This window comes from Saccopteryx leptura, chromosome X, assembly GCF_036850995.1.
Source record: "Saccopteryx leptura isolate mSacLep1 chromosome X, mSacLep1_pri_phased_curated, whole genome shotgun sequence".
NCBI lineage: Eukaryota > Metazoa > Chordata > Mammalia > Chiroptera > Emballonuridae > Saccopteryx > Saccopteryx leptura.
The window spans coordinates 48,993,881-49,138,059 of NC_089516.1; the positions used below are offsets into that span (position 1 = coordinate 48,993,881).

The 144,179-nt window shown below is 38.8% G+C and overlaps 1 protein-coding gene across 1 annotated transcript; it reads right to left on the bottom strand.

Annotated features, from left to right (window-relative positions):
* Positions 1-9,788: 9,788 nt before the first annotated feature.
* Positions 9,789-75,228, bottom strand: MAOA (monoamine oxidase A). The gene is made up of 15 exons (XM_066356122.1): positions 75,073-75,228; positions 64,584-64,678; positions 53,339-53,476; positions 35,656-35,760; positions 34,770-34,861; positions 31,162-31,303; positions 26,144-26,293; positions 25,663-25,822; positions 24,688-24,784; positions 21,033-21,086; positions 16,217-16,271; positions 14,897-14,994; positions 13,081-13,192; positions 12,814-12,873; positions 9,789-12,623 (listed from the first exon to the last, which is right to left on the bottom strand). Exons 1-15 carry the CDS (start codon positions 75,143-75,145, stop codon positions 12,477-12,479), a joined length of 1,578 nt encoding a protein of 525 aa, XP_066212219.1. The 5' UTR covers positions 75,146-75,228; the 3' UTR covers positions 9,789-12,476.
* Between the last annotated feature and the right edge of the window lie 68,951 nt (positions 75,229-144,179).

Sequence of the window (144,179 nt, forward strand, 5' to 3'; positions counted from 1 at the left end):
CTGAACTTAAAGAACTCTTAGGCACCATTGAAGATGCCAGGAACTATTAGCTGTATGTTTTCTTAGTTTATATAGCTCAGGATAACATAGGCTATTTGTGGAACATCTAAAGTGGTCCCAGTACAATATAGTGTATAAAAGATACAATTTTGACTCCCAGATCCTAAAAAGTAGTAGAAATCTTTATGCACCACATACCACCTTAGCCACATTTTCTTAAAATCCTCCCAACTTTCTGTAGCTGATGTGTCCTCACTGATTTGTTACACCATGGCTTATGGAGGTTTGAGAACAGATCTTAGGCTGAGAGATCCTAGGCTGTCAAGGAAGCTTGTGAAAACTCCTTCTTCCTTCCAGCTGCACTCCATAACTCCAAGTTGACTTTCTGAAAAATTCTCCTCTCTTTTCCACCCCCTTTCTTCTTCTTTTTCCAGTTCTCTGCCCTCTCTATCTAATGTAAAATCAATTCCACCTCTCCCAGCTCCCACACATTTTTCCTCTCACCATTACCAGATAGACACATCAGAAGATGAAGAAGCGAGCAATTCCAACAAAAAATTCTTCCTGGGAGATTAGGGCAGAGGAAAGGCTGTGAATATTAGACATTAATATTTTTATCTTTATTGCAACTGGAAAGTTAGAAAGTACAAGAAAATGTGTTTGGAGGAAATTCTGGGTGGAGTGATACCTCTTAATTTCCCCCAAGTACAGAACTGACTTGAATGCTTTAGGATTTCTATTGGAAGAAAACAGCAGTTTTTGGCCAGAAGATGGCACTCTTTTAAAACAAATTTAAGTGGCTCCTCAGCACAAGGAGGTGGGAGATGTGAATCTCAGTTGATGTATCTCAGATTGCAGAGAAGTGTAGGTAGACAGGAACAATAGAAGACTAAAGGGGTGAACAATGGTCAGTGGAGCAAATGGGATTTAAAATTCAGCACTTATTGATGATGCTTGTAATTTTCTTTACCATTTAGCCGTGTCATAATGAGGAGCAACTGAACCACTTCACCCGCAGGTGTTGTAAGGTACCAAATACTACAGAATTAATATTAATATTTTTTTTAATTTATTTTATTTTTGTGGCAGAGACAGAGAGAGAGAGAGTTAGAGAGGGACAGACAGATAGGAAGGGAGAGAGATGAGAAACATCAATTCTTCGTTGCTGCTCCTTAGTTGTTCATTGATTGATTTCTCATATGTGCCTTGACCGTGGGGCTACAGCAGACCGAGTGACCCCTTGCTCCAGCCAGTGACCTTGGGCTCAAGCTGGTGAGCCTTGCTCAAACCAGATGAGCCTGCACTCAAGCTGGCGACCTCGGGGTCTCTAACCGGGATCCTCCACATCCCAGTCCGACGCTCTATCCACTGCGCCACCGCCTGGTCAGGCTAATATTAATATTTTAAGAGGCTTGGAGAACATTTTATTAATTTGGGTTAAGGTGTGCAGAGAAATTGTGAGAAATAGTCTCTGTACTGTGTGATTGGCATGATCAGGATGGCCCTTGGCATTGTATTGTAAATGCGAAGGGGTGAATGGCTAGCCAAGTACAGGGAGAGAAAAGCCAAAATAAACCTTTTCTTATAGCAATGAACCATTTGCGGGCATTTGTCCCCACAGAAACTACCTCTCCTATGTAAATACATGTGGTTAACACGGGTGACTCTGGACAGAGAGATAGCAGATAAATACTAGATAATATAGGAATGCCTTTTAATATGTAAAAAGACATCTTTATGCCATTGTGTTGACTTGTAAATTTTGTTTTCTCCAAAATAATGTATGGCTTGCAAATTGAACATGGTCCTATCATGTTAAAGGACATATGACTATAACCAATAGTGGTAAGGGGCTGCTAATTTTTGCTTCTGTACTTCCCACTTACAAAACTATAAAAACTAAGTAGAACAAAGGGCCGGCGCGCGCGCGCTCCCTCAGACTACTGTTGGAGTTGCTGCCACTTGGCCAAGCTAGACAATAAAGCTTTGATGTGTAATCGACGGACTTTGTTCGTGTTTTCAATGTTTCGGGTCCCTCCGGATTAGGAGTAACATCTTGGGGGCTCGTCCCGGGATCAAGGGACTGCCATAGGTCTGCACACTGGAGCTTTCTTGTTCAAACCCGGGTAAGTAGAACAAGGTCGTGACTGTCTGCCACGCGAACCCTGGCTGATGAGCCGGGAAAGGGCCAGTGGCTGTCTCCCCTTAGACGCAAGGTTGGGAGATTTGGGAGGGCATCCCGTTTTTAAGGAACCCCGTTTGAGTTTAGATATTCCGAGCTTGAGGGAAGGTGGTGCCTGTTTATCTGTTTTTGCTGTTTGTCAATCTGTTTTTATCACTGCATTCGTCAAAGCTTTTAGAGAGTAAAGCTTTTAAGTACAGTGTGGGGAAGGGGGGCAGGCTGCTGCTGACCGTAAGAGGCGGCTTGGGGAGAACAAGCAGTGAGCTGGATGGAGGAGCGTAAGTGAAGGAGCCCAGCCGCTCGCATGCCCGCCCACCGCTTCCGCCTCCCCTCCCTAAGCAAATAAGTTGTTTAATCAGGATGAGGTAGAAACAGAGGAATGTAAATATAAAAGGCTTGGAGTCTGAGAGTAACTCAGAAGATGGAAGTGTCACGGCTGTGGCCATTTTAAACTTTGCGTCACTGCAGCCCTCTGCTCCCAGGGCCTTTGTCTCAGGCCCTTGGAGGTCTCGGCTCCGGGGGGGGGGGGGGAGGACTGGCCTCCCCAGGCAGGGGTGATGGGCTGAGGGCCGGTGGAGCTGCGGGGACAGGGCCGCCCATGGACTGGGTTTTGTGCTGGCCTCGCGGCTTGCCCTGCCCCGTGCCTCCGAGATGGGGTAGGAAAGGGCTCTGGCTGGTGCATGGAGTCCGTATGCAGAAGGTGTGTGGCAGGGAGGGTGCGCCCCAGGTACAAAACTCTGGACACCGCCTTGGGTCCCAGCGGCTACCAGTGTGGCCCGGCCATGGTCCCCTTTTGGACACACAGGCGGCCACTTGCGTGGGTGGTAAAGAACGCGGGTGCGCACAGGTGGCGGACAGGATGTGTCTCACGGGCGGTGCAGGCCTGGTGCACAGCGCAGCCTCCTTTGCTAGAATTTGCAGCTCCTATGAGCTCGAGGAACGGCAGCGGAGAAAGTGCCTCCAAGGCCTGGGGTCCCGGGTCCCTGTGGCCACGGGGGTAGCGGCTCTACTGCGGGCTGACCTTTGTGCGAGTGAGGTTTGGCTCTGCTGGGGGGCCCAGCCACAGGGGAGGAGCGGGGAGAGTGTTTCCCTCCCAAATGGGCTGGACCTGCCTTTCAGCGAGGGTTGAAACAGATTTTGGCTGCTGGTTGTTGCATCTCTTGGAATTTGTGAGTGATTGGAAGACTGAGATACTTTTTGAAGTTGTGTTATTGTCTGATTCTCTTTCCTAAATACTTAAGAGTTTGGGAAAGTTGCAGATTTTTCCAGTTATTCTCTTTCTCTAAACTCATTTTATTTCTTTATTGTTCTATGCCTGAAATAAGAGCGAAGGGAACGCCTGTTTGGTTGTAGCTAAACAGAATCTCTCATAAACGGCCATTCTCGAACCTTTTCGAGAGAGTTCTGTTTAGTTTCTATCCTTTTGTTCCTATCATAATAGCCCTGCATAAGAATCAAGCAGGCCATGTTCTAATCTATAAAATCCCGGGTTTCTCTCTGATTTGTCTACCTTGTCTGATCGTTGTTTATGTTTGGTCTTTGCATGCAAGAATTGGAAATGCTGTTGCAGCACTGTTCACAGTGGCCAAGACATGGAAACAACCAAAAAGCCCTTCAATAGAAGATTGGATAAAGAAGATGTGGCACATATACACTATGGAATACTACTCAGCCATAAGAAATGATGACATCGGATCATTTATAGCAAAATGGTGGGATCTTGATAACATTATACGGAGTGAAATAAGTAAATCAGAAAAAACCAACTACATGATTCCATACATTGGTGGAACATAAAAACGAGACTAAGAGACATGGACAAGAGTGTGGTGGTTACCAGGGGTGGGGGGAGGGAGGACACAGGAGGGAGGGAAGGAGAGAGTTAGGGGGAGGGGGAGGGGCACAGAGAAAACTAGATAGAGGGTGACAGAGGACAATCTGACTTTGGGCGAGGGATATGCAACATAATTTAATGACAAGATAACCTAGACATGTTTTATTTGAATATCTGTACCCTGATTTATTAATGTCATCCCATTAACATTAATAAAAATTTATTAAAAAAAAGAATTGGAAATGCTGGCTTTAATATTGAAAAATAAGATGATATCATCCCTACAAAATTCTAATTTTAATTGGAATAAATATAGCACGCTCATTTAAATTTAAATAGAATAGAATGTGAATCCTAAAAACTTGCTAATTTTAGCTAAAATGCTTCAAACTTCAGGCTGCTACTGCAAGCTGCAAAGCTTGAAACAGAGTAAATTTACCTAACAAAGGTGTAGATTTTCATTAATAATATAGAAAATAATAAAAGCCACACTGGAATTTTCCAGCCTTATTGTGCAATTTAATTTGTCTGTTAATTAATAGGATAAAAATGTTTTAATAAGTATAGAAATGTTACTTGAAAATGCATTTACTATGTTTTGTTAAGTTAACATAAAGACAAGTATTTCTTACAATTTTGAAGTAAAGGTATTATAAAGTGTACTCAACAAATGCTTAAAAGTCTGTGTGGTTGCCTGACCAGGTGGTGGCGCAGTGGATAGAGCGTTGGACTGGGATGCAGAAGGACCCAGGTTCGAGACCCCGAGGTTGCCAGCTTGAGCGCGGGCTCATCTGGCTTGAGCAAAAAGCTCACCAGCTTGGACCCAAGGTCGCTGGCTCCAGCAAGGGGTTACTCGGTCTACTGAAGGTCTGCGGTCAAGGCACATATGAGAAAGCAATCAATGAACAACTAAGAAGTCACAACGTGCAACAAAAAACTAATGCTTGATGCTTCTCATCTCTCTCTACGTTCCTGTCTGTCTGTCCCTGCCTATCTCTGCCTATGTAAAAAAAAAAAAAAAAAAAAAAGTCTGTGAGGTGACAAGAGGGAAAAAGAGCCACCCCAAGCAAGGCTCTGATTCCATTGGTAAATATAGGAGAGAATTAAGATTCTGTTAAAATCTAAACTTGTTTCAGGAGTTAAGCTGTCTGACATGACAATTATTTCTGCAGGAAAATGGATGTTGAATGCACCTTTTAAAACTTCTGGGTCATAAGGTAGTTCTATTTTCAGTTTTTTGAGGAACCACCATACTTTCTTCCATAATGGTTGTACTACTTTACATTCACACCAACAGTGTATGAGGGTTCCTTTTTCTCCACAGCCTCTCCAACATTTGCTATTACCTGTCTTGTTAATAATAGCTAATCTAACAGGTGCGAGGTGGTATCTCATTGCAGTTTTGATTTGCATTTCTCTAATAACTAAAGAAGATGAGCATCTTTTCATATATCTGTTGGTCATTTGTACTTCCTCCTGGGAGAAGTGTCTGTTCATGTCCTCTTCCCATTTTTTTATTGGATTGTTTGTTTGTTTGTTGTTGAGTTTTATGAGTTCTTTGTATATTTTGGATATTAGGCCCTTATCTGAGCTGTTGTTTGAAAATATCATTTCCCATTTAGTTGGCTTTCTGTTTATTTTGTTATCAGTTTCTCTTGCTGAGAAAACACTTCTTAGTCTGATATAGTCCCATTCATTAATTTTTGCCTTTACTTCTCTTGCCATTGGAGTAAAATTCATAAAATGCTCTTTAAAACCCAGGTCCATGAGTTGAGTACCTATGTCTTCTTCTATGTACTTTACTGTTTCAGGTCTTATATTTAGGTCTTTGATCCATTTTGAGTTAATTTTAGTACAGGGGGACAAACTGTAGTCCAGTTTCATTCTTTTGCATGTGGCTTTCCAGTTTCCCCAGCACCATTTATTGAAGAGGCTTTCTTTTCTCCATTGTATGTTCTTGGCCCCTTTATCAAAAATTATTTGACTATATATATGTGGTTTTATTTCTGGACTTTCTATTCTGTTCCATTGGTCTGAGTGTCTATTTTTCTGCCAATACCATGCTGTTTTGATTGTCGTGGCCCTATAATATAGTTTGAAGTCAGGTATTGTAATGCCCCCAGCTTCATTCTTTTTCTTTAACATTGCTTTGGCTATTCGGGGTTTTTTTATAGTTCCATATAAATCTGATGATTTTTTGCTCTATTTCTTTAAAAAATGTCATTGGAATTTTGATGGGAATTGCATTAAATTTGTATATTGCTTTGGGTAATATGGCCATCTTGATTATATTTATTCTTCCTAACCAAGAACAAGGAATATTCTTCCATCTCATTATATCTTTTTCGATTTCTCTTAACAATGGTTTATAGTTTTCATTATATAAGTCCTTTACATTCTTTGTTATGTTTATTCCTATTTTATTTATTTTTGTTGCAATTGTGAAGGGGATTATTCTTTTGAGTTCGTTCTCAGTTGTTTCATTGTTGGTATATAGAAAGGCTATTGACTTCTGTATGTTAATTTTGTATCCTGCGACCTTACTGTATTGGCTTATTGTTTCTAGTAGTCTTTTTGTGGATTCTTTGGGGTTTTTGATGTATAGGATCATATCATCTGCAAAAAGTGATACCTTTACTTCTTCTTTTCCAATATGGATGCCTTTTATTTCTTTGTCTTGTCAAATTGCTCTGGCTAGAACCTCTAGTACCACATTAAATAAGAGTGGAGAGAGTGGACAACCCTTCTTTTTCCTGATTTAAGGGGGAAAGCCTTCAGTTTAGTGCCATTTAATATGATGTTAGCTGATGGTTTATCATATATGGCCTTTATCATGTTGAGATATTTTCCTTCTATACCCATTTTGTGACCCAGCAATCCCTCTACTGGGTATATACCCCCAAAACTCAGAAACATTGATACATAAAGACACATGCAGCCCCATGTTCATTGCAGCATTGTTCACAGTGGCCAGGACATGAAAACAACCAAAAAGCCCGTCAATAGATGACTGGATAAAGAAGATGTGGCACATATACACTATGGAATACTACTCAGCCATAAGAAATGATGACATCGGATCATTTACAGCAAAATGGTGGGATCTTGATAACATTATACGAAGTGAAATAAGTAAATCAGAAAAAAACAGGAACTGCATTATTCCATACGTAGGTGGGACATAAAAGTGAAACTAAGAAACATTGATAAGAGTGTGGTGGTTCCGGGGGAGGGGGGAAAGGGAAAGGGGGAGGGGGAGGGGCACAAAGAAAACTAGATAGAAGGTGACAGAGGACAATCTGACTTTGGGTGATGGGTATGCAACAAATTGAAAGACAAGATAACCTAGACTTGTTATCTTTGAATATATGTATCCTGATTTATTGATGTCACCCCATTAAAAAAATTAAATTAAATTAAAAAAATTAGAAATAAAAAAAATAAAATAAAACTTCTTGCATATGTTTGTACAAAAATTGTCTTCATCCTTGTGGTGCTTATTCATCTGAGCTGACTTCACAGTCCCTATGTCTCTGCTCTGTTTTTCTTTTGTAGCATAAGGCTTTTGCTTTTGCCTTAAGGTTTCCCTGGAATAGCAGGTCTTTTGGTTTTGTATAGATTTTCAGCATGAATCAAACATTGGCTTTCTATGCTAATGTGTGAGGAAAAAATTATCTAAAGCAGGTACGCTTTAATAAACAAATGTATGTTTTCTCTTAGTTTGAATAGGGTGTGTAGATGTTTTTTTTTAATAAATATGAAGAAAGTCCAGTTCTCACAAATGTTAATCAGTTAAATTTACAAAAAACTCTCATTCTTGAAAAAGTACAGATGTAAAATTTAGAAAAATAACTAGAACCATGAGAAGAATGTTTACCAACAGGTTTTCTAATTATTTTGGAATTGGGACTTTTTTTTTTTAATAGTGATCAGAATGGTGCAGTACTAGGAAAGTTCTGGGAAATGTCGTTTTACTTTAAAATGAGAATCTGCTGTTTCTGTATTTTATCGTTTTCAATAAAACTTCGTATTTTGGACCTTTTAAATTTTTTTTTTTTAAATACTAATTGTACAGGTTAATTCAGCAACTGAGAAACTCTGAAATCCTACAAGAGATGCTAAAACTTCTTTTCTCTTCCTGCAAACTTCTATCCTCTTTTATTTAATCCAGCTGATAATGCTGTTTTGTCTTTTTCCAATCAGCTCTAGGTATACGGAAAAAGTTTATATAGGCAGATAGGGATCCTCAAACCCCTCAACGAGATCTTCTGAGCATGGCATTTAAGGTCTATAATGACCAAGAGAGGAACAGAAAAGGCAGACAGAGCCAAAAAGATATCAGGCAAAATACCAGCTCTTGGCATACACCCATAAAGGCTCCAACGCCTTTGAGAGACTTCATAGGACTCCCATCAGGGCCCTGCTTTAAGAGTGGAAAGGAAGGTCATTGAGCTAAAGCCTGCCAGGCTTCTCGGCCCCCACTAGGGACATGCCTTTACTATGGGAAAAAGGAACACTGGAAGGTAAGCTGCTCCCTCACTCCTCCAAGGGAGGGTTCAGTCTCTTCTAGCCCTGCTCCGGCTACCTGTGACCTGACCTTGCCAGCCTACTGAGGCTTGCCACTGAAGACTAAAGGTGCCCAGGGCCATTGGCCCCATCTCATCACTGTGGAGGAGCCTAGGGTATTTCTTCCAAGTAGCAGGTAAACTGATCTTCTTTCTTATGGACACAAGGGCCACTTACTATGCCTTGCCTGAATATTCAGTTTCTTTTTATTCATCCCTCGAAGATCTCTGTTGTGGGTGTTGATAGTCTTATTTTCTGCTGCTTTGTTTAATATTTAGTGTTCCCTTTATTCCTCTTACCTCAATGCCCCATGCCTATTTTAGGCTGGGACTTACTCCTAATTTAGATGAGTTTACCTCTGCTACCCAGCATAGTGTATCCCCAGGTTCTCTTCACCATGCCATGCTTGCAGAACTCCAGAGAAAGGCACGCTGGGTTCACCTCTCCAGTTTAAAGAAAACAGAAGCTCCGTCTCCATATGTGCTGCAGACGGCTTTTCCAGTCTACCTGAATTGTTACCAGCTAGAAGCAGTGGTCATTGGAACTTGGACTCTAGCTCAATGGGGGACAATTCTGAATGGCATTCCCAGATCCCCTTTAGGATCAGCTGATGCCTCATTTGCAACTGTTTTATAGATCAACTGCTAACCAATCCTGCCTTTCTCACCTCTGTAGTTGTGTTTCTTGAGAGCTGTGCTCCATAAACTTTCTGCCCTGAGTTTGCATCTCCGAACCTGTTTCTAGAAACCTAACCTAAATGAAGGAGTGAATCAAGATACAAAAAGACAGAGTGACTTGATTCTGCCATACTGATAATCATAGAGTGCTGGCAACAAATGCATAAATCACATAATGCTGGCATGAAAGGAATTCTTAGAAGCCATCAAGTACAACCCACCCTTTTCCATATGGGGAGACTGAGGCAGAGAATCAAAGTGATTTGCTTAAGGTATTATGAATTAATTAGGTGATAAAGCTTTGATCAGACTGTACACAGACTGACTGTAGACCAGGCAGACAATACTGTAGCATTTAATCAGCACACAAGAAACCTTGATAAAACATGAAAGTCAACCAAACTATAAGAGTTTGGAATCAATACAAAGTGGCTTTTTAAACCCATCATCCATTGACAATGCCTCACTGTGACTTCCTGCTATAAGAAGCCATTTAACTTGGGACTATTGATTAAACAGAGAAGCCAGGTTTGAGTCAGGGTTGGTAGTGCACTTTATTAGCAAACAAAACAGTACCATACAGGCAAAATCAACTTCAATTGCAAAACAAACAAGTATTCATACTCCCACATGTAGCACTGGGACACATTTCAGACAGAACATTAGGCACTAAATTCACAATTAAACTAAATGTAGCTCACAATCTTTTGATATTTTTTTCTTCAGTGTAGTATTGGTCCTTATTTAACAGTTGTGACAAAAGGATAACTTTTAAAATCTGATCTTACAATGGAGTAAGGCCAACTCAGCCTTCAGAATTGTGAATCAGACCCTTTATAAGGCCTTGCTCTATAAGCTGCTTAAATTGACTAGTTTTGCTGGATTGGAGAAAATACCTCTGGTATATTTGTGTAGAATAATATCCTGTGTGGTGGGAGTTCTCAGCTATGTTTTCATGTTTATGCACAGCTGGGCTGGCATACATTTTGATACTCAATCTGTAGCTTAATAGGGATGATCTAATTAGGATAAAATAACTGGTTTTCTAAAATGTTTGAGAAGAGGGTAACTGCATACTCAGGAGTTCTTCAACATTCAAGACTTAGATATACTATCAACCTGATTACTGTTAAAACTTGACAGTGAATTTTTCCCAAAAGGTGTGTCAGGGAGCTAATCAGTAAGTGAACAGAAACAACTGAAACAGTTCAAGGATATGATTTCTCTAGTGGTTTAGTACATGTGGCACCTCCTTATGTATTAGAGCATATCCAAGACATTACAAAAACTCCTTAGTTAGCTAAAACACTTTTCAAATAAAAGATAAAGAGCTGTAGAAAAACCCTGCTCTTTGCTCTTAGGATAAGTAAAATAAACACCTTAAGTCCTTACACCAGGGTCATGACTAATTTTGGATTTACGACAAAGTTAACTATGTAATAATCTTGGGCTGGTATCCTTTGGTAACCTTTAATTCACATTCAATAAAAAATAGATTAGGTTAAGGTGTGTTAGGAGATAACTTGGATATGAAATAAAATGCTGAATATGGGAGAAGACAAAATAAGCAGTCAACAGCCAGAAAACAATCAACCATGTGACATTCTATAGAGGGTCAAACACAATGTTATCACTGTATTATAAAAGCATAAAATAACTGAGGCATTTAATAATTTACCTGGTTAATAAAAAATTAATTTGAATATAGCTTGTTTAATAAGGTGTGGGAGTATGTTCATCAAAACTTTATTTAAATTTTTTGGCACATAAAAGAGTAAACTTCAGTTATCTAGAAACTTCACTTGAAATGTTCATTCATTGAACCATCTGAATCCACTGAATCTTCTCAGCTGCTTTATTGATCACATCTGTGTTTATTTTTCCCCTTAGATAATTATATTAAGAAAAAAAGTGTTTTGTGGCTAAAACCTTTAGAAGGGGCTTTACAAAAATCTAAGTTTTTGAAATGGGTAAGACAAGAGCTTAGCACTGTTTGGGGTCTATATTTCTCCTTAGAAAACTTAGTCTTCATATGTGAAATCACTCAATATCATGTCTTTTGTAAAATTAACAATTAAAGCAAGTGAATTTATAATATATAGCCCCAACTTCCTTTCAATATCTCATAGTCTCAACAAATAACAAGAAAATTTTAATGTCTATTTCAGTTATTTGAGAGAAATTGGCAAACTAACATTTATTCCAAGGTAACCATGTTGAAGACATATTTAAGCTAACAGATCTAATTCTACCATGGTCATAGGAAAAAAAAAGAAGATATATTTGTCATTAAGGCCTTTCAGATAGCCAGGGTGTACCTGAAAAAAAAAAAAAAAAAAAAAAAAAAAAAAAAAAAAGGAAAACACTGCTTTCCTGAAATTGGCAGAGAATGTTATCACCAATAATGAGTGAAATGATGGCTAGCCATCTTCCAGAAAGAAGAAAAGATGTCTCATGCAGAGCTAGTCAGGGAGGCCTCTTAGGGACGGTCCTGCAACTAGTTTATTCTGCTTACCTAAGAGGTACACAAAAGTCATAGAGAGTCAATTTAATCACTATGCTTTGGTAAACACTATCTATCCTCTTTAAGGAACAAAAAGGGGAAGTAAACAAATTAACACTGAGACTAGATGTCTAGAAATTTTGCAGGGATTAGTAGTCTGGAGTTTTTGTGGGCAACAGCCCTCAAAAATGTCCCCCTTCCTGCACTGGTTTACCTCCACTGCTTTTATGGACTCTTTCCCCATCCAAAGTAAGAGCTGCTCACTCCAGGATGATGTGAGCCTGTGGGCTCTGGACCTACATTTCACCATCTCCTAAGGACTGAACAGATCAATCACAAGCTGGGCCTTCACCTATTCAACCTCTAGAGAAAGTTAAATGCTTCATTTCTGCAATCATCAGGCATTTTATGTTAAAGGGGACAAAAACAGGACATAGAAATTGTTTCTCATGAGCACTTTAACTTGAAATTAAGAAACTGACCACAAGGATTTAGTCCATCAGTCAACATGAATTGGTCTATACAGGCAAATAAGATGGAGCTTGCTCTTACTAATTTTAATGAGAGGATTCTGTGAGTTCTTTTTACTTTAACATAGACTAAACTAAGGGGTTACACCCAGTGCACTTAACAAGAGTCTAATAAAACACAGCCATTAATTTGTCAACATTTTCCTTCTGATGGTACTGGAAAAGAATAAGCAGAAAGCATACTTCAGAATGATTTTAGCAGCTTAAACTTGTATGCCAGAAAACACAGGGCAGTTACTGATGTGGAAAATCCAATGATCTTCAGCAGGCCTGGCACGGAAGGAAGATTTCTTTCCAAGAAAGTATGTGTGATTTCAGTAGCTGGAACATCCTAGATGAATGAACAAAGGTCATTAGCAGAAGACTACCACATGACAAGGAGAGGCAAAACATGTCTGTAAAATTAGTGCATGAATATACCTTGGCAAGCGATACCCACAATTAGATCAGAGGCTAGAAGATGAAAGATATGAGATTGACATGTAGTTATTGGACTATGTAGTCAAAACTGCTAGACTTACTTCTGATTCAGGTTCTTCAAAATCTTCTTGCTTTGCCACCTTCCCCAGAACATTCAAGATCTGAAAGAAAGTGGTAACAGTATTGTGAAATGAGATTCTTTAGTTTGGATAGATTCAAGGCCCTACTGGTCACAGATGAGCCCCCTTAGTGGAGTAAGGAGTAGAGAAATAGACATTCAGATTTATCAGTGTCAAGATCTAGAAAGGCCAGATACCAAAAACATTACTGGACTCAGAAAGGAGGGGTGACTCCACTTCCTCCCTTACCGATCTAGCTTCTCTCTCTCCAGCTTCAACAGCTCCTTCCATGTACCCACTCCAGTGTGTGGCTGTCTCCGTTCCGGCAAAATAAATCCTGCCTACTGGCTGGCGAATCACCCTTCAAGGGAACAGGGAGGTCACACATTTACTTGAGAAGGCACTGAGCATTAATGAGTCAATCGCTGTCCTCATTTACCCCACAGAAGATAGGTAACTCAAATTGCTTCAAATACCCCTGTGCAACTCAGCCAAAGGTGAAAGGCTCCTAATTTCCTGGGATTATACCCAAGAGTCTGAACTTTGAAGCCAGAAAGAATCAGGCTATCAGATCATCAATCACTAAAAGTAACGCTGACCTTTTCCTAGCTCTCCTTATTGGAATATAAGAACATGAGTTAAGTTCACAATCAGATTTATTTGCTTTATGTCTCCTGATTGTAGTCCATTCTTCTCCCCACACTGTCTTTCTAAAGGGGTGAATTCTGCATGAGTTCACATCTTATGGCAGACCCCAGCCATGCAGGCACTCCCAGGATGTCAGGAAGAACTGCAGTGGCAAGTGAGAAGACAGGGAGATTAAATGATTTCTGGCAAAGAAAAGACCTGAGGGATTATATGTATGTCTCCTTAAAAAGCAACCTCTGTACAGTTAGCATCTATGTAATTTATCTGGAGATTGGCTAATGGCAGGGAAATGGGCCTTCTCCTACAAAGAGGTCTTGGTGAAGAGAACCACAGAAGGGCTGGGCTGAATAGGCAACTGTCTTCTCCTACCTTGTTGGCTTTGACTCCTATCATGCCTGAAGCCACTTTCATAAAATCTCCTAAACTGCACATCTCTACCCTATAGGCCTCCACCTCAACCCACTACCACACCTTTTTCTAATTCAGGGCTCTTTGGCTTCAGCTATTCCTGATCCTAGCCCCATCTTATTGACTACTACTTTGACTTCAAAACCACTCCAGTTAATCAACCTGCTATCAATAACAAAGGGGACTTAATTCAATTAATTAAAAAAATACACACACAAACAAAAATATAATGTAAGGACAGGGCTAATAAATTTGTCTTCCTTCAATGTCACCTTCAGTTAACTTTCTAGCCCTGTTCCTTTGGAAACCTGATGAAAGTATAATGTCACCTATATTACCAGGCAAACACTACTTATGCTAAAAATGGTCTGGGAAGACTGCCATAAATTGTAAATACCTAATAAGAGGCTATCACTTCGGGCTTTGCTGAGTGTGGTGCCTCTTGTGACTGGGCATGTCCCTTGCAGGGGGACCCTGGACACTATGCCTATGAAGCTGTTAAAAGAGACAATGGCTCCTATTGGGCTTCTAAGCCACAATGGACTTATGTGGCTATCACCTCCTCACACCTTTTCTGCAAGAATTGGGGATATCTCCTGGTGATAATATGATACTGTTCTTCTGGCAAGATGTGCTTAGCTCATGTCCTTCTGTGTAGACTAGTGCCCAGGAGCTTAGAGTAGTCGAGTGAACCAAATATCTAACTAAGCTCAAGAAGGCCCCTTGGAGGACACTGAAGCTTGCACAATTCTCACATGTACTGCTGACATCTGATGTCCTCATCAGTGTTCTATGGTTCTGCTATTGTTTTATGTGCTGACAGCTATTGTTCTATGTATGCATTAATATACTTATGGTATTTTCCTATGGACATCCAGAAATATAAAAACTACCTGAGACAAGAGACATAGGAATACTGACTACTATTTCTAAAATTACCATTGAACTTTGCTTATATTGTAAGTTTGGTGCATATCTTGTATTAAACAGTATAATGTCTGGTTAGTACCTGCCATATCGAGTCATGATGCCGGGAGGAAAGTAGGCAGTATAACAGCCCCCAGAGTACTGTTCTTCGCACCAGTTCTTTTCTTCATAATGCACTGGCTGAAGTTCAATGGGGAGAAAATTTCAAAGGAAAGACAAAGCTGAAATTCTGGTAGTCAACAATGAAGGCTCTTCTGAATTTTACTTTAACAAAAAGCTTACACTTAAAAGTGAACCTGTTTTTCTAGCACATTTAAGGGGAAATAGGACAAAACCAAGAAATGGTCTTTTGTGAGGTATCAAGTGACTAACATGTATACTTCGACTTTCTCAACTTCTTGAGTAAGAGAGACATAAAATATTCCAATATCTGGATGCAAGACATCTCCAGGCAGTCTGAAGTCTCCATATCTAAGTCTATAGGAGACCCCATCAATAATCAGGTTCTGTAAAGGTCTGCTCAAATCTGGATTCTCTCAATAACAAACTTTACTTCCTCATCTACCAAGGCATTATTGCTGAAAAAAAGAGTGGAAGGGAGGAGGTAGAAGATATAGTATCTAAGAAAGACTTTTTCAGAACCATTTCTCTAAGCTAGAAAAGTGACAAGAATCCTGATAAAAAGGGAAAAATTAAAGATTAAGATGTTTCTCAAGGGACAAAAGAGAACCTTCTCTGATTTCCCTGACACGTTCTTTAAATCTATTATTTGAACAGTTTAGAGATAATCCCCTAAAGGAGCCCTGAGCTATCTGGTAGGATTTTCAGAAAGAATTTCATTCTCATAATTGCTTTCAGTGGTGGACTAAAAGCACTGCAATTCCTAAATAAGCTGTGAATTGAGTCTACAAATGGAAAAATAAATTAGTATGACTTTGACCTGGGCTGAGGGTCTAGATTCAATTATATTGTCAAATATATACCACAGTGCCTTCACCAACAGCTGATGATGTATCTAAGCAGTTTTGTTTTTTTTTTAGATACTGATCTAAGCAGTTTTGTTTCACAGCAGTCAGTTGACATTGATGGGAGGGCAGGCCCTAGGTTCTGGGAAACTGATCTTATCCACTCTGGAGATAATACCTGCAGCTTCTGGCTCTGACTACAGCTGGTTGCCAGTTATTCAGTGAACATTTAAACAGCTCAACGACCACTGCATTAGAAATTGCTTGCACCTAAAAGCAGCTTTTATTGGCCTTCTGTCATTGCTGAAGTTAATCTTCAGCAACATATCCCTTTATACTCTTTTCGTAAGACTATCAGGAAACTAGAATCTGCTTTGCTTTACCATTTAGAGCAAATAGAGCAGAACCTGCTCGGTATTAAAGCTGGATGTTCTTACTTGTAAGGCTTCAGATCCGAGCACTTTGGCGTACAACTCACAGATTTTCCTCTTTCTATAAAAAGAACCAACAAATGTTAAGAAAGTAATACTTGATGAGTATAGAATAAACTCTGTGAGTTACAGGGCTCTCAACCATCCCAGATTTATCAAGAAAAAATTAAAATCAATGGCCTTCTGTAACTACACAAAATGAACAGTATCATGAATCTCTGCACTTCAATCAATTCTATGCCCCAATAGTTATTTGACTTGAAGATTCAAAATCATTTTCCTTCTTTTAACATTTTTGCCTTTCTTTCACTACTCAATACCATATCTATTGAAGAGTAAAATGGGAAAAATGATTTTAAGTTAAATTCAGTCATTTTTAAAACTAATTCTAAGTCACTTTTCTGGAATATGTAGATTTGTAGAATAACCCCTATTATAACTGTAGTACATATGATGATGTCTTTTAATTTTTATGTTTTGCAGATACTATGAACATACAAAGCTTATTTAAATAACTAAGGAGCTGCAATGAAGAATTGATGCTTCTCATCTCCCTTTCTGTCTGCTGTTCCTATCTGTTCCTCTCTCTGACTCTCTTTCTGTCTCCGTAAAAACAACAACAACAACACACAACAAAACTCATTTAATATTTTAAGTCTAACATAAAATATGCTATACCAGGAGAGGCCTATGGTCATTCCAATCTAGTAATCTTTGGTTACCTTCATAATTCCTTAGGTAAATAATTCGCACAGAACACAACACATATTACATTTTAAAGTTCAGTAGCTCTATTTACCTATTTCGTGGAAAAATATATTTTGAATTCACAACCATTCTTGATGAAATTTAAAAGCTCTAATTTACTAAAATCACCCATTTTAGAAATCAGTGGTTCTACTTCAGGATTTGTTGAAATAGGTTCATGGGATGCAGTTATATACTTTTGGTATTTACCTTCTTTAGTCTTTACATAGTTTAAACATTGACTCCAAAATATTTGTTATAGGCTAACAAGCAACAGGAAAAAAGACTTTCTAAAAATGTGGCAAAGAGTTTAATTGAAATTTTCAAGGCAAGCATCAAAAGCTGAAGAGACAAATGGCCAAAAATGGGGATGGGGGAACAGGGGAGGGAGGGAAGGGAATGTTATACTTCTTAGTAATAAAGTAGATTTTAAAAGATGACAATTTTTTGTGACAAGAGACAGAGAGAGGAACAAATAGGGACAGACAGACAGACAGGGAGAAAGATGAGAGAGATGAGAAGCATCAATTCTTCACTGCAGCACCTTAGTTGTTCATTGATTGCTTTCTCATATGTGCCTTGACTAGGGGGCTACAGGAGACCAAGTGACCCCTTGCTCAAGCCAGCGACCTTGGGCTCAAGCTGGTAAGCCTTGCTCAAACCAGATGAGCCTGTGCTCAAGCAGGCGACCTCAGGGTTTTGAACCTGGGTCCTCTGCGTCCCAGTCTGACATTCAATCCACTGCACCACCGCCTGCTCAGGCTAAAAGATGACAATTTTATGTGGTCAATTACATTAGAAAAATATTTTTAAAATGTGTCCCTAGTGTCTTTGAATAATATTGGATAAAATGTAACCATATAAATTTATTCAAATGCTCACATTTACACCCTTTGTATAACTCTCTGAACGTCCATCTTGTAGATACTCAGTGTTAACAGGAGGAGGAGGAGTAGAATTATAAACACTGCTTAATGCCACCATTCTACCATGAAAGGTTATAAGGGAGAGGCAAATGCCACTCCTAAGGTGTTGTCATACAACATCATACAAACTGATGTCATACAATTAGGTGGTTATTCAAGTTCCAATAAAACAGGAAAAGTTTGGTTTCACTTCAAGGAGCTGTTTAAACTACAGATTAATAATCATAATGGAAAGGCTGAAGTGGAAGAAGTCTCAAAACTACTTCCTTTCTGTCTATCTCTCTCTAATGCAAGCCCTCCTTTCAGAGACGAGGAGATTGGGGCACAGTGTACTGAAAAGAGTTGTTCCACATCGCTCAGCTAATTAATGACAGGGTTGAGGCTCAACTCTCCTGAGCATTGTACCTGTAGTAAGTTTTCAATAAAAATTTATGAATCAATATTCATTCTCAGCTTAGTATGGTACCCTCTATGGTACAGATGACAGATTCTTACCTACTTCACATAAAGTAACAAGGAATAATGCCAACATTTTGAGTGAAATAGAAAACAAAAGTTTTGATAATCATTCTGAAATGCTTAATGAGGTTTAACTCATTTTTTGGAATATGTAATAAAATCTTTTAAAACTGAGTGAAACCTAAAATCTAATCATCATACATTGCAGCTAATTTTTCATTCATCAATGATTAATCAATTATAATAAAATTAATGTCATTATTTACTGCATTTCATATTAGATGAGTTAAGAATAAGTTCATACAAATATATCTGGAAATTCTCTTCCCCATTCCTTCCTCTCATTAAAATTAAATTTTTTTTGTAAAAGTATATAACACAAAGATGTTGGAGGATTGCACTGACTTATTAGTTAGACTCTAAAAAATGATACAACATATTTTAATGATGGCCAAAAGAGGTCACTGTATAAAACATTTTATTATTGAATTTGCCACTGGTTTCTAAATCAGGCTGCTCATCACAGTCACTTGAAAAGCTTGTTAAAAATACAGATACTCAGGTCCCACCCCTAACCTACTAAATCATGATCTATCAGCCCCAGAAAAAAAATACATTTTCCAAACATTCTTTTTTAAAATTTAAGTATAGTTGGTATACAATCTTATATTGGTTATATTAGTTTCAGATGTACAACAGAGTGAGTTAACATTTTAATACCTTATAATGTAATCACCCTACTAATTTTAGTAATCATCTGTCACTATGTCAATTTATTATAATATTATTGACTATATTCCCTTCCCTCTTTTTATCCATTCCCCTCCACCACTCCTCCTTTCTGGTAACCATCCCTTTGATGTTTGTTACTATGAGTCTATTTGGTTTTGGTTTATTTGTTTTAGATTGACATATAAGTGAAACCATACATTATTTGTCTTGCTCTGACTCTGACTTATTTTGCTTAGTATAATATTCTCTAGGTCCATCCAGGTTGTCACAGGTGGCAAGATTTCATTCTTTCTTATTGCTGTGTAATATTCCAGTATGTGTGTGTGCATCAGATCAAACATTCTGTGGGAGATTTTGATGCAGTCGGTTTTGGAAACTATTGCTACAGTCAATGACATATTCAGACTTCTAAATGTCTTGTCTTATAAAAATTTTTGAGAAATTCAGTCACCATGTGGAATCACAACCAAATGTCTACACCTGGACTGGTATTTATTTTATTCTTAATAAGTAGGGAAATCAGGAAATCCAAAAGAAAATGTCAAGCTTAGTGTGATGTAATGAAAGAAAGTACATATTAGATGCTATTCCTGACTTTGTCATAAGCTAGATGTGGAACTTTGGCCAAATCATTCCCTAACACGGACCCACAATTCTTACTCTGTCAAGTGAGTAGGTAGATACTGAAATATATTGTTCACTTCTTGGCATCAAATCTCATGGTAGTTCAAATAAACAAACTCATGTGCAAGTGTGGGAACCTCTGCATCCTTTTTTTCACTTCCAAGGTCATCTTAATAACTCTCAAAGCAAGGGCTACTAGTGGATTTTCCGTTAATGTTTAAATTAAATGCAGAAAGGAGTATATATTGGTGTGTGTACTGGTTGGTCCTCTTCAAAAGCTAACAAAGGATTTAGGGCTACCATAAAGAGAAGTCCAAAAATTCCCAGAGGCAGCTCCCCAACAGCCAAGTAACTGTTTCCAGGTAAGACTATATTTGAACAAATGATTCCAAGGCAAAACAAAATAAAACAAAACAAAAGAACAAGGGAGAAAGAGAGAAAGAAAGAAAAAAAATTGTCTTTAAATTCTTTTATATGAGGAAGCTCTTAGGAGAAGGAAACATCAGAACTGTGTCCTAGACAATCTAGAGAATTCTCCTAATAAAAGGGGAATACTTTTATGTACATAAGTTGAAACAGGTTGAAACACATATGTATGGATTTGCTTTTCAGAAAGAGTGCATGTCGGAGAACCTTGGTAAAGAGATAATAATGGTCTTGCATGGTGACTGGAACTGGATCTCTATTTTTTTATTTTATTTTATTTTATTTTTTGTGGCAGAGACAGAGTAAGAGAGAGGGACAGATAGGGACAGACAGGAAGGGAGAGTGATGAGAAACATCAATTCTTCATTGCAGCACCTTAGTTGTTTATTGATTGATTTCTCATATGTGCCTTGACCGGGGGGCTACAGCAGACCAAGTGACCCCTTGCTCAAGCCAGTGACCTTGGGCTCAACCTGGTGAGCCTTGCTCAAATCAGATGAGCCAGCACTCAAGCTAGCGACCTTGGGGTCTCGAACCTAGGTCCTCCACATCCCAGTCCGACGCTCTATCCACTGCACCACTGCCTGGTCAGGCTGGGACTGGGTCTCTAAAATTTGTTTCACAGCTAAAGTCTTCTATGATTTTTCTCCACCCATCTTATAGGGAAACCCTAACCTCTCAACCACTGTAAAATAAAAACAAATATGCAAAACTAAATTAATATATGCTTATGAGCAAGGACTGTCGAGGGGGGCTCTAGCAAAATACAAAAAGGTTGATTTACTAGGATTTTGAGAATATTAGTGAATTAATGTTTTGGTTTTTTTTTATAATGCTATTATGTTGTTAGTGCAACAGGCACAATATGAAGCTAACCTGTTACATGTGTTTTAGGAGTAAATTCTTACCTTTCATCTTTATGGAGTTTAGCTAGCTGGACAGCTTTTCGAGCAAGAATGAAGCTGGAGAGAGAAGTTACATTGGAACGATTAGCTGACAATGGTTTATCTTAAGAGTTGCCTCTTCTTTTTAAATTGTTCTTGCCTCCATCTAAACAGCATCAATGAAATCTCCCACACCCTCCCAATATTTCCCTTTACTAGAACAAATGCTGTGCTGTCTTTGGTCTGCCTTTATATTTAAAACCCTGCTAGGCTGTGGGCTTTTAAATGACTGGTGGCATCCTACTCAATATTTTACCTCCAAAGTATGGCACAGTTTTTGGCATGTAGTAAGAAATATAATGTCAGAAAAATTAATGTTGCATTAAATGATTATCCTGGTATGCCTACTATCTTCTGCCAAATACTTGATAAAAACTGGAAAAACAAATATAAATAAATGTCTGTAGTGGATGCACAGTAGGCCACCCAGATTTCTCATCAGTACCAAGCACTCATTGTCCTTAGTTCATAGCTGAACCGTTCTCCAGCAATTACACACTGTAGCAGAGGACTGCCTGCTTTAAGATCCCCTGCCCCTTCCCAGAATGATTAGCTTGGGAGTATAGTGTGTACCAGGGTCCATCCCCCTGCCTCAATGCAGGACAACTGTGAAAGATCACCTAGCTCCAGAGATGACTGTGGGATGGTTTAGGCCTCCGCTGGATCAACACTGGAAACCAATCTCTCCCTCTGATCCTGATTTCTTCCCTTCCCCACAGGCAGTGATTCCCAGAGTATTCCCAATGAACCTCCTGCACTGAAACTTATATCTCAGAGTTGGCTTCCTGGGAAATTCACCTAGCATATTCCCTGAATTTAGTAACTCAGTAACATTCAGTTATAATCTATCTGCTTCCTTTTAATCAAACAGATTCTATTACTATACTGATATCACTAATAACATGTATATTTTATTATTATTTTTTTTCATTTTTCTGAAGCTGGAAACAGGGAGAGACAGTCAGACAGACTCCCGCATGAGCCTGAGCGGGATCCACCCGGCATGCCAACCATAGGTGACGCTCTGCACACCAGGGGGCAATGCTCTTCCCAATATGGCCATCACCATGTTGTGACCAGAGACACTCTAGCACCTGAGGCAGAGGCCACAGAGCCATCCCCAGCGCCCGGGCCATCTTTGCTCCAATGGAGCCTCGGCTGCGGGAGGGGAAGAGAGAGACAGAGAGGAAAGCGTGGCGGAGGGGTGGAGAAGCAAATGGGCGCTTCTCCTATGTGCCCTGGTCGGGAATCGAACCCGGGTCCTCCACACGCTAGGCCGACGCTCTACCGCTGAGCCAACCGGCCAGGGCCAATAACATGTATATTTTAAAGAACTGAATTATGACAAGAAATCCTTGGTTATATTATACTATTACTAGAAAATATTTCTTTCAAAAATCCAAATGAAAAAAAAAAATCCAAATGAGCTAAGAGACAATGAAATAATTTCTCCATTAAAATAAAATTTAAAATTGTATTTCTTTTTTGTTCTAGACAAAAAAATAAATAAAAAATAAAGACAAGCAGAGTAGGACTGAAAACATAAGGGCTTAAAAAACAGGTATTTCATCCTCTCCCTCACCCCCAAATTAAACTTTCTCAATTTGATTCCAACTCCTTTAGAGCTGCTATTTGAGATCATTCTGGGAAGCAAAGACACAAAAAATATATCTGTCTTAATCCAAAAAGTAGTATTTCAGAGGAAGTTATAGACTATTTTAAGAAATTTAAACTATTGTACTTTATGGGATATAATTATAATTTTGCTTGATTTAACACAGTATGTTATGGCTTGCTAATAAGAATTTTAGTTAAATTTCAGGTTTATGCAAGAACCAATCATTTTAGACTTATACAATTATTTCAGTAAAAATCACCAATATCTGATGACAGATTAAGTCATTTAGCTGAAAACCTTTTTTATATCTTGGGTGCTTTTTACAGTTCCTTTTCTAAAGGGCAGTTAGTGTAGGCTATTTCTGTTGAATCTCATTTCGAGAATGAAATAATCTCTTTGATCTACTTTTATATGGACAATTATCTCTTAAGTTTCTTTGGTGTTTTATGAGGGAAACAAACACGTTGGCTTTGGGTTGGGTACATTTCACAGGTCCAAAGTACAAATTGATTTCTAGTTTCCAAAAGGCACTAATTATCAAACACAGTACTGGGCAGTTAATACTCCTGTCTTCAAGACTTTCTTTGCCCAGAGCAAAGAGCATGGAGGAAGCAATATAGTTTCACGACAAGAACAGGGTGGAGGCAATTGTTCCAATAAAACTTTTTAGAAATTTCCTAAATAACCCCATTACCATCTGGAAGGCTTCTGCCATACATGTCCTTGCTAATAAAGCTGAAGAAAGCCAAGAAGAGCAGATGCTGCAATAGCTAATCCAGGGCAAGAAGAACACCAGTGTTCTTGCATCCACAGTGGACTGATCTTGATTGAGTCTTCTAAAATCTCTACCTCACCCTCTTGTTTTTCCTTTGGCATATAGAAGGTGATTCTAAACTGCAGAAACAATCTGTATCCTTTCCTCCCCAGAGTGGTTAGACATGAAGAGGATGTATTGTTACTGTGGTCATTATGTTGTGAGCACCTGCCTTCCCAGGGAGGCTGATGCTGTTTCTTATATTTTAGAACCAGAGAAGTGGTTACAAAATGATTTGGTGGGAGTCTGGTAGCACAGCTCGTTTTCTAAGTCCCTTGGGTCATGTGTCTGTTTCTTTTGTTTTTGTAATTTCTCTTCAATTATACAATTTGCATGGGTCAACTCTCCCAGGGGGTAAAGGGAAAATCAGTGGGCCCTAAAAGTCACTTGGCTATTATATAAGCTATGCTCTTTTGTTGCCATGTGGTTGAATAAATAGCTCATTTGTATAGCTTTGGGGAGGGATAAAAGACATGAAAATTGGGAGGCTGTGGTTCTCCTTAGCAATATTTGGGAGCCCTCTTTTCTCCCTTGATCCCTAGTCTTCAAAGGGAAGAGCAACTGTGTGTGGAATTGGGAGGAGAGAGAAAGAGTTCTCCTCTTCCAGACATAGAATTTCTCCTTGGACAATCCCTGGTAAAGGACAGCATTGGAGTGACCTACTAGAAAAAGGGCCATCAACCTGAGACCTAGCTCTCTTTCAAACTGCACTTCCTAGTTGGTCATCTATTTTATATCCCAGGGAAATAATGAATATATTAACACTTGCCATGTAGCAATGTTTGGAATGAAGAAAAAGATAAATCCCCAAAACCCTAACTTCATAGGATTTTATAGAATTAAAAAGTACTCATTCCAGAATGGTTGTGAACATTCTGTCTCTAGGCAGAGTAGTGTAGCATACCAACTATATAGTTGCTTCTTTCATTGTTCTTAATATATAAATTTTATGGGAGAAAGAAATATATGGGCACAAGTTCAAATGATATCAAATTTATTAAAGCTTCCCAGTGTTCTTGTGCTACATAAGAAACATTATTCTAATATTGTAATATATAAACATGATGTATTTATGTAGGATTATTTATCATTGCTTGAGCTCAATACCAAAACAATATGCTCTTGCTAGTGTCCACACCCATACACCAACACCATTTGGAAAATACAGAACACCAGCTCGAACTTACCCCATGATAGCAGGCAATGATCCATCTGGCTTGGTGTCATCCAGGGTTATTGAAATTGGAGCCTCCTCATCTTGGATGATCATACAACCACAGTAGTCTTAACCAGAAAAAAATCAATAGAATATTGAGCCTGGCCTCATCAGAGATTTAGAAAGAAAATTTGTGTGTGTGTGTGTGTGTGTGTGTGTGTGTGTGTGTGTGTGTATAATTATTTTGCTAAGAGAAAAGCAAAACTTAAAAGTATTCATCTTTGGCCCAACCCTAGAAGTTATTTCCTATCAAATACACACACTTGACTATACAAGATATCTGTTTACCCAGACACATGGAAAATTATCCATCTCGATCACCTTTACATAAAGGTAATATATGACAAATACCACAATTTTAGTGCCCTGGAATACACAGGGAAAGAGAGGAGTGCATTAGAGGGAATCACCTCAAACTCATGAAAGAAGTGGCAAACTCATGAAAGAAGTGGCAGGAAGGAATCCTTCGAGTATGAGCAGAAGGCTTATCAACAATAGCCACTGTATCTTCTCAGACCCTGCCTCATTTAATCCTCACATAACCTGACAGTAGGTCACACTGTTATCATTTTACACAAAGAGACTGATGCTGAGAAGTGATGTCTCACACCACAGCCACACAGCTAGTAGAAAGTAAAATCTAGGAATGTGTGACTTCAAAGCAGTGCTCTTTCTATGATACCCCTTTGTCTCACTCTGCTCATGAAGAGTAAGTGGGAGGACATTTGCCAGGAGCTAGGGTAATGGTGGCCTTGCAACTAGTGGGATCTCTTCCTTTCCTTTCATTGCCAGTAAGTATTCTTGGGGTCTTTTTGTGTTACAAGGGGCTATGTATGAGGAATGAACAAATTGAGATTTTTGCTCCTTTCTCTACCAATTTAAAAGGGCTTACCTTTTTTTTCTGTTCAGTCTTAATACAATTTAAAAATAAATAAATGCAGCCTACCCTTCTTCTTCCAAAAGGCTTCCTTGTAATACATCATACATTTAATGATAGCTCCCATTGGAAGACGTTGGACTAACTGGTTTCTCTCAGTTGGCATTTCTGGACTAAAGTGAATCTTAGATATCAGAGTTGGAGGGATGGCAATAATCACATAGTTGCACTAAAAGACACAAACACAAAATGCCACATCAAACATGAGTCTAGAGTATTTGCAGAAGTTGTAAAAATGATATTTATCATTTTGAATCATACTGAGCACTAACAGCATACAAAATGAGGACACTGAGGCAAAAAATGAAACCAAACCAAAACAAAACCCCAAAACAACAGTAAGGTATATCAACCAATGCTGGTTATTTGGAAGACTAACTTGGAAACATACCAGCATTAATTATGTCACTGCTTGGGTTATGTTTAGTTAGAAACTATAGAAGATACAAGGCCTATTTAATATATGCAGCTTTTGATTAAACTGAATTACCTGATAAACTTCATGATTTAACGTCTCTATGATGATGTTGTCACCTGTCTGGTCAATAGAGGCGACAGGATGCCTCAGCTTCACTCTGTCTCCTAGGAGGTTCATTATCTTTTCACTCACTTGACCAGATCCACCTACAAACTTCCGTTCCTACAGGAGAAGATAGGAAGCAAACACTGTAAAAGCTCAAGAAAAGAATATATTTGCCACTGATGAGAAAATCTCTAGAAAGTCAAAGGCCATACCTCCACCCTCTGTACACTTAACTGTTGGAAGAATTAATTAAATCAGGGGCAAAGTCTACCAAGAGACCTCGATTATGCCCTGCAGTTCCTGGCAATGAAAAGCTGTTACTAGTTTATAAAGTCACAGAATTAAAAGAAATGTTACCCTAATACCAGTGGTCCCTTGACTGAATGGAAATATCAATAAGTCTGTAGACTTCAAATGCCCAAGAACGCAGGACATGGAGGGAATCCTGGGAAAGGATAAGTGCTGTGCTTCTCCCAAGGTATATGGGTTCTTTTTTCTTACTAATTCTTTCTAGTTTAATTGAAACGGGGGTATAGTTTTTACTCCCTGTGGTTTCTCAAAGCTCCAGCTACAATTTGCTAGGTAGATTAAAATGTTATCTAAGAAAACAGGCTTACTGAGTGACTTTTTGCAAAAAATGTCTTGAAGTTTCAATGTGGGGGGCAGAAGGGTGAAACCTAAGCACCTGCCTATTTCTCCAAACACTGTTAAATATGCGGAGTCCTCAAATTACAACACAGTTCTGTTCCTACAACAGTGATGTAACCCGATTTTGGTGTAAGTTGAAACACAACCTAGCCTAAGTCACTTACCTATCCTAACACATTTGGAAAATCATAATCTAGAACGTAACAACACAACAAAGCGGACAAGATGGCGATGGAGTAGGTGGACGTACCAAATTCAACCTCCCAGAAACAAAATGGATTACAACTTAATTTTAAGAACCATCATCTGGAAAAACCAACTTTGGACTAAACTAAGAGGACTCTTTAACCAAGGAACACTGAAGAAGCCACACTGAGACTGGTAGGAAAAGCAGAAATACAGAGAAGGCTGCCCAGCTCCCCAGAGCGAATGGCAACTCAGAAGGACTCACGTGGCAGGAAGTGAGTTTAGCAAAGAGGGGAGGGACCTGGGCCCCAGAAACAAAGCCCCAGCCTGCAGCCCCAGAACTGAGAAGAGGTGTACAGACAGTATTTAGCTGTGAAACAAGCCAGGATACTGTTTGTGAGAAAGAGACAGATTTCTCAGACCACACAGAAAACCTCTTTTACAACCACTCACCTGAGACTCTGGGGGATGGAGAGAGATGAGAGGTCCAGAGTAGCAGTAAGAGAGTGTAATCTAGAAGGCACAGGGAGAAACACTTTGATGGATAGCCACCCTAACCCCTGGGCTGAGTCACTCCCCAAATCTAAAGTGAAAATTTCCTCTGGAAACAGCAATACCAGCAAAGGGAAGCAGGACACCAGCCAAACAAGCTCTCCCACAGCATTTAGAGCAGAGTAGCTTAGAAGAAAGAAGCCATCAGGGATACAGTATTGAGTACTAAGGTCTGAACTGCATCGCCCCCAACCACACTGCTGAGGGCCCGTAGGAGGGAGGTAGGCAGTGGGGCACAAAATCACGGTCCTGCCTGACCAGGCGGTGGTGCAGTGGATAGAGTGTTGGACTGGGATGCGGAGGACCCAGGTTCGAGACCCCGAGGTCACCAGCTTGAGCGCAGGATCATCTGGTTTGAGCAAAAACCTCACCAGCTTGGACCCAAGGCCCCTGGCTTGAGCAAGGGGTTACTCAGTCTGCTGAAGGCCCACGGTCAAGGCACATATGAGAAAGCAATCAATGAACAACTAAGGTGTTGCAACAAAAAACTGAGGATTGATGCTTCTCATCTCTCTCCATTCCTGTCTGTCTACCCCTCTCTCTGACTCTCTCTGTCTCTGTAAAAATAAATAAATAAAAATAAATAAACAAAATTGTGGTCCTGTTGGCGGGGGTGGAAGCCAGGCTGGCCATAACTGAGGTTCAGTGTGAGCTCAGTCCCACTCAGCAGGGTTGGAGGCTAAGGATGGCCATGGGGGCAGAATAGGCACACAAAAGTGGTCTGACCTGGCTGCAGGCTGGGTGAGCAAGAGCAGGTCCTGCCTGCAGTCCCACTGACAGGGTCAAGATGAAAGCCGAGAAACCAGCGGAGACATGCGGCTAAGCAGGGGTGCACAGCCCCAACCACAGTGCCGAGGTTTGTGGCCCCGGACTGGTGCACAGGTGCAGCTATACCCATGGGGGTGGGGTGAAGGGCGAAGCTGGCAGGCCTTGTAGCCCTGACAAGTGAACACAGCACCACCCATGGAGGAGAGGCAGAAACCACAGTGACTGATGCAGCAGGCAGGTGCCGACAACACCCATACTCGAATGCCCGAGGGGGTGGTGGGCCTGCAGACATACCACACTTAGGAAACACAGAAGTGAAACCATTGGGCTCCAGTGGCCACACCCTTCTTATGTACAGACAAAAAGGGAAGGCAGAGAAATACAACCCAAATGAATCAAGAGAAATCCCCAGAAGAGGACTTCAATAAGTCAGATATAACCAAATTACCAGATGCAGAGTTTAAAATAATGATTTTTAGGATGCTAAAAAATCTTAGAAAAACAACAGATGGACATAACGAGCACCTAAATAAAGAGACAGCAAATATAAAAAAGGACATTGAAATAATAAAAAAGAATCAGTCAGAAATGACAAATACAATATCAGAAATGAAGATCACAATGGAAGGAATTGAAAGAAGGATGGATGAAGCTGAGGATCGAATCAGCAAGTTAGAGGACAATATAAACGAAGGCACAAAAGCAGAGCAGCAAAAAGAAAAGAGACTTAAAAAGTCAGAGGAAACTCTAAGAGAGCTCTGTGACAACATGAAGAGAAATAACATCTGCATCATAGTAGTTCCTGAAGAAGAGAAAGAACAAGGGATACAGATCTTGTTTGAAGAAATCATAGCGAAAACTTCCCTAAATTGATGCAGGAAATAGTCACACAGGTTCAAGAAGCACAGAGAATTCCATTAAAGAGAAACCCAAAGAAATCTACACCAAGACACATCATAATTAAAATAACAAAGATAAGAGATAAAGAAAGAACACTAAAAGCTGTAAGAGAAAAGCAGACTATTACCTACAGAGAAGCCACCACAAGGATGACATCTGACTTCTCTACAGACACATTTGAGGCCAGAAGGGGATGGCAAGAAATATTCAAAGTAATGCAGAACAAGATCCTACAACCAAGATTTCTTTATCCAGCAAGGCTATCATTTAAAATTGAAGAAGAAATAAAAAGCTTCCCAAACACACAAACAAACAAACAAAAAAACCCTCAAGGATTTCAGTAAAACCCAACTAATGCTGCAAGAAATGTTAAGGGGCCTGTTGTAAACAGAACAAAGGGGGAAAAGAATATAGTAAAAGAGGAATGTAGCTTTAAATAAGAAAATGGCAATAAACAATGACATATCAATAATAACCTTAAATGTAAATGGATTAAGTGATCCAATCAAAAGACAAAGGGTAGCTGCATGGATAAGAAAATAGGACCCCTATATATGCTGTATACAGTAATGTTATTTCTGCCTATAAGTAAAGACACAAAAAAATGCAATTGTCCTGCAAAAGCTAAGGGTCAACTGGGTGATAACTCTTGGGGCCACAAGAACAACTGAGGGACTCCTGGATACCTCCTAAGAAGAGAAATAATTCACTTAGCAGAGAAAGACTCTACACCTTGTACTATGAAACGGAGTAAAGATAGAAGTAAACTGCTCCTAATTAAACCTCATCACAGGGAGGCATAACATTCCTAGAAAAGAAAGACCTCTTTTCTTTGGGTGAGGGAAAGCCGTGAAACAGTCTCAGAGGCTGAAAAATTGGAGAGTTTAAATTCTGGACTCACCACTGGTTTGCTGTGTGGCCAGCCAATAAGCTTAATGAGTCCCTAACTGAAGTAGTATGGAGTCAGGCAAATTCTAGTTGGCAGCAAAAATTTAGAATCCAAAATGTAGAATTTACTAGTGAAAGAGTGGTCATGAAGCAGTATGAAAATTAGAAAAATGAATAGTGACTTCCATTCTATAACAGTTAACATAAAAAGAGTAACTGAAACAGAATGGGACAAAAAAGCCTTACGTCTAGAGCAGAGAAGGCTCCAAGTACAGTAATCCCCTCTTTATCTCTGTGAGATACATTGCAAGATTCACAATGGATGCCTGAAACTGCAGATAGAACCAACTACTATATATATTATGTTTTACACTTTACAGCTTCTCTTTGGCATATCTGAAATTGCCAGCATCACTACTCTTATACTTTGGGCCCAATATTAAGTAAAATAAGGGTTACTTGAACACAAAGCACTGCAAAACCATGACAGTTGAGATGACTACTAAGTGATCAACAAGCCAACAAGTGGGAGACACTAGACAAAGGGACAATTCAAGTCCTAGGTAGAACAGAGTGGGAGGGTGTAAGATTTCATCTTGCTTCTCAGAACACTGCACAATTTAAACTTATGAATTGGTTATTTGTGTAATTTTCCATTTAATATTTTCAGACTTTAATTGACTGTAGATAACTGAAACCACTGAGACAGAAACCACAGATGGTGGGGCAACCACACTAGAAATTTTGAGAAGTAAATTATTTCATTTTATTACATAAATAGTCTAATTTTACCTACCTCCAAAAGGAAATAATTGAATTCCCCAAATCTAATTAATTCAAATTGAAATATTCTTTAGCTGTGAACTTATTTTCACAAATGAGAAAAGGTAATAAGAAATTTTGTTTTCAGAAAAGGTTTTTTGAGATTGTTTCAAGCTGCTAATTATTCCTATTTCAAAATGTAGAAGCAATTATTAAGGCCATGATCTGGGTGAGGACAGAGATCTTAAATGAAGTTATATTTGCAAATGGACCCTTCATACCTGGCCCCCGTTGGTAACGGAGAATATCCGAGTGGTGCCACCACACTGCTTCACATACCACAAGAACCACAGGGCAGACACTTCATGAGGTTCAGAGGTTACATTGATGTTCACAAAGAGAGATGCAAACTGCTTAGCAGTCCTGGTCACGGAACAAAAGAGGATGTCAGAGGTAAATACATATATGCTTTACAGGACATCATGTTTTAAAAACACAATTTCGTATGATTAGAAGACGTTTCTATGGCTTTTGAAAAAAAACCTCATGAACTCAATTTCTGAATGAATAGATATATTAACTCTTGGGAAAAATAAACTTTTCCTTTGCTTTTAGGAAATTATTGGTTATCTTCAAATATTCTACTCCCAGTGCAGTTCAAAGGATCAATATACTTTTCAGGGATAATTAAGTATATCTGTTCGCACATATTTGAATAACGATCCTCTACTCTCCATTTCCACTGCCCCACCCTGGTCAAGGCTACCAGTGACCATCAACTGAGTTACTGTGGTGGCCATTTGTGATTACTCCTACCTAGTCATATTATATTCCCTCTTGATGCTTTTCTAAATTATAGCCAATGAAATCTATTAACAGCTCAAAACTCAAAAATACTCCATGCAACCCTTCATTGGTATTCATGGAAAAAGGCAAAAATTTTGAATATGGCTAATCTTGCACCATCAGCATCTCAACCAGTTCTCATACCTTTCATTATAACACTTTCTCACAGCATAGTTATGCTCCAGGAATACTGTTCATACTTTGCTAAAACATGCTGATCTTCTAATATCAGGGACAAAGCTGTTTGCTCTTCTCTACCAGGAGAATAACTTCTCCAAACCATCTACCCTTCGTAACTCTCACCATTCACTGTGGCTCATTCTTGGAATATACCATTGTTTACACCATTCATCTTTCAGGTCTGCATCCATCCAAAAGGTATGATTCTTGAAAGATACCATCTTATCACACCATTCATGTTTCCCTCAACATACACCAATTACTGTGGTTCATTCCTGGAAGATACCATCTACAAACACCAACTATCTTTTCTGTCTCCCCCAATCCACTGTGACTCATTCTTGGAAGAAACCACTTCTCCACATCATCCATCCTTTCTGTCTGTCTCATGTACTGTGGCTTATTCCTAGAAGATACCATCTGCACAAATCATCAATCTCTTGTCTACTCCCCATTCAATGTGGCTTATTCTTGGAGGACACCATCCTTTCACAGTAGTCATTCTTCTAGTCTCCATTTCAACTGCTTCATGACAGGAAGATACCAATTCTCCCACACCTTCCATTGTTCCTTTCTCACCCCATCAACTGTGGCTCATTGTTATAAATACCATCTAAACATAGATGCCATCTCCTATGTCTCCCCCAACAACTGTGGCTCATTCCTGGAAGATACCCACTGCCCCACATCATCCAGCTTTCCTGCCTACCCCACCCCCCATCCCTGTGGCTCATTCCTGGAAGATACCATCCCTCATACCAATCTACCTTCTCTCCCCATCCATTGTGGCTTATTCCTGGAAGTTACCATCTCCTACAGCATCCAATTTCTAATCATTTCTTGCCTTTTCCCCTACCTCCATCCACTATCTCATTCCTTGAAGATATATACTCCTTCATCCCATTCATTGTCCCCCCACCCACTGTGGCTCATTCCTGGAAGATACCATTCCCCCAAAGAATCCTACCTTTCTGTATACCCCCATAAGATGTGGTTTATTCCTGAAAGTTGCCATCCAACTATGTCATATATCTTTCCTGTTTCTTCCACAGTCACTGTAGATAATTCTGGGTTTATATAACTCCTACACATAATCTCTATTTTTGTCCCTCCCTCCCTACCCACTGTACTTCATTCCTGGAAGAGACCCTCTCCTCTGCCATCTAGCCTTCCTGTCTCTCCCCCACTCCATCCAATGTGGCTCCTTGCAGAAAAATATCATTCCCTCATTCCTGAAAGATCCTTCCCCTTCATTCCAACCACTTTTCTATATCCCCCACCCCATTCATTAACTCATTCTTAGATGGTACTATCTGCAGACAACATCCATCTTTCCTATCTCCAGCCCCTAACCCCATCAACTGAAGGTCATTACTGAAAGAGACCATTACACCAATCCATCCATCCTTACTGCTTCCCCACATGTACGATGGTTCATCCTTGGAAGATACCATCCTCTCACAACATTAATCCTTACCTATCTACCCCCATCTGAGTAGCTTATTCCTGGGTGAAACCATCCTCTTACACCATCATCTTGTCCTATCAAACCCCATCCCCTATGGCTCATTCCTGATAGATATCACTCCCCCACCTCCACTTCATCCATCATTCCTGTCTCCCTCCATCTTCTGTTGCTCATTCTTGGAAGGTAATATTCTTCCATACTCCCCATCATTTCTGTCTTCACCCATCCACTGTGGCTGTTTTAGAAGATACTAATCCTCCACAATATCCACCGTTCATGTCTTTCCCCATTGATTATCACTCACTCCTGGAATATGGCATACCACTGCACCACCCATCTTTCCTGTCTCTTCCTCTGCACTGAGGATTATTCCTGGAATATACCATCCCTCACATCATTTACTCTTCCTATCTCCCTCTAGTAACTGCCTCATTCTTGGAAGATACTATCCAAATACACCATCCATCTTTCATGTCTCCCCCTCCATTTACTGTGGCTCATTCCTGAAATATACCATCTGCATACACCATCTACCTTTCTTGTTTCTTCCATCCACTGTCACTCATTCTGAAAATATACTGTCTCTTACACTATCCATCTTTGCTGTCTCTTTATCCACTATGAAGTATTCCTGAAAGATACCTCCACACCTTCCAACCTTCCTTGTTTTCCTCCCATCTCTATGGTTTATTTTTTGGTTGATGCTCTAAGTTTTGGGTTTCTGTTAAAACACTGCTTCATCAAAGAATATCTCCTTTATTCTCTTGAATTTCAGCTTCACTGTTATAGTCATTCTCCTAGCATTATGTAATTTTGGTCTATAATGCCAGTCTCCTGCTAAAAGAATGTAAACTCCATAAGGGAAGGGGGTCTTGTTTAACAATTCACCATCGCTCCTCGGTGCTTAGTACAGTACCTTCACATAGTAGCCTCAAATGGTGACTGACTAATCTATAAGTAATAACACAGACTCGGCTAATAACACAGATTCTCCTTAAAAATATTATATAGTTTATATTATTTGATAAAATATACATGTCCCTCCAGTTTCCTATTTTTATATCTATATGGAATTACTTTAGTATCTTTCCAAATTGCTTCTGTAGCTGCCTACTAAGAAATCTGAAAATGTAATTACTGTTTTACTGCAAACCATACACCTTCATTTAAAAAAGTTCTACTTCTTTCACCTACTTTTTTATGTTTTAGGTTCATTTTATGTTCAAACCTGCTCTGAAATCTCTAACTACCTTCAATATTGCTACTGACTGAAAGATCATTAGGTTTCTGCTTAACTCTTTTCCCATAACTTATAAAGAAAAATTTTGCAGTTCAAGATAGAATAGAAAGAATCAGCATAAAAAATAAAAGTGAATTTTAAATAGTCAAGATTACTGTGTCCAGCAGATTTTCTCAATGAGCTCTTTCATCGTAATTTTGTCCCATTCTTCAGCATGTGGGGCATCCCATGGTGCATCAGCTGGAATCTGCAGAGAAAAAAGGGCTCATATCCAAGTGTGATGGTTATTGCCCACTGCCCTGCCAAGATGCTCTAAGAAGAACCTCTGAAAACAGTTCTCTCTGTCCATATTGGAAAGAGTGATTGGCATACAGTTCAACGTAGAGTTAGTGGTGAGGTTGGGATAGATAACTCTTTGGATTCAATGCCTTAATGCTGTTGCCAGAACAATGCTACCACCACTATTACTGCTGCTGCTGCTGCTACTAGAAACATATAAATGCATGTATAAATATATAATAGATTATATGTAATATGTATACATAAATTAATACATTTTGATGATGATACTTATTACTATGAAAACTAACACACTTTTAAGTCCCGAATTTAAGTTTGACACAGTCAAGTTACAAAGCCTGAGATAAAGTACAAAAACTTTGGGGAAACAAATTTTTCTCTTCTTCACAACTAAATTGGCATTACATATGGGTAATAAAACTATAAGTAGGATACATGGCAAACATATATCACATAGATTCTCAGTGGCATAGAATGGAAAGTGCAAAGGTATTAGTATTAGATGGAATTGGGTTTGAATCCGTTCCCTTGCAGCATTGTCCTGGGGAAATTATATAACCCCTTGGCACTCATTTTCCTCATCTGTTAAGTGGAAATCTGCCAGTTTTGCAGAGTTGCTAGGTATATTGAAAATGATATGAATCATTATCCAGAGCAATGTTCCCTGCACTGTGGAAGGATATTAAACAGTTGCTACTGTTATTTCAGAAAGATCGTGTGCAAATTGAACACACATTTTACCTCTTTTCCCATGTTATCCAGTGTCCGCCACAGATTGTTGTAATCCAGATATGCAATGGGGTTCCAGACTGGAGGGAAGGCACCCCGAAATGGGTATGTTTTCCCCTGTAACATAAAAACAAAGGATAATGCCTTAAATGAGGATAGCATTTTAAAAACTCAAAACCAATCAACCTAAGAGCCATTTTCAAAGTAATAGGATCCTCTGTCAAAGCAACAGGTGTAGGTAGTTTTTAAGGCCTTATTTCCTAATTTAATTATTTTCTTTAAAAACAAAACATCATGCAAATCTTTTTTTTTTTTTTTTTTTTTTACAGAGACAGAGAGAGAGTCAGAGAGAGGGATAGACAGGGACAGACAGACAGGGAGAGATATGACAGGAACATCAAACTGCTTCTGTATGTGCCCTGACCAGGGAATCAAACTGGCAACCTCTGCGCTCCAGGACGACACTCCAACCAACTGAGCTATCTGGCCAGGGCTTAATTTTTATTGATTTGTGGAGAGACAGAGAGAGGAAGTGTGAGAGAGAGGAGGGGAAAGGGAAGCATATGTTGTTCTAGTCAGTCCTGCACTTTTTGGCTGCCTCCTGTGTGTACCCTGACCTGGGATCGAACCACAACCTTGTTTTGGGACAACACTCTTAACCGGCTGAGCTAACCAGCCAGGGTCAAACTGATTTTTTTTTGTATTTTTCTGAAGTTGGAAATGGGGAGGCAGTCAGACAGACTCCCACATGTGCCCGACCAGGATCCACCTAGCATGCCCACCAGGGGGTGATGCTCTGCCCATCTGAGGCGTTGCTCTGTCTCAACCAGAGCCATTCTAGCACCTGAGGCAGAGGCCATGGAGCCATCCTCAGCGCCCGGGCCAACTTTGCTCCAATGGAGCCTTGGCTGCAGGAGGGGAAGAGAGAGACAGAAAGGAAGGAGAGGGGGAGGGGTGGAGAAGCAGATAGGCACTTCTCCTGTGTGCCCTGGCTGGGAATCAAACCTGGGACTCCTGCACGCCAGGCCAACGCTCTACCACTGAGCCAACCAGCCAGGGCCCAAACTGATCTTTTTATCACATAAAAACATTAGATATTTATAGAAAACCTACTGTTTACACTATACAACATTAACTGCTATGTTGGATTTTTATAAAAGGGCTAAAACAAAACTCCTGACCATCAAGGCAGGGACACAAGACAATAGCATTTGCTTTCATGTGTGTACACTTTCAAACATGTATGCACACAATGCAATTGAGTAAAAATATATGTAGCCAGTAAGTGACAAAGAAGTAATTTTCTCTTCTACAGTAACAAATTCAAATAACCTTGGCAGATTATGTGATCTGATTTCTTATCTGAAAATACTTATGTTGTGATGCTGTGATACTTTTCGAGACTCCATATTCTTTATCATCATTACCACCACCATCATTACTAACATTTATTAATATATCTCTCCATGTCTGGCACTGGCCTAAACTCTTTATATGCATTATCTTATATAATGTTTACCTCAACCCTGTGACACAAGCACTATTAAGAAATGAGGAAACTAAAGCCTGTGGGGACATTAGCCAGAAAAGAGTTGAATATAAATTTCCTATTCCCAAAGCATTTATTCATAAACATTAATTTTTGTGGCTTCCCATATGGTTGATAAAATGTTGGCTTGGGCTTGTTCTAGAGACATCTTCAACTTCCCAACTTGCAAAAGAGAACTTTGAAATGTGAAACTTATAAACCTTCTACTCAAATCTTTTATAATTCTAAGGAGTAAAAATGGAGACTAAAAAGCTTTGGGGTATAAGATGACCGCTGAGGAAACAGGATCCACTCTGTAAAATGCCGATACATGTTCTGAGAGAAATGGGCAGGCATTTTATCCAGATCACAAAAATAGCTATCAAAATGTGAAAGAATGAGGTTAGGTAACAGCTCACAGGCAGCCTCACAACAGCTGGTTCTTGTTATAATTCCTGTCTTAATTAAAATGGAGAAATCTACATTTTCCTCCATAAGTTTATACTCAAGTTAACAGTCTCATAAAAAATTGATCTTTTCGCCTGACCTGTGGTGGCGCAGTGGATAAAGCATCGACCTGGAAATGCTGAGGTCGCCGGTTCGAAACCCTGGGCTTGCCTGGTCAAGGCACATATGGGAGTTGATGCTTCCAGCTCCTCCCCCTTTCTCTCTCTCCCTCTCTCTCTCCTCTCTAAAAATTAATAATAAATAAAATTAAAAAAAATTGATCTTTTCTTTGAAAAATTAAAAAAAATACACTCAATTTTCTGGGAGCATTAAGAAAAGTATTATAAATATAATTCAACAAAATGTGTCCTACATTCCTAATGAAGTTTTTCTCAGGATAAGGCCAACCACAGTATGATTTCATGCAAGGTCCTAAAGACTCCATAAGCTGAGTCTTGTTAACCAGAGGTGGCAGGAGAAGTGAAGAGTTTAGGAAGAGAGAAAAGTCTACCCTAGCAATCTTTTTAGGAATGGGAGCCATAGAACATTCTAAGGTCATAATGACCCACCATGACATTAATTTTTTTATCCTGTTGACAGAGGAACCAAGTTGATAAAGGGATTTTACTAATTAGTTTCACTCTTACTATTTTGTGGCTTCTCTGCTCTTATTTAAGAGAAAACCTAAATCTGCTACAGAACTACATATATGTGGAAACAGACACCTACCTGTCACCTCTTCCTTTCTCACAAGCCCCTGGAAGGCTTATTTTCTCCATGCTCCATGGCCCACTTCTAAACTAGATAACTATTGAGATTACATTAAGGTAGTGCAGTGGGAGGCCTAGAGATGCCTATCATCTGGGAACTGCCTGCTAACCAGATCTTCTCAGTCTCTTCAATGTAATTCCATAGCTTTCTCATAAAGGTGCCAGCTGTTTCTCAATCCTAAACCACTTATCAGCAGAAACACTATTACACCTAAGGGAACGAGGCAGGAACTCCAAGAATATTTACTCATGACTACTGTTCTTTAAAAACCAAAGGAAAAAGTCAAACAAAGGTCAAGTTCATTTTGTGCCTATACTCTGAAACCTTCCAAAGTGGCCTTTATTCTTTAAAGGATCATGCCTTTGACACAGCAAAAATTGTTGACGTGGAGTAGAACACAATGTCTCTGGAATCATGCCCAAAATACTTAAATTCCTTTGAGAAACCGCATCCTCAATCTAACCAATGTTCATAACAATGGGAGACTATTGCTGGTTGCCAGATGATGACAGTTTATGGTTCCCACATCATTCTTTATTGTTGGTTACATAAGATAAGCCAAGTTTATAGTAAGCAAATAGCATTTACTGATTGGCATGTTAGAGAGCTTCATCTCTCTCTATTTTTATATTTTAGTTAAACAAAAGGGAGTGTTATGAAAGAGTATCATAGATCACTGAGGAAAGCTGCCAAGTATTTTTCTTCAGTCATCTTGAAAATAAACAGACATGTTCTAGACTGGTTTAGGAACATGTCTGTTCAACCAATATGAATTCTTTGGCACCCTTCTAGTCAAACTGTTTTGTGACAAGCCTGTAAGAGAAATCTTTTAGTGGTTTCTTTTCTATAGTTCATAATAACGCTTTAAATAAAGAAATAATCTAAAAAGAGATCCATTAAAAGAAATGGCAGTATTGCGTTGTATTAATAGTTAACAAAATAATTTTCTTCCTCTTTCCAAATGCAGTAGCCAAGCTCTCTTCAAACACGCATAGTTCTAATCTGCGTAGAAAAAACTCCATCATAATCTACATAGAAAATATCTTTCCCACTGGAATGTCCTGGTTGTCTCAAGTCTTCACCTAGTTCTCATTCATTGCCAAGATCCTTTTCCTATCTGTTGATTCCTCCAGGGACCAATCCCCAGACTTTGCCTTTTCCTCTTCTCAGCCATTTCCCTGGGGAACTCCACCATCTGTGTTTGTTATTATATTTGCATACTGTTACACTTTGCATTTTTCATGCCTCTGCTCCCTGTATGTTTATGAGTACTACCAAGTTGTTATCTACAACCTTTCACACAACTTCAAGGCTGCCAGCACCTTCCTGAATGTTTGTTCATGAAGGTCTTATCTTATTCTCAACTCCTCATTTCAGGACTTGCACAGCTATCAGCTAGCAGTTAGTAAGCACCTGAGTTGTGCAGTTCCATCTTTGGGAAAAGATAACCATTAAACTCAGGTATAAATGATGACATATCATCAAGAATGGAAGGTTTCAAATAAATAGTTATGCCATCTTTCCCAAGGGATTTTAGTTATATACAGAAATTATAAATAAAGCAATTATGATAGAAATAATATGATTTCTTCTAGAGATTATTGGATAAGCAAAGATAATTTACAGAACATTTTTAACAGCTTTAAGATATTCACATGCTCTATATAGTTCATCCATCTAAAGTGTACAATTTAATGGTTTTGGGCATATTCAGAGTTATGCAACCAATCCATTTAATTTTACACCATTTTGTCAACCCAGGAAGGAACCCTTATTCATTTATAGTCGCTGTCAATTTTCCTCTACGCCATTTGAAGAATCGCCAAACTATTTTTTCAAGTAGCTGCACCATTTTACATTCCCACCAGCAGTGTGTGAAGGCTCCAACTTCTTCACATCCTCAACAAAACTAGTTTTTGTCTATTTTTAAAATTATTATTATAACCATTCTGGTGGGTGCAAAGTGGTATTGTATTGTAGTTTTAACTTGTATTTCCCTAATGACTAATGATGGCCCTAGTTCAGTCAGGCTTAATGAGTGGGAGGTCATATTGTTCAGCCCATTCTCACTACTATGATAACTTTGTATGTGGGCCCACTGAGAAAGTGACAGTGGAAAGATATGCTGTGATGACTTTGTTCAGGCTGAACTGGATTTTCCCAGAATTTTCTTTATTGTATATTTCTGGTAAAGGTAACTCACAAGAGAGATTTAGAGAGTAAAAGTGAAGCAGCATTCATTTTTTAGTTCACACACAATGTTGCTTATCTCATGACACAAGATAATGGCCTATGGCAGTTTGCCATCTTCTATACTATATTAAACTAATTTATGTATATGTATTAATTTTCCTGACTAGTCTCAATGCACCTAAGAAGGACTATTGCCTCACATGTGTTTATTATCTCCCACTACATTGCCTTGTAAATATCAAGCTTCCCAGAAATTCACCTTAAATGAAGAAATAAAGGGAGTAAAGCATTCTTGCTTTTATAGCCCATCTCACAACACATTTAGCTCTCCTAGGCCCCAGAAAGTGTCCAGTCTTTTCTACACAAATAACTCTCTTTTCCCAACTCAAAAAAAGACCTTCTAATGAATGCCAATTTAACACTAATGTTTAATATCAATTCCACATGCATTCCTTTTCTAAAATAGTCTTAATCAATACCATCAAATTTAGTAAAATGCATTATGTGTAAGGTGCTGAAAAGACAAAGATGGAAGACTCAGTTCTTTAAGGAACCTAAAGCTCTAAAGACATTTTCTATGTTAGTGTTTCTCATTCTGATCTTTATGAATGTTATAGGAAAGCAGGTTCCATGGTCCTAAATTGAGGAAATCCTGGCTGATAGTTGCAAAGCTTATTATTATCATTATTATTATTACTGCCAATCCTCACAGGACTCCTAATCTGCTAGTGGATATCTTGGCTCTCATAGATAGAATATGAAACACCTCCAAAATTTATCTGACCAACAGATCCCTTTTGCCAAAGAACTTTTGGCATTACTGTTCCTAAGAAAATATTCCCTTAAGCATTCTTTCTTCTTACTCTGGCTGGCACTGTCAGGAGCCGGAGAGAATATGAAAAATATGGGCTAAAAGGAGGAGCTGCGGTAACAAGAAGAGTTATTTTCCAAATGCTACAAATGGAACTATTCTCATGTGTACCTCTCCTGGACAGGAGCACATATCATTCCACAACAATGAGCTGACTAACAAACATAAAATGAAATCACTTACACATCTACCTAAAATGGAAATTGCACTGTACTGTGTCTTGAGCCTGGGCTCCTGCCCCTTGGAACTGAGTACAGAGGGAAAGTGTGTAAGAACAGGTAAAAAGAGTCAAGGGGTAAGTGAGTGAATTCACCTCGTGCATCCAAGTGACTAGGCCCTGATCCTCTACTGGATGGAGTTACCTCAGAGATGGCTTCTATGAACATGATGGTGAAGACATAATTAGGACTTGCAGTGGGAGGGAGGGTAGACCAGGAGCCATCAGATTCTTAGCACAATCTCCCTAATATTTGTACATCGGAAAAGTAATTTTTTTTAATCTATGGATTGGGACAAGTCACAGATACTAAAGACTTCGTTGATGGGTGCCCAAATAATTATATAGATTAGCAAGTTCACCCATGTCTGTGTCCCAGGGGCTACTTTTATCAATCACTGCTGGTCAGCAAGTGTGAGCCAATAGTGATGCTTTCCCACTGTCTCTGAAGCATGATGATTTTTCAGAGACATCTACCTGCTGAATATAGGCCACTGGATACTTTGGTGAGCACAAAATTAAATCTCAGCCTGAAGTTCACTGTATATAATTTGAGTCTAACAAATTACATGAGAGTTATGAGAATAAAAGGAAATAAACTAGTTCACTAAGTGTTCTCTTTGTTTTAAAAATCTTATATGAGGAAAGCATTTTAAATGAAAAGAACTCAGTTCCACAGCTTTCAGGATCAAAGTGTTCATCACATTTAACTATAATTAACATTCATTTTCTGTGATGCAAGCTAGAATTTTTTTCTTCTGGTTGTATCAAACTCAAACACAAGACAAATAAATAAATAGATAAATAAATAAAATGCTATGAAAACTATAGTGTACTGCTTAAATACAAGGTATCAACATTATTATCATTATTTGTGTCTTTTCAGTTTCAAGTTGTGTGTCTGCTAAGGTTAGTTATCAGCTAGATTTTTACATTTATCTGTCTTTCTCTGTCTCATTCTCACACTTCTGTAGGACTTTGAATCAAATACTTGGACTCTAACAAATTTTTCCCATCACTAAAGTTAGGATAACTATCATTTACTGAAACTCTGAGGTTCACTAGGTTTTCAAAAGTTATTTATCTAAGTTTGACACAGTAGTGAAAAATTTTAGAGTCCACACCTGAAAGAAAGGGCTAAATAGCAGCATCGATCCTGTATCCTGTTAAGTGGCAGAACAGGACAATGACAGAAAAGATTTTCTGGCTGGGTCACAGTGTGCTCATAGGACAGTGGAACGTTCCTTCTTCAGGAACAGCTCAGAATGGAGCAATTGTGGGATTCACAGGATACTGGAGGTCTTTAAATGTTTCCACTGATAAAAGGCTATTCTGAAAAGGTTTGAAAATTCTGGACCAATGAGTAAGCCTTTGGTTGAGGTAATGGGTGCATACTCTGGAATGGGGGTAGGGGCTTCAGAAGGGGTAGACTGGGAGAAAGTAGAAAGCAAGAAGGAGGAAAAGGGAGGAGATTTAAATTTCAAATTTGCAATTTACATTCTAATCTGAAAGGCCAAAACCTCCATGAGTTGGTTTGTCATGGAGAGTAGAGCAATTTCTCTTGAGTAAACTGCTTATGTAATGGTTCATTCCATTCACAAAGTTCTTTTTTCCATTAGCTAAACTGTTGAGGCCTCACTTGAAGAGGTCATTGAAAGTTTTACAACCTTAGTGAGAGAAATCCTTTGTCTTATAATCCTTTGTAAACCAAGGCAGGAGGATGACTCTAGACTACTTCTCAATGAATGGTTAGAAAACAATTTCTGTAGTAATTAACTCCCTGTTAAAATATTTTATTTTTTTTCACAGACCAGGGAGGTCTGGCCTGCGGTGGCACAGTGGATAGAGAATGCTGAGTTAGCCAGGTTGAAACCCTGGGCTTGCCTGGTCAAGGCACGTACCACAAGCAAGCAATGAACAACTAAAGTGAAGCACCTATGAGCCAATACTTCTTGCCAACCACCCCCTACTCTCTCTGTAAAATCAATACATAAAATCTTTTTAAAAAAAATGAATGGAGGCCCTGGCCAATTGGCTCACTTGTAGAGCATTGGCCTGGTGTTTGGATGTTATGGGTTCGAATCCTGATCAGGGCTCACAGGAGAAGCAACCATCTGCTTCTACATCCTTCCCCCTCTCCCTTCTCTCTGTCTCTTTCTTCCCCTCCCACAGCTAAGGCTCCACTGGAGCAAATTGTCCCAAGTGTTGAGAATGGGACCATGGCCTCGCCTCAGGTGCAACAGAGCAACAGCCCCAGATGGGCAAAGCATCACCCCCTAGTGGACTTGCCAGGTGGACCCTGTTTGGGGAAATGCGGGAGTCTCTTTGCCTCCTGGCTTCTCACTTAAGATAAATATCAAAAAAAAAATAAAAAATGAATGGAATCTGACCAGGCAGTGGTGCAGTGGATAGAGCATCAGACTGGGATGTAGAGGACCCAGGTCTGAAACCCTGAGGTGATGGCTTGAGCATAGGCTCATCCGGCTTGAGCTTGGGCTCAACAGCTTGAGAGCGCAGTCACTGGCTTGAGCGTGGGATCATAGACATGACCCCATGGTTGCTGACTTGAGCCCAAAAGCCACTGGCTTGAAGCCCAAGGTCTCTGGCTTGAGCCCAATCACTGGCTTGAACAAGGGGTCACTCGATCAGCTGTAGCTTTCCAGTCAAGGCACATATAAGAAAGCAGTGACTGAACAACTAAGGAGTTGCAACAAAGAAATGATGCTTCTCATTTATTTCCCTTCCTGTCTATCTGTCCCTATCTGTTCCTCTCTCTGTCTCTGTCACACACACAAAAAAATGAATGGAAGGAAGATGAAAAGAGTTCTGGGGCTGGATGATGGTAACACAAAACAGGGAATGTACCTCATGTTACTCAAATGTACACCTACTTATGGTTAAGATGGTAAATTTTGTTATGTGTATTTTATCATAATTGTTTAAAAATTTAATGGAAGGAAAATATTTAATAATTAACCTGACTTTGTTACATATTGGGCTATCACTTCAACTGAATAGAAACTTTATTCTCTTAGAAACTAAATCAGACACACATCCTTGAGAGTTTATAGGAAAAAAAAAAGAAACCTTTGAGAGAAAATGGCTAGTACTAATCTAGCTTTCTTAAAAGTACAAAGCTTTAAGAGTAATTTCTAAAAGTGGGATAGCTGGATCAAAAGGCAGATCCATTTTTAATCTTTTGAGGAATCTCCATACTGTTTTCCACAGTGGATGCACCAGTCTGCATTCCCACCAGCAGTGCAGGAGGGTTCCCCTTTCTCCACATCTTCGCCAGCACCTATCGTGTGTTGTTTTTGTTAATGAGTGCCATTCTGACTGGTGTGAAGTGGTATCTCATTGTAATTTTAATTTGCATTTCTCTAATGATTAGTGATGTTGAAAATTTTTTCATCTGTCTATTGGCCCCAGGTTTATGTCAGCATTGTTCACAATAGCAAAGATCTGGAAACAGCCCAAGTGTCCGTCAGTGGACGAGTGGATTAAGAAGCTGTGGTACTTATGTACAATGGTATACTATGGGGCCATGAAAAAGAATGAAATCTTACCTTTTGCAACAACATGGATGGACCTGAAAACTATTATGTTAAGTGAATTAAGCCAGGCAGAGGAAGAAAAATATCATATGACCTCACTCATTCGAGGAACCAAGGAACAATGAGAACTGAGGAACGGAATTGAGACAGAGGAGGGATCAAAGGGAACAAAGGAAAAGAGGACAGAGGGAAAGGGGATGATAGGATGGGGTAAACCTGAAGGGAAGGGGGGAGGGCGCTGTAGGGAGGGGGACAAGGGAGATGTTGAGGGGAATAAGGGGAAGGGGGAATGTATTTGGGACAACCCTAGAATCAATGTAAACACAACTAATTAAATTAAAAAAAAAGCATATAAGCATTTGGGCCAAAAAAAAAAAAAAAAAAGAATAATTTCTGTCACTAAGTTCTCTTGTGACCAGAAGAAGTAAATGAAGTCTTTTAAAAATGGTTGAGAAAAATAAAGGAAGTTACTAAAAACTATTTTTACAAGTTATATTAATATATCTTTATACTTGATACTTGATAGATCAGAGACTATATAAACATTTTAAGTGCCTCTGCTTTTAAAAACCTACATATAATTGTAATTTAAAGAGAAAATAAATAATTCTTCTTGGGTTACTTCATTTCTATAATCAAAACAAAATTTCTTATCATGAGCACAAGCCCATTACTACTTGCCTGTCCTTTCCTAATTGTCTTTTTTTCCATCTTCTACTCTGACTTATAAAAATTACTTTCTTTTTTGTCCTTTCTCTTTTAAATCAGGCAGAGTATAATGGAATAAAATAAAATAAACATACTTTGAGTAATAAATTTACATAAATCATTTATCAAAAAGTATAGCCAAAAATTGCAAACCATGCTATAGACCTCTGGACTTAGTATAATATTTTAACAGAATAATAAAATCTGTCTGTAGTTTAGCCTGCTGAGTCTAACTGCTGTGACCTGGGGGTTGCTCAGGTATCAAGAGCTCACTGAAGGCCAGAGGGGCTCCAGATCTGTGACTCAGGATCTTCTCAAGAGAGAAGCCACTCTAGTGAACGGTGCCACATATGGCTCCCAGGCACATACCTCGCCCCTCAGGCCCACAAGAACCCGTACTGCCAAAGTGGCAGCTAATTTTTGTCATGTCTTGGAACAGTTTATTAGAGGGGTTCACATGTTGACTTTCTGCCCATGGAATTAGGAACAATGTGATATAGCCCACAGAACTCAGCTTAATAGCTGGAAAGCCTCACGTTGGCTCCTAAATTCTCTGAGCTTCCGTTTTCTCATCTGTCAGATTGGGGAAATAATGCTCATTACTTGATAAGATCATTGGGAAGTTTCAATGAGATAAAGGATGTATAGGCACATTCAGTGGTAGGATTCAATAAGAACAATAAAAGAGGTACACAAAACTAGATTATAAGAAAGAGTTTTAAAATATTAATGAAAAAAAAAAACATTAAATAATACCTGACCAAAAAAACAATGAAACTGTTATTTAAGATATTTCCACATTGCTTATTGATTTGCATCCTCACTTAAAATTTTTTTCATCTATGGACAGAATGAACATTAATATGGGCTCTTAAAATATGCACAGATGAACATTAAAAAAGAATAATTAATGTAAATTTGTGATTTCCACATTGGGCGACTTCCCAGGCTGATGGAAAAAATATCAAGACTTCCTCCTTCCTCACCAAGAGTTGGCACTTTAAAATTTAACAGTCTTCACAACCCAATGACATTCACTTGTAAAATAATCACTATATGATGCATTTTATTTACTAATGCAAGTAGTGAATCAATCAGCCAAAAAGGCATTCAAGTCCATCTGCTTCCCTTACAACATCCAAAAAAAAAAAAGAGGATATTTTCAACATAACTAGCTGATGCCACTTCAAATCCACCTTTTAGGTTAAAGACATATGATTAATTTATATTACTTTAACAAATCAGACATAATCTCCCAAATAAAGCCATACTGAATTCACAACATTCATAAAACCTGTTCACTGTGGAAACCAGTCAAGAATATTTTATGTAAGAATAAGAATCTACAAAACCAGAACTAGAACAGGAATTCTATTCACAAGATTCATGAAGGGCAAAGGCATAAATGTTATCTAATATTATTTCTTTTTATTGTTTATTTGTCTCCTCCTTTTAGATGGCAAGCTCCATATGAGTAGAAACTTTGATTATGCCCTCCACTGTATTTTAAGCCTGGAATAAAATCTGGTCCAGAGTAGAATGCCCAGTAGATATTTATTGAACCAATACATGTAATTAACATAAGGATGTAAACCTTCTATGATTGAAGCAAATAGACATAGTCTCTTGGGGAAGGAACGGGATGGAAAACACCACTAAACATCTATCCACAGTACTCAGCTCAGAGATTCAGGCTTGGAACTCTACAAGTCAAACTTGCACTGTAAACACAAGCCAGCAAAGGTCAAGGAAAGTTATTTGGTGAATATTAAACATCATGCTAGAGTAGGTTGAAGCTGGATGCACTGCAGACTGCTGGCAGAAGAAACAAGTGAGGCATTCTTTCAAACTGCACATTGGGAAAATTAAAAACCTGAAGCAATCTGTATCATAAAGAATACTGCTTGGTTTAATCTTCTAGTGATTCACTCACTTTATTACAGTGCTATTTAATGAAAATAATCACTGTATTATGTTATCGAAGCTGGAGTTGTCACAAGAGATAATACAATTTTTTTTTTTGCTCTAGAAGTAGACAGAACAGTGAGAATTGAGATAGTTTTAAATAAGGGAATTTGTTTTTTGCTATACCGTTTATTAGCAATCTTACCCGGAATATCTAATTGAACACATTCCACTTTTCTTTAATTTGCCCTGGTTCCTTTACAGTTTCTTGGTTACCATAAAAATATCCACTATGCTAAGTATTTATTATTTCATAAATGATATGATTTTATTAGAAATGAAGCAATCATTCAGTTAAAATAAATGCCAACCAACTCACTACTTTTTACCTTAACATTGCTGTCTAACTTGGTTGAAAATGTATTCCTTAGCATCTTAAATATGTGTTCACTTTTAAGTACTAAAAATCAATCAAAACTGCTTCAGTCTGACCTGTGGTAGTGCAGTGGATAAAGCATCTGGAATGCTGAGGTTGCTGGTTCAAAACCCTGGGTTTGACTAGTCAAGGCATATATGAGAAGCAACTACTATAAGTTGATGCTTCCTGCTCCTCTCCCCCTTCTCTCTCTCTCTCTCTCTCTCTCTCTCTCTCCTATCTAAAATCAATAAATGAAACCCTTTAAAACAACAGAGATTCAATAATCATTGTCCAGCACTTAAATGATTGTTTTCCAGTTACTACATTAATCACAATAATAAAGATACGGTGATTGTATTATAGCCGATAGCTACACTGCTCTTCCAGGCTCAAAGGTCAAAGACTAAGCAAAATGATTCCTAGAACTACATTCAGGGACTTGGTGAGGGACACAGAATGACTCTTAGAAGAGAGTGTACAAAGAAGACCAGGACAATCACACACCTTAAGGCAGCTTCAAGGAGTTCAAAGCAACATCACAATTCTCGACATGGGAATCTAACTTAGGAAGAGACAGCATGGAAAAGTGGAAAGGCCTTGCCTGACCAGGTGGTGGTACAGTGGATAGAGCATTAGACTTGGATGTAGAGGACCAGGTTTGAAAACCCAAGGCCACTGGCTTGAGTTTGGGCTCATCTGGCTTGAGTGTGGGATCACAGACATACCCCATGGTCACTGGCTTGAGCCCAAGGTCACTGGCTCGAGCAAGGGTTCACTTGCTCTGCTGTAGCTCCCCAGTCAAGGCACATATGAGAAAGCAACCAATGAACAACTAAGGAGCTGCAATGAAGAATTGATGCTTCTCATCTCTCTCCCTTCCTGCCTGTCTTTCCCTCTCTGTCCCTTACTCCATCTCTCTCTCTGTCTCTGTTACACACACAAAAAAAGTGGAAAGACTTTGACCTAAATTCCAGCTTTGACCTAAATCCCTTGCTTGCTTTAGTAGAATACTGGCCCTCTGAACTTCAATATGTTTCTGTGAAGTGGGGATACAGCCCCTGCCTTATGGACCTTGCAGAGGTTCAGTAGGATAAGGGTGGTGAAGACCCTGGCACAGGGCATGGAACATATAAGGATCTCAGTAAAGGCGGGCAAGGGTTGTCATTACCACAAGAGTGCTATTGACCTTGAGGGATCAACCACTGTGGCCACAACTTCAGTGTGCTCTTTGTTGTCCAAAGTGCAGGTTAAGTCAGGAATCTTAGCAGCAAGACTGCTACATGCTGCCTGTTCATTAATTCTGAAAGAATATTATTACTATTTTGTTGGCATGCATAGCTATGCAATGGCAAAGATACAAGGGTTAATAATGCCCTATGTTCTTAAAAGCAGCCAAGGGCTAATCAAATCCAATGCCATGAGATGCCCTGTCCAGTAGGTTATGTGATAGATCAGCCTTACTTGTATTTTTGTGAAAAAAACAAACAACAAAACAACTATGGTGGCAGTTGAGTAGTTCTACCCTATGGGAAACTGTTTCTTGGGAACAAGACTATCAGGGATGTGTGGTCTTAACCTTAGAGAAAGGGGCTCAGTAGCAGCTACAAAGAAAGTGACCCTGGAAGATATTCTTTTTTTTTTTTTGTATTTTTCTGAAGCTGGAAACAGGGAGGCAGTCAGACAGACTCCTGCATGCGCCTGACCGGGATCCACCTGGCATGCCCACCAGGGGGCGATGCTCTGCCCATCTGGGGCATTGCTCTGTCTCAACCAGAGCCATTCTAGCGCCTGAGGCAGAGGCCACAGAGCCATCCCCAGCGCCCGGGCCAACTTTGCTCCAATGGAGCCGTGGCTGCGGGAGGGGAAGAGAGAGACAAAGAGGAAGGAGAGGGGGAGGGGTGGAGAAGCAGATGGGCGCTTTTCCTGTGTGCTCTGGCCAAGAATCGAACCCAGGACTCCTGCATGCCAGGCTGACGCTCTACCACTGAGCCAACCGGACAGGGCTTGGAAGATATTCTTAACATTTCTCTTCCCTAAGTTAAGCCCTGGATTGTAGCACTTCCTTGTCTTTCCACAAGTTCATCCTCCATTAAAGTTTGCAGAAGGACCCTCTCAAAGTACAGAATAATTACAACTAGATTTCTAAAAGCTGGGGTTCCCCATGAAGCCCAGAAAATTCTAGAGGTGTCAGAAAGCCCAAGCTAAAGATACTAACTCCTTAAGGTCCTGTCAGGAAGACTGAGCAGCATGCCATGGTCTGTTGATAATTTTCAGCAAAGGCAAAATTCTCAACAGCACTTTCTCATTTTACTCCCTCCACCGCCTTCATCAGTAACAATGATGAGTTGAAATATTACAAAAATTAGCTAGGTGACACTCTAAAAAATTTCGCCTTAACATCATGTTTATTTATTTATTTATTTTTTTAACAATTTTTTTTTCTTCATTTACTTTTTTAGATTTTATTTATTCATTTTTATTAGAGAGAGAGAGGGAGGGAGAGGTATAGAGAGAGAAAGGGGGAGGAGCAGGAAGCATCAACTCCCATATGTGCCTTGATCAGGCAAGCCCAGGGTTTTGAACCAGCGACCTCAGCATTCCAGGTCGACGCTTTATCCACTGCGCCACCACAGGTCAGGCTTAACATCATGTTTAGAGTGGGAGATTAGTAGGTACTTAGTTTGAGGCACAGCAAAATATTTTCAGTTTTTCCTTTTCAAAATGTATATAAAATAACATGGAACAAAGGAACATGAAAGAGGAATAAGGGAGATACTTGCTCTTTTAATAACTATCTATTCATTGTCTAAGCTAGGTTTCAGTGAAAATGATGGTGAAAACCTTACACTGAATGTGCATTCAGCCAAAACAATTGATAATAATGGAGGGGCATTATACCTCATTCAGGACCCTCTGTTTCATTTCCTAGGCTACATATTGGGATCACAAAGAGTAAGCATTCAGGGTGTAGGCAGACTGTTTCTAGTTAGACAGCCCTTTTAAATCACTTTACCTCTCTGAACCTCAGTTTTCTTCTGTTTAAAAAGAGGATAATCATGCCTGCCCAGCAGGGTGGATGTGTTTAATGAGTTGATATATAAAACGAACTTAAGTGTTTATTGTGAGGTTCTAGGGAAAATAAAAAAAAAATCTCAGCAACTGAAAGGGAGGAAGAGATTATAAGCATGAATATACTCAGATTCTAGGATAATCATTACCTTAAGGTGCTTCCTAGTATTCCTAAATTCTTTGTATAATTTTTTATACTTCATTCCTTCATTGACCTCTGAACCCACAGTTTTTCTAAAGGCTACTGGTTTTAGTTTTGTTTTTGTTTTTCCTTACGGTCACTACTAGACTCTCCAAAGCATCCCAAACCACCTGGATATCAGTTTCCAAAGACTCCTGATCTCCCTGTTTGGGCATTGGTATGCATACAGCACAAGTATCCTTAATTCCCAGCTTCAGAAAGCCTGGGAGACGCTGGACAAAGATGACTGCTGGAGTTTAGTGGGGGATAGCTATGTCCAGTGAGAAGTGATGCGGTTACTGGTGTGGGAATCCTGGCATTAGAATGAGTAAGCAACTCCTACCCTAGCAATGCTAGATCCAGGAAGTGGCTGCAATGTCAGATTGGAAATCTGACTTCTCAAGACACATTACCAGAATCCAGCTGCTCTACGCTTGGCAGAATAATAAGGAAGAATAACACTGGCAACATCTGCTGTTTCTTGAGTGTATATCAGCATTTAGAGTTTAAACAATCATTTGTTTAAACCAGGGGTCCCCAAACTTTTTACACAAGGGGCCAGTCACTGTCCCTCAGATCACTGGAAGGCCGGACTATAAAAAAAAAACTATGAACAAATCCCTATGCACACTGCACATATCTTATTTTAAAATAAAAAAACAAAATGGGAACAAATACAATATTTAAAATAAAGAACAAGTAAATTTAAATCAACAAACTGACCAGTATTTCAATGGGAACTATGGGCCTGCTTTTGGCTAATGAGATGGTCAATGTGCTCCTCTCACTGACCACCAATGAAAGAGGTGCCCCTTCCGGAAGTGCAGCAGGGGTCGGATAAATGCTCTCAGGGGCCTCATGCGGCCCGTGGGCCGTAGTTTGGGGACCCCTGGTTTAAACAGTGGGAAACTGTACAACCAAACTAGATCTCTCCAGAATCAAGACTAGGTAGATACAGAGGAAATTATCAAGATGTGTGAAGAAATGTCAGGTAAGAAGAAGAATAAGTAAGCCAGTCTTAAAAAGTGGCCTCATTTTTATGTCCTTTCTATGTATGGATTCATATAGTTCTTAGTTTTTTTTCTGATTTACTTATTTCACTCCGTATAATGTTATCAAGGTCCATCCATGTTATTGTAAATGATCCGATGAGACATGAACAAGAATGTGATGGCAACAGGGGTGGGTGGTGGGGGGAGGGGGGATGGGGTGAAGAAGGAGAGAGGGGTTGGGGGAGGGGAGGGGCACAAAGAAAACCAAATAGAAGGTGACAGAAGACAATTTAGCTTTGGGGGAGGGGTATATAGCACAATCAAATGTCAAAATAATCTAGAGATGTTTTCTCTCAACATATGTACCCTGATTTATCAATGTCACTGCATTAAATTTAATAAATAAATTTAAAAAAAAGTGGCCTCAAACTATTGTGTTCCTTGGGGCCTTAACATTGCATCATAGATGCCTCAGGGGTTGTCAGGGGCTGTCATAGTCAAGTCCCACAACAGAAAAGAGAGGAAAGGAAACTGAGAGCCTTCTACGTTTACTCTGGTTGGACTGGGGTGGGGGCTCAGCCTTCAAGGAGCCTCAGTGGATGACCTGGAGGAGGGCCAAGAATTACTGACCCCTTGCAGTAATTCTAAGAGTCCACAGGGGTAGTTTTGGTTTTTTTTTTAAGATAAAGATAAAAGAAAAGAAAGGTAGAGTACTACTTTAAAGCCAAGAGCCTATTTCAATGATTGCTTTGAGAAAAAACAACTCAAAACAAAACTAAACATTTTCCCAAATATAATACTCCCCTCCCCCACACTGACTCAAGTAAAATATCAGACTTACCTTGACATATTGTACAACACGCTCGTTTACGTTCACTTTGTAAGTTTCTAAACCCAGCTCCTTAGATAATCTTAAAATCTTGTTCTGGGTGGGTCCCACATAAGCTCCGCCAACATCTACGTAATCAACATATTTATTCTGTAGAAAGAAAATTTTCAGGAAACTAGTTAAAACTTGAGAAAAAAAAGGTTTGTCTTATAATAAAACATTCATTCTTTACAACTTAAATGTGTCTCACATTTCTATGATAAACTGCAACTGAAAATAGCAATCCTTTCTCCTCTACTCAAGAACTGGGCACAACCCTGTATGCTAGTCATCACCAAGCAAACCTATTTGCATAGTTAATGATGAGGCCCATTCAACAGTAACATACATAAAGAATAAAAAACACTGTAGTGCATCCTGCCAATCTAGAACCTTTTAAAGCATTTGGGTTATTTTCTATGCTTTTCTTTGGGGTTGTTGCTAGAAGAGGATAATAAATCACCCAGGGATTTATTAGGCCTAATTCTCTGATTTCCAACAAATGAAATCTTATATCCTCCCACACCAATGGATTCTTAATCTGATTTTAAAAGTCTTGCAGGGAAGAATGTACCATAGGAAAAGGGCACAAAAAGGTATTAAAAAAGATTTATATACCTCACAAATTAGTTCATAAATATATAAGACTTTTTTCTTAAACTGAAGTTTACTTTCCCCTTCTTAAATGCAGTTTTATATTTTCCAGCTTTTTTATTAACACATTCCCCAATGATTTATTCAATAAATTAAATATTGGTGTTATAACTCCTTCATGTATTTGCAATAACTTCTTATGGGTCTGTTTGTACTTTGTTGTTTATACTGGCACTCATTCCTGTTGCGATTTCTTGTTTGCCTGATTCATTTTTTATTGCATGCCACTCACTAAATTTGAAAAACAAATACAGAAATAATTTTAATCCTAGGAGGATGCTATCTTTCTTAGAGATAATTTATGTCTGCTTCTGTCCAGCACCTGGGTTCACTAACAATACCAGATAACTTTCTTGCATTTTCTGTGCCTGATTTGAAGCTGGGCTGAAATGCACACATGGCCTCCCATTGCAGTTTGCCTTTTGTCCTAGGACACATGAAGTTTACCTGCACTTCCCTCCACACACACACACACATTTCTGGACCCTGGACTTTTATCTTCAGTTGCCATAGCTTTGTAAGACTTCTGAAAGTACTACTCAGCCTCTAACTTACTTCTTCAATGGTAAACACGGGTGGGAGGAAAAGTAGATCAGTTTGTTCCTTCCTGATTTAGAAGGGTTAGGACAATTTACCTAATCTGTTATTTCCAGAATACTGTCCAATATTATTCAACCTTGTATTCCTGCAGTAACCTAACCTCATATTATACTGCTCTTGCAGGATATGTTTTGCTTAAACTTTAATAATTTTTTGTATCTATGTTCATAAATGAGATTGAGGTCATCTGATAATTCTCTTTGCTCTACAGCTCTTGTCTGTTTTTGTATTAGAGTATTGCTAATCTTGTGAGTTGATGATCGTACTTTCGTCTATTCTCTAGAAGACTTTGTATATAAATTAAATTACCTCTTCTTTGAACATTAGGTAGGACACCCCTGTAGAGCTAGTGTTTTCATTGTGAGAAAATACACAGATTCAATTTATTTTGAGGCAAAAGCACTACTCATATTTTCTGTGTCTTCTTAACTCTGTTAATTTTGATAAATTATATTTTTCTTGTAAAATATGCATTTCACGAATGCTTCAAAGCTATTGGGTTAAAGTTCATGACGTCTGCTTTTCATTTATTTATTCTTTATTACATCAGTAGATATATCTTTATTTTTATCCCTTTCATTGTTTATTTGGGATGTCTCTTTTTTCTTGAAAAATATTATCAGACACTTGTCTGTTTTTAACAAGTCTGTTCAAAGAATCTTTATTAAGTATTTATTTTCTGTATCATTGATTTATGATCTTTTTATCCCTCCCTTTTGGCTGTATTACACTCTTAATGTTCTAACTACTTGCATGCTTAGCTTATTCATAATGAGTTTTTATCCCCTTTTTTATTATGCTATAAATTTTCCTCTAAGTACTGTTTTCAGCTACATCTATAACTTTATTTTATTCTTTCCATTATTATGCAGTGTTAAGCATTTTCAAATGTGAATTACATTTTCTCTCTAAATCCACATTACTAAAAGCTTTATGTTTTAATTTCCATGGCTGGAAATGGTCTTTAGTTATCTTTTTGTCATAACTGTATTGTGGTCAAAGTATGTGGTTTATATATAATAAATGAGGCTCACGTAATGACCTAGCACATGGTCCATCTTTTATAAGTTTTCCTGCTTAAAAGAACATAGTCTATAACCTTTATGTATGTTTTATACATGTAAATTAGAATTAGATTGTGCTCAACCTTTTCGTTTGCTTAATTTATTACTAACTTAGAAATGTATGTTAAAAAATTCCCTACTCTGTTGGAAATTTATCTGATTCCTGTCAATTTCTGCTTTATAGTTTGAGGCTATATTATTCAGTGAATAGAAGTTTAGAATTGTTTAGTCTTCAGGATCTTTTATCATTATGTTCACATACTTACTGTTTTTTATTAGTACTTTTAAAATTTTTTCTATGAATTACTTTTATTTTATTTTTAAAACTGATTTAAAAGGGTAATACTGGTTAACATAATTACACAGGTTTTAGGTGCCCAATTCTAAAATACGTTGCTGTACACTATATTATGGGTCCATCCTCATAAGTCAAGACTATGCCCATCAACATTTATCCCCCTATACCCTCCTCCATTTTCCTCCACTCTGCCCAACCCAGAAATCACCACACTATTGTCCATGTCCATAAGGTATTTTTTTATCCTTTTATGCTCAATCCCTCCACCCCTCTCCTCACCTAGCCCCTCTCCCTGACAGCTGTCAGCCGGCTTTTCTATGTATGTGTCTGTCTCTATTAAGCTTGTTAGTTCATTCTGTTCATTAGATCTCACAAATGAGTAGAATCACATGGCACTTGTCTTTCTCTGACTGGGTTTTTTTTTTTTTTTTTTTGTATTTTTCTGAAGTTGGAAACAGGGAGGCAGTCAGACAGATTCCTGCATGTGCCGGACCAGGATCCATCCGGCATACCCACCAGGGGGCGATGCTCTGACCATCTGGGGTGTTGCTCTGTTGCAACCAGAGCCATTCTAGTGCCTGAGGCAGAGGCCATAGAGCTATCCTCAGCACCTGGGCCAACTTTGCTCTAATAGAGCCTTGGCTGCGGGAAGGGAAGAGAGAGACAGAGAGGAAGGAGAGGGGGAGGGGTGGAGAAGCAGATGGGCGCTTCTCCTGTGTGCCCTGGCCGGAAATCGAACCCGGGACTCCTGCACGCCAGGCTGACTGGGTTTCTTGACAAAATGCTCTCCAGATCTACCCATGTTGTCATAAAAGGTAAGATTTCCTTCTCTTTTATGGCTATCTAATTCTCCATTGTGTAAATGTCCCACAGCTTTTTTATCTACTCATTTACTGATGGGCACTTGAGCATATTCTGAATCTTGGTTACTATAAATAATGGTGCAATGAAAAGAAGGGTGCAAATATTCTTCCAAATTAGTGTTTCAAGATTCCTAGCATATATTCACAGAAGTGGAATGGCTGGGTCAAAAGGCAGTATAAACTAGGATGGACACTATGAATGAGGGCATGGTTTCTTTCTGGATGGTAAGGTTTATTTCTCTTTCACTTTCATGTACAGGGTACAGCACAAGGGATTCTGATTTGGAATGTTTTCTATTAAAATCCCCTACTTTCTTTTTTGTTTCTTTTCTTTTTTCCAAGTGAGAGGAAAGGAGATAGAGAGACAGACTCCTGCATGTGCCCCGACCAGGATCCACCCAGCAACCTCTCTGGGGCCGATGATCAGCCCATCTGGGGCCATGCTCGCAACTGAGCTATTTTTAGTGCCTGAGATGGAGACTGCATAGTGCCATCCTCAGTGTTTGGGGCCAATGAATTTGAACCAATCAAGCATGGCTGTGGGAGGAGGAGGCAAGAGGGTGAGAGAGAGAGAGAGAGAGAGAGAGAGAGAGAGAGAGAGAAGGGGAGGAGGAGGGATGGAGAAGCAAATGGTCACTTCTTCTGTGTGCCCTGACCAAGAATCAAACCCAGGACATCCACACAATGGGCCAACGCTCTACCACTGAGCCAACCGGACAAGGCCCAAATCCCCTACTTTCAAAAGGTTTTGGTTTTATTTCCTGTTCTCAGCATGTTGTCATCACAGTGGAATGGCAAAGTCTAAAGGGTTCAGCAGGCATTCAAAGTCAAAGTCAAATTTTGAGCTTCCTAGGCTTAACGTTTTTACATTGTATTGGGGATCCATTTTTTTATTCACTAAATATATCTTAAGCTCCTCCTACAAGGTTCCAAGCACTGTTCAAGGAACTTCTGGTATATCAGTTAACAAAACAAAGATCCCTGTACTCAATATATTCACTAGAAAGGGACAGAAAATAAACAACAAACATAATAAATATTTTAGAAGTTGCTAACAACAGCAAGAAAAAAAACCCCAGCCTGACCAGGCTGTGGCACAGTGGATAGAGCATTGGACTGGAATACAGAGGACCCAGGTTCGAAATCCCAAGATTGTCAGCTTGAGTTCAGGCTCATCTGGTTTGAGCAAGGCTCACCAGCTTGGACCCAAGGTCACTGGCTTGAGCAAGGAATCACTCGATCTTTTGTAGCCCCCCAGTCAAGGCACATATGAGAAAGCAATCAATGAACAACTAATGTGCAACAATGAAGAATTGATGCTTCTCATCTCTCTCCCTTCCTGTCTGTCTGTCCTTGTCTGTCCCTCTCTCTGTCTCTGTCACAAAAAAAAAAAAAAAACCAACAAAAACAAAAACCAGAGAAGGACAAGGCAGACAAACTGCAGAGGAGAAAAGGGATGAGTTCAACTTTAAATACAAGATACATGTAGGCCTCCTTACAAAGGTGATAAAAGCATAAAGACTTGAAGAAGGTGAGGGAGTTGTTCATATGCATATTTGGGATAAGATCATTCCTGGCAGAAGAAAGGGCAGTGCAAAGATTCTAAGGCAGAAGTATGCTTGGTATGTACAAGAAATAGGAGGCCAGAATGGCTAGAACAGAGTGAGCAAGGTAAAAAGAAATGGAGATGAATTTTGAAAAGGTATGGAATGTGGGAGGGGAAAGTCATGAAAAGCCTCCCAAGGCATTTTAAGGACATTGGCTTTTACTCTTGAGTGAGGAGAGCTATTGGAAGGTTTTCAGCAGATAAATACCAAGGTCTGACTTAGGTTAGGATGCATCATTCTAGATGGTGTGCTAAGACTAGATTATAAGCAAGGGTGAAAGCAGGGAAATGAGTAAGAAAGCTATTGCATTAGCCCTGGCCGGTTGGCTCAGTGGTAGAGCGTCGGCCTGGCGTGCAGAAGTCCTGGGTACGATTCCCGGCCAGGGCACACAGGAGAAGCGCCCATCTGCTTCTCCACCCCTCCCCCTCTCCTTCCTTTCTGTCTCCCTCTTTCCCTCCCGCAGCCAGGGCTCTATTGGAGAAGGGTTGGCCCAGGCACTAAGGATGTCTCTGTGGCCTCTGCCTCAGGCACTGGAATGGCTCTGGTTTCAGCAGAGCGAAGCCCCAGGTGGGCAGAGCATTGCCCCCTGGTGGGCATGCCAGGTGGATCCCAGTCGGGTGCATGCGGGAGTCTGTCTAACTGCCTCCCTGTTTCCAACTTCAGAAGAGTACAAAAAATAAAAATTAAAAAAAAAAGAAAGCTATTGCAGCCTGATCAGGCAATGACACAGTGGTTAGAGCAGGGGTCTGGAACCTATGGCTCGCGAGCCAGATGTGGCTCTTTTGATAGCTGCATCTGGCTCACAGACAAATCTTTAATAAAAAAATAACATTAAAATATAAAACATTCTCATGTATTACAATCCATTCATTTCCTGCCACTCATGTTCATGGTTGCGGGTGGCTGGAGCCAATCACAGCTGTCCTCCGGGACAACACCCAATTTTTATTGGATAATGCGTAACATACATGAGTCGTTGTGAGGTCAGGAAGTAAACTTCCCTCCTTTTAATCAAGCTAGCTAATTGCAGAAACCCTTTTGACAAAGAAGATGGCTAAAAAAAAAAAAAGATGAGTATCATACTTTTCAGCAGGAATGGACAGAGGAATTTGCCTTTGTGGAGAAAGCAAGTTCTGCAGTGTGTCTAATATGCAATGATAAAATTGCATCGATGAAATGGTCAAATATAAAGAGGCATTTTGACACATGTCATACTACATTTGCATCAAAATATCCAGTGGGGAACAGCAGGAAGAATGCATGTCAAGAGCTACTGTGCAGAGTGCAAGCTAGTCAGCAGCGACTCCGTGTTTGGACCCAAGAAGGTGACTGGAATTCGGCTAGCTTTCCTGGTGCTTTAGCAATTGTGAGAAATGGAAAGCCATTCACAGATGGGGAGTATGCCAAAACATTCATGCTTGATGTTGCCAATGAACTTTTTGACGACTTTTCAGATAAAGACAAGATAATCAAACAAATAAAAGACATGCCTCTGTTGGCAAGAACTGTTCACGATCGTACCATCATGATGGCAAATCAAATTGAGGCAACACAAGTGAAGGACATAAATGCAGCACCATTCTTTTCTCTCGCTTTGGATGAGTCAACATACATAAGCCATTTATCCCAGTTCAGCGTGATTGCAAGGTATGCTGTCAGTGACACATGATGTGAGGAGTCTTGCTGTTTTGCTTATGGAAGAGACAACAAGAGGGGAGGATTTATTCAAGTCTTTCATTGAGTTCACTAAAGAAAAATATCTACCGATGGATAAACTTATTTCAGTGTGTACTGATGGTGCTCCATGCATGGTGGGGAAAAACAGAGGATTTGTAGTGCTTCTTCGTGAACATGAAAAAAGACCCATCCTAAGTTTTCACTGCATCCTACATCAGGAGGCACTTTGTCCCAGGTTCACCTTGAAGATACTAGAACTATAATACCATCCCCTGCCATGTTACAACTTACTCTTCAGGGTCTTAAATTCAGTCTCATTACTCAGCCTTTGAAGAGGCCACAAGCATGCACCCCTGTTATAAAACAAATATACCATGCTTATGGTAATCCTGCAAGCATTTCAACTTTATTAATTTGGTTGAAGAATTATAGAGGAATCACACTTGAAAAATTGGGAAGGTATGAACTAATAGAAGATCTATTTGAACAGCTTCTAAGTGACAATATCAAATTTGACATTTCAGTACTTAAAGATCTTGAGTAATTTTTACAGCATCTCTTCACCAAGTAATTCTAATTGATTATGCTATTAGAAGAAATTATAATAATATTCAGTTCAGTTTCTTATTAAATACCTCGTATGTCCCTGCTTCCTAAAGCCCTTTTTCTCCTCCTATTCATTTGAAATGTTATAAATGTTAAATCCTAGTTTCTAAACATTTCAGAGTTCCTTTCTCATACACCTAAGGGAAGTTATAATATCATAATCAATACACAATAGTTCCTGCATAACGTTGACTTATATAAATTATGCAGCATGAAAAAAGCAGCCTGGGGCAATAGCATGTTATAATTCTCATTTCCCTTATACAAAGAATTTTTTTCTTAACTGAAAATCTGCAACATCACTGATGCTCCTATTTAATAACCAAAAGGTTTTAGAGATAAGAAAAGTAAGGCAAAGGGACAACTTAATATCAAGCTTCAAAATGAAGGAATATTTTCCGGAAAATGACAGAGAATCATATCAAATAAGGTTGTACAGGCAGAATATGCAAACCTTCTTTTGAACTACCAACCACTTGCCTTCAATTATAATTTGAGTTGGAAGGGAGCTTCAAGTATATTTAGATTGAATCTCACTGCTCAGATAAAAAAAAAAGAGATATAAAGTGCTAATAGGACTTACCCAAGGTAAGACAATGTCTCAAGTCAGTAAAGGGACTAGAATCCCAGTCTTCTCACTACCAGACCAGTTGCTTCCCACTGGACTACATCTGAGGATGTACTCAGAAATTCTCTAGATACAATTAATCTGGACTTACAGTCATTTAAAGCAGGTAAACAAACAAGTGCATATCATAGAACAGTACTTCCATACTGTTAGCAAAATGCAAGTTCAATTTCAGCAGTTCTGGGGCAGAGCTTGAGATTCTGCATTTCTGCAAGCTCTCAGCAGATTCTGAAGCTGGTGGCCTATAAGACACTTTGGGATGCAAGACTATAGAGCACTCTTAGAGTTGAGCAAAGTGAAAACAGGCCCATGATACATCCTTGTACATCTAAAACTGTAGAAAGCAAATGGGAGAAGGGAGCATAGCATAGTGTGACTGAAACAGCTTGTATAATATCTTACATCAGATGTTGCAGGTTGGCTATTCCATATCCATTCATATTCCCTTTCTCATGATTGATTTTAATAGACATCCTGAAAATGTTAAATTCCCAAGCTCCCTACAAGCTAAGGGTAGCCTCCCTGGCCAGAAAGCTCAGTTGGTTAGAGCATCATTACAAAGTGCAGAAGTTGTCGGTTCAATCCCCCGGTCAGGGCACATACAGGAACAGATCTATGTTCCTGTCTCTCCCTTTCTCTCTCACTAAAATCAATAAATAATTTTTTTTGAAGTTAAGGGTAGCTATGTCTCAACTCTGGCCAATGGGACTCAAGCAAATGCCCGCTAGGGTCTACTGGTAAAGGAAAAATTTAGTTGCAGGTAAGACTTGGGCCACTCCTTCATGCTCTTTCCTGCCTTAAATGAGGATTTGATGTTTAGAGATTCAGCAGTCATCTGTTTAACACTAGACAAAAGCTAACATATAAAAAATGACCGAACAGCCTGATCAGGTGGTGGCACAGCGGATAGAGCATTGGACTGGGATGCCGAGGACCCAGGTTCAAGACCCTGAGGTCGCCAGCTTGAGCACGGGCTCATCTGGTCTGAGCAAAAGCTCACCAGCTTGGACCCAAGGTCTCTGGCTAGAGAAAGGGGTTACTCGGTCTGCTGAAGGCCCGCAGTCAAGGCACATATGAGAAAGCAATCAATGAACAACTAAGGTGTTGCAGTGCGCAACAAAAAATGAATGATTGATGCTTCTCATCCCTCCGTTCCTGTCTGTCTATCCCTCTCTCTGACTCTCTCTCTGTCTCTCTCTCTCTGTCTCTGTAAAACAAAAAATGACGGAACAGAAAGATTGAAAGAGCATAGTCTCTGACTTTCTCTCTGTCTCTCCCTCTGTCTCTGTAAAACAAAAAATGATGGAACAGAAAGATTGAAAGAGCATAGTCATGATGACAAAGCTGAACCCTTGTACTTATGTGGACTACCTACCACCAGATTTGTTATGTAAAATAACTGAATGTTTGTATTGCCTTAAGCCATTCTTATTATCACTGTATAAGCCATTCTGCTGTGAGTCTGATATACCTTCTAATTAGATAGATGCTTCTTCTCCTTCCAGTCATTTCAACAGTTCATTTTTGTTTCTACAGCCAATCCCTAGCCTTCAGCACTCTATTTGTGTGCTCTAACAAAGAGTCTCAAATAACTTTCTTCTTTATTTTATTTTATTTTATTTTATTTTATTTTATTTTATTTGAGAGAGAGAGAGAGAGAGAGAGAGAGAGAGATAGGGAAAGAGAGACAGGACATTGTGGTGCCTTAGTTGTTCATTGATTGTTTTCTCATAGTGCCTTGACCAGGGGACTCCAGCCAAGCCAGTGACATCTTGCTCAAGCCAGAGTCCTTTGGGGGCAAGCCAGTGACCATGGGATCATGTCTATGATCCAGTACGCTCAAGCTGGCAACTCCATGTTCAAGCCAGATGAACCCACGCTCAAGCCAGTGACCTTGGGGTTTCAAACCTGGGTCTTCCGCCTCCCAGGCCAAAGGTCTATCCACTGAGCCATAGCCTGGCGAGGTTCACAAATGACATTCTAACTGCCAAACATAAGAGTTCTTTCAGTCTTTCTTGTATATAAAAGGCTCACATTTGATTATCATCCCTTCCTCTTTCCTCTAATGATTTGCATGGCCCTGCTCTAGTCTGGTCCTCCTCTTCTGCCTTTACTGGTTCTCTCTGAGTCCTCTGCCTATGCCTCCCTTAAACCCACATGCTTCTCAAACTTCAATCTTTGGCCCCATTTCCTTCCCACCTTATGTCCTTCTGCTGTGTACTTTCATCAGCTCCCACAGATACAACCATTTGCAAACATTTCCTTGAATCTTTGAATAGCAGAAAACGTTATTTCCAGGATGGTGATGTAAGTCCAAGAACAACACCAGATTACAGCAAGAAAGCAAATACCCAATAAAGGGAGTCACAAAATTTTATTTTTGGTATCTTGGTGCATATAAGAAGTTATGTTTATACTATATTGTACTCTATTAAGTGTGTAAAAACAATGTACATAACTTAATTTTAAAATACTGTATTACTAAAAAAAATTGCTAACCATCATCTGAGTCATCATCATCAAGTCATAATCATTTTACTGTGAAAAATCTTACCTTCAATTTGTAAATGAAGCGATGTCTGCAAAATGCAATAAAATGAAGTGCAATAAAACAAGGTATGCTTGTATAAAAAAGCAGTGATGTAGTGAAAACTGAGTTTCTTCTCATGTTTAGCTAACCCTACCTGAGCAAAAAGTGTCTCTGGCAGCAGCACACCTCTTAGAGACCAAAGACCAAGGAAAAGGTTGCACAAAAATGTGCTACATTTGTTTTTCCTTACTGTAGCTATACTTCTTTTAAATTGTGCATCCTTGGATAAATAAACAAGGAACCTATACTAAATGCATGTGTATGTGTGTGCATGTGCATGTGTATGTTGTGGATGTATAGTTACTTTGAGTTCAGTCAAACTGTAACCCCACCTGAGATATACCTACTCTAGATAAATCTTTAGTATGGAAATAATGACACTACTGATGTTGTTTGTTCACATTTGTGTTCTTCATTAGAATGTAAGCTCCTGAATGTCAGAGGCTGTCGCTCTTTTGGTGAGTGCTTGTTGAAAATAAAGGACACACTTGATGGAGTAGTTTAGGCAGGGCTATAGAGGACAAATGGCTTCACTGCATGACCTCTTGAGATCTCTTCTAGCTCTGTGTCTTCCAATGAACCCATTTCTAGTTTGTGTGAGATAATACATGTAAGTATTTAAATCACTTACTCTTATAGTGTATGTTCTACCACCAACTCTGTCCCGGGCTTCTAAAACCAAAACATTGACTTCATGTTCAGCTAACAGTTTAGCAGCAGACAATCCTAAAAGGAATAAAAGGAAAACAAAATCAAGGAATATGTTAACATCTAAACATGAAACATCCAAGTTTTAACCAGGTATACATATAAAATTAATGTATCATACACAATACATTGATTTTGCAGTCTTTCTAATAAATTCTGACCATATTGTGATTAACTGAGCCACCAATTTTATAATCTATCATGTTATACTACATACCATACTTTTATTATTAGATAAGGTTGGTTGACAAAGTATAATAATTTTTAAAATATATATTTGTTTTTTGATGATAATCAAATCACATTTAAGAGAATGTGGTGAACCTTAAGCCAACCTTTATTGTGCACCTCTTCCAGAAATCCTGGTTACATTAAACAGAAGAGTAAGTTTTCCTAGAAACTTCTCCTGACTATACCTCAGTATATCTGTACATTTCTCATCTAAAACAAAATCCTATATTCACCACCTATGATTTAATATCTGCATTACATGCTTGCTAGATCATGTTTTCCCCACTGGATTCAAAGTTACCAAAGGTGGGAACCATGCTTCATAACTTTATTCATTCACCTAAAGCCAAGAGCAGACTTTCACCTGAAAGTAAAAACTTTCACAAAGGATTGATTTTAAACCAGTATAGTAAGTAATACCAGAAAAGTAAAGAAAATTATGTATATTAACATTATATCAAAGGTACATGCTATCAACATGACTTATCACTGATACTATTCTTGACCAACTGGTTAAGGTAGTGTTTGCCAGGTTTCTCTACTGTAATGCTACTCTTTCCACTTACCCCTTTCCATGCGATATATACTCTTTGGAGGGAAATCTCTGCATAGCCTACACTTAAGATATAGAGAACAGACTGATCATTGCCAGAGGGGAGGGGCCATGGGGGACTGGGTGAAGGTAAAAGGATTAGGAACTACAAGTTGGTATTCACAAAATAGTCCTGGGGATGTAAAGTACAGCATAGGGAATATAGTCAATAATATTGTAATAACTATGTATATTACCAGATGGGTACTGGAAATATCAGCATGGGGTGCTTAAGTATATGATTGGCTAACCACTACACTGTACACCTGAAATTATACAAAATAATATTGAATATGAACTGTAATTGGAAAAAAAAAGAAGTAGGAAGTTGTGTTCCACTTCCTTGAAGGTAAAATACATACACAAATTATTTAAGATTCTTCTGCTCAGGATATTTATTTCTTCTCCCCTATTATTTATTTAATCATTTATTTATATCAGTATGGATTCATAAATAGCTGTTCTATATTTTGGGTTATAAACCAATAGTACCATATTTATTTTGTGGCTCAAATTCTTCCATCTTTGGTCACTGGGAGCTCTTTTAGTTGGCTCTTGTGTCACTTTGACATGCTCCCATCATTTTGTGTGTATGTGTCTGTGTAATTCCTTAATTTCTGGAACATCTTGTCCAGCTTCATCTTGTCTCTCTCTGCCCTAGTCCTAGCATGAGCCATTTCTCCAATAAGTCTTGATTCCTTTATTGGTTCCTTTTATTAGAAACCAAGATCTGGGCTCTCAGTGTGCCCCACTGCTACTGGAGCATCACATTGCTACTAGGCCCTCTCAACTAACAGAATAAGAAAATATATATGTATATACATATATTTAAATCTATATATTTTTTTACTTCTAATGCTATTTTATGCCTTTATACGTTATAATTTATATCTTTTGTACTCCTATTATAAAAAATATAAAGCCAACTACAGAAATAAAAATACTTTCAAGAGAAAAAAAAGACTACTAAGGTGAAAGAGAAGAAAGAATGACACCAGGGATAAGCAGAGTAAAATGATACAAATGATACAAATGTACAAAAGTGGTTGAGGAGAGGAACTAGTCTAAGTCATTTTTAAACCTAGTAATTTGGTAGTTCATTTCTAATGGTATAGATCCTAAAAACAAAAAAGAACTGCAAACATTTTGTTCAATGATCATTTTGTAGGTGATAGTATCGGTATTGTTATTTTGAGGTATGTGGTATGATATAAAGGATCTGACAACATTCAAAATGCCAAAATCTAAAAACAGGAAAATAGCAGATCATAGCAAGGTGAATATTTAATAATTTGCAATTTAAGTGTTTCAAATAGAGATGACGAATTTAAAACAGTACACATTCCTCTCCTCATTTTTCTCTTCAATCATTTGGATTTAAAAAAAAAATCAAAATAAAGTAGGTTAATGAATTTACTAGGGAGGTTAAAAAAAAGCAAGTCTGCTAAAAGCACACCTCATTTGAGAGTTCTGGCAATGGTAATCTGGTTATTATGTCAGGAGAGCCTGGGTGAGAGTATGCAGCCAGCACTGGAGTTGCTGTGGCAAATGCACATGAAAACCGTATTCCCACAGATTATGCAGTGCTTCCAGTGTCCTGAGATGGCTACTGTCCCATAGAAATAGTACGGGAAATGATTTAACTCACATAGTATATATCTGGAGAAGAAATTAGTATCTGCAATGATGCTTCAAGAAAATAGTCCTTTACTTCATGGGATATAAATCTCAAGTATCCTGTCACTGTGGAACCGAGTTTCACATTTACTCCTGCCTTTTTTTACTTTGCCAAGGGTCTTTCCTATACCTTATTTTTGAAGCACATTCATAATACTCTATTTCAGAAGAAAAGAAATTGGTTTATTTCACTCATGTCACCCTTTCCAGTTAAAATTCTGGTTGTCCTTCTACAACAAAAGATCTAGTGCCTCTACTTCCTTGCTAGAACAAACCTTGAAATGTAGCCTAATCCTCATAAATAAATAAACAAACAAACAAATCCACTGACCCTATTTTCAATATAGACAAGTGATATAATCATCTGTCACACTCTGTCCCTGGTATACTACTTTATTTTTCTTCTTAACACACATTGCTACCTGACATATTATAAATAGTAAAAGTCAGCAGATTCTAAACACTACTAGTACATTTTCTCATCTTTAAACCAGTATTACACCTCTGAGGAAAAAAAGGGAATATCATGTGCATACACATTTGTTTGGTACATACAACCATTCCTATCTGTCTGCCTATCTATCCATTTGTCCATCCATACAACACCCATCCATCCATATATATATCTATCTGTATTTTCTGCTTCCTTTCAAAATAATTGTTTTTGAAAATGTCAAATCTTCTAATCCCTTTGATAAGCTCAAAGACAGTGTTGTCTCAAATGACAAATAGATAAAAACCAACAAGAATTTTAATTTGTCCTGAATTGGACAGACTGGTTGTCTAGACAGCCCTAATTTATTTGATTATTGTTCAGCATTCATTTTCACTTTAGATAAATGGATCTCACCCAAGTTAAGGAATGTAATTACTCCTTAATTCATTATCTTCCCTATTCTTTCACTGAAACTTAAACTACACCAAGGACACTCCACATTGCTATCCTCAGAGTCTATACACTAAGATGCACTGTGATTTAAAGCAGTAGTTTCCAAAATGTTTTATGGAACACTAGTCCTCAGGATGCTCCAGGAAAGTATCAATGTTCATAAAAGTTGGGATGTCTCATCCTGTTTCTCCTTCTGAGAAATGTGTGGTGTGCACGGGCACATTAAAGGCGCTGATAAATCCTGCAGTGAAGAGATCTATTTAATTCAGTCTTTCTCTACCCTCTTCCTTTTAAACACTCACAGAAACAATACCTCAAGACACACTTTGAGAAAGCTGATTTCATATTTTAAAAGATTGTTCAACTATTTACAGTAATAAACTCCCCTGGGCAGGGTCTCAGTGAACAATGCCTAGAGGCACAAGCTAAGAATATTGGAACAAAGCTTTTACGTAACTACCTATAGCTTATGTTTTGCTGACTCTCCTAGTTGTTCTTTCAGTTTATTCTTAAAAGTGACATGTTTCTTCAACCTTGACATTGGTCACCACCTAGGAATGTGTATACTATACATCACATTAAATGTTTAATTTTCTATTATTCAGTGAAGTGGTCTCTGGCCAACAGAATTCTTACATAACTACATGTTTGGACTCTTGGACTGAATACTCTGAGGACAACAAAAAGTATAGTCAAACATCTGCCCACACTGAAGTTTGGGAAGCAGTATTTCCAAGGCAGAAAAAACTATAAATTTTGTTCAAGGCACATAGTGACCACTCAATCAAGAAATACTAAATGAATGAACAAATACATGCAAGAAAAAGAGGGGAGTTGGAGACGTGGAAAAGGGTAAAGAGGAGAAAAATGGTGATAGGAGACTTGACTTGGGGCAGTGAACACACAGTACAGTGTACAGATGATGTGTTGTAAAATTGTGCACCTGAAACCTGTATAATTTTGTTAACCAGCCGGGCTTTCATTTAAGCCACAGGTCACAGTGAACTCATTTAGTCCGGAAATGGTCATCTTCACTACATTTCAGAATTTATCCAAAATCCACAGCACTTCTGTCAAGCATTATTTCCTCCATGAAATCTTTTCCTAGTCATTCATTTCCTGCTCCCTTTTCTGTTACCACTGAACCCCTCAACCAGCCTCAAGCACCAAGAGCACTTTAGGCTCATAGTTATAACCCCTACTACATAAAAAAGGGTCCTATGCCTCACATGGAAACTGGAGAGACAAATGAACTGACAGATAGGTTAGATAACACTTCCAATTCTGTCTGAATTTTGTCAAATGCTTCAATGACCAATGATCATTATAAATTACTACAAATGCATATGAAATTAGAAATGTCATGTACGGCATAATGACATTTTGGTCAATGACAGATGGCATATACATTGGTGGTACACCACATAGCCTAGAGGACTGTACCTCCCAGGTTTGTGTAAGTACACTCCATGCTGTTTGCAGAACAACAGAATCACCTAATGATACATTTATCAGAACATATCCTCATTGTTAAGCAGCACGTGACTGTATTTAATATCAACTGATTCACTTCAATATGTAAGATCTGCAAATGCCAATCTTAGAGAACTACTAAAAAAATCATTATCAACTACCACAGCCTTCCATTTTCTTCACCAATGTTTTTCCCCCAGATTATTTCTTTTCCAATCATGTCAGGTTCACTGTTCTTTTTATCATATGTAGGTCTTAATGTAGAAAATGAAAGTTTTAGTATAGAGAAATTCCTTATTTTTCAACTAGATGTCTTTATTTTTTATCATTGTGTATGTATAAATTCATTATTAGTAACTGTCAGATGACCTAATAAATCCTTTGAATTCTTATTCTTCATTACTTCTGTGAAGTCTCAGTATTAGTCCAAAATATTTACACTACAGGGACAGACACTGAAGAGGTTTCCATAACATCAGATGTCAGCCTGGTGTAGAAAAAAGAAGTCTATGCATAAAAATATGCATTTTTTTATGAAAAGGTCTAATAGCTATCATCAGATATCCACAGAAAAGGTTAAGAACCACTTATATAAACTATTCAAACAATCACTATGCACTATCCTACATATACTAGGAACAGCTCCTAAAAAAGAAATAAATTCTTTATCTAAAGATCATTTGACCTGATAGGGTACCCATATTTTTAAATATTCATGAATCAGTAGCAATACATGTAATGTACTGTAATGTATAAATTATTGTGTAATAAGAGTCACGACTAGGTTTTAGTAGACCATCAAACCTCAAAATAAAGTAGTAACAAGGTTTACTACAGTTCTATGAAAGACCTTATAGAGCAAGCCCAGGGAGGCAGGATACAGAAGGAGCCCTGTCTTGATGATCAATATTCCAGGAGTCCAAGGTCAAGTTATGCCACTAAGAATTTTGTGGCATGTGATAATTCACTTGACCCTCTGAATCTCAGTTTGGTATTTTTTACTTTTACAGGCTGCAATTCAGTGAACTTGAACACGGTTAATATGTAAGTCAACTCTCAAAGCTTATTATCTGTTTTTTATGTTCTTACTGACACTTTTACTTAAGAAATTGATTAAATACTGCTACAAAGTGGGGTTTTAATTACTCTGACTTAGCAACAACTAGAAAATGTTCGGAGGAGCCAGAGGGAAAGTATAAAAAAAAAAAAGACCCAGATCTTGATTTAAGTTAGTGTAGGATAGATATCAATACGAGACATGATGCAAACCATTTCTAGAATACAACGTGGAAGAAAAAAAATGTTGAGGAAAAGTCTAAAAGAGAAAGCTGAAGAGACAGATCTTTAGGAAACTTGCTAATTAGTAAAAAAGATACTGGAAGATATACCTCATAGATAATTTTGCAAGATGTCAAAACCATGGTTCAAAGGTTTTAAGCTGCCCTGATTTATAATGTTAGACAACAACATAATGAGGAATGCATTATCCAAGGAAAATAAAAATTGCTGACAAAATTATAAAATCTTTTTCAAAATAAAAAGATAAATATCCTAATAAACAACTTGTCTCAAACCTTAAAAGATTAAAAAATATAACTGAACACCTTTTGATTCATTCTGTATCATTTTAATAACTCAGAGTTAAAATAAAAAGTAACTGTCATTATGAAATCTATTCATTTTATATAGATACATGAAAGCACTTTATTTAAACAAGTGCTGATTGGATGTCTATACTCTTGCAAATCCATGTATCCTATATAAAACTTATAACCTCAATCTTTCTGAGTACACCCCAATCCAAATACTGGCAAGATTTAACATATACAAAATATGTTTATGTCACACCTGCACAAAGATTGTATGACCCAATATTCACCAATAGCTGGCTTTCACATTTCTTTTTTTTTAATAATTTGTCTCTGTGATCCAGTGATACTATAGTTATATTAAACTTATATAACTATACTACTGTTAAATATATTTTTAATATCAGCTGAAGATTATGTATAGATTCAAATGAATTAGTATTGACAAAATGCTATAACTATCTATTAAATGTCAGATAAAATCAAAATTTCATTCAACCATGAATATATCAAAAAGTCAGAACCTAAGGAAACGTAATTCTTGTGTTCTTTATTCAACATAAAGGAGTTTATAAAGTAAAATTATCTTAGTTTATTTTTGAGAAAAAACACAAAATAGGGGAAAGAATTGTCTCAAAAGGCAGAGTTTTAATGCTCAGCCTGCAGTAAACCTCTGAGTATCTAAATAACTAAGGCACCAAATAGTCAAGGAACTGAGGAAGAGACGCTGAGTTGGAAGGCAAGGAGGCTTTGGGACATGTTAAATATGAAGTAAGAACAAGACATTCAGCTGTGAAATATCCAGGAGCAGATAAGCTATCAGACAGGAGTTTGGAGGAAGAAAAGAATTCTAACTGGAGATTTAAGAGCTTTCTACAGATAAGTCCTAGAATAAGAAAGAAAGGGAGAGAGTGAAGAAGCCCCAAAGTGATGAACAGCTGAATCTTGAGGCCATTTCAAAACCAGAACTTCACAGGAACATGGGCACAATGAAAGGAAAAGAAGCAATCAGTGTGTGGTGGTGGTGGTGGTGGTGGTGGTGGTGGTGGTGGCGGCGGCTTAGGATCCAATTGTGTCACAGAAAACATGAAAGGAGTTTCAAAAAGGACTTGATAGATAATGGACAAGGGCCAGAGAATGTAAAAGATACCATAATGCTACTTACAAATGAGCAGGGTTTTTCCCTCTCAACTACTAATATACTATATTAATTATTTAATTGGTGTACAGAAAAAGGGATTTTGTGATTGTGAGCAAACACTCTGTTATATATATCTTAATGACAAAAGAGAGATATATTAAGAGGTTGCTATTCTTTGTGCAGTCAAAGAAGATATAGAAAGTGAAAGATAATTCCGTTAATATGAGGTTGATTTTAAAGAATGTCATTTAGAATTTGTACTCTTTTGTGAGCTATTTTGTTATATATAAAATAGGAGTAATGCTGCAGATGATAAGTATTGGCCATATATTATAAGTATCTGGGTACCATATTAAAATGTACAAATCCTGAAAAAAAGTTATAAGAAACATCCAAAAGCATTTATAACTGATATAGCGACTATGAAGTCACTCATGGGATATTGCTGAACACACACAAAGATGATGTGTTTGAGTTCTCAGGAAGCCTTAGGAAGTAATGCCTCTCTCTTATTTGCTTATGAAACATGAAGTCTGTGTGCAAGGTTTATCCACTTGCATCCGTGAACTATCTGGGAAGATACCACAGCCATATAGGCAATATTTCTGGTCTGCTTTGTTGCTAAAATCACACAAAACTCTGATAAAGATGATATGGAAGGAAGCCCAGTACCTTTTCCATTGTCACTGATATCGATCTAGAAGCTGGTTTTTGGAGTAGGAGTGTGAACTCCTATGCAAGAAATGTCCTTTACTTCCCACAAATGGAAATCAACTTATTAATAATTAATAATAACTGTGGACAGATCCAGGTTCTGAGGGGCCTGAAGCTTATAGAATTTGGGTGCCCTTCTTAAGAATAAAGAAAGGAAAATTACAAATACAAGATTCAGCATGAAGCTGGTTACTTATTTTTAAATGAGAACCGAAAGGGACCTACATTTGTTAAGTCCATAAAGCATAAGGGGCATCAGCTGCATAGTAAATCTACCTCTCCTCACCACCAACTACTGGGAGTCAGTATGGAGAGGTAGAAAGAGCAAGTAGTCAGGCAGAGGAAATATAAAAGACAAATGCTCCTGAAGAAATACTGGAGCACAAAACAAGGGGGAAAAAAAAAGAATAATATCCCAGAAAGAACCCTGAATTGTGAAATATGGATGTTATGCAGATGGGAGAGGAGACAACTCCTAACCAATTTACACAATGCATTATCATATTTATTTTCCAGTGATCAACAATCATATTGCTTCTAGGTGTTTGGAAATACCCGTTAACTTCAATGCAGGCACTTAACAAAGTATTTTTTGAGTGAGTGAATGAATGAATGAATGAATAAATGGAAGCAAGGGAAATACTTATTTTTTTACACTCCACTACAATCTGCTCCCTCTGATGCTCTAACATACATGTATGTTTTTGCTGGCACTGGCTGGAGTTGTCAAAACAGCAGTTGATGCCAATCTCTTCTCTGGTGATTAAGACTGTTTATCCTCAACAGGCCAAGTAAAAATCTATCTTCACCCAAAATTAATTTGTAAGCATATTTAGAGTTTCCTCAAAAGGATTATTCATAAAAATGGCTACTGTGGGGCCATCTTACTTACTCCTTTCTTGCCTTTCTCCCTCTTTCTAAATCAGATCCTGCAGGTATACTCAGAAATTATTAACACCCTCCTGGTTTGTGGACAGATTAGTGTGGAATTCTAGCTAGGACTGAAATACAATTTGTAAATGCCAATCATTTACACAATTATGGCAACTTAAGTGACAAATATATCCTTTGTGACCAGGTTTTCAGGAAGACACTGAAAAGCCTTGTGCACTACTCCACTGGTCAGCTACAAACCCAAGTCAGGTAACCCAGGTTCACTAGCTCGCTCAATGCAAGACACGATTTGGGGAGAGGTTGGGAGTGGGTATACTTTGACCTGATCTTGACCCCAGCTTCACAAAGGGATTCCCTTTGGGTGCTAAATACTCTACATCTTCCTGCAAATACTAAAAAACCCAACCAACCAACCAACCAACCAAACAAACAAAAACAATAGTAGAAGTAGGTTAAATCTAAGAGCCCACCTCACTTTTTATTTTCATATTGTTCTTTATTGAGGTAACACAGGACAATAATACTATATGATTCAGGTATACAACATTATAATTTGATATCTGCATACACTATATTGTGCTCACCACCAAAATTCTAGTTTCCATCTGTCACCATACATTTGAACCTTTTCCCTTACCATTTCTCCCTCTTTCCTCTTCACTTACCAAATTTTCAAGGAAAGGTGCCTTAAGAAGAGCAGGAGTAGAATAACACTATTACTACATCAATACTATAATAATTTGTATGCTGATATCCATTGCCTCTTTAGGGCAAGGGTCCTGAAGTCAGTGAAGCAAAGCAGCCACCTCAGGGAATCATTAGTGAGAATTTTAAGTGGGAGAAAATCATTTAGCCACTTCCCAGCTAGGTGATTAATTCGAAACGCTCCAGAACTCAGTTTCTTGGTTTTGTAAAATGGAGGTGAATACATAACCCACCTGTCAAGACTGCTGAGGATTGAGAAAAAACCACATAAAGTGCTAAATATAAGAGGTGATTAAGTTAGTATTTAATAGTAGTAACAAATTATTGTTCCTGCGTCTCCCAGTTCATTCCAGCAAAACTGGCACAACCCATATTCCTGCCCGGCCAGGGCCAGGGCGAGGGTCAGGGCGGCCACTGTTGCACTGTAATGCACGAGAGAGACCCTCCGGTTCCCCCTACCCCGGGGCGACCAGGGCCCCTCAGGCTATCGCTACAGTCCATACTGACCTGAGATGCCACCTCCAATCACGACTACGTCGAATATGTGGCCCGAGTCTCTCGCCTTCTCCCGACTCGCCATGCTCTGGTTGACAGTCTCCTCAGGCGTGGGTATTGGAGAGAGGCTGGCCAAAGGCGGGGCGGACTCTTCTACTAACTCTACCGGGGCGCCCGGGGGCGGAGCTGATTCTTCCACCGTTAGCCCCGCAGAGCCCCGCCCTGAGGGCGGAGCGGATGCTAGCATTGATACCTCGGGGTAGTCCCGGGGTGGAACTGATCTTTCCACCCGCATTGGACCGGTACCTGGTGCCAAGTGCTGGGTGGATACTTGTGACAATATTAGGGAGGAGTTCACCGGCATAAAAGGTCGTGGTCCGGTACGAGGGAGGTGGATGGTCACTGGGGGCGGGCAGGACTCCTGTACCAACCCTCGGGAAGAGCCATAGACCGTAACAGCTTCTCGTACCGAACTCCGGGGAATGTTGGGCACTGAGAGCGTGGGTGACCCCGGAATAAACGCTAGTGAGGAGCTCAAGAGTGTGACCGATTCTTCTAACGAACTCCGTGGGGTGCTGAGCACTGAGGGCGGGGGGGACCCCTGAATGGACTCTAGCGATGAGCTCAAGAGTGTGACCGATTCTTCTACGGAACTCCGTGGGGTGCTGAGCACTGAGGGCGGGGGGGACCCCTGAATGGACTCTAGCGAGGAACCCGATAACGGGACAGATCTTTGCAATGATACTAGGGGGGAGTGAGTTACTGAGAGCTGGATAGACTCTGGTAAGGACACCTGGGGGTTGTTACTTGGTGTCAGAGGTACTTGCACCAAACCTCGGGGATAGCTGAATAATGAGGGGTGGGAGTACCCATGTACTGATATTTTGTGAGTGTCACTGGGTGTAGGATTTGTTGTTGGTACCGATATCCTGAGCAAGTTGGGCATCGAGGGCTGGATGGATTCTTGCACCGATCCTTGGGTGGTGTTACTGGGTATAGGAGGTTCAGGTACTGATGCCTGGAGGTCGTCGGTATGCCGGATGGAGTCGGGGACAATCCCCTCAGAGGTGCTGGAGTCGGTGTCCGACATGGGTGTCAGGTTGGTCAGGCCGTAGGCGCGAGAACCCCAGAAGCTGATGGTAGGGTCGATTTCAGTACTTAGGCCAGTACTGGGACCGACTTGGGAAGGCTGGCTGGAGCTCCAATTGTCGTTTGCATCCAGTGTGGAGATGTTTGCCTGGCTGCTGGAAAACAAATTAGAAATGGCCCGCTACTCAGATTTGCTACTAGCCCCGGATATGGAAAACCGGGCCGGGATTTAGGCTGAGGCGGCCCCGACTTTGGTAGCTCTTTCCGCCTCTGACGCACTCCCCCTACCGCGGCCGCAGCCGCTGAAGCCGCCAAAGCCGCCACCCCCACCCAGGGAGGCTTTGGAGTTGCGTGAGCTCATCGTTAACGGTTGGACTGGGGGTGACTTTCGGCTTTCTTACGCTCCTCCCCTACGGGGGCTGGCCTTTGAGGCTCAGCAGTTGCAGATCCACACTCTCTGAGGTCCGAAACAAGAGGACAAGGCGGTACTGTGGATGGCTCCGCCTTCACTATCTGCTCGCCGCGCGCGCGCTGGAAGTTCTCGCGTTCCTAGTGGTCTAGTGGTCGGACGGAGCCACCTCAGGATTGGGGGCAGGTGTTTGTGAAAGTGGGGCGAACATGTGGGCGTGGCCTCGTGAGGGTTTCAACCTGGTGCTTTTGTTCTTTACCTTTAACTAAAAGGAGAAAGGGCCAGGTCAGGCTTAAAGAAATGGTACTTAAAGAAAGCGGACATGGCTTGCCCAGTCGTGAGCCCTCCTCTCCACTTGGTTTATTCCGTTTGTGACGTCATAAGTGGCAAGGTGAGGTCTGCGCAGCTGCAGCCCCTCGCCCTCCCTATAGAGTGGATGAGGTGAAATAATTGTTCTTTGGGAGAGGAGGACTTGGCAATTATTGGATTTTCTATGAATTTTTTTGAGCCGAGATGCTTAACCAAAATTGAAGTAAGTAGGCGAAAACATTGAGAATTCAACTATCACAGAATAAGTGGGATCTGCAGTTTAAAAGTGTAGGTCAAGGGATAGCTAAGATACAAAAACAATACAAAAACAAACAAAAAAGAACACGTGTTTCCCCATCCTACTGGAAAGAGTAATATTTAGTGCGCATAGTTCACTGTGCAGTTAGCCTCTTGTCTTGCTAATTTTATCTTTTTTTTTTTTACTGAATTTATCGGGGTGACTGGTTAATAAAATTATATGTTTTCGGGTGTACAACTCTATAATACATAATCTGTATATTGCATTGTGTGTTCACCGCCCCAAATCAAGTCTCCCTCACTATCTATCCCCCCTCTACCTTCTTCCACCTTCCCCGCACTCTTTCCCTCCTGCAATCCCCACAGTTGTTTGTGTTTGTAAGTTTTTCTTTGCTTAACATTTTAAATTTTTACCTTTTTCCTACTAGAGCTGAATTTATAATCACTAAACCCTCAAAAATAGATGTAATTATGACATGAATTCAAAGTAAGTAATGAGAACTCTAGGAAGTTTAGTAATCATTCCCACCTGTAGACATATCTCCCACACACCCCTTATTCCATTCTGTATCAAACAATATCCTGTTGAAGAAATTGTAAGGAAATATATTTAAACTTTTCTTTATCCAGTTTCAATAGATTTTACTTTCTAGAAAAGGAGTTGAGACTTACGACTAAAGAGATCTCGTTTTTATATTGTTAGACTGAAGAACAAGAAGAAATAATAAAAATAAAAAATCTAAGCCTTTCAAATATGATCCTGTCCAAATTTCTCCTTATTCCTGTTGTTTTATTCAATTAGTTGACTTCATATTATGTGCTAGGTACAGGACAAGGTACAGAGGATACAAAGGTGGTTTAAGGTCTTCTATGGAGACCTTCATAGGTCGTACGCTCACTAGGGAGCTGGTAGAAGAGATAGACAACCACATGCTTGATTGTCAATTAAACTCTGATCAATGTTTTTTTGGAAAGGCCCATAGTGGTAAGAAATAGTTACGAGTGTCATGACCACTCTGGAGGTTAACTTTGGGAGGAAGGGTGTAAAAATGTTGCAGAAAGAGGGAACAATGTAAGCAAAGGCCTCATGGTAGATAGAAGCATTATTCATTGGAGCAGCTGAAAGCCAGACAATGGAGCTATATATAGCAAGGTGCATAGCCAGAGACAAAGGTACTGGGGTCCACTGAGCGAAAGTATGATCTCAGTATATGTCCTAAAGCAATGTAATCCCCTGTAAAAAAATATATATATATATATATACATATATATATATATATATATATATATATATGTATATATATATATATATATATATATATTTTTTTTTTTTTTAAGTGAGAGGAGGGGAGATGGTGAGACAGACCCACATGTGCCCCAACCAGGATCCACCCAGAAAACTGGTCGGGACTGATGTTGAAGTACAGTACAGAGCTTTTTTTAGCACCTGAGGCTGACAGGGGGACCAACCAAGCTTTCCTCAGTACCCAGGGCCACATTTGAACCAATAGAGCCACTGAAGAAAGAAAGGGAAGAGGGAGGGGAAGAGAAGCATATGGTCCCTTCTGCTGTGTGCACTGGCCTGGAATTGAACCTGGAACATCCATATGAGGGGAAGAGGCTCTATCCACTAAGCGACCAGCCAGGGCCGCTGCAAGAATTTAAACAGGGGACAATATGACTAGATTGCATTCAGAACAGGTCTATCTGTCTGCTGTGTGAATATGGGTTGAAGGGACAAAAGTAGATAGATACAGGGAAACCAAATTCTGAAATTTGAAGAGGTGGTTATGGTGTCTTGGGATCAGATGCATGACAGTAGTGGAACTGGAGAGATGTGGATGTATTAGAGACATTTACAGGTAAGATTGATAGAAGGTGGTTGTGGCAAGGATTTGGAAGATCTTGAGCATGTTTTTGGACTTGTTGAGTTACAAGTACCTTGGAGACATCCAGATGAAGGTGTAGAATTAGAAGTTTGGATGGAGATAAAAATATGGAAGTCTTATTAAATAAAGGAAGAATGAAATAGATGGGTAGAAATATGAGTATTTTCCCTATTTTATTGTTTGTATTGTATATATTACATGTCTTTTGTAATAAAAACAAAAGTTATTTTTAAATAGATAAATCAAGGAATAATTGTGACATATTATACAAGTATTATTTTCTCCCTTGTGTGAACTGGGACAAATTACTTAACTTCTCTGTGCCTGTCTCACCATACAATATCATAAACTGTATCAGTCAGGGTTCCAGCAGGAAACAACAAACTCTAGATCATTTACAGAGATTTATCATAAAAGAAGTATTTTAAGAGATGTAGGCAAAATATAAGCAACACATATTTACAGACAACAAGGTAACAATAGCCCGAGGGAAACGGGAGTGAAGGTAGGGAGGGAAGGCAAAGTGAGGGAAATGGGATGGAAAGCTCTGCATGGGGCATGGACAGCATGATGTGGTGTGTAGAGGGTGTTATATTGAGTGGGAGAGTTGAAACCATGTCAACATAATACATTTAAAAAATGTGGGCAAAAGGGAGGGAAACCACAAAGAATCCTGCTATTACTCAGACACTACATCAAGAAAGTATTACTATAGAGGAGAGAGCAGTAATCATAACCTGGCCACAGGTGTTGGAAAGGGCTGCCTGACACAAGCTGTGGTCTTTAGTTCAGAGAGGCAGTCAGCCCACAGGAAACCCTCAGAGACCCAGCCAGGACAAAAGAATACTCAACCTCCCCTTCCTCCTTCCCTCCAACCTCTTTTTGTTCCTCACCATCCAGCTAGCCTAACCAGATGCTAGGAGCAAGGAAACCTATTGATGCAGTCTTATAGGTCAACCTTAGGAAACAGAACAGTCTAGAGAAGAGTGGTGCATGCACCTGGAAAGGCCAAGGGAACATATCCAATACCATTGTAGTGAGGATTCAGTGAACAAATAAATGTAAACTATGTAAGTAATTATGCAATACACACCTTTAATTTCTAAAAACTATATTATATGCATGTTATGGACTATAAATTACTTAACCATTATCTTCTATAATTAAGCATTTAGTGCTTTCCAATTTTTTATACGATACATAACACGGGATGAACATTTTGTGTGTAAAATATTGTACATATTTCTCAGAATTCCCTTGAGATAGAATGCTAAATATAGAATTATTGGGTGAGAAAATAGGAGCATTTTTAAAATTATTTGAAATTACCAAGTTATAGTACTTCCCTAAGAGATCATATAAAATTATACCTTATCGGCCCTGGCCAGTTGGCTCAGCGGTAGAGCGTCGGCCTGGCGTGCGGGGGACCCGGGTTCGATTCCCGGGCAGGGCACATAGGAGAAGCGCCCATTTGCTTCTCCACCCCCCCCTCCTTCCTCTCTGTCTCTCTCTTCCCCTCCTGCAGCCAAGGCTCCATTGAAGCAAAGATGGCCAGGGCGCTGGGGATGGCTCCTTGGCCTCTGCCCCAGGCGCTAGAGTGGCTCTGGTCGCGGCAGAGCGAAGCCGCAGAGGGGCAGAGCATCACCCCCTGGTGGGCAGAGCTTTGCCCCTGGTGGGCGTGCCGGGTGGATCCCGGTGGGGCGCATGCGGGAGTCTGTCTGACTGCTCTCCCCGTTTCCAGCTTCAGAAGTTAAAAAAAAAAGAGAAGAAAAAAAAAATTATACCTTACCAGGAATGTCTAAAAATGCTATCTTATTGTCTTTACTTCAACATTAAGCAAGTTAACTTTTTTACCTTTCTTACCTTGAAAAGGTGAAAAATCAGCATGGAATTGCTATTCTAAACAGTGTTTCCTTGATTACTAATGAAATACTTTATCAGTATTCAATGTATCAGTAATGTATTTATTAGCCATTTCATTTTCTTCTGTTGTGAATGATCAGTTTTTGCTTTTAGGTAGTTAGTTTATGTAAGTGCTTTAATAAGCACTTATTTTCACTACAAATAGTTAATTTCATTTTATATTTTAGCATTGTCTACAGCATTTCAGATATATAAAAATTTTAAGGTTTTGTGCTTATCCTTTAGTGCAGTGGTAGCCAACCTGGTCCCTACCGCTCACTAGTGGGCGTTCCATCTTTCATGGTGGGCGGTAACAGAGCAACCAAAGAATAAATAAAAAGATAGATTTAACTATAGTAAGTTGTTTTATAAAGATTTATTCTGCCAAACAGTGAAAATCTGACATAAAGTACTTGGTAAGTAATTATTATTATATGCTTTAACTTGCTGTAATTCTGCTTTATAAATTTTATAAAGTAAAGTTACTTCCCTACTTTATAAATCACCATTCCTGTGGAACCAGTGGGCAGTTAGAAAATTTTACTACTAACAGAGATACAAAAGTGGGCGGTAGGTATAAAAAGATTAACTACCCCTGCTTTAATGGTTTCTTCTATTGTTTTTAAACTTAGAGACCTGAAAGATAAAATCAGTCTTCCTTTGTTTTTTGATGATTTGATATTTTAAAATTTAATTATTTAATCCTATTATACTGGTATGTACTTTGTGATGTGCTCTGTTGTGAGAATTTCAATGGGTACCCCCACACAAACCCACATAGTTAACCATTCATAGTAAAACTGTTGAAAAATTCTTCTATTCTCCACAAATTTATTTTACCTTGTATAACATGAATTCTGAGATCTGGTTTTGTACTATCTCTTTTAGTATATTGACCTACTTATTCTTGCCACTTTGCCATCAATGCCACATTGATTTGCTTATTGCTGCTTTATAACTCACTTTACCAGATGAAAGGATTATTCTCTTCCCAATACTCTATTACTCTATAATTATTTACAATATTCTTATATATTCTTTCTATTAACATATTTTTATATATTTAAATAATTTTTAGAATTCTCTCATCAATTAAAAACTGTCTTGGTGAATTTAATTCAGATTGATGGTCATTCCTAAATATTAACTTAGAAAATTTATATTTAGCAGTTTTATTTAATATCTTTATTTTTTATGTTTCTTTTTTTATAATTTTAAAAAATTTGTTATTTATTGATTTTAGAGAAAGTAAGAGGGGAACATCAAGGTGGTCCTGTATGTGCCCTGACCAGGGACCGAACTGGCAACCTCTGTGCTTCAGAACAATGTTCTAATGAACTGAGCTATCTTCTCGGGACTTAACATCTTTAAAAAAGATGTCTTTATTTCCAGAATACTTGTAGGACATTGCTTTATTTATCCATGAAATTAATTAATTTTGTGTGGATAATATGAGTCTGTGTACATGTGCAAACACACATGCAGGCATGTATGTTTATGTGTGTGTAGTATTTTCTATGAATCCTTACATTATGTGAATTTTTAATTTAGGGTATTTATTAATCCCCATGCTAGATCAGTTTTCTTATACTCTAACATGGATTATTGTGTCTGTTTTTTTAAAAATTATTATTATTTTAATAGGTTAATATTTATTTTGCTTTGCTCTGCCCCCCTTCCCTTGATTCAGTATATTTTAAGTAGTTTTCTCTTGAGAAACATTTGTAATTATGTCACTAGAACATCTTCTATGTTCTCTATAATTTTTGTCCTGTCCTCTGAATTCTGAGAGAGTCAATTCAGATTATCTTCATATTTCTGATTTAACTGCCTGCAGTTCGAATTCTATTTTTTACTGCTTCTACTGCAGATTTTGATTATGCCTTTTCAGTTTAGGCTTTTTTTAACTTTAAGTTTTATTTCATCCAACTCACTTTTTATTTATGACATCTATATCTCAATGTATTTTCTCCTATGATTTCCTAATTTTGTTTTATAGACACCAAGTTTTATGCATTTTCTGAGGACATCAACTGTTTTTGAAAATGCTCTTCTTTGTCTATAGACATGTGTTGTCCTCTCATACACTGCTAGCTCTAGTGGAAAATGGTGCAACCCTTGTGCAGAGGCATTTGATAATATCAAACAAAATCACTTATGCATTCACCCTTTGAACCAGCATTCCTACTTCTAAAAATTTGACCTAGTTTTCATTTTTTTACATGTGCTTGTCCAATTTTCCCAACACCATTTATTAAAGAGACTGTCTTTATTTCATTGTATGCTCTTACCTCCTTTGTCAAATATCAATTGACCATAAAGGCGTAGGTCTATTTCTGGGTTCTCTGTTCTGTTCCATTGGTCTGTATTGCCATTCTTATGCTAGTACCAAGCTGTTTTGATTACAGTGGCCTTGTAGTATAACTTGATATCAGGAAGTGTGATACTTCCCACTTCATTCTTCATTTTCAAGATGGCTGAGGCTATTTGTGCTCTTTTTTGGTTCCATATAAATTTTTGGAATATTTGTTTTATATCTTTGAAGTATGCCATAGGTATTTAAATAGGAATTGCATTGAATGTATAGATTGCTTTGGGTAATATAGACATTTTAATGATGTTTATTCCTCCTATCCATGAACACCGTATATGCTTCTACTTGTTTGTATCTTCCTTGATTTCTTTGTTCAATGTCTTGTCATTTTCCAAGTACAAGTCCTTTATCTCCTTGGTTAAATTTACTCCAAGGTACTTTTTATTGTTGCAACAGTGAAGTGTATTGTTTTCTTAATTTCTTTTTCAGACAGTTTATTGTTGTTGTATAAAAATGCCACTGATTTCTGAATATTAATTTTATATCCTGCTACCTTGCCGAATTCATTTATCAGGTCTAGTATTTTTTTGACTGAGACTTTAGGGTTTTCTATGTACAGTATCATGTCATCAGCAAATAATGATAGTTTTACATCTTCTTTTCCAATTTGTATGTCTTTTATTTCTTCTTCTTGTCTGATTGCTGTGGCTAGGACTTCCAGAACTATGTTGAATAAGAGTGGTGAAAGGGGACACCCCTGCCTTGTTCCTGATCTTAAGGGGATTGCTTTTAATCTTTGCCGGTTGAGTGTGATGTTGGCTGTTGGTTTGTGGCAGCCAGGCAATCTGCCATCCACAATTCCCCTGAGCACAAGCACCCTTCGAGCCCTACATAGGCCATACACATGTGGCGCAGCCACATATTCATACATTAATCAGGCAAAGGGCTTGAAGCTGGTAAAATAGCGAGCAAGCCTATCACAGCTGCCCCACATTCCACCCATTAGGGTTACTTGCTTCACAATAGGTACATAACATACAAACCAATAAGCTGCAACCCCCTATACAAGGTCCCTTATCCACAAGTGGTGTGTCCATCCAGTAAGGGACCCAGTGCCATCTCTGGTCCATGATAGATAGCCCAGTTCTCTGTACAAATCACCCAAGATGAAAGTCCATTACACTTATTAACTTCTAATGCCAACACCTGCTGCACATTAGAAGGGAATCAGTGGATTACCAATTTCACAAGGGATCTATAGCCCCTCGCCCATCCTGGCAGATGCGGCACCACCTGCTTCTCCTCCTTTTTCAATGGCTGGAACCTCTACTCTGACTCAAAGTTCTGCCACAGCTCCAACAAAACTTTATTAGGCTTGTCATGTAATTTCTCCCTATCTGACCCAGCTGCAATCAAATCTACCCACATCTGTGTTCAGGTAACCTTTATAGGCCCATTTCTCTTACTAGTCAGGGGTGCAGCTTGGGCAGCAGCTCTCATAGTCTTACAATCCATCTCTGTTCCAGAAAGCATGATTCCATCCACCTCTTTGTCCCACAACTGCAGCAAACAAGCTGCCAGGGACTAAGTGGGTTTCTGCCTGAATTTCATCCCCAAATCAATCAGCTCTGCCTGGGGTGTTGGGCCAGACCACAGAGTCCTCCCCTGCCTGACTCTGAGGTACTCATGGCTGCTGGGTCTTTACCTTCTTGGTGACCAACTGCCAGGCTCCAAGTCTGTGCATCTTGAACTTCCACCAACAAAGAGTCAGAAATGTCTGCTCCTACTAACTCAGAGCCACTCTGCTGGCAGGAATACAGCTCCCTTCTGTGCCTGCTTTGGCTCCTGAGGCTGCCAGCTCTCAGCCTGAAGCTGAGACTCAAGCTCCTGAACCTCCACTTGTCTCTCTAATAGCCAACATTCCGCTTTCAGGGCAAACTGCAACTCACGAACCTGCAATTCCTTCTCAAGAGACCATTCCAGTCTCAGGCACCATTGGTACTCAGCCTGTATCTCACACTGCAGCTCTTGAACCCGGTAAGCTTCCTTCTCTAGCTATCGTTCCAGTTTTTGCCACTTGGTCTGCAGCTCACCCTGGAGCTTTTGACCTTGCTCAGCTTCTTGCCCAGCGCTCCTGGTTTCTTCTCGCAGGATTATAAAAAACACCCAGCCCACCATCCCCAATAGGAGAGCCCCTGGGAACAGCCACTCCTCTATTCCACCTCTCAAGGGTATAGGGGGCTCCGTACCAACCTGCTCTGAATCCTGCCCACTATACCAGATGTAATGCCAGTGGCCAAAGCCAAGCAGGTCCACATTGGATTTGGGAAGACAGTAGAGGACATGTGGAGCCGGAAAATGGGCCATTCTGTTTAATAATGTCTCACAATGGCAGACAAGCACACAGGCAGGGGAATAAACCTTCTCAGGCAATGAAACAGCAAGAATGACCCCTCACAGTGGTGGGAAGATAATCTACCATCTGCAATCCCACTGAGCACAAGCACCCATAAACTTACATAGGCCATACACATGTGGCACAGCCATGCACTCATGAACCAATCAGGCAAAAATCTTGCAGCTGATAAACCAGCAAGCAAGCCTAACACAGCTTCCCCACAGCCACAAAACGTCATGAAGTTTCTTCCTAATTCTCTTGGGATACTTGCTTCGGCGGGGATTGGCTACCATGTAAGAAGTTTTATTGAGATCCTCATGCTGGAGAGGCTATGTGTTTAGTATTTCAGTTAACAGCCTAAGGTGAGCTCACAGCTGACAACCACCATCAATGATTAGGTCCATGGGTGAGCTATCTTGGACAGCCAGCCCAGTTGAGCCTTCAGATGACTACAGCCCCAGCTGACAACTGGCTCTAACAGCATGAGAAACTCTAAGCAAGAACTGGCTAGCCATGTCCTTCCTGAAGTCCTGACCCACAAAATCGTGAGCTAAATAATGTGTTGGTTGTTTCATACTGCTACATATTGAGGTAATGTGTTATGCATGAATAGTAGTAACTAGAACATCAGGTGAGAGTTGAAAGTAACTTGAACCTGGGTGATAGAAGTGGAAGCAGCCAGATATAATCAGATTCTGGAAATATTTGGAAAGTAGATCCAACAGAATTGAGTGTGGGATGTGAAGGGAAAAGAAATGGTAAAGATAACTAGGCCCACTAGGGTGAGGCAAATGAGGCAATTTTCTCAGGTGCAAAGTCTAAAGGGCATCAAACACTGACTAATCAAGATAAACAATATTTCATTGTATTATTTTAAAACATCAAAATTAATGCAAAAATTCATGATGAACTAAATATCAAAATGTTAAATAAAGACAGATCAGTAATTGATACTTTTTACTTTGCCTTTCTGTGCCAATATGGCTAGGAAAAGCACTGTTCCTAAGGTCCCAATATGCCCATTTATTGGTTTTATGCATCTCAGCCATTAGAAGATGCACGTATGCCACCCTGTTCGCTTTCCATGTATGTCATGGTTGTGTATGAGTTTTTCTCAGCGCCTCAGTTCATTGGAGTTCATATGAAATTCTTTTTAGATTTTCCCACTGACTTTTCTAGAGTACTTACATGTGTGTCATAGGAACCATTGGAGAGCTGATTGCCTGCAAACTGACAATGTCTTTATGTCATTTCTGTAGAGGCAGTTACCTGCCTAAAATATGTAACACAAGATTGACAGATGACAAATCAGTCTCATCATAACTTGTACCTGCTTACTCTTTTCCACCCAGTACCTTCCTCCCAGGAGAAGAAGAGCCCCATACAGTCACAGAGGCCTTGATTTCCCTGAAAAACAAAACAAAACACCTCAAACAAACAGGAGTATGCATCCACATCCCTCAGAGGTACTGCATCTAGCCACTATTTAAAGAAGGACCCCATTAGAAAAAAAAAGCATTAGGAAAAAAAAAGAAGGACCCCATTAGGAAAGTTTAGTAATTGGAATATTTACCAAAGTGTGGGTAGAGTGCAGGAAAACTACAAAGAATAGTGAGGTATCCCTGAGGGAGAAACAGCAGAGCTGTTACCATCCCTAGGCTGGACTAGAATAAATAGAATCTAAGAAGATAAAGTCATATGGAGAGGACCACCTGAAGAGGAGTTTTGAGCACTGGTTGAGACACAGTAGCTCCTAAGAGCTCACAGAGAAGGAACTATGGATTAAGTACCCCAAATTTACTGCATTTAGTTTGTTATCTGCCCATTGAACTTCCCATTGGGACAAACTTGACCAGAAGCCAGAGTAAATGAGGGCCTATTACAGACCAGAGGACAGCTTCTTATGATAGAATGCAGTGTGGAAAAGTGTGAAGTAGATCTACAGAAGACTTCTAGCAAATATAGGTTTCTTTTTTAAAATTTTTTTATTATTTTTAATTTATTGTGTTTACATGGATTCAAGAGGCTCCCTGAATATAAATCCCTCATTCCCCATGCCTGTGTCCCTATTTATATCCTCCTTACCCCCTACCCTTTAACTCCCTCCTCCCTTCCCTCTAGGATTTACTGTCCTGTTATCTCTGTGACATACAGTGTGTCTGTAAAGTCATGGTGCACTTTTGACTCGTCACAGGAAAGCAACAAAAGACGATAGAAATGTGAAATCTGCACCAAATAAAAGGAAAACCCTCCCAGTTTCTGTAGGATAATGATGTAACACTGTGTATACAGCGGAGCAGCCCACGGCCATGCCAGTCGAGATGTGGACGGTACAGAGGAAAGTTCAGTGTGTTCTGTGGCTTGCTAAATTCGAATCCGTGACCAAAGTGCAACGTGAATATCGGCGCATTTATAATGAAGCGCCACCACATAGGAATAATATTACTCGGTGGGATAAGCAGTTGAAGGAAACCGGCAGTTTGCTGGAGAAACCCCGTTCTGGTAGGCCATCAGTCAGTGACGAGTCTGTAGAGGCTATACGGGATAGCTACCTAAGGAGCCCTAAAAAATCTGTGCATGAGCCCACATTGAACTGCACTGAATAGGTATGAAACTGGGAGAGTTTTCCTTTTATTTGGTGCAGAATTCACATTTCTATCATCTTTTGCTTTCCTGTGACTGGTCAAAAGTGCACCATGACTTTACAGATACACTGTATATATATAATTTCACTAATCCCTTTACCTTTTCTGATCCCATCCCCTCATCCCCCTTCCCTCTGACTGCTGTCCGTCTTGTCATTGTGACCCTGCGTCTGCCTCATTCTGTTCCTCAGTTCACATTGTTCATTAGATTCCACATATAAGTGAGATCATATAATACTTTTCTTTCTCAGCTTGGCTTATTTCACTCAGCATAATAATCTCTAGGTCTATCCATGCTGTCGCAAAAGGTAAGATTTCCTTCTTTGTCATGGCCACATAGTATTCCATTGTGTATATGTACCATTGCTTTTTAATCCACTCATCCACTGATGGAAACTTGGGCTGTTTCCAGATCTTGGCTATTGTGAACAATGCTGCAATAAACATGAGTGTGCATAACTTCTTTTGAATCAGTGATTTGGTATTCTTAGGATATATTCCTGAAAGTGGGATAGGTGGGTCAAAAGGTAGTTCCATTTTTTTTTTCCTCCTCTGCATTCCTCTGAAGCTAGAAACGGGGAGAGACAGTCAGACAGACTCCCGCACGCGCCCGACTGGGATCCACCCGGCACGCCCACCAGGGGGCAATGCTCTGCCCACCAGGGGGCGATGCTTTGCCCCTCCGGGACGTCGCTCTGTCGCGACCAGAGCCACTCTAGCGCCTGGGGCAGAGGCCAAGGAGCCATCCCCAGCGCCCGGGCCATCTCTGCTCCAATGGAGCCTCGACTGCCGGAGGGGAAGAGAGAGACAGAGAGGAAGGAGAGGGGGAGGGGTGGAGAAGCAGATGGGCACTTCCCCTGTGTGCCCTGGCCGGGAATCGAACCCAGGACTCCTGCACGCCAGGCCGACGCTCCACCACTGAGCCAACCGGCCAGGGCCAAAAGGTAGTTCCATTTTTAATTTTTTGAGGGAACCCCATAGAGTTCTTCACAGTAGCTGCACCAGTCTGCATTTATACCAGCAGTGCAGGACGGTTCCCTTTTCTCCACACCCTTGCCAGCACTTATTGTGTGTTATTTTCGTAATGAGCACTATTCTGACAGGTGTAAGGTGGTATCTCATTGTAATTTTAATTTGCATTTCTCTATGATTAGTGACGTTGAACATTTTTTCATATATCTATTGGTCATCTGTATGTCCTCTTTGGAGAAGTGTCTATTCAATTTTTTTGCCCATTTTTAATTGAATTGTTTATCTTCCTGGTGTGGAGTTTTAGAGGTTGTTTATAAATTTTGGTTATTAACCCCTTATCAGATGTATTGGCGAATATGTTCTCCCACTGTGTGGGTTGTCTTTTTATTTTGTTCATGGTGACTTTTGCTGTGCAAAAGCTTTTTAGTTCGATATAGTCCCATTTGTTCATCCTGTCCTTTATTTCACTTGCCTGTGGAGATAATTCAGCAAAAATATTACTATGAGAGATATCGGACATTTTACTGCCTATGTTTTCTTCCAATGTGTTTATGGTTTCATGACTTATACTAAGTCTTTTATCCATTTTGGGTTTATTTTTGTGAATGGTTTAAGTTCGTAGTCTAGTTCCTGATCTTAAGGGGATTGCTTTTAATCTTTGCTGGTTGAATGTGATGTTGGCTGTTGGTTTATCATAGATGGGCCTTTATCATGTTGAGGTATGTTCCCTTTATTCCCACAATGGTAGCTTTCAATTAAAGCAATACCAGATGCTAGATACCTGGTTTTCTTTTATTAAAATTTTATTTAGAAAATTTAATTTAACAGGATGACATTGATCAATAAGTATACATAGGTTTTATGTAAACATTTGTATGGCATTTGAATTGTTGATTATGTTGAATACCCATCACACAAAATCAAATTATTTTCCATCATTTTATATTTATCTCTTTTTACACCTTTCCTGCATCCCCTGCCTCCATCCTCCTCCCCTGCACCCCTTTCCCCTTGGTAACCATTTCACTTTTATCTATGTCCATGAGTCTCAGTTTTATATCCCACCTATGTATGAAATCATAGTTCTAGCTTTTTCTGATTTACTTATTTCACTCAATATTATGTTCTTGAGGTCAGTCCATGTTGTTGTAAATGTAACCACGTCATCATTTTTAATGGCTGAGTAGTATTTCATTGTAATAGTATCATAACTTCTTTATGCAATCCTCTATTGAGGGATACTTTGGTTGTTTCCATGTCTTAGTCACTGCAAATAATGCTGCAATGAACATGGGGGTGCATGTGTCTTTACGTACGAATGTTTTTTATTTCTTTTCTTTTTGTTACAAAGACAGGGAGAGACAGAGACAAATAGGGATAGACAGACAGGAAGGGAGAGAGATGAGAAGCATCAATTCTTTGTCATGGCACCTTAGTTGTTCAGTGATTGCTTTCTCATATATGCCTTGACCAGGGGGTTACAGCAGACTGAGTAACCCCTTGGTCAAGCCAGTGGCCTTGGGCTCAAGCTGGTGATCCTTGCTCAAACCAGATGAGCCTGTGCTGAAGCTGGCGACCTTGGGGTTTTAAACCTGGGTCCTCCGCATTCAAGTCTGATGCTCTATCCACTGTGACCCTGCCTGGTCAGGCTATTTTCGATTTTTTGGGGTAGATACCCAGTAGAGGGATTGCTGCATATTATGGTAGTTTTTAATTTGTTGATGAACCATCATACTTTCTTACGTAATGGCTATACCAGTTTACCTTCTGACCAGCAGTGAATGTGTGTCCCTTTTGCTTCACAGCCTCTCCAACATTTGTTATTACATGTCTTGTTGATAATAGCTAATCTAACAGGTGTAAGGTGGTATCTTATTGTAGTTTTGATTTGCATTTCTTGAATAGCTAGTGAAGATGAGCATTTTTTCATATATCTTTTGGCCATTTGTGTCTTTGGAGAATTGTCTGTTCAAGTCCTCTCCCTATTTTTTTTTTTTTTTTTTGTATTTCTCTGAAGCTGGAAACGGGGAGAGACAGTCAGACAGACTCCCGCATGCGCCCGACCGGGATCCACCCGGCATGCCCACCAGGGGGTGATGCTCTGCCCCTCCAGGGCGTCGCTCTGCCACGACCAGAGCCACTCTAGCGCCTGGGGCAGAGGCCAAGGAGCCATCCCCAGCGCCCGGGCCATCCTTGCTCCAATGGAGCCTTGGCTGCAGGAGGGGAAGAGAGAGACAGAGAGGAAGGAGGGGGTGGTGGAGAAGCAAATGGGCACTTCTCCTATGTGCCCTGGCCGGGAATTGAACCCGGGTCGCCCGCACGCCAGGCCGACGCTCTACCGCTGAGCCAACCGGCCAGGGCCTCTTCATTTTTTAATTGAATTGTTTGCTTGTTTGTTGCTGAGCTTTGTGAGTTCTTTGTATATTTTGGATATTAACTGTTTATCGGATAGTCTGCAAATATCATTTTTCATTTAGCAGGCTGCCTATTTGTTTTGTTGTCAGTTTCTTTTGCTGTGCAGAAGCCTTTTAGTTTGATATAGTCCCATTCATTTACTTTTGCCTTTACTCCCCTTGTCTTTGGGGTCAAATTCATAAATTGTTCTCTACAGCCAAGGTCCATGAGTTTAGTACCTATGTTTTCTTCTATTTAATTTATTGTTTCAGATCTTTTATTTTTGTCTTTGATCCACTTTGAAATAATTTTTGTGCAGAGGGATAAATTGTAGTCAAGTTTCATTTGTTTGCATGTGGCTTTCCAATTTTTCCAGCACCATTTATTGAAGAGGTTTTCTTTTTTTTAAACTGATTTAAACTTATTGTGTGTACATAGATTCAAGTGTCCCACCGAATACATCCCCACATCCCTGTGTTCCCTCAACATTCCCCTTGTCCCCCTTACCCCAATGCCCTCCCCCCTTTTTTCCTGGATTTGCTTTTCTGCTTTCTTTTCTCCATTGTGTGTTTTTGGCTCCTTTGTCAAAGACAGTTTGACCATATATATGTGGTTTTATTCCTGGGCTCTTGGTTCATTCCATTTGTTTGTATTTCCCCAATAGGTGCCCATTAAGGGAGCCCTGATTTGGGTGAAAACAGTTAGTCCAGAATACCAGCACCTTAGTCAGTCATTCACTGGGAGTTGCCCTAATAAGACTGCTTTGCTCAGTCATTGACTTGAGCTTACTCAAGAGTATTGTGACGTTGACTCTAAAGCTGAAATAAATCCTGAAGAAAATCACAGCTAGAGGTTGTCAGCTAACTACTCTCTTCACTTCTTGGCAGAGGGTTTTCTCTTGAAGGGAGAAATGAGTGTCACATCTCCATACCTACCACTGTACCCAGGACTAACTTTGTGGGCACATGACCTGTGTAGTTCCACAGGGCCCACATTCAGAAGGGCCCTACCTTGTTTTAATGCCTTGTTGTCACTGTATTGAAATTCTTAATACTTTTGCTTTTGAACTTCTGATTTGTAAGTAAAGCCCAATGAGACAATGGAGCATGCATGTTAACTGAGGAGATCAGCCCAAAATACATATATTCCATTCCTTGTTGCCTCATTTCCATATAGCATTAGTGATGCCCTTTTCAAACAATGGACTTTGCATTATCATTTTGCACTGAACCATGGCAATTATTAAGCTGGTCAGGACAGCAGCCCTCCTTGACCAAGCTCCAATTTTGAATTAATGACTATTGCTGATCCTATATCTTCTACTGCATATATTACATCTTTTATTGCAAGTAGTATAAATATTAAAATTTTCTGTTCATATCTCTGTTGCCACATTATGGGGTACTGATTTTTAGTGTACTCCACTCTTAAAAAGCATAAATGCTAAGAAGTTATGCATTGTTTCTTTTCTTTTATCTTTCTCCCTTTGATTTTCTACCCATCTCCTATTCCATTGTAAATTGTTAAAAAAAATCAACTAAGTGAATATTAAAATTTTATTGGCTTTGTTAAACAGCACAAATTGCACAACATCCAATTTAGCAGATAGAAAGGAGCTTCAAGAAGCTGTACAAAATGAAAAATTTTATAGTCGGAGCAGGGAAAAGGAGTCATAGTATGCAAAAAAAAGGAAAGTGGTCTGGTTATGGCAAATTTACATTACTTTAGGGGACGACAGGAATCTATATGGCAGACTGTCTAACTAGTACTGATCAGACAATTTTTGATTACTTTTTGAATATTCCGTTTCTAGGAGAGTCAAAACTGTAATTAACTCAGTGTGATGGCATGGGGCTTAGCATAACTGACTCAATTTGGGACCTGTTGTCCTGTTTTTAACACAATGAAAGATCACTCTTATTATCTTTGTGGAAAAGACAGTTATCCTCCCAAATCTGTTTTCCATTTCTTCCTGAAAAATAGAACCCACAGGTTTTGCTGCTCAGAATAAAGACCATAATTTCCCAGCCTCTCTTGCAACTAAGTGTGACTAAGTTGTGGCAAATTGATATAATTGGAAATGTGATGTAAAATTCTTAGGAAGTTCTCTTAAAGGGAAGGATTGCCTCCTCTGTTTTTTTTCCTGCTACTGGTATATAGACTTGAAGGCTAGAATTTATGTAGCCATCTGGGACCATGAGATATAAGAAGGCTGGTAGAGTAATAAATGGAAGGAATTACTAGATTTCTTTTACATGAGAGATACATTTATTTTTGTTTGTTTAAGCCACTAAAATTTGGCATTATCGGTCACAGGCAGTTAAACTTAATCTTTCTGATATAGTTCATTAAATAAATATGAGACAGTGAATGTGTCTTCTGTTGCCCTGCTCAAGAAAGATACTACCAACTGTTTCTATTTAGTTTCATCTTACCAGGACCTGATATTCTCTTTTTATGCCTACCATCCACACTTTTGGTCAAGATTGGTGTGGGGAAGGGGACTTATAAATGTCTAATATTGCTGATAGGTGGGTTGTTCATAGGTTATGAGTTGGCAGGGGTAGGAGAAGGGAGATAACTTTTACTAAACACTCTGGTTATTATGACAGAAAAATCCATTCCTCACCTTCTTCTGTTCTTCTTCTTCCCTTTGAGTCTCTACTTTTTTTATCTCTTTCCACTCTGTTTAGGTTCTGTTTCATCTAATCTCTGGGATAGGAAAAACTAGCACACACATTTATGTGACTTTTTATCTGACAAAAAGTTAAAATTTCTTTGAATATTTTTATGTACTTTTAGTTCCTCTTCAATGTAGACTGAAAGAGTTAAATTGGTCCTCAGTGTACCAGTGAGAACAAAGATGGGGAAGCAGAAAAACAACACAATCAGAAGTTTGAAATAGCCCTATTGCGGAGAAACACACTGCTTATCATCATGATAACCATGTATCACTGGCTGTCTCACTGAAATATGATATACGTGTATCAAATAAAATTCTCAAGAGTCTCCCAAATACAATAAAAAATAAAAATGAATGTGGCTGAATTTCCTAATAAGTGACAAGTAGCTAAAATTCAGAGCAAGGACTGGATATAGAGCAGTGAGATGGGAACATCATTCCAGCTGTTCAGTGGCTGAAGTTGAAACTTCTATCCTGAGACAACAGGAGCTGCTGGCCCCTTTAAAGAGATTCTGCAGTAATGGCTCTCATTAGCAAATCAACAAACAAAAAGTGCTGGCAAAGGTTTCAAGAAAAGGGAACACTCTTGCACTGCTGGTGGGAATGCAGACTCGTGTTGTTGTACGGTACCAAAAAGCAGAAAATTGATATTAATTTTCTGGGAGGAAAGGTCAGGCTTTCCTATCAGGCTTTCCTGCCCCATCCTTATTTTAGGGAGGGGAGGGAGAAGAATGTAGAAGTTTCTGGCTTGCAAGAACAATGGGTCATTCAGTTTTAAATCTAAAAAAAAGGTTAACCTAGAAACTTCTTCTCTTTCAATAGGAGGCAGAGTTTACATACCACCTTGCATTGATTGTAGTTCCTCCCCCTCCCTGGAATCTTGAGGGTAAAATACCTCTAGGCTGGTGAGGGAAGATGAACCCTGAAAGATTTGTAAACATCTTTGATTGTATTACCTTAAAAGTCTTAATGTTTCTGTGTATCCCCTAAACAAATGTTGCCAGCTTGTATGATGAGGTCTTGCTCTCCCCCACCCATGTGTGATCCAGAGTGTATAAGCAGCCCCTGAGCTATTTTTGGGACTGCATGATTTGGGCTTGCAGATGCCCCATGTCAGCCATATGTGGCCAGCATATTAATAAATCTCCTCCTCTAATAAAACTTTTCAAAATTGATCTGGACTGGGTGTCTCTACATGAACTCAATGAAATTAGGTATAATACCTTTCAGAATCTGGGGTGTGGTACTTTATAACAGTGTAGCCACTGTAGAAAACAGTATTGTGTTTCCTCAAATAATTAAAAATGAAACTGCATTATGACCCAGCTATCCCACTTTTAAGAATATATCCTAAGATTCCCAAAATAGTAATTCAAAAGAAGATATGCACCTTCATGTTTATTGCAGCATTGTTTACATAACCAAGATCTGGAAACAGACCAAGTCTTCAATAGTGGACAAATGGATAAAAAAGCTGTGGTATATATACACAAAGGAATATTTCATGGTTGTGAAAAAGAAGGAAATTTTACCTTTCATGATAGCAAATACCATATAATATCACTTATATGTGGAATCCATTGAATGCAATAAACTGATGAGCAAAATGGAAACAGAGGTAAGGTTGTAAGGTATTTTCCCTGCCAAGGAAGAAAGAAGGGGATAGCTACCAAGTGTAGAACAGCAAAAGCTTTATTTAATAGAGTGCATCCCAGACGAGGTTCTCTGGTCCGCAAAACGGGCCAGAAAAGTCATGCCACCTCCCCTGTTTGGGGGTAATTTATAGCGTCGATAGGGTGGTCAGGTTGATATGATGTTGCAGAATTTCATTGGGTGACAGACAGTTGTTCTTTTTCAAAGGGCTCCAGGCCATTTCTTTTTGGCAGGCATGGGTATCGGCGGTTCCAGCCAAAGTTCCTGGGCCTGATTCCTCACGTGACCTTCCCCCATTGCCAACCGACCTCACATCCTGACCTTTTATGTTTATAGGGGCACCACTATTCATCTGGCTACTTCCTGCTGGTTAGGGGCATCATGGGGAGGGGAGATTGGAAGGTGGTGGCTCTGAGGGGAGTTGTGTATATGAGTGTAGGAGCATCTGGTTGACTGTGACTCAAGAAACCTCGCAGATGCGGCCCTGTAAGAATCTAAAAAAGAGGAGCAAATATGAGCAATATACTGATAATTAGAAGAGGATCTAGGATAGGGGCAATCCAGGTGAGGATGGGTGACTGCCATCAGGAGTTAAGCAGATTGTAGGAGGAGAGATCCTTGCACAATGTCGCTTGCAGACAGTTGAGGACATTTATATTATCTTCCAGTCTCACTGAACAGCATTGCTCCCTACTTTAACTCATTCTGGTGGCAGGTTCCCAGTGGGACGGATAGGAGCAACAGGAGGATCTGCAGGACCCAACCTTTTGGTGAGCCAGAGACAGGTGGGGCCCAGTGGTTCCAACTGCCAGCAGTCCTGTATGAGGGCAAGCTTGAGGCAAGAGACATGGTACCAAGGTGTTTGCCCCTAGGAGTTTAGCTCCAGTAGGAGTAGTCAATATTACAACATGGGGTCCCCTCCACCTGGACTGTAGGGAGCCGGGCTGGAGCTTTCTCAGAGAAAACCTGTCTCCTGGTTGGAGGGAAACTGCTGGGTGTGCTTCATCTGGACCCCCTATGGGAGGAAGGGTCTGGTCCACGTGTTCCCAGAGAAGATGGTGGAGTAAAGACAGAAAGGTGAGGTAGCTGGCAAGAGGAGGGGGTTTGGCTAAGAGAACGAAATTGGGAATTCAGTGTCAAAAGAAACCTATTAGATCGAGGAAAGAAAGAATCTGAAGAAGTGCAAAAAAGGGGATTCCATCCAAACTGCATGTCAGGAGTAGTGTGCAAATGGGAAAAGAAGGGGTCCCATCCACTCCCATAACTGAGACCTGTGAGGGTACTAGAGGTTCAGAGTGTGATGGCAAAACAGAGAAGGTAGCCCCCATGTCCACAAGAAATGAGATTGACTTACCCATTACATTTAGCATTACCCTGGGCTTGGCGAGGGTGATGGAGGGGTCTTTGAGTCCGGGCTGCATCAGTCGTCCATGAGGCCTAGGAGTTCGAGTGATGGGCCTGCCTGGCTGGCTTGACCTCCCATTTGGGTGGCTTGTCCTCCACATAGAGGCACCGAGGAAGAACCTGTTTCCCAAAGGGGCAATCGCTCCACCAGTGACGGTCTGCTAGCAGTAAGGGCAGGTCTTAGTGGGTGGCTTCAAGCAGGGGCACTGCCAGGCCCAGTGGCCCTTCCTGCCACATTTAAAGTAAGCTTCTGGGAACATGGCAGTGGAGTAGGCAGATGCACAAACTCCAAGCTCACACCGCCAAGCTGGATTACAAATTAATTTAGGAACAATCAGTGTGAAAAACCAACTCTGGACTATAAGACCAGCTCTCAAAACCCAAGGAGCAAATAAGAAACCACATTGAGCCTGGTAGGGAGCACTGAGAAGCGGTGAGTCTCCCATGCTTGCAGGAACAAAGGGGGTATGAGGCTGAGAGTCCATAAGAGCTCTCATTCCAAGGAAAAGAGTAGTAAATATTGCTCACAGCCACTTGCCTGGGTAACTGGGAACAAGGTGTGTTGAAAGGGCTGGCTTATCTTCCAAAAGAAAAGGGGGAGCCTGACCAGGTGGTGGCACAGTGGATAGAGTATCGGACTGGGATACGGAGGACCCAGGTTCGAGACCCTGAGCTCCCCAGCTTAAGCGTGGGCTCATCCAGTTTGAGCAAAGCTCACCAGCTTGGACCCAAGGTCGCTGGCTTGAGCAAGGGGTTACTAGGCCTGCTGTAACCCCATGGTCAAGGCACATATGAGAAAGCAATCAATGAACAACTAAGGTGCTTCAACGAAAAACTAGTAATTGATGCTTCTCATCTCTCTCCGTTCCTGTCTGTCTGTCCCTATCTATCCCTCTCTCTGACTCTCTCTCTGTCTCTTTAAATAAATAAATAAATGAATAAATAAAAAGATTAAAAAAAGAAAGGGGGGAGAAAGAGAGAGACAGATGATGACTGGCAGAGGAATGCATGGGAGTACCTGAAAACCTGACACATCTAGTGCTGGAGGTGGCCATAGCTGGGGGAGTGGTTGATCCTTCCACATAACACAAGACTAAAATGCTTCTGGATCATACATTTCCAGACATCTCTCCAGCTCCAATCAGCGCAAAAAGTCACAGCTGAAAACAAGAAGTGGGGAGGAGGGGCAGTAATTCAGGTCTCCATGGAGATCTGAGATACACCTCCCCCTACTGAAGTGGAGAAAGCACCCCTCCCCCAGAGACAGAAACTCGCAGATAAGGCCTTCACAGTCTCAGGTTACACCAACCCCATTCCTGGATACAGTTTCAAATAAGCCCCCTGCTGAGATCAGTAAACAAGACTACAAGTGAGAAGAAAAAAAACAAATCAAGACTTCAAAGTAGCCCAAATTCAAAAGAGGATTACAAATAACACCTGATGTTAACCCAAGAAGACCTAGAAATAACACAACTGAAAATTGGAGGCAGACAACACCCAAACCTAAACTCAACCAGCCCTACAAACAACACAGACATAATGAGAAGACAGAGAAGTGCAATCCAAGTGAAACCACAAGAGAAATCTCCAGAAAAGGAACTGAGTGACATGGAAATAACGAAACTGCTGGATGCAGAGTTTAGAATAATGATTGTGAGAATGCTTAGGGATCTTAGAACAACAATGGATGGTCATTACAAACACTTAAATAAAGAGATAGCAAGTATAAAAAAATGACATTGAAATATTAAAAAAGAATCAGTCAGAGGTGACAAATACAATATCAGAAATGAAGACCAAAATGGAAGGAATTAAAAGCAGGATGATGAAGCTGAGGATCAAATCAGCGAGTTGGAGGAAAAGATGAACAAAGGCACGAAAACAGAGCAGAAAAAAGAAAAGAGATTCAAAAGTCTGAGGAAACTCTGAGAGAGCTCTGTGACAACATGAACAGAAATAACATTCGCATCATACTGGTTCCTGAAGAAGAGAAAGAACAAGGGATAGAAACTTTATTCAATCAAATCATAGCTGAAAATTTCCCTAAATTGATGCAAGGAAGGGTCTCACAAGTTCAAGAAGAACAGAGAACTCCATTAAAGAGAAACCCAAAAAGACTTACACCAAGACACATCATAATTAAAATACCAAAGCTAAGTGATAAAGAGAAAATATTAAAAGCAGCAAGAGAAAAGAAAGCTATCAACTTTCAAAGGAGTCCCCATAAGAATATCATCCGACTTCTCAACAGAAACACTTCAGGCCAGAAGGGAATGGCAAGAAATATTCAAAGTAATGCAGAACAAGAGCCTACAACCAAGACTACTTTATTCAGCAAGGCTATCATTTAAAATTGAAGGAGAAATAAAAGCTTCCCAGACAAAAAACAAAACAAAACAAAACAAAACCAAAAAAAAAACCTCAAGGAATTCATTACAACCAAACCAATGCTGCAGGAAATGTTAAGGGGCCTGTTGTAAACAGATCAAAGTGGGGAAAAAAAATATACCAAAAGAGGAATATAGCTTTAAAGAATAAAATGGCAATAATGACATATCAATAATAACCTTAAATGTAAATGGATTAAATGATCCAATCAAAAGACATAGGGTAGCTGCTTGGATAAGAAAACAGGACTCGTACATATGCTGTCTACAAGAGACACACCTTAAAACAAAAGATGCACATAGACTGAAGGTAAAAGGATGGAAAAAGTATTTCATGCAAATAGAAATGAAAAAAAGCTGGGGTAGCAATACTTATATCAAACAAAATGGACTTTAAAACAAAGACTATAGTAAGAGATAAAGAAGGTCACTACATAATGATAAAGGGAGCAATCCAACAGGAAGATATAATCATTATAAATATCTACACACCTAATATAAGAGCACCTAAATATATAAACAGACTTTGATGGATATAAAGGGCAGGATCAACAGCAAAAATATAAAAGTAGGGGATTTCGATACCCACTAACATCACTACAAAGATCCTCAAGAAAAAAAATTAACAAAGAAACGGCAGACTTAAAGGACACACTAGAGCAACTGGATTTAGTAGATATCTTCAGAACCTTTCACCCTAAAGCAGCAGAATATACATTCTTTTTAAGTGCTTATGGTACATTCTCTAGAATAGATCACATGTTAGGGCACAAAAGCGGTCTCAACAAATTTAAGACAATTAAAATTATATCAAGCATTTTCTCTGATCACAATGGCATGAAACTAGAAATCAACCACAACAGAAAAACTGAAAAATAATCAAACACTTGGAAACTAAATAGCATGTTATTAAATAATGAATGGGTTAGCAATGAGATAAAAGAAGAAATAAAAAAATTCCTAAAAACAAATGATAATGAGCATACATCAATTCAAAATTTATGGGACACAGCAAAAGCAGTCCTGAGAGGGAAGTTCATAGCACTACAGGCATAATTTAAGAAGCTAGAGAAAGCTCAAATAAACCACTTGACCCTGCATCTAAAAGAACTAGAAAAAGAACAGCAAGTGCAGATCAGTTTTTTCTTCTTTAGAGAGGAAGAGATTCTGGATAAGGCACTCCAGGAGTGTTTTTGAGTCAGTTTATATTTCTGTGCCTCTATGGCCACCCTCAGCCCTCAGAGTGATCAGAGATGAGAATTGGCATCTCACAACTCAAGCTCTGGCCACGGGATGGTCAGGTAGAGTGGGAGTGTCTGGGATGTCTCCATGGGCCCACAAGCACTCGGAATGGGTAAGAGGTCCCTAATGCAGTTGTGATTACAGACAGGTAGTCTTAGTGGAAAGAACTGAGGGGAGGCTGGAGGCAGGGGAACTTACCACACCATGCTCCGAAATGGGTGGGAGGTCAGAGTTCCTGGTTCTTTCTCAGAGGGGAAGGGGAGAGGAGTGGCCCCAGTGGGCTTTAAGCTCCTCCCAGGTTTTGACACCAAATGTAAGCTATTTTCCCAGCCATGGAAGAAAGAAGGGTATAGCCACCAAATGTGGAATAGCAAAAGCTTTATTTAGTACAGCACATCCTGGAGGAGGTTCTCTGGTCCGTGAAATGGGCCAGAGAAGTCATGCGGATTATTCCGCTGGTGTGTGTGTGTGTAATTTATAGTGTCAGTAGGGTGGTTGGGTTGATATGACATGGCTAAATTTCATTGGCTTACAGTCGTTCTTTTTCAAAGAACATCAGGCCATTTCTTTTTGATGGGCATGGGTGTGGGTGGTTTCAGTCAAAGTTCCCAGGCATGGTTCCTCATGTGACCTTCCCCCATTGCCAACTAACCTCACAAGGGTCACAGGGAACAGAAGGACAGCTGTCTGAGAGAAAGGGGTATAGGAATAGTATCAAGGAAGATGAAGGGATTAGCCAAATTAAATATACATAACATATAGATACAGATAACAAGGCAACAAGTGTCAGAGGGAAAGGGGGGATAGAGGTAGGGGAGGGGGGCAAAGGTGATGAAATGGGAATGGAAAGAGACTTCGCACAGGGCATCGGGCGTGATGCTGGGGGTTGAGGGTGTTATATTCTGTGGAAAACTTGAAACCATATTAAAACAATCAATTAAAAATTAGAAAAAAATATAGAGGTTCTGCCGTGACAGTGGATCAGGAAAAAGATACCGCTTGCTAAGCATATCAAAATTATTTCCTTCCTAGACTTCAGGTCAGCAATGATATTGAATCAAGCCCTTTGAATAATTTTTAATGCTTGCTCTGGCTGTCTGCATCAAAGTCCCTACAGGGGCCATGTCTGGCATTTATAAACGTGTTTACTCTTTCCTTCAACTAAAGAGAGTTGGAAAACCCTCTCCGATTCATGTGGCTCTAGGCAATTTCAAGTCCAGGCTCTTCTTTAAATCATCCTTTTAACTTTCAATATTCAAGATAAAATTTGAACAAGAATGATTTTTTTTAAAAAGCAGTGCTTTCATTTGAACAGATAAACAATTAAGCTTAAATCAACCTCACATAAGAGATGCAGCTCCAGGCATTCCCTTTGACTGGGACCAGGAAGGAGAAGTAAAATGGTAAGGTAAACAAACAGTTATCTACACAGTTTGATCAATATAAAACCGGAAATCCAGGCAAACAAGACCTTCCTTAAAAACATCACCTTTAAAAGAAAAAAAAATCATCTTAAGAGGGACTTGAATAGTATACGAAATAACTACTTACAATTTCCTCAACTTGATTTTATATTAACACTGTTCAAAAGAGCTGAGGGGATATGCTGTTTATTCTCCACTTCTCTTCCACATTGATTTCCCACCATTCTTTGCTCTGCTCTGGTATCCATGGAATATATGGCCTTAACCTCTCTGCCCTTTAGCTTCTGGTTGGGTTGTGCCATGGAGGTAGGGGTTGACAAACTGCAGGGCAGAAGAAAAAGGTTAGGGTGATTATGTCATCACCATCCTCTCTCCCCCTCACACCCTATCCACTTAGATAAGGTCATGGTCATGGTTGCCTTCTTCTAACTCCTGTACTTCCATCTTCCACAGCTCTAACTCTCAGCCAGGATCCCTTAACACTATTTCCTTCCCATTCTTCCCACCATTGCTATACCTTGCATGCTTCTGCATCCTCTTTTGGTTTATTAACCCATTCCATACCTTTGAAAATATTTCCTTCTTAAAAAGTCTATTCCAAATCCCAGCTGAGTTTGTCATGTGTTTCTTATCAGGATCCTAATTAATGGACAACTGCATTAATATGACCTACTGATAAGCAACACTTTGGAGTTCTATTTACTTTTTATTTTCTAATTTAGAATCCATCCTTTAAATATATTTCAAAAATGAGGTTATAATCACAGAGTTCATCGATGGTGAATATAACATTTTAAATTTACTGAACTGGAAAAGAATGTTTAAAACTGAAATATGTTATCAGTCACTATAATTCTTTGTGTGAGGATAAAAATTCTTTAGAACAGTGTGGATTGGTGAATATGTACATGTCAGCATCATTGTTTTTATTTGCTTCATGTTCCAAATAAAAGATGTAGAGCACCTGTGTCCACAGAAATTCTTCTAATTTACATCTGTGATATATTAATTTTAAAAAATTCCCCAGAGGGGACTAAAGTCTGAAAATACAGTATTACAATAAAATTGTCTTTTTAAAGAAGGTGAGAGTGACATAGGAATATCAGAGACAAGGTAAGCAGATAGAATTATGGATAAAAGACATGACCAGATAGTTTGCAAGTAGCAGAGTTGCCAGGCACTACACAATCTCCTAACCAATTTTCTATGATTTGAATAGGGGAGGGGTCTGGAAAGGATTGGCTATTGTCTCTGAATATGTAGTTTATATATGGATATATATACATATATATTATATATAAAACACATATACACATTATATATAAAACATATACACATCATATATACACATCATATATATATTATATATATACACACATTATATATATACAATGGGGAATTTCACAGGACACAGTTGCAGACCCAGTGTAAGTGATGTAAAAATAAGACCACAGATATTTAAATTAAGGGTTCTTTCTTTATTTTTACTTTTTTAGGTGAGAGGAGGGGAGATAGTGAGTCAGACTCCTGCATGGCCCCAACTGGGATTCACCTGGCAACCCCATTTGGGGCTGATGCTCGAGTACCAAGTTATTTTTAGTGCCTGAGGCTGATGCACTCCAACAAAGTTATCCTTAGCACCCAGGGGCATGCTTGAACAAATCGAGCCAATGGCTAGGGGAGGGGAAGGGAGAAAAAAGGGAGAGAGAAAAAGGGGAAGAAGCAGATGGTTACTTCTCCTATGTGTCCTGACTGGGAATTAAACTGGAATGTCCATACGCCCGGCCGATGCTCTATCCACTGAACCACCAGCCAGGGCCAGATAAGTAGTTTTTAACTGGGGGTAAAACTACCTTAATATAACTTAGAAGGATCTGTGAACTTGAAAAGGAAATGAATATCTTAATTTTTACTAACCTCTAACTAAAATGAGAATATCTTTCTATTATGAATGTAAGTAATATACTATAGTACTATTAACAATACCTGTGATTTTGTCACAAACAAGAATCACAGGCATTGTCATGTCATATAGTAATTCTTGAAGCTATCTTGAAAATTCATTATATGCATTACAATAATTCAAAATTAGTCACAAAGCCCCCTTCTATGACTTGCTAATTAATGCATTAATTACTATGATAAGATACTAACAACAGATATATGAAAAAAATGCTCATCTTCACTAGCTATTCTATAACTGCAAATCAAACTACAAGGAGATACCACCTCACACCTGTTAGATTGTCTATTATCAGCAAGACAGTTAATAACAAGTGTTGGAGAGAGGTTGTGGAGAAAAAGAAACCCTCATTTACTGCTCCTGGGAATGTAAACTGGACATCCAATATGGAAGAAAGTATGGTAGTTCTTCAAAAAATTAATAATAGAACCACCATATGACCCAGCAATCCTTCTATAGGGTATCTACCCCCCAAAACTCAAAGACACTTGTATACACATAGATATATGTACCCTATGTTCATTACAGTATTATTCACAGTTGGAAACACATGAAAACAACTAAAGTGTCCTTCAGTAGAGGATTGGATAAAAAAGATGTGTACATATATACAATACAATACTACTCAGCCATACGAAATGATGAACTGTTGCCATTTGTAACAACATGGTTAGACCTTGAGAATATTACCCTAAGTGAAATAAATAAATCACGAAAAGCTAAGAGCTATATGGTTTCACAGTTAGGTAGGATATAAAACTGAGACTCATAGACATAGACAAAAGTGAAGTATTTACCAGAGAAAGGAGGAAGGGGGAGGAGAGTAAAGGAGGCCAAATATACAGTGACAAAAAAACGTTTTGACTTTGGGTGATATGCACACAACACTATGAATGTTCACATCTATGGAGATGTATACTTAAAACCTATGTGTTCCTATGGATCAATGTCACTCCATTAATTAAGTTTAATTTTCAATAAAAAATAAGTAAAAGAATCACATGTATTATTGTATTAAAATATTAATGGTTTTATAACTGTTCCAATGCAATTAATATTTTTTAAATCTCAGATCTGTTTTTTTAATTAAAAATTAATTTTAACAGTGACATTGATCAATACATATACATAGATTTCAGGCAAACATCACTCCATCATTTGAACAGTCAATTATGTTGTATATCTATCACTGGAAGCCAAATCATTTTCCATCACCTTATATTTGTTTCTCTACACCCTTCCCCTAACCCTCCTCTTTCTCTCCTACATCTCCCTCCCTTGGTAACCACTACACTCTTATCTATGTCCATGAGTCTCAGCTTTGTATCCAAACTATGTGTGAAATCATACAGTTTTTAGTTTTTTTCTGATTTACTTATTTCATTCAGTATAATGTTCTATGTTACCCATGTTGCAGTAAATGACCCATTGTCATCATTTCTTATGGCTGAGTAGTATTCCATTGTATATATCAGGGGTTGGAAACCTATGGCTTGTGAGCCAGATGTGTCTCTTTTGATGGCTGCATCTGGCTCGCAGACAAATATTTAATAAAAAACATAATAACATTAAAAGTATAAAACATTCTCATGTATTATAATCCATTCATTTCCTACCGCTCATGTTCTTGGTTGCGGGTGGCTCGAGCCAATCACAGCTGTCCTCTGGGACAACACCAAATTTTTATTGGATAATGCATAACATACACAGGTCATTGTATGGCTCTCATGGAATTACATTTTAAAATATGTGGCATTCATGGCTCTTTCAGCCAAAAAGGTTCCCGACCCCTGATATATATGTACCTCATCTTCTTTATTCAATCCTCTATTGACGGGCACCTTGGTTGTTTGCATATCTTGGCCACTTCGAACAATGTTTTAGAGGAGTCATGATACTTTCTTCTATAATGGTTGCACTAATTTACATTCCCACCATCAGTGAATGAGGGTTCCTTTTTCTCCACAGCCTCTCCAACACTTGTTATTACCTGTCTGGTTGATAATAGCCAATATCACAGGTGTGAAGTGGTATTTCATTGTCGTTTTGATTTGCATTTCTCAAATAGCTAGTGAAGATGAACATTTTTACATATATCTGTTGGCCATTTTTATGTCCTCTTGAGAGAAGTGTGTTCATATTCTCTTTTCATTTTTTTAATTGGTTCACATGCTTGTTTGTTGCTGAGCTTTGTGACTTCTTTGTATATTTTGGATGTTAACCCCTTATCAGAGATGTTGTTTGCAACTATTATCTCCCATTTAGTTGGCTATTTGTTTTGTTGTCAGTTTCTCTTGCTATGCAGAAGCCTTTTAGTTTGATATAGTCCCATTGATTTACTTTTGCCTTTATTCCCCTTGTCTTTGGGGTCACATTCATAAATTGTTATCTACAGCCAAGGTCCTTGAGTTTAGTACCTTTTTTTCCTTTTATGTAATTTATAATTTTAGATCTTGTAATTAGGGCTGGGTCCATTTTGAATTGATTTCTGTGCAGGGGAACAAACTAGTCAAGTTTCTTTCTTTTGCATGTAGCTTTCCAATTTTCCCAGAACCATTTATTGAAGAGGCTGTCTTTTCTCCATTGTGTGTTTTTGGCTCTTTTGTCAAAGATGATTTGACCACATATATGCGGTTTTATTTCTGGGCTCTCAATTCTATTCCATTGATCTGTGTGTCTATTTTTCTGCCAGTACCATGCTATTTTGGTTATCCTGACTGTGTAGTATAATTTGAAATTAGGTATTGTAATACTCCCAGCTTGTTCTTTTTATTCTCTAGTGCTTTGACTGTTCATAGTTTTTTATGGTTCCATACAAATCTGTTGATTTTTTGTCAATTTGTTTAAAAATGATATTGGAAATTTGATGGGAATTGTATTAAATCTGTTTATTGCTTTGAGGAATATGGCCATTTTAACTATGTTGATTTTTCCAATCCATGAACATGGAATATTTTTTTATTTCCTTGTGTCTTTTTCAATCTCCTTTAATAATACTTTGTAGTTTCCAGTATATAGAGTGTTTACATTCTTTGCTAAGTTTATCTCTAGTTATTATATTTCTTTTGTTGCAACTGTCAAAGGGATTATTTTTTTAGTTCATTTTCTGAAGTTTTATCGTTTGCATATATGAAAGAGCAATAGACTTCCGTATATTGACTTTTTATCCTATGACCTTACTGAATTGGTTTATTGTTTCTATTAGTCTTTCTATGAAGTCTTTGGGATTTTGTATATATAAGATCATGTCATCTGCAAAAACTGAAACCTTTACTTCTTCTTTTCTTATCTAAATGCCTTTTATTTCTTTCTCTTGTCTGATAGCTCTGGCTAAAACTTCCAGAACTATGTCGTATAAGATTGGAGAGAGTGGGCAGTCTTGTCTTGTTCCTGATTTTAGAGGAAAAACTTTCAGTTTTTTTTTTACCATTTAGAATGATATTACCTGATGGTTTGTCTTATATGCCCTTTGTTATGTTGAGTTATTTTCCTTCTATATCCATTTTATTGAGTGTTTTAAACATAAAAGGGTGTAGTATCTTATTGAATGTCTTCTCTGCATCTATTGAGATAAGATCATATAATTTTTGTTCTTTGTTTTGTTGATATGGTGTATAATCAATTTACTTATGTTGAACCATCCCTGTGCTCTTGGAATTAATCCCACTTGATCATGATGTATTATTTTTTTAATTTTTTATTTTATTTTTTTATTTTATTTATTCATTTTTAGAGAGGAGAGAGAGAGAGAGAGAAGAGAGACAGAGAGAGAGAAGGGGGGAGGAGCTGGAAGCATCAACTCCCATATGTGCCTTGACCAGGCAAACCTAGAGTTTTGAACCGGTGACCTCAGCATTTCCAGGTCGATGCTTTATCCACTGCGCCACCACAGGTCAGGCATATTATTTTTTTAATTTGTTGTTTTAGATTTTGTTTAGGATTTTGCATCTCTATTCATTAGAGATATTGGTCTGTAGATTCCTTTCTTGTAATGTCCTTTCCAGGTTTTGGTATAAGATTTATGTTGGCCTCATAAAACGTGTTAAGGAGTATTGCTTCTTTTTTTTTTTATCTTTTGGAAGACTTTGAGAAGAATAGGAACCAAATCTTCTATGAATGTTTGGTAAAATTCACTAGTGTTGCCATCTGGCGCCAGACTTTTATTTTTAGGGAGGTTTTTGACAGTTTTTTCTATTTTCTTCCTGCTTATGGGTCTATTTAGGCTTTTCACTTCTTGGTGACTCAGTCTAGAAAGATTGTATGGTTTTAGGAATTTATCCATTTCTTCCATATTGTTGAATTTAGTGACATGTTTTTTCATAGTATTCGACAATGATCCATTGTATATCTATGATATCTGTGGTAATTTCTCCTCTTTTCTTTCAGGTTTTGTTTATATGAGTATTTTCTCTTTTTTTCTTAGTGAGTCTAGCTGGGATTTATCAATTTTATTAATCTTTTTGAATAACTAGCTCTGTTGTATTAATTTTTTTCTATAATTTTTTTGTTCTCTGTTTTATTTTATTTCTGCTCTAATTTTTACTATTTTTTCTGCTAATTTTGAGTTGCCTTTGTTCTTGTTTTTCTAGTTCCTTAAGATGTGATGTTAGGATATGTACTTGAGATCTCTCTTGTTTTTTTTCATATAAGCCCATACTGATATGAATTTCCCTCTTATTACTGCTTTTGCTATATCCCAGAAATTTTGATATGTTGTACTGTCATTTTTATTAGTCTGTATATACCTTTTGATATCTGCTTTTATTTATTCTTCAAATCAGTCATTTTTTAGAAGTATGTTGTTTAATTTCTACATTTTATAGGCTTCTTTGATTCTTTTTTGCAATTGAATTCTAATTTTGAAGCCTTATGGTCAGAAAATATGCTTGGTATAATCTTATATGCCTTAGACAACCAGCTCTAACTTGGGAACCATTGAATGTTTTGTAATTGCTATTAATTTTTAAGTCTCAATTAACCCCTCGGTCATTACCCTTTGAATGATCAGGATAGATATTTGACTTCTGTTGAGTCTGGAGAGAGTGTCTTCCATGGAAAATACTCCTTGGAACACTGTCTCCTGGTTACAGAAAACTCTATTCTCTATTATTTTTCCTGTTTCCTTGAAAGGTTGCAGAATATGCCACTCCAAAATGTGTCATTTTGGCATAAAAATTATTTTGAGCCAGAGGCAAATGAGAATCAATAGATGTAACATGAAGCCTTCAAGCTTTCCACATCTGATTAAGATATGAAACTTCTGATAAATGAAGACTGTTGTAAATCTTCCTTGCCAAGCAAGCTTTATGATCATGAAGAAGATTGAAAATCAGTACCAAAATGTATTTGCAAAAATAATCCTTGTTTTGCATTATTTTCTGTTGTCTATTTACCTTCCCACAGTTTGCTGCCCTTGTAAACCTAAACTCCTTTTCCTTCATAGTGTCATATCTCTACAAATTTATTTATTCTTTTGTTTAGGTATATAAACCCAGATTCTAACCACTCCTTTGAGTTACTCATCACTGAGTGCTCTTATGCATATGCATGATGCATGTATTAATAAACTTCTGCTTGTTTTTTTTTTCTTACTAGTCTGTTTTCTTTTTTTTTTTTTTTTTTTTTTTCTGAAACTGGAAACGGGGAGAGACAGTCAGACAGACTCCCGCATGCGCCCGACCGGGATCCACCCGGTACGCCCACCAGGGGCGACGCTCTGCCCACCAGGGGGCGATGCTCTGCCCATCCTGGGGGTCACCATATTGCGACCAGAGCCACTCTAGCGCCTGAGGCAGAGGCCACAGAGCCATCCCCAGCGCCCGGGCCATCTTTGCTCCAATGGAGCCTTGGCTGCGGGAGGGGAAGAGAGAGACAGAGAGGAAAGCGTGGCAGAGGGGTGGAGAAGCAAATGGGTGCTTCTCCTGTATGCCCTGGCCGGGAATCGAACCCGGGTCCTCCGCATGCTAGGCCGACGCTCTACCGCTGAGCCAACCGGCCAGGGCCTAGTCTGTTTTATATTAGTCTAATTTACAGGTCCCCAGCTGGACAACTCAAAATGGGTAAAGGAAATAGTCTTTTCCTCCCAAACAGCATTTTGAAAACCTCACTTGCCCATAATTGAGGAGCAAATGAGAAATTTAACAAGTTTAATAGGTAAAAGTTATAGTTGGTTTAAAAATACCTGCTGTCCCAGAAGAAACAGCAAACAGCCCTTTCAAGACTTAAAGTTTTGTGTGCCTTATTATCTTTGGTTTACATTTTGTCACCATTGTGGGCAAATTTCTAGTTGTTACAACAATATTGTTTTTACCTTGAACTTTTTTTAAACATTTAGGTTTATCTGTTTATTAAATGATATAATATAGGACACAGATAAATAGCCATATGAAGAAATACCAAGAGAGATACCCAAGTGCAGGGCCTTCTTTTCCAATCTATTTGGAGTATGTCACCCTCCTGGTACTTGGATGTGTTTACCAACCTGTATGCTCTCTGCACCTAAACTATTAGAATTTTTATGGAGGCTTTTTCATGTAGGCATGGTCAATTTTTAACTCCAATTCTAGCCCCTCTTCCTTCTTTGGAGAAGTGGTGAGGGGGATGAAAACTGTGAGCTTCTAATCATGGCTTGGTCTTTCCTTTTTAACATTTTTTTATTTTTCACCTTGAACTTTTATTAAAATTTTGGATTTTGTATGTATCTCTGTTAGCATTGTCCAGCTTACTAACTGGATTAGACATGTCTATATGACAGACACTGTGCCAAGAAATGTACTTACATAGATTTTTACATCCTCACCAGCATCACTAAATTTAATTCCAAATGATATTCCACATAAGCCATTAGCAATCATCTTTGTATGTGATATATATAGATCACCATTGAAATTCTAACACTTTAATTAAAAAAAATTGTTATTTGGTAAACTCTAAGTAAGAGCTATAGTCTACTAAATTGTATTGCCAATGTCAATTTCCTGGTTTGACCTTTCACTCTCCTCTCCACCTGCCTGACCACCCAAAACACACATGAGTGCGCGTGTGTGCGCACGCACACACACACACATTCTATGCACTAGCAAGAGCAATACAAGGTTTCATAATGTCATTTCTTTGTTTGTGCTGCATCCTGGGCTTTATTCTACCTCTATATGAATTTATGCCTGGATTTTCTCTATCCATTCTTCTAAGCGAAATTAATCATTATCTCCTTATGAAGCTGTATCTGTCAATAAATATTGTGGAGTCCTAATTATTTACAGGTCTACCTTTCTAGGCTATCTAGGTCCTTTTCTTTTCCCAGATCCTAAAATAATCATACTAAGTCTTTCTTCCCTCCTCTCATCTTTTTTTTGTATTATTTGTCTTTATCCTTATTTTCTTGCCATTTCACTTTTATTACTTCGAACATTTGCCACTGTTTGTGCCAGAACTTTTAGATGTGAGCCTGTACTTTCTATTTAGATGAGAATGAGTATAAAGAAGACCCAAAGCTCATTTTCATCATGTCATCTCAAAGCCATTTACCAAGAGGATCCAGAGAAAGTTTAGGGTGAAATAGCATTTTTAAAGCAGCCTCAGGGGTAAACTATGTTCAATAGGATTAATCCCTTGCTTCAAGGAGGAAGGCAGATCCAATATTCCTAACTCATTTAGGATATCTGCTTCTGTAGTTGGCACATCAAATCAAGGATGGCAGAATCCCTCCTCCCCAGGCCTCTGGCCTTTCTTTGCTATCAATCTTTTTTCTCTCTCTCTACTTGGCACTAAAGTGAAATGTAAAATCTTTCAGTTAGGTTTAAGTTTTAAGTACTAATGGATGTCTGAGGTAATTGGTCATTGCAGAGATTCTGCAGGATGATATGTGTCCTCACATGTACTTCCTAGCCAACTTTTCTTGCCTACCTATTAGTCTGCAATCTGTCAGGTTAATGCCTGCTGTGTATTCTGGGGGCTTTTATAAATTTTTTAATTTATAAATTAAATTTAGCCTGACAAGGCAGTGGTACAATGGGTTGAGTGTCAGACTGGGAAGCAGAGGACCTAGGTTGGAAACCCTGAAGTCACTGGCTTGAGCTCAGGGTCACCCAGCTTGAGCTTGGGCTCACCAGCTTGATTGCAGAGTCACCATCTTGAGCATGGGATCATAGACAGTACACTGTGGTTGCTGGCTTGAGCCCAAAGGTCACTGGCTTGAAGCCCAAGGTCGCTGGCTTGAGCTCAAGATTGCTGGCTTGAGCAAGGGGTCACTTGCTCTGCTGTAGCCCCTCAGTGAAGGCACATATGAGAAAGCAATTAATGATAGCAAAGGTGCTGCAACAAAGACCTGATGGTTCTCATCTCTCCTCCTTCCTGTCTGTCTGTCCCTATCTGTCCATCTCTCTCTCTCTGTGTGTCTCTGTTGCCAAAAAAAGAAAAGAAAAAGAAAAAGAAATTAAATTTAATGGGGTAATATTGATCCATAGGAACACATAGTTTTCAAGTATATATCTCCATAGCATGTGTATATTGTGTTGTGTGCATATCACCCAAGTCAAAACATTTTCTGGTGCTATGTATTTGGCCCCCTTTACTCCTCTCCCTCTTCCTCCTCCCTCTAGTAACCAGTTGACTTCTGTCTATGTCCAGTTTTATATCCCACCTATGTGTAAAATCATATAGTTCTTAGCTTTTTCTGATTTATTTATTTCACTTAGCATAATATTCTCATTAGGTCCACCGAAAGAAATCACACATGAGGTTGAATGGGGAAAACAAAGTTTATTGTTACATCTGGATGCAGATAGGCTGAGTCTGAAAAAGTCATCAGTGACTAGTGCTGCTTGGAGAGCTACTTCTGAAGGGGCAAGCATAGGAAAGCAGTTTCTATTACAAAAGGAAGATAAGGCAGACCTTCAGAGGTGGCAATGTCCATTGCTTGTGGTTAGGAAAAGATATTTGCCTCAAAGGACTTATGTAGTTTCCCAGAATATTCTGTTCTTGGTGACTTCATATACATGCAAGAATTCAGCTGCCAGTCATCTTCCTTGTGTGGGTGGAAGCTCAGTCCTTTCACTTTATTTCACTTAATATAATGTTTTCAAGGTCCATCCATATTGTTGCAAATGGCAATATTTCATCATTCCTATGTCTGAGTAGTATTTCATTGTATATTTGTACATGTCTTCTTTATCCAATCCTCTATCAAGGGACACTTTGGTTGTTTCCGTGTCTTGTCCACTGTGAATAATGCTATGATGTACATGGTATTTCATGTCTTTGCGTAGAAGTGTTTTTGAGTTTTGGAGGTGGATATCCAGTAGAGGGATTACTAGGTCATATGGCAACTCTATTCCTAATTTTTTGAGAAATTTTCATGCTGTCTTCCATAGTGACAGTATCAGTTTATATTCCCACCAGCAGTGAATGAAGGTTCCTTTTTCTCCACAATTTCTCCACCATTTGTTATTACCTGTCTTGTTGATAACAGCCAATCTTACAAGTGATATGGCATATCGTTGTAGTTTTGATTTGTACTTCACTATTAGCTAGAGAAGATGAGCATCTCTTCATATATCTATTATTGTTTGTATGTATTCATGAGAGAATTGTCTGTTCAGGTCCTCTTTCCATTTTAAATTGGATTGTATTTTTGTTATTGAGTTTTGTGAGTTCTTTATATATTTTAGTTATTAACCCCTTGTCAGAGTTGTTGTTTGTGAATATAATCTATCATTTGGTTGGCTGCCTTTGTGTTTTGTTTTCAGTTTCTTTTGCTGACATACAATAAACTACATATATTAGAGTGTAACTTGATACTTTATAACAAATGTGTACACACTTGAAACCATCACCACTCTTAAGAAAATGAACATATGCCTAGGCCCCCAGTTTCTTTGATGCACTGTTATTGATATACTCTGCTCCTCCTCACATCTAAGTCCCAGGCAGCCACTGGTCTGCTTTCTGTCACTCTATATTAGTTTCCATTATCTTCAATGGTTTATACATGGAGTCAAACAGAATGTATTATTTTTTATCTGGCTTCTTTTACTCAGGTCGTTATTTTGAAATTCACTGTCATCTCCTTGAGTCTCTTCAGCCCCCTGCTTCCTGGAAAAGGCTGTTTACTTCTCAAAAGGGCCTAATCTCCATAAGGTGTGGCAGGAGAGATTGCCTAGGGTAGGGAAGTCTCTTTCCTACAGACTGGTACCACAGGGAAGAAATTGCTCCATCCAAGAAAGATGGTGACTGTGATATTGGAGAATTATTCAGCACAAGCATTCTGGTGGCTGTCCCCCACTATGTATCTCACGGGCCACCAATTTCACACTTTCTTCAGCCTTTTGCAACCTAATCAGGCAAGTGAGGTAGGGGGTTGGGCAGACTGTCAGCGTACAGCCAATTCCCCACACCTCTGTCCCCCAAAAATCTAAACTCCAAAAACCCTGTTGGTTTTTTAGTCCCCAACAGGCACATATTTCTCTGTAATACCATAAGGCGCACCTGGAAATCTTTGAGGGTGCACCAGTGCGCCCCGAAGCACACTTTGAGCACCACTGGCCTAGGGGAAAACAACTGCCCCACTCTTGACAATCTCTCTTGCCTCACCCTATGGAGATTGAGCCCTGCTGACAAGTAAGCAGCCTTTGCCAGAAAGCAGGGGTCTGAAAAGACTCAGGGAGTGACAGTGCTCAGTTTTTTGGTTGTTTGGAGTTAAGGCCTGAGCATCCTCCCACCCACTTTCCTGAGAATATGACTAGTATTTATGCCTCATGGGAGATTCAGTAGAAACTCTCCAGGCTATTGACAAACCAGATCTCTTGGTTTTAGAGCCCATACCACTGGACTCCAAGTGGCCAAGACAGACTGATACCTGGGACCCTTGAGTGACAACCACACCTACTACCTCTCCTGATGCCTGATTAGCTCCAGCCAGCAGACAGGCAGCAAGAGGTGAATCTCAGGAAACATTGGGTCTTTGGTAACTTGCACCCAGACCTAGTGCTGATAAAAGTCAGCCTGGGTCTGAAGGTTGGTCCTTCCATGAGCACCTAAGCCTAGCAGAGGAAGCCACAAACTCTGGATTGCTTATAGCTCCAAAAAGGTTGCTGAAGGCCAGTCAAAGGCAGTGGCTTACACTGACTGTTCTATACCAGGTTCTTTCCTAGGAGGCTCAGACCCCACACATCCAGTAGCCAGCTACAGAAAACATCAGAGAAAGATGCAATGAGCATTACTAGCAAAGAAGGTCAGTAAATAATGATAAAGGGAGCAATCCAACAAGAGGATATAACCATTTTAAATATTTATGCACCCAATATAGGAGCATCTAATATATAAAGCAGATTTTGGTGGCCATAAAGGAGAGATTAACAGCAATGCATTAATAGCAGAGGATTTTAATGACTTTGAGGTAAAAAAATCAATGAAACCATCAATGGATAGATCCTTTAGACAGAAAATCAACAATGTAACAGAAGCCTTAAATGATACACTAGATCCGTGGTTGGCAAACCGAGCCTTGCCAGCCACATGCGGCTTTTTGGTCCCTTGAGTATTTAGCAAAGGCCAGCATAGGAGTACCCTAATTAAATTACCTAATTAAGTACCCTAACAACGTACCTACCTATATAGTTTAACTTTAAAATATTTGGCTCTCAAAAGAAATTTAAATTGTTGTACTATTGATACTTGGCTCTGTTGACTAATGAGTTTGCCAATCACTACACTAAGTCAACTGCATTTAATTGATATATTCAGAACATTTAACACTGAAGCAGCAGAATATATATTCTTTTCAAGTGCACATGGTAGGACACAAAACAAGTCTCAATAAATTTAAGAAGATCAAAATCATATAAAGCATCTACTCTGACCACAATGGCATGAAACTAGAAATCAACTACAATAGAAAAACTGAAAAAATATTCAAATACTTGGAGGCTAAATAATGTGTTGTTCAATAATAAATGAGTTAATAATGAGATCAAAGAAGAAATTTAAAAAGTTTTTGAAACAAATAAAAATGAACATACAATAACCACAAACCTATGGGACATAGCAAAAGCAATCCTGAGAGGCAAGTTCATAGCATTGTAGGCATACTTCAAGAAGCAGGAAAAATCCCAAATAAACAATTTAACTCTGCACTTAAAAGAACTAGGAAAAGAACAATGAACTAAATCCTAGAGGAAGTAAAATGTAGGAAATAATAAAGATCAGATTACAAGTAAGTGACTTTGAGGTAAAAAAATCAATGAAACCAAGAGCTGTTTTTCTGAAAGATTGAAGAACCTTTTACCATACCCATCAAGAAAAAAAAGAGAGATTGCCCAAATAAATAAAATTAGAAATGAAAGAAGACAGGTGACAACAGACAACACAGAAAAACTAAGAGTTTTAAGAAAATACTATTAACAACTACATGCCAACAAATTGCCAACCTGGGCAAAATGGATCAATTCCTAGAAACATATGGTTTTTCTCAACTGAATGTAGAAGAACTAGAAAATTTGACAGACCAATTACAATAAATGAAATTGAAACAGTTATAAAATACTCCTAGCAAACAAAAGTACTGGACTGGATGGCTTCACAGGTGAATATTACCAAACATTCCAAGAACTAACACCTCTCTTTCTCAAGCTATTCTAAAAAATTCAAGAGGAGAGAAGAATCCCAAGCTCATTTTATAAAAGATGCATTATTCTAATTCTAAAACCAGGTAAGTACACTATAAAGAAAGAAAGCTATATGCTAATATCCCTGATGAACATAAATGCTAAAATTCTCAAAAAAAATTCAACAAATCAGATTCAGCAATATATTTAAAAAATCAAATAACATGATCAAGTGGGATTTATTTCAGGAGTCAAGGCTGGTACATATTCACAAATCAATAAATGTGATTCATCACATAAATAAAGTGAAGGATAAAGATCACATGATTATATCAGTAGATGCAAAAAAAGCATTTGATAAAGTCCAGCACCCACTTATGGTAAAAACTCTGAGCAAAGTGCAAACACAGCGAACAAACCTCAACATAATGAAGGTCATATATGACTAACATAGAGCCACCATCATACTCAATAGACAAAAACTAAAAGTAATCCTCTTAAGATAAAGAACAAGACAGGGCTGTCCCCTTTCACCACTCTTACTCCACACAATACTGGAAGTTCTAGCCATAGCAATCAGACAAGAAGAAATAAAAGACATCCAAATTGGAAAAGAAGAAGTAAAGCTGTCATTATTTGCTTACAACATGATACTGCACATAGAAAACAGTAAAGTCTCCACCAAAAATTAGTAGATCTAATAAATGAATTCAGCAAAGTGGCAGGATATAAACTTAATATTCAGAAATCAGTGGCATTTTTATACACCAATAGTGTACTATTAGAAATAGAAATTATGGGCTCTGGCTGGTTAAGTCAGTTGATTAAGAATGTCTTCCTGAAACAACAAGGTTGTAGGTTTGATCCCTGGTCAAGGCACACATAGGAAGCAACCAAAAAAATGCATAACTGAGTGAAACAACAAATGCTTCCTTTCTTCCTTCACTGAGCTAACATCAGCTGAGACGTTACTTTGGTAATTATGTAGGCGGGCTGCAATCATGTTGGTGGGTGGGTTGTGTTGTGAGGGCTTTAAAGCTACAGCTTTGTGGCTTTATGGCTTTAGCAATGGCAATCTCGGATCTCTGGGCACTCTTCTCCACATCTCAACAGAACAGGGGGCCAGATTCAGGCCACCTCTGTTCTTCAAGGTAGAGAGGTTCTGTAAAGTTAGCTGTGGGGGTCTGTCTCTGCCATTCTGTATACCCATAAGGTGAGGAAGGTGGGATCTGGGAAGCTGTAAGTCCACAATTTGGTCTTCTCTGTCTCTGCACCAAGTGTGGGCTGCAGGAAGACCATGGAAACACTGGCCATGACCTCTTATTCTGCTGCTGCTTTGGTTGAGTATCTCCCACTCTACCCCTCAATATCTATACTCCTCCAAGTAAAAGGAGACCTAGTCACTCTAGGTTTTTCTCTCCATATCCTAGCAGACAAAACCAAGATTTTCCAAGCTTCCTTCTTCCCTGTAGTCCCAGCAAAGAAAGAAAAAAAGTCCAGCTTTTTTTCACTCTAGTTTCTCTCCTCTCCAGAGCCAACCATGAATGCATTCTATCTTTTGCCCCCCCCCTTTGAACCCACCACACCTTTAGTCAATTTGGTGCATGGATCTTTAAAGAGCTGCACCATAGTTGTTCAATTTGTTGAAATTTCAAGGGGAGATATCAGGAGTATCTCTCAATTCAACAGTACTCTGATATCATCCAAGTAAAACACTTCTCACGAAATTGCCAAAGAAAGTCTTTTTCAGTAGTGATATTGAAGTTGAATAAGAGCCAGTCATGCAAAATGTCAAGTGAAGCATGTGCTACACAGAAGAAAAGCAAGTTAGAATATCCTGGGTTGATGAATATAGCACATTCTAGTAACTAAGATGGGGCCCATGTGGAGGAGATGTTTTGAATAAGAGGTATGTAAATGTAGATTTGGAAAGGGAGACAGGAGAAAATTCATGTAGGGTCTTTCAGAGCATGGTTAGGTTATTGGATTTTATTTCCTGGGCAATTGGAAGCCATTGGAATGTTCTACATATAAGGGTATATGTTCCAGCTACTGTGTGAAGAATGCATGGAAGCATCTTAGAGTAGATATCATGAGGAGAGAAGTTGGGAGACATTGATAACAAGCACCAAAATGGAGTCACTTCTGCTATGTTCACATCACTGAACTGAGACTTCATTTCAGTTTAAGTTCTCCCAGAAATAGAATCTTAAACCAGCCAAGCACAAACCTCCTGATCAGCATTAATTAGGTATTCTGCCTGATAAAACATGCCATTCCTTATAAAGAAAGTAACCTTGCAATAATCAATCCACTTTTTCCCTAATACAACTTCCTTCCTAGTTCCTGCTACCTTTTGCTTATAACATTTCATGCCTTGTATAGCTCTTTGGAGCTCTCTTTCTTATCCCCTTGAGTGGATGCTGCCTGATCCATGAATCACTAAAAAAACCCAATAAGATATTTTTTAAATGTACTCAGTTGAAGTTTTATTGTTTCAATAAAGCTATTGTAATAGTCCAGGTGAAGAATGCTAGTGGCTTGGATTAAGGTTGAATCAGTGGAGGTAAAATTGATAATGGTTTCCAGTGAATTAGAAATGGTGTGAATGCTCAGGGAAGAGTAATGGTGGTGTGAGAGATACTCCTCATTTTTCCCCTTGAAATTTCAACAACTTGAACTATAACACAGTGAAGCAACCTCAGCTGGGCTTTCAGCTGTGTCTGAAAGATCTGCACACCAAATGGACTAAAGGTTGGAAGAGTCGAAAAAGGGGTAAAAGATAAAGAGCACTCTTGGTTTTGGAGATAAGCCTAGAGAGACTTTTTGTTTGTTTGTTTTTTCCCTCTGCCAGGACTACAGAGAGGAGGAAAGCCCAGAGTAATTGAGTTTTGTCTGCCTGGGTACTGTTGAGGAGAGAAGCTTGGAGTGACTGGGTTATTTTCTCTCTGCTAGGGCACTGTTGAAGGGATAAACCCTGAGTGACTGGGCACTCCTTTTTCCAGGAGCAGCAGAAAGATTGAGGGGCAGAGGGAGAAATAATAAACTAAATCAGCAACAGAACAAAGGGTCAGAACAACTGTTCCCACAATCTGCCCGTAGCTTGCACTCAGTGCAGTGATAGAGTAAACCAAAGTGGCATACCCCAGCCTCACATATCCTACCTCTCTCACCTCATGGGTATGGAGAGTGGCAGAGACAGACCCTACAGCTAACTCTCCAGAGCCACTATCTCCGCTGAAGAACAGAGGTGCCATACATCTGGTCCCCTGTTCTGTTGAAATGTGAGGAGTGCTCAGAGGCCTGAGATCACCATTGTTAGAGCTGTAAAACCCTCACAACATGCCCAACCACCAATGTGACTGCGGCCCCACCTATATCATTGCCAAAACACCATCTCAGTGGAGGTCAGTTGGGAAATTTCACAGAGCTAAAACTTGTAATACAACAATACTTACTGGAAGAACACAGAAAACTCTCAAAACTGAAAAAGTGTTTTTTTCTTTTTTTCCTTCTTTTTCTTTTTTCTTTATTGAACTAAATTTTCTTTCATTTTTTATACTTTATTCTTTATTTTAGTGTTTTTTTCTGATTTTTTTTGGTATTTGCTTATCATTTTTTGTGGTTTTGCTTTTTTATTTGTCATAATTTTTAATATTTTTATAGTATTTTCAAAATTTTCATTTTTAATTAATTAATTTATTTTTGATAGCATTCTTAACAATACCACTCACAACTGTCATCATGGAAGAAGAAATAGAATACCATAGATACACAAGTTATGAAGACAGACAAGTAATTCATAAAGAAAAGAAAAATTCTCTAGAAAAAAATCAATCATATGGGAACCTCAAAGATAAATGATAAAAAATTCAAAATTCAAGTTCTGAAAGTAATGAAATGTGAGAAAACACTGATAAGAAATTTAATGAGATCAAAAAACAAATTAATGAACAAAACAAGTACTTCACCAAAGAGACTGAAAATTTAAAAACAGAGATGGAGAACTGATTATATGAATTGAAAACTGAGGTAACAAGTTTAACTAATAGAAAAGGCTAGAGAAAATCAGTGCCATCAAAAACAGGCACCTAGAGATGCTACAAAAGGAAGAAGAGAGAGATTCGTGCATTAAAAAAATGAGAGAGCTTGACAAGAATGGTCTGACTCCATCAGAAAGAGATATATAAGAATAATGGGTATATCAAAAAAAGAAAATAAGAAGAAAGGAATGGAGAGCCTATTTAAACAAATAATGGATGAGATCTTCCATGCCTATGAAAGAGGTAGAACTTCAAATCCAAGAAGAAAATAAAACATCAAGTTTCCTCAACCGAAACAGACCTTCTTCAAAGCATGTTGTTATAAAATTGTCAAAACCCAATGACAAAGAAAGAATCCTCAAGATAGCTAGGGAAAAGGAGAACATAACATATAAAGGAAGGCCCATTAAGTTATCATTGAATTTCTCAGCAGGAATGATACAAGCCAATAGAGAGTGGACCCAAACATTCAAAGTACTGAAAGAAAAGAATTACTAGCCAAGAATACTGTAGCCATCAAAGTTATCCTTCAAATATGAAGGAGAAATAAAAAATTTGAGACATAAAGAAGCTGAGGAAATTTATCACCAGAAAATCCTCACTGGAGGAAATACTCAAGGGGATTATTTGACTAAGTACAAAAAACAAAGCAAACCAAAACTACAAGTAAAATCTCCAACAAGGTCACATTAAAAACAAAGATGGCTCTGGCCGGTAGACTCAGTGGTAGAGCATCAGCACAGTGTGTGGAAGTCCTGGGTTTGATTTCCCTCCAGGGCACACAGGAGAAGCACCCATCTGCTTCTCCACCCTTCCCCCTCTCCTCTCTATCTTACTATTCCCCTTCTGCAGCCAGGGTTCAATTGGAGCAAAGTTGGCTGGGGTGCTGAGGATGGCTTCATATCCTCTGCCTCAGGTGCTAGAATGGCTCTGGTTGCAACAGAGTAAGGCCCTAGAAGGGCCAAGCTTCGCCCCCTAGTGGCCTTGCCAGGGGGATCTAGTTGGGCACATATGGAAGTGTGTCTCTCTGCCTCCCTGCTTTTCACTTCAGAAAAATACACACACACACACACACACACACACGAAAAACAGAACAAAACAAAACAAAAAAACAAAGATAATCTGTGACAACAATAATATAAAGGAAGAGGATAAATTTCTGCAGTAACAAAGGAGGATGGAGTGCAGAAACACTCATAAGACAAAGAACTCTTGTACATTTAAAGTATTTCTCTTAACAACATAATGGTAACCGCACATGAAAAAGCCACCACTGAAACACACAGCTTAAAAAAAGAAGACACAAAGAAAAGAAATATGGAATACTACCGAAAAAAAAAACAAAAACAAAAAAACTGACAAAAACACAAAAGAGAAGAATCAAACCAGACTCAGAACAACTGGAAACAACAACAACAAAACCCAACATAAAATGGTAATAGGTAATTCTCAAGCATTTTTAAATTACAATATATGTAAATGAATTGAACTCACCAATAAGGAGGCACAGAGTAGCAGATTGGATCAAAAAGCAAAACCCAAGTGTATACTATCATTCAGAGACATATGTATGTTTCAAGGACAAAAGGTGACTCAAAGTGAAAAGTTGGAAAATGATTTTCCAAGAAAATAATACCCAAAGAAAAGCAGGTATACCCATACTCATGTTGGACAATGCTGACTTCAAGACCACAGAGGTAACAAAGACAAAGAAGGACATTTCTAATGATAAAGGGACCTTTTATCACAAAGACATAACACTTCTTAATATATATGCATCAAACCAGGGAGCACCAAAATATATAAGACATCTACTAACTGATATAAAAATAGAAACAGACAAAAATATAATCAGAGTTGGAGATCTCATCATACCATTGATGACTTTAGACAGGTCATCCAAACAGAAAATCAATAAAGAAATATCAGCCTTAAATGACACAGAAGACCAAATGGACATAAAAGACATTTACAGGACATTTCATCTTAGAACATTAGACTATATATTCCCTTCCAGTGTGCATGGAACATTCTCGAAGATAGACCATATATTGGGCCAGAAGACTACCATCCACAAATACAGGAAGACTGAAATTATAAAAAGCATATTTTCTGGACATAAGCCTTTGAAATTAGAATTGAACTGCAAAGAGGAAGTAAAAAAACCCACAAAAAATGTGTAAATTAACATACTTCTAACAGATTACTGGGTCAAAGAAGAAATAATACTGAAGATCAAAAGCTATATACAGAAGAGTGCAAATGACAATGCCACATATCAAAATTTCTGGGATGCAGCAAAAGCAGTAATAAGAGGGAAGTTTATATAATTACAGGCTACTATCATGAAAAAAGAGAGACCTCCAACATAGGTGGATTTAAGGGCAGGCATACCAGGCGTGCACTCTGGGCCCCGAATTCTGAAGGGCTCCACTAAACCCTAACTTAACACTTTTTTTCTAATGACAACAAGTTTGATTTCATATGTGCAATTTTAACATTAATAGTACATAACACCTTTTATTTCTTTAAAAATATGGTTAACATGTATTTTTATTTTCCCTGTCTCTCTCTCTTTTTTTAAGGGGCCCAATATTTTCTTCTGCGCCTGGGGCCACAACTGACCTTAATCTACCTCTGGACTCCAAATAAACAACCTAACATTGTATCTTCAATAACAAGAAAAAATACAAAAGCAGCTCAAAGTTGGAAGAAGAAAAGAAACAGTAAAAATTAGAGCAGAATTAAATAAAACAGCGAACAATGAAAGTATAGAAAGAATTAATACCCAAAGAGCTGGCTGAAAAAAATCAATAAAATTGACAAACCCCTGGCTAGACTTACTATGGAAAAAGAGAAAGGACTCATATAAACAAAATCCAAAATGAAAAATGAAGAATTACCACAGACACCATAGATATACTGTGGATCATAATATAACTCTATGAAAAATTTTATGCCACCAAATTCAACAATCTAGAATAAATAGGTAAATTCATAGAACTATACAATTTTCCTAGACTGAGTCACAAAGACATGGAAAACCTAAATACACCCATAAGCAGGGAGAAATTAGAAACAACTATCAAAAACCTTGTCCAAAATAAAAGTCCAGGAGCAGATGGCTACACTAGTGAATTCTACCAAATATTTAAAGGAGATTTGGTACTTATCCTTCCCAAAGTATTCCAAAAATTGAAGAAAAATAACTCCCTTATACATTTAATGAAGGCAACATAACTCTCATAGCAAAACCTGGCAAGGACAGCATAAAAAAAAAAAAGAAAACTACAGACCAATACTTCTAATGAATACAGATGCAAAAATCCTCAACAAAATACTAGCAAATCAAATACAACAATCTATTAATAAGATAATACATCATGATCAAGTTGTATTCATTCCAAGAGCACAAAAATGGTTCAACATATGTAAATTGATTAAATAATCCACTACATCATCAAAATAAAGAACAAAAATCATGTGATTCTATCAATAGATGCAAAAAAGGCATTTGATAAGATATAGCATCCCTTTATGTTTAGAACACTCACTAAAATGTGTATAGAAAGAAAGTACCTCAACATACGAAAGGCCATATGTGACAAATAATCAGCTAATATTATACTAACTTGTAAAAAAATGAAGGCTTTCTCTCTAAAATCAGAAACAAGACAAAGCTGCTGACTCCCTTCATTCATACTCAACATAGTTCTGAAAGTTTTATCCAGAATCATTAGGCAAGAGAAAGAAATAAAAAGCTTTCATATCGGAAAAGTAATAAATGTATCACTTTTTTCAGATGACATGATCCTATATATAGAAAACCCCAAAGACTCCACTGAAAAGCTATTAGAAACAATTTACAATTACAGTAAAGTCTCAGGATATGAAATCAATATATATGGGTTCCTATATGTGAACAATGAAACTTCAAACAATGAACTAAAAAAAAAAAAGAATTCTTTCATCAATTGCAACAACAACCACCACCAAATACCTAGGAATAAACTTAACAAGATATTTGAAGGACCTATATACTGAAAAGTACAAAACATTATTGAAAGAAATTGAGAAAGACATAATGAAATGGAAAAATATTCCATGTTCATCTGTTGGAACAATCATCATAGTAAAAATGACCATGTTACACAAAGCAATATGCAAATTTATTGCAATCCTCGTGAAAACCTCAATGTAATTTTTTAAAGAAATAGAACAAAAAGTCATCACGTTTGTGTGGAACCATAGAAAACCATAAATAGCCAAAGCAATTCTGAGAAAAAAAAATGGAGCTGGAAGTATCACATTACAGGACTTTTAAATTATATTATAGAGCCAAAATAATCAAAACAACATGGCATTGGCAGAAAAACAAACAGACCAATCAATGGAACAGAATTGAGGACCCAGAAATAAAAGTACATATATACAAAGAAATAAGTTTCAACCAAAAAGCCAAAAACACACAATGGAGAAAAGAAAGTTTCTTTAATAAATAGTGCTAAGGAAATTGGAAAGCCACATATAAAGGAATGAAACTTAACTAAACATTGTCTTCACGCACAATAATTAATTCATAATGGATCAAATACCTAAATATATGATCTGACACAATAAACTACATAGAAGAAAACATAAGACAGAGAACCCAGAAATAAACCCACACCTTTATGGACAATTGATATTTGAAAAATGAGGTAAGAGTGTACAATGGAGTAAAGACAGTCTCTTTAACAAATGGTGTTGGGAATATTGGATAGCTACCTGCAAAAAAATGAAACTAGACCACCAAATTACACCATTCAAAAAATAAACAAAAAATGGATAAAAGATTTAAATGTAACCATGAAACCATAAGCATCTTAGAAGAAAACATAGGCAGTAAGCTCTCCGACGTCTCTCACAGCAATATATTTGCTGATTTATCTCCACAGGCAAGGGAAATAAAGGACAGACAGGATGAACAAACGGGACTATATCAAACTAAAAAGCTTTTTCACAGCTAAAGACAATATGAACAAAATAAAAAGACAAACCACACAATGGAAGAACATATTCAACAATACGTCTGATAAGGGGTTAATAACCAAAATTTATAAAGAATTTCTAAAACTCAACACCAAGAAGATAAACAATTCAATCAAAAAATGGGCAAAAGAAATGAATAGACACTTCTCCAAAGAGGACATATAGATGGCCAATAAGCAGATGAAAAAATGTCCAACATCACTAGTCATTAGAGAAATGCAAATTAAAACCACAATGAGATATCACCTCACACCAGTCAGAATGGTGCTCATTGCCAAAGCAACACATAATAAGTGCTGGCAAGAATGTGGAGAAAAGGGATTCCTCCTGCATTGCTGGTGGGAATGCAGACTGGTGCAGCCACTGTGGAAAACAGTATGGAGATTCCTCAAAAAATTAAAAATGGATCTGCCTTTTGACCCAGTTTTGAAGAGGCTGTGGAGAAAAAGGAACCCTCATTCACTACTAGTGGGAATGTAACTAATACAACTGTTGTGTAAGAATACTTGGTGGTGCCTCATGAAATTAAGAATAGATGCTCTGACGGGATATCTACCCACCAAAATTAAAAACACTGGTACATAATGAGAAATGTTCTCTCATGTACATTGCAGCATTATTCACAGTGGCCAAGACATGGAAACAATCAAAGTGTCCTTTGATAGAGGATTGGATAAAGAAGAAGTGGTACATATATATACCACATTGTATGTATGTATGTGTGTGTGTGTATATATATATATATATATATATATGTGTATATATATATACACACACATATATACATATATGTATAATGGAATACTACTCAGCCACAAGAAAAGATGATCTATTGCTATTTACAACAACATGGATGGACCTTGAGAACATTTATACTGAATGAAATAAATAAATAGAAAAAGCTAAGAACTATATAATTTCACACATAAGTGGGATATAAAACTGAGGCTCATGGACATAGATAAAAGTAAAGTGGTTACCAGGGGGATGGTTTGTGAGAAAGTGGGTGGGAGAAGTATTAAAGAGGAACAAATATTCAATGATGGAAAATGATTTGACTTTGGGTGATGGGTATACAACATAATCAACAGTTCAAATGCTATAAAAATGTTTACTTGAAAGCTATGTACCCTTATTGATAAATGTAATCTTATTAAATTTAATTTTCTAAATAAAATAAAAAAAAAAGAAATGGTGTGAGTGTGTGTGCATGTGCCTGTGTATTCACCTGCTGCGGGAGGGTGGTGGTAAAAGATAGAGGAGGAAAAGACAGGAATTTAGGTTGTCTCCTGGGTTTCTCCTAGAAGCAGCTAGATGAATGGCAGAAAGGTGAGGCCATAATTTATTGAGAAGGGTAAAGTTTTTTTTTTTTTTTTACCTGTTCATAAAATTAAGGCAATATCTTTTTCATTGACTTATCCTCGTAAAACTTACACAAGGTGAATGTTTATTAAATTATGAATATCCTTAAAATCAAGTGTCACTTTTATAATTGTCAATGTGCTTGTCCCTAGTAAATCCAGACCTTTTCATCTTATGTGCCCTGGGAAAGCTAATAACAAAATCTTCTCAGCTCCCTGTAATTAAATCTACAATCCTTAACCAGAATTCTATCAGCTTTGTCCTTATTTCTTCCAATTGCAATGGAACCTGTGGTCTGGATCTTATTTCCTTCAGTATTTATATCATTGCTGGCTATTTTCATTCCCTCTCTTTTTCCCTTCTCTGCCTCACTTTTGTCTTCTCTTTATAACCGTTTCTTTTCTACACTCTGTCATCACACTTAAATGTGCTTATTTCTTTTTTTAATATTTTTTTTATTTTTTTTTCCGAGACAGAGAGAGAGTCAGAGAGAGGGATAGACAGGGACAGACAGACAGGAATGAAGAGATGAGAAGCATCAATCATTAGTTTTTCATTGCGTGTTATGACATCTTAGTTGTTCATTGATTGCTTTCTCATATGTGACTTGACTGTGGGCCTTCAGCAGACCAAGTAACCCCTTGCTCGGGCCAGCCACCTTGGGTCCAAGCTGATGAGCTTTGCTCAAACCAGATGAGCCCACACTCAAGCTGGCGACCTTGGGGTCTTGAACCTGGGTCCTATGCATCCCAGTCCAACACTCCATCCACTGCACCACCGCGCCTGGTCAGGTGAATGTGCTTATTTCTTATAAAGGCAGAGGAAAGGCCTTTTTGTCCCTCCTGCTTCATCTATTGCTTATTCAATTCATCGTTTCTTTAACATTTTTTAAAAATTGATTTTTATTTTTAATTGAGTTTATTGGGTTGACAGCTATATAAATAAAAATGTAAATGTTCATTTGTTCAAAATCTTGAATCTCCGAAACTTCCTCACCGATTGCTTTGAAATTTTGACATGTTGCATTCGAATATGCATTCTTTTTTATATACCTACTATTATATATATATAGCTGTCACACCTGTGACAGGTAAAAACATGCTTTTTTTGAAAAACAGAGCCATCTGTTGGACATAAAAGCAACACACGATATACTAAATATTTTATGATTCCATTACAATGTTTCCTATATACGATCCATTTATGTGCAGCCAGACTTGACGATGCACAGTTGCGAGCACAGCGTTCGCATTCTGTAGCTTCAGATCTGCTTCATTCTCAACAGAATGAATGCGACAGGCTGAGAGTGGCTGAAAGACATCAACGAGAAATAGCAGATCAGCGTCAAACATGACTCCATGCTCAGCAATCACATGCTTACAATTGTCTTGCATTCCGGTACAACCCAGCTGATGATTATAGTTTGAGCTGGCATGTTCTTGTCAGCATTATGACTGAAGTGTGTTCTTATTGCAAGGCTCTGAAATTTAATGGAGAAACAAAAGGAGTGTGTTGCGCTGCTGGAAAAATTAAACTGCTTCAAATTGGAGAACCGCCAGAGCCATTAAAAACTTTGCTTGTTGGATATACTGCCAAAACAAAGCATTTCCTATTTAACTTCAGGAAATAGAACTCATGCTTCGTTCAGTGCAGAAATCATAACAGTTCAATTCATGCCAACTTTCAATGTGAGAGGACAAATTTATCATAAAGCCTGCTCCCTGCTTCCATTCCCAGATGGTCAACATAAATTTCTACAAATGTATTTCATCGGTGATAGCAATGATGAATTGAATGCATACTGCAGAATTTCTACCAGCATAAAAAGGTCCATCATTTCCCAACTGCAAGAGCTTCCTCATGAAAAAAACAATTTAGTGCTTTTGTTCAAAACAGCAATTGACATGATGCCATCTGATACACACAAGATTGTTATTCATGCTGACAAAATGGCTGCTGGAGAACATGTGCAAAGATTCAATGCTCCAACTATAGACAAAATGTCAATTGTTATAGTCGAAGATCAATTCCAATCTAGAGATAGTGTTCTTCATTGGAGAAACAATTAGTTGACAAAAGTTGCAGAAACTCATCGATGCTACAATGCCCTGCAATATTTAATCATGTTTTGGATGGTGCTGATGGATATCACTTCAATGTTAGGATGATAAATCCAGTCAATAGTGGCAAAGAAACAAATATGAAATGCAGCAAAATGAACTATTATTCATACTGATTAATGATTCGAGAGAATGAAGGCAATCACATTTTGAAATGCCGTCAATTGTTTCACCAATATATTGTAGATATGTATGCAAAAATTGAAACAGAATGTTTGATATTCATCAGTTTGAATCAGACCAAGCTTCACTCTGAAGAATACGTTCATTTGTGAGATGCAGTTGTAAATGACCATAATGCAGCTAACGTTGGAAGACTAACAATTTTGCCATCTTCATATACAGGCAGTCCACGTTTTATGCATGAGTATGCTCAAGATGCAATTGCGTATGTTCTCACTATGGGCGTCCAGACCTATTCATTACATTCACATGCGATCCAGCTTGGGATGATATACAACAGCTCTTACTTCCTGGGCAATCGCTGGTGGATAGGCATGCCATCACAGCACGTGTTTTCAGACAGAAACTGAAATCACTGATGGGTTTCATGGTAAAACATGAAGTATTGGGTATGTGCGCTGTAAAAAATTAATAAGCAATGTCATAGAAGCAACAATCTTGACAGGACCTTTCAAAGGTGAAAATGTCCTCATTCCTCGTATTTGTATGATTCCAACAGATGTGACATTTCAATTTAAGAGATTGCAATTCCCAATTCGATTGGTGTTTGCAATCACCATCAACAAAGCTCAGGGCCAATCTTTAGAATTTTGCGCTTTAGATCTATACATGGATTACTTCTCATGTGGACAATTATATGTTGTGTGTTCTAGACTCAGCAAACCGGACAATCTCTATATCTGCACAGACAATGGAACAACAAAAAATATTGTATACCCACAAGCATTGTGAAATTAAACATATTAGAAACGTGCACCTTCCCTTTTTTTTCTTTTCCATTTAACCAGACTAGGCCACAGCAATGTGTGGCTGGGTACAGCTAGTCTGTTAATAAAATTATATAGGTTTCAGGTGTAGGGTTCTATAATACATCATCTGTATATTGTACTGTGTGTTCACCAGCCCAAGTTCAGTTTCCTTCCATCACCATTTAGACCCACTTTACCCTCCTTGACCTCCCCTCACACCCCCTTTCCTCTTGTAATCACCATAGTGTTGTCTTTGAGTTTTGTTTTTTGTTGGGTTTTTTTGCTAAATTTATTCTCATTTTTTTGCTCTCTCATTGCTTTGTCAAGTCTCTGTCACAGCCAAACTTCTAGAGTAAATTGTCTATCTTCCTATCTTTGATGTTTCTCCCAATTCATTTCCCACTCTTCAACAATATATTCTGTCTCTACCACTCTGCTCAAATTGATTTTGCCAAGTTTATCAATAAGCTGCTTGTTGCTAATCTAATGAACATTTGTTGTCATTTTATTTGACTTTCAACAGTGTTCAGTGTTCTCTCTCTTTGTGAAGGAAGTACTCTTCCCTTCACTTCTGAAGCACTACAGTTTCTTGAATTTCTATTTTTTTTTCTGAAGTGAGAAGCAAGGAGACAGAGAGACAAACTCCTGCATGCACCCAACCAGGATCCACCTGGCAAGCCCACTAGGGGGCAATGCTCTGCCCATCTGGTGCATTGCTCTGTTGCAACTACAGTAGAGCCATTCTAGTGCCTGAGGCAGAGGCCATGGAGATATCTTCAGCACCCGAGCCAACTTTGCTCCAATGGAACCTTGGCTGCTGGAAGGGAAGAGAGAAATAGAGAGAAAGGACAGAGGGAAGGGTGGAGAAGCAGATGGGTGCTTCTCCTGTGTGCCCTGGCCAGGTCTTGGATTTCTATTTAATTTTATGGCAGCTCTCTCTTGCTCTGATTTTTTCTACCTATTTCTGGAGGGTTTTTTCTTTAATGTTTCCCTAGGTTTTCTTCATGTTACTTCATATCCTCTTAGTGAGTGAGCTCATTTACTCCTCTGGTTTTTTTAGGAGACACACGGTGAAGATTCCAAAATCAGATTGTTTTGTCAGAGCACCATACAAGATTTATTCATCTGCCTCCACAATATTACAGCATGTATTGGCACCATAAGCTCACTCAACAGATCTAGAATAAAATTCCCCATTTGCCTCATAACTGTTCTCCCTTCTCCTTATCTTAATGAGTGATATTGTCTTTTACCAGGCTGAAAATCACTTCCTTCAGGAAGTTTTTCCTGATTTCCTCACTAGTTTAGGTCTCCCTGTCATATATTCCCATAATTCTTCTCCAAAATATCACTTAAGCTATTTACTTCAGTCATTTGTTTAATTATCATATCCCCATATACAATGTAAGATTCATGAGGGCAGAGGTTGTTTCTATTTTGTGGTCATAACAAAACAACATAAGGAACTAACATTATAGTAGGTGCTCACTATTGGTTATAAAAATGAATGAATTTAACATGTTAAAATTATAAATAAATTCAGTAATAGGTGGGAGCTATTTAGTATTAATAAATTACATGGGATTTAGTGCATAAATTTTCTCTTATGTGGTTAAAGAGAAGGTGAAGAAAGGAATAAACTTTGTCTATGTATTGTCAGACATTTTCTTCAGTATGCTTCTTCTCATAGTAGTTATTGAAAAATAAAAAGTTCCAGATTTGAAGTCAAGATATCAGTTTCTTGATTTAAACAACCACTGCTTACCAAAGTAGTTAAGCATTAAATAGATAACTTAAATTTCAGGGGAAAATATGCATTCCTTTATAAGTAATTCTATTAATTGTTCTAGGCAGTTTTTCCATTTTTAACTTCTAATATTGTAATACCTGTAATAGTTTTAAATAATAAAGTCAACTTTTATTATATTTTTTCATAATTGTTCACATGTATTTTTTTATTCATTTTAGAAAGGAGAGGGAGAACCAGAGATACAGAGAGAGGAGAGACAGAGAGAGAGAAGGGGGGGAGGAGCTGGAAGCATCAACTCCCATATGTGCCTTGACCAGGCAAGCCCAGGGTTTCGAACCGGTGACCTCAGCATTTCCAGGTAGACGTTTTATCCACTGTGCCACCACAGGTCAGGCCTGTTCACATGTATTTTTATATGCTGTTTTGCTTCTGTCTCTTAGTGTGGAATAACTGAATATATATCTCCCTAGTTCCTGGCAGAAAGCTCCTAAAACCCTTGTAATTTTTCTAAGTAATAAGAGTACTAGGAGCATAATTTGTTGAAATGTTTGGTCTCTGACCCTGGTTCCTAACACAAAGCTAAAACCCTTGTGATTTCCTAAGTGATAAGAACACCAGCAGTGTTTTTTGTTTTAATGAAACAATGTTTGATGAGCTCCTGGCTGGGGGTTGTCCACCAGAAATATCAAGCTGTGATTGCAAGCTTGGAACTTCAATCTTATCTTTTATCTTCTAAGAAGGGGAGAGGGACTGCAAAGTGACTTAATGATGAGCGATGCTTAAGTGATGAAGCCTCCATAAAAATCCCAATGGTGGGGTTCCAAGAGTTACCATATTACTGAATAAATGGAGGTGCTGGGTGAATGGGATTGCGAAAGAGGTCATGGGAACTCTGTAACACTTCTCACATAGCTTGCCTTATGCATCTTTTCCATCTAACATTGATTTTAATCCTTTATGATAAACTCATGAACAATAAATGTTTCCCAAAGAGAATTATTTATAGCCGGTTGGTCAGAAATACAGGTGACAACCTGGAACTTGAGATTGGCATCTGAAGTAAGATGGAGAGATCTTGTAGTATTGAGCTCTTAATTTATGGGATCTGACACTGAGTCAAGATAGACAGTAACATATTGAAATTAATTGAGTTATAGGACACCCTACTAGTGTTACAGAGAACTGTTTGGTGGGGGAAATCCAACATACATTTGGTAACTGGAAGTGTTAGAAATGAAGTGTTCTATGAGTAATAAAGAAAAGACACATAAGACAAGTGAGGTTTCTCTAATCACTTAGCAAGTCATAGAGTTGAAGTGAGAAAATAAATTCTAAAACAATTAATACTAAGTGATAATTAGATAATATTGGTGTAATATCACATAAGAAGCTTTGTAATGTAAGACCACTTTTAGAGTTCAGCAATGTAGATTTCATTACATCCTCTTTATTTTCTATATTTCCTATATTTTTAAAATCCTTCAACATGCATAAAAGATTTGTTACAATATGAAATTTATGTTTAACAACTACAAACAGCTTTATATGACATGATTTTTTTCACATGGAAATACTTTAACATTATCTAATTATGCCAGTTGTCACTACTTTCATGAAAAATATTTTCTTAATATAAGACAATTATTAATCACACATTGGATGAACATATACTGTTAAAATGTGTGGGAAAGAAAAATGAGACTGACATACATATTATACATTATAAATATGTCAAAACTTGGCATGTTAACCTATTTCTTTAAAAACATATGACAAAAATAATAACTCAGAATTAAGACTAATCCTGAAACTTTTGGACCTTGGCTTTTCTCAATAACTTATAGTAAGCTATTCCTGCATATATGCATACATAACACACTCTTAGTAATTACACCCTTCATCTAGGGTTAGGTATCTTGTTATATTAGGGTGTGAGTTGTTCACTTATGCAAACTATGCAAGAAAACCTAACTACTGACAAACAAAAACATCCTTAGTTTTCTTTAGATTTCAATAGTCTTAGTTCTGCCAAATTCTAGTGTTAAGTCATAGTTCAATGGAAGTCTGTCTTTTTCTTCTAAGCATGTATACTTCACTGCCAAGTTTACTCCATGATACTTTTTGACAGGGAGAGAGAGTGAAACAAAGTTTACACAGTTTATTATACTCTAAAATTATATCTAATCTATGCATGGTTTCATTAGGATATGTCTGCAATAAGTTATTATGCTTTACTTATAACTTATAAATAAAGATGAATCGATTAATGATCATCTACCATTAGTATATTAGTTACCTAAAGCTGTATAGGATATCACCTAAAAATTAAACAGCTTAAAGCAATAAACATTTATTATTTCTCAGTTAGTATGGGTCAGGTATTTGGGTGAAGCTTAGCTGTGTCCTCTTGCTTGGGCTGTCTTGTGAAGCTGCAATCAAGTCATCAGCTAGGGCTACAGTCATTTCAAAGCTCAAGTGGACAAGGACCTACTTCCCAGATCACTCATGTGATTGTTGGCAAGATTCAGTTCCCTGTGTGCTGTTGAGATTGGGACATATTTCCTCCTTGAGTATAGGCTGGAGGCCATTCTCAGTTTTCTGTCTTGTTGGCCTGTCTGTAGCTCTGCTCACAACATGGCAGCTGGCTTCATGAGAGCAAGCAAGCAAGAAGAGCCAGAATGTGTGAGCAAGACAAAAGTCACAATCTCTTTTGCTCCAATTTCTGGAATAATTCCTCATCTATATATATATTTCAAACTTTGTACTCAGTTTTTAAATTTTGTCATTTTTTTTTTGCCTGACCTGTGGTGGCGCAGGGGATAAAGCGTCGACCTGGAAATGCTGAGGTTGCCGGTTTGAAACCCTGGGCTTGCCTGGTCAAGGCACATATGGGAGTTGATGCTTCCTGCTCCTCCCCCCTTCTCTCTCTGTCTCTCTCCTCTCTCTCCCTCTCTCCTTTCTAAAATGAATAAATAAAAAAAATTAAAAAACAAACAAACAAACAAAATTTTGTCATTTTTTTTTTTTAGTTCTAGTACCTTTTTTGTTGTTGTTTTCTGAATGTTCCTTGGTTATATTTTAGACTTCTTTTTTTAAATGAATGCAGTATTTTTATTAACTCCTGAAGAACATTAATAGTTAAAATATTTAAATATTTTATGCATTATTAGTGAATCAGAGAAGCAGAAACATGGAAATGATGTGTCTGTGTGTGTGTGCACGCACGCACATGTGTGTATGTAAATCTCTGTATTTGATGCTAGAATGTGAAGTCTACAGGGTAGACAGTCAGGAATGAAAGGTGACTTTAAAGTGAGGAAGAGAAAACACAGGCTGGCATTCTGCAAGGACAGACTGAAATCCATGTCAGTTTTTGTTACCTCTGACAGTGGTGTGGGTTCTATTCATCATGGAGTTAAACATACATAAACCACCTCAGTAATTAGAGAAGTTGAAGAAGAATCCAAGAAAATGTAGAACAGTTGCAGGTCCTGCTACTTATTGCCTCACCGCAATCAGTGAGTTAGTAGATCAGCAACAACAAGAGCTACAAAATGGTCACTACTTCCCTCTGTGCTCTAGATTTCCCAAGAATCTCCCTCGTGGCTGACCCTAACTGAAAACACACAAGAAAGGGGATTGTGGAAAATGTAGTTCAGACTAGCCAAGTTGACGCATTGTAAAACCACCACAACTAACAAACTCCTTCTATAGATTGCTTGCTAACAAAAAATACCACAGCATTTAAGGATGCACCTTACAAAGATTTATTCATCTAACATTTCTTAAATCTCAAAAGATATGAAACAGAGTTTCTTCCTTCAAAGATTTCACAGTTCAATGGGAAAAATAGATAAATCAATGAAAAACAAGATTCTGGAGGGAGCTTCTATTGCCCTACCACAATAGCTGGCTGGTACCAGCACCAGCCAGAGGAGTACATAACATTACTGACTACTAGCAGGCCACTCTGCTGTTCTCAGTCTTAGCAGTGTCTTTTGCAAGACACTTTTCCTGGGGAGGCTTTAGGCAAGGACCCAGACAATGACTAAACTATGTGGCATGTGGAAAACAGGTTAGCTTTCTCAACTTCAAGCGTACAGTTGTCTTCAGAGATGCTTTTATCTGAGACCAGACAGGCAGGAGCTGGGATAGGTAGCTGCATAGCCAGGATGTAACTTCTATCTCTCTGGTGAGCATATTCCCTGCTACCTCAGGAATGGGAAGAGGTCCCTGTCCCCCTTTTACAGGCTTTTGGACACCATACCCAAAGGGGGTCTGGTTGTGGGGCTTTGGAAAGAGGGCAAGGCATACTGAGAGAGCAGAACATTGTGCAGAGAACCAGGACTTTCCAAGCCTGTTGCTTAGGGAATCTATGGTCTGGGAGCCAGACAGGTGGGGGCTAGGGTGTGTAGCTACTTCTAAGTAAAAGTGCAACTCCTGCCTCCCTTGCAAACTCAGCCTGCTCGAGCCACTCTGGGAGGGGTAAAGAAGTGTTTGTCCCCTTTTACAGGCTTGCAAGCACCATCCTCAAAGGGAGACTGTTTGTGAGGCCTTGGAAAGAGGGCATGACATGCTAGGAGAAGAGAGTGCCATGCAAAGAGGCAGGACTTTAAGAAAGTGTTGTCAGAAAAAGCATTGGCCCAGGAGCCAAATGGGCAGGGGTTAGGGAGTGTAGCTACTTTGCAATAGGGGGGGGTCACTCCTGACTTCCCTGTGAGCACAGTCTGTGCTACTCCGGGAAGGGGAAGAAGTGCCTACCTCTTTCCTTCAGGCTTGGGGATACCACCCTCATAAGAAGGTTGTTTGGATTAGCCCCACCAAGTTTCAGAATCCTTGTCCCATTGGGATCAGTTCTGTGGGGAGAAGGAAGAGAGGCATGGAACTCAGATATTCAAAGTGTGAGTCTTTTAGAAGCTATTGTTAAGGACCCAGATGAAGTGCTTAGTACCCTCCTGTGGGTTGGATCACTATCAGCCACAGTGGGAGACTCTCTTGATCTGTCCTCCTGAGACCAATATCTCCTCAGCTGAAAATATTCTTGCAGAGAGGACTGCTGTCCTCACTCAACTTGAACCTGTGACTTGACACTCCTGGGGGAACTAGAGTTGGAGACTCTGGCAGTGACTGAGTGGTTTGACTCTAGAGCAGGGATCACTTTCCCCTTGTTGAATAATCCCCAAGTAGGGGACACACTAGCCTTGTGCTCCTAAACCTGGTTGCCCTGCCCTACCAAACTCACATCTGTAAAAAGTCTGTGGGGCAGGGATAGGCTGGGCCCATTCTACAGTCTTTCTGCAGAAGGCTCTGCAGGAAGACTAGGCAACACCAAGGGGAGGCAGAGCTACTGACAAGTGTAGGCAGGCCTCAAGGAGCTTAGGCCCTGTCACAGAGCTGCTGTCAGCTCTAAGCAGAGGGGTGTGTGTCAACTTTTATACATAGATTGACTCTTCCAATGCACACTCAGTTGCAGTAGACACAGCCACAAACAGTGAACGGAGTGGAAGCTCCAGACTGATAGCCCAAGGCTGGTTACAAACAACATCTGCTATTGACACATACCTGAATTCTGGCTAGGAGGACCCAGAACCAACAAAACCAGTGGTGACTTTCAGACCACACCAGTGCTAGACCCAACTAGTCACATAAGCAGCATAACCAAAGGGCGAGTCCATCAAGCACCACACATGGCTGAGAACAACTTGGCACCAGGGGACAACCACTGCACTACATCTCATACAAAGTGATCAAAGTTGACCCTTAAAGCCAGAGATCTTGAAGGGTTAACTCCATACATGAATAGGCAAACAAAATTTAAGACTCATATACAACAAGAATGCATATAACCCACAAGAAATATTCCTGACTTGGAGAGATGCTTGGCTGAATTTGTCATGTGCAAGGACACAGGAGAACAGTGCCAGCTGGCACTTTTTGTAATTTTGCAAGAAAAGTTGATCACCACTACCTCAAGTGCACAACCAGTACATTACCTGCCCCCCAGACCTCTTGGGACACTGGGCCTACAGGTGTGGCTGAAGTAACTAACTGCTGGTGAATAGTTACAGTACCAGTATGAGAAGTACACTCTCCCTTCTACCCACTCCTTACTGCTGGCGAAGTCATTCTGCATGCTTGGTCCTGAAGAGGGGTCCACAGCCTACAACCAGAAGTGACTTTTCAGATGCTCGCTTGGGGGTTAGGGGAGGCTTGTTGGAGAGAAATGGACCAGTGAGTGGGTGGGAAGCCTTTGGAAAAAAAGGACTTCCCCCAACTTGAGCACACAATTGGTGCTTGTAGGGCCAGTAGCTGTGGCCACCATTATAGCTGCTTGGCTTTTGCAGGTTTGCATTTAATTCAGGCAGATGGTAATGAAACTGCAGAGCCAAGAACTGGTGAGCAATTACCTTTATACCTAGCTTGCACAAGTGAGTAAACACAAACACACTGGGTTCCAAAATCCACTCATTCAGCACTCACAAAGCTACTGACTCATCTGAGTTTTCCTAGAATCAAAGGCCCCCATTAGCTTCACTCAGTCCCCTCTGCATGCCTCCATTTTGGCTGCCTCCTCTCCTCCACATGGCCTCACTACCCTGCTACAACATGGTCTCTTCCTTTCTCTACAACAACATGGTCTCTCTCCAAAAATGGCCTCCTAGCTCCTCTTTTTAAAACTTTTCCCCAGGACAACCTCTTCCTCTAGTCTAGCACAAGCCCCTTCCCAAGCATGAAAGCGATCAGCTGTATCACAGGAGAGCATCATCACATAATTACTGGCCATTTTTAACAATAAGAGTGAGCAAAACCAGAAAATACAGATTTTATAACTCAGTTGCCCAACAGTGCCTTTCCACCACCACCTTTAGGCTGCTTGGCAAAATTAATTATGTGCAGAAAGACAGAAAAACAGTGCCCAGCCAGACTTTTTGTATCATTAGAAAGAGAATTGATTGCTACCACCTCAAATGCACAACCAGTACCCTACTTTGCCCTGATCTGTTGGGTTGCTAGGCCCATAGGTGCAGCTGAATTTGCCATGTGCATAGAGACAGGATGATGGATCAGAACCAGGATTTTCTGTGCTTTTTGGCAGGAAAGCCATTCTAATAGAAGCACATGGAGAATCTCCAAAGTTTGTGGTGCTGGGGAAAGAGAGGGGTGAGAGATGGCTAGTTAGGATTCGTATGCTGAGTCATTCTACAGTGCCACAATGGCCATGATTTATTGCATTAAACACTCCCCTCCAAATGGCATCACTCTGTGGGAAACAAGTTGTGCTACCCTCTGCATTCCCTCTCACTCCACCCTGCAGAGATTAAGTCCTATTGATGAGTAAACAGCCTAGGCCAGAGAGAAGAAATCTGGACAGATTAAGGGGTGACAGTGACTCAGTTATCCAGTGTTAAAGTGGGGGGATATTTGCTCCACTTCCTTGTGAATCCAACTGTCATTTCTGCCTCACAGGAGATTCAGTAGTACTACCCTTTTGGTTGTAAAGGTACAGTCTGAGATGGAGGCTGTAGAGTGGTAACTTCAACCACCAACTTATCAAAAACCTGACAGGAACCTTTTTTTAAGGTGAAAAATACTAGCCCAATCCTCCCAACTCCACCAGAGGATCTTTTAATGATCGTGTCTAACCGGCAGCCATCAAGATAAGGGAGCAGGAGGTGGATCTCAAGGTGCTTGGGGTCTTTTGGTGACCTACCTCCTGGCCTGGTGCTGACAAAGCCAAATTCAGTGTGCAGTGTGGTCCTTTCTACATGCACCTAAGCTAAGCAGAAGCAGCCAAAACTGTATAACACTCGTAGTTCCAAACAGGCTTTAGAGAGCCAGTCACAGCCACTGTCTCACATTGGCATGCACCAAGCTCCATCCAAAGAAGCCCAGAGCACACATATCCAGTGTACAGATTTAAACAACAGCAGAGGACAATCCAATGAGCTGCAAAAGGAGCATATATAAAGGATGATGTTGTCAGGCATCAAACCCAACTAAGGCAGATTCTGCTTCCTGTGGTCAGCACCTTCACAATAACTTGCATGCTTTGATTAAGGTAGAGCTTCATATTCAGAGCTTGAGGCTTCAACTGATAAACAATTGGCCAATAGCTATCAAGACTCAATTACAACAGAAGAGCCCACATTATCCACACAAGGAATATTCCTGGAGCACCCAGCTCAGGTTATCAGGGAAACTGCACCACTGGACTGAACAGAACACTTACTTTATAAGGCCACCCCACAAAGACTGGGGATCATAAGAGATTTATCTAATACATAGAAACAAACACAAGGAGGCAGACAAATGAAGAAAAAAAACACAGGCCTGAATAGAAACATAGAACAGGGATAAAGTTCAGTGTCATGAGGCAAAAGCCATAGTGGCATCACTGACAGAAAGTACTGAACACAGTACTGTGCTGAATATAGCACAATAAAGATAGAATTATCAATTCTGATTAATCAGTAGGTGAAGACATTTGAGCTACTTCCCTTGCCTTTTTGTCTGATATAAAGAAGTTCCCCTCTCTGACTTCCTCATTCTCTTCTCTGCTTCCTGATTTACTCATTCTCTTCTCTGCTTTTTGATTTTTCTCATTCTTCTCCCTAATTATATTTGTGTGTATCAATAAATACCCATAAGGACTGGGGGTTGGGACTATCTCATGAAATTTGTATAGGGGATTGTGAGATGGGCTCCCTTAGGTCCCTTGGTGCACTCCATGTGATTTCTGAGTAGTCATTGTCTCTGTGACAAAACAGGCCCCAACTGACAGAACAGGAAAAATCACACACAAAAAATAAATAAATAATAAATAAATAAATCTAAATAAAGCAAAGATAAACAATTTATCAGATATAGAGTTTAAAGCAATAAAGATGTACACACACACACACACAAAAGTGAGAACTTTATAGAGATAGCAAGCATAAAAAAAGGACATAGAAGCCATAAAAAGGAACCAGTCAGAAATGAAGACTACAATATCTAACATCAAGAGCACACTGAAAGGAATAAACAGTAAGTGGGATAAAGCACAAGATTCAATCAGTGATTTGGAAGACAATGTAGAAAAAATATACACCCAATCAGAGCAGCAAAATTAAAAAAGAATGAGAATAGTTTAAGGAACTTTTGGGATAACATAAAGCATAACAAATTCTATATTATAAGGGTACTAGAAAGAGAAAAGAAAGAGCAAAGAGTTGGAAACCTATTTGAAGAAATAATGACCAAAAATTTTCCTAACCTGATGAAAGAAAAAGACACTCAAGTTCAGGAAATGCAGAGTCCGGAAAAAGATAGACCCAAAAAGACCTACACCAAGACATATCATAATTAAAATGGCAAAGGTTGAAGACACAGACTATCTTTAAATTAGTAAGAGAAAAGTAGTTAGTAACAAAGAATTCCCCATTAGACTGTCAACTGATTTCACAAAAAAGTATTTCAGGCCAAAAAGGTTGGATTAAAATATTGAAAGTGTTGAAAAACAAGGGCCTACAGTCAAGATTACCTTACCCAGCAAGACTGTTAATTAAAATTGAAGGAGAAAAAATAATTCCATACGAGGAAAACTAAAAGGATTTCATTATCACCAAAATGTTGCAAGAAATGTTAAATGATCTTTAATAAAAAGAAGGAAGGGAAAAAGAAAAACATAGTTAAAAGAAAAAAAATGTGAATTTGTATCTATTACAAATCACTTTAAATGTAAATGGCTTAAATGCTCCAACCAAAATACACAGGGTAGCTGAATGAATAAAAAAGCAAGACCCAGATAGATCAGGTATATTTAATTAATATCTTTGGAGCATTTCACCCCAAAGCAGCAGAATATACATTATAATATAAAAACAACAGGGTGGCAACAGTCAGAGGAAAAAGGGGTTGAGTGTAAGTGGAAATGGACAAAAGTGTGTGTGTGTGTGTGGGGGGGGAATTGGACAAAAAGAGACTTTGTTTTTGGCAGAGTGTGCAAAATGTATAGATCAATGTTTCCCAACCTTTTTTGTGCCATGCCCCACCTTAACCTTTCTAAAATTTTTATGTCCCCCCCCATGTAACATACATAATTTTTAACATTAAAAAATTGATTTGTTCACTTAATAGACATAAATGATAGGTTCTAGGAAGAAATCACTATGAAACTGTTAACAAAACACAGTAAGTAAAATTTCAAAACATATAATGAAAAACAGAAATTTAAATTCCAAATAATTTTAATACAGATTTTTCTATATTAATTTATTATTTTAATTTAGTGTGATCCTTGAGCTTGCTGCTTGCTGCACAGAGATTTTATATTAGGTTCCAATTTGGTTAGCTTTAGTCTCAAGTCTCCACGTTGTGTTATATCCAGCCGATTTCTTTTTTTTACCAGTAAATCATTTACAGCACTAAATCCACATTCAGCTAAAAATGAAGATGGAAATGGTAGCAATAGTTTTCTTGCACATTTGGTTGAATTTGGGTATTTAATTTCTGTTTCCTCACAAAGCCATGCCATCGCTCCTTTGATATTAAATAAAGCTTTAACTGACTCATCATTTTGCAATTCTGCGAGTTCTTCTTGATACTGCATATTTGATATATCAGACAAATCCACTAACATTGGCTGCATCATCCATGTTGGGAAATCAATTTGTTTTAAATCAGAAAATCTTTCTTTTAAATCAGCTGATAGAATATTCAAATGATTGACAATAACAAGTAAAGCGGTATCAGTTACTTCACATTTTTGGAGCCAATGAAACTGTTTAAAGTTTTTGTTGTTAATATGTTTCTGACATAACTCAATATTGGTAATGAAACCAAATATCTTTGCTTTTGCATCAAGAAGAGTTTTATTTGTTCCTTGAAGTTGCTTATTTAATATATTTAGTTTTTCAAAGATATTGGCTAAATAACTCACAAATGCTTTACCATCTATTGTTAACAGATACTTCATTTCAGGTTTGTCGCTTAAAAAATCACTAAGAGTATCAAACAGTTCCATAAATCTTTTCAAACAGTTTTCTTTAGATAGCCATCTTACTTCAGTATGAAGTAAAAGTCTCACATGGTCTTCATTTTGTTCTTCACAAAATAGCTTGAAAAGACGCTCACATTTGGCACTAGCTTTAAAATATTACTGTATGCAATACTTCATTCAGAACAGGCGAGATGTTTTTAGCTACCAAGTTTTCCCTATGAATAACACAATGCACAAGAATCATTTCTGGATTCGCATCTTTCATCAATTTTAAGCAGCCATTTTTCTTGCCAATCATATTGGGAGCACCATCTGCAGCACAAGATGTTATATTTTTCATTGGTATATCATTGACATCTAAGTAGTTTTTTAGCTTATTATATATATCTTTGGAGGTAGTGGTGCTTTCTAATCTTTTACAGAACAACATTTTTTTCAGCAAAATGTCCTTTATCAATATATCTTACATAAGTTATCAATACTGCCTCACTGTCTCTCAAAGTTGATTCATCCATTTGCAAGGAGAATTTTCTTGTTTTCAGCTTTTCAATAAGTTGTTTTTCAATATCCTCACTCATTTCATCTATTCTTCTGCTAACAGTATTGTCACTGAGTGGCATAGCTTTTACATCTTTGTCATCTTTTTCAAGAACCGTTTTAAGAAATGCTGATATTGACGGTTTTATTAAATTCTCTCCTATAGTGTAATTTTCTCCAGTTTTAGTGATGAATAAAGAAATTTGATAACTAACCTCAAGAACACGATTATTAGTTGAAGTATGAGCAGTAAATAGAGACTTTAATGTTGTTCTTTTTTCAAAATTTTTCTTTAAAGTTTTAAAGTAACTCAAATCTGAATTAATATGAGCACTATGTTTCGCCTTCAAATGCGCCTCAAGACGACCTCGTTTCATTGATTCGTTGGTCAAGCATTGCTGGCATAAAAGACAAAAAGGAATCCAC

Coding starts and splice junctions, on each gene's coding strand:
- MAOA (XM_066356122.1), bottom strand. CDS start 75,145: ATGGCGAGTCGGGAGAAGGCGAGAGACTCGGGCCACATATTCGACGTA. Junction 53,477..64,583: donor GTAGAACATACACTATAAGA/GTAAGTGATTTA, acceptor TTCTTTCTACAG/AATAAATATGTTGATTACGT. Junction 31,304..34,769: donor GAGAAAATCTGCTGGACACA/GTAATCTTGACT, acceptor TTCCGTGACCAG/GACTGCTAAGCAGTTTGCAT.